Here is a 110,328-nt window from a genome sequence, read left to right as displayed (position 1 = left end):
TTCGTCTGCTGTCGTGAGCTTGCTAATAATAATAATTAAAAAAACACTAACTTGCGGAGTTCGATGGCGCTCCTAGTGAAGCCGTATCCGAAGAATGGGTGTCCGTAGATGATAGAGTGGTCCCAACCAGCTGGCAGAGCGGCGCCGACCTTCCATGGGTCAACGGGCACGGGGCGGGCAGTGATGACTGGCGGCGTCTTAATAATCTTCACGTTGGTAACCGCTGCGAGGAAGGAAGAAGGTGATGCGAGTGCCTTCCCGCCATATGTGGCAACGAAAAACTGCTACCCGTGGAAACCTGCACGATGCCTCGCCTTCCCGAGCCAGCCAGACCCAGGAATGGCTTGCAATATGCTTAATCTCGCCCGTTCCACCTAAATCAAACCAGTATCATCGACACGCCTTTGCTCTAGAACATGCAGTCTTGTTATCTTAACGTTGACACGATCGTTTCCCGTTCATCCATTCTGGTACCTCTCCATCCAACCTGCCCTCTACGCTTTGCGGATTATGTTTATATGCATTTATTCAAGGATGATTTGTATACGGTGCCGCTTATTTCTGTGTTAACTTGCAAATTAAACACGTTGATGTGATTACCAGGAACAACGGGGAGAGTTGGCGCTGCGACGACTGGTGCGGCAGGAGCTACGCGTGCAACGACGGGCGCAGTTGCGATCTTCGACTTGGCCTGTTGGACAACAGCTTTGACTCCGGCTTCGGCCGCGGCCTTGGCAGCAGCCGTGACGAGCTTAGCCTTGGCAGTCATGGCACCCAAGCCGGCGATCTTGAGAGCAGCCGAGTTGATCAGGGCAGCCTTGGGGAAGAAAGAAAAGGACGGACACGAGTTGTATTGACACGTCCAGACTCGTTCGTAACGTAGTAATGCTTACGCGCGAGAGGCCCCATATTCATGAAGTTTCTCTTATACTTAAGAGGATCCCTCGTTCTGATGCCCGTCATCTCTTTTTACCACTACGGTCAGTCTACCTCCCCGGCTACCCGTCCCAAGTCACCTTGATACCGACGTCCCAAACAGAGCGTCGTCTACATATATCTACCTGTCTGCTCGGTCTGTCTGCTTATCAATCGTTATCTGTACCCCCGATTATACCTCATCCCGAGTCCCTCTTATCCATCCCTGCACCTACTCATCCGTCCTGTTCATCTATCCGTATCCGTTGGGATAGCTCGCCTCACCTTGAGACCAAGGGCTCCGAGTCCGGCAAGGCCGGCACCGGCGGCTCCTCCGGTGGCGAAGCCCACGCCGACAAGCCCGGCGCCCTTGAGACCGACTAAGAGGGGCAGCGCAAACGGCAGGGGCCCCACGAGGGCCAGGGGCAGCGCCAGCGGGAACGGCAGCAGGTTGGCCAGCGACGGCGGGGTGAACAGGTTGGGCAGCCAGCGGAAGAGGGGCGGCGTTCCTTGTGCCGTGTACAGGCACAGTAGCAGCCCGACGAGTACGAACTGCAGCCTCATGATGTCACTGCAGTTGGAGATCTGCAAAAATTTAGTTTTGAAGAAAGACTCAGAAACAAGAATGACAACAACAAAAGAAAAAAAAAGGATGAGTAGCTAAAGCGCACAAACGTCACGTGCCTCAAAGCATGGACTCGGAACGGAGGAAGGGGTCAAGAAAGTTGACATTAATGGAACGGGGTAAGTGATAGTGTAAGGGGACATTGATATTTACGAATACGGCGAGAAACAAATCGGGAGCCGTGCCTTGCCATTTGAGGCACGAGCCGGCTGCCTTAGGACAAAAGCATGCCGGAGGAAATATTCGCCATAGGACGAGACGTGTCTGCAGCAGCAACACTCCGGAAACGACTCGGCACATCGTATAATGAAATACTATGTATTTACAAGATGTATACATTACAAGATAAATGAATACAATATATTTATCCAGCAAGACCCCTATAGGTAACGCTGCTAGGATTCAAAGCAGACGGAAGCATTATTGGACAGCAGTCGAGATAAGCAAGAAGCATGGCTATGGCGTTTGCACTGCTGAGTTCGAAGTTGCGGGACCGATTCCGGCTTGTGTGTATAGGATTAGGCGCATATTAAAGATAAAGCGCTGACTAAAATGAACGATTTATTGAAATTCGCAAGATTTCAAATAAAACCATGAGTGGGATGCTCGTGTAGTGTCCTCGATAAAATCAATTTGAAGTGTAAATCACAATAAAATACTTGCAGCGCATTTACAGCTAGTCAGTCAGAGATAATAGTGCACGTTAGACGGTGCAAAAGATATGCATGTATAGCGCGGTTGTAATACACTTGAACGCGTCCCGATCCTTTACTTCACCAAGGACGAGTTTACAAATTGCACGTTAGTCGGACTGAGAAGCGGAGAGATGCTACTGAACAAGAGTCGACGAAACGGTAGATCGCTAAAGCAAAGCATCATACGTCATCTCACGCGTCATCTGACGTACTACGTCATATCACGCAAATTCCAGCCCATAATTACGTTGGCAGACCAGTGGAAAGTTATTACAACGCGACATGCTATAGCATTAAAGCACCAGCTAGTCGGTAACAGTGGCAAGGATGAATGCTTCATTACCCACAATGGGGGATGGGCCAAGAATTGAGTTGGTTGCACGCAAATGACACACAAACGAACCCGTAAAGGTAAAACTGCGAATACAAGAGTGTTTTATGCGTCTTAAGTGCTGTTCCCGCCTGGAAGGACTCGGGAATTGGGCCCCAGGAGGGCGGAACTCAATGATACACAATGCATATGTCTGAGCCTGGAGCCAACACTTTTAACGACACAACTTGTGCTCTTACTTGTAAGCGGAACGTAAGAACGAGAATGTGTGTGAGGGCAGAGGGAGGGAGGTCGTTCTTGAACGATTTGCGAGCTAGCCTACGAATCCTTGAGTGGAAAGTGGGAACAAGCGAGTTCTCAAATAGGGGCTAACGGATTGCATTACACTCAACTCTACGCTTGCGTAAACTTTTTCCAGAGTAGTACCGAACTAAACAATCCCGTATAATAGCTGATCAAGTGTACAATTACGAATGTATGTTCCGAGTTTGGTGCAGCACAGTAATTTACATTAAGAAAAGCGAAACGAAAACAGCGCACGTTTAATGAAACGCCTAAGGAAAAGATCGATGCACTTTACAACAAAATGAAAAAAAAAAAAAACATTGCAACTGGTGGAGTAAGAAATGAAACACTCGCTTGCTTTGTCAAAGAGGCTAGCTAATAAGACAACTTACCAAGTGGTTGTGAAGAGTAGTCGCTAGGTTATCCCCTATAGCGTGGATGCCATCGCCGGCTCTCTTTTATAAGGTAACGTGTCCAGTTCCCAGCCTGCTTTGAGTCGCGATGCTCCGCCCCTCGGGATGTAAGGGAGAGAGGGCAGGTCCCTCTAACAAGCCAGCCCAGCCACCGGCGGGTTAGCGGGGCATCTCCCCAGGGCTGTCTTCAGAACAAAAGGAATTTCCGAGTCTACCAGAGGCGAATTCTCTGGAAGGATGGGGTGGATGGCACAGAGAGGGGGACGCGGCGGAGGCAAAGTAAGACTGTAAGAATCTGAAAAGAGGGCAAGCACCTCCGGCCCCCTCCCACACAGTCCCGCATGTCAGGGGAGGCGAAGCGAGTCAACCAGCCGAGTCAAGCCAGCCAGAGAAGAGACGAACAAGTCACCTTGCGGCGTGTCTTTGTAGTCGAGGTGTTTGGCTGCTAATCCACTGGGCTCTGCTCGCGTGGGTTCGAATCCCATCCTCGTCAAAAAGTTCTTGCTGTATCTTTCTTTCTTTTTTTTTTGGGGGGGGGGGGCACTAAGCCATGATAGCTCAAGGGCTCCAGAAGACAGCGCACACCTTTCCTTTCTCACAACGAACCACTACTCTCTTCAGGCGCAAGCAGTAGCAAAGTCCTTTAATCCTTTTGAAGGGCCCTGGCAGTAGCACGGAGAGTCCTAAGAAAAGGAAGGAGTTGTGCGGTGAAAGGGAAATGGGGAGAGGTGCCGTCACCTTGACTGACGAGCTTTCTTTTTTTATTTTGCCTTTTCTGCCACTATCTCCTTCTCGTGTAGCTTCAGGGGAAGCGTGCCAAACAAAAAAATACCGCGGTTTAACGAAGCTGTACAGAAGCACCTTGCGAAGTGGAAGCTTCAAATAAACAAAAAAGACGGTGTTTTTCTGCGTTTGTGCATGTGGATGCGCACCTTCTTATAATAGCACTCGAAGTAAACGGTTTCCCAAGCGCAGTAAATATGGCCACAAGAATTTAAACAAGCCTTTACGATTCAGCCCTTCTCTCAGGTAATAAGTGACATTTTTATCATAAACCTTCACGATTCAGCTCTTCCGTCAGGTAATAAGTGACATTCTTACCACATACCTTCACGATTCAGCTCTCCTGTCAGGTAATAAGTAACATTCTTATCACAAACCTTCACGATTCAAGCCTTCTGTCAGATGTAATAAGTGCAGGTGTCAGAGATCACCTGCCCATGTTAGCTGTGCATAATACGTGCACAGCTAGAAATACAAACATTACTATTACAGCCGTAAGGGATATTAATGACTCTATCTAGCCTTCATGCCTCCCGCCGGGATTTATCAGCAGTTGATTGGTTCAATGTTTATTGCATGAGAGATCCTGAATTAGCCTCTGATTTTTTATATGCTGAAATCTGTCTATGACAAATGGTTTTCATGCATAACTCCAAAACATTACCGCTATAGCAAGATAAAATGGAAGTCAAAGAACTGCATGAAATAAATGCGCCAGAAAAATAAATTATACAATCTTTCAATAAATACAAAGAGTGATAAAACTACCAAGAGTGATAAAACCTTCAAAAGTTTTGAGATTCAGAGAAATAGCGTCAACAGCCTATTACGGAGTGAAAAAGAATATTTAAGCAATGTAACGTACAATCTCGTTAAACGGAATCTCAAGGGACCGGAAAGATGTGTTCCGATAAACAGGAGTTACAGTTACTGAGAAAGATGTGCACAATGCGCTACATGTCATACACCCTTTTAATATTGTTGTTAGAAATGTTGAGTATTGAGAAGTGAACGTAGCAGCTAGTAAAAAAAAATAAGTAGAAAAATCGGTGATCGGTGATGCCCCGATTTCTTGATCGTTCATCGATGATCTATCGATCTGTGATCCGCCGATATGATCGGTGATCCACGACAATGTGCTTATAGCGTTTAAAACTTTGTTATAGAACCAGTACAGTCACCGAAAAATAATTCGGACTCAGCAGGAACCGCCTCAAGTACAAATAAACTGAAGTCAAAAATAACGCATTCCACATAAATTAAATGACGTAATTATTCTTCAAGCAGCAATAAACAGAACAGAAGAACAAAACGTTGCAAACGCCTTGTTACTCGCACATGCTTGCGTGCGACCCGCAGTCTGGACTTGGACCATTGTCGTGCTGTCATTAGAGATAAAAGAAACTACGATTAATGCATGCTTCAAATCTGCATCACCTGTCAACTTGCGAACTTGTCAACTGTCAACAACTTGCCGCAGGTGGGGAACGATCCCTAACGATTTCTTTATTTCATTTATTAAGCACAAGTAATTTCCCCTATGTTGTCCTCGGTGTCAGTGTTTGTTGGCTTCTTATGATATGACTAACAAAAATCGGGTCCCTCGGTTAACCCCCTTTCTTCTCGTTTATTACATAACGAGGGTCTCGAATCCGGCAACATTGGTGCCTTCAGGTAGCATGTGTAGGTTTATTGACCGGTTGCCTTCACCCAAAAAGATCACGTTCTTGTGACGCCTGCGGCAGAAAGGATGTTCCACGTCCGCCGCCAAGGTCTGTGAGCAGTGGCGCTGGCTAACACTCCCAGGGTTCCACTATGAAACTAAATACCCAATAAAGTGGATTAGGAAACGGCGCCGCTGTAGCTCAATGGGTAGAGCATCGCAGGCGAAATGCGAAGGTTGTGGGATTGTTCTCCACCTGCGGTAAGTTCTTTCATCCACTTTCATTTCCATTACTTTATGGTTTATTTATTTCATTTATTAAGTGCAGGTAATCTCCCCTATGTTGGCCTCGGTTTCAGTGTTTGTTGGCTTCTTATGATAGAATTTGAAAAGCCATTTGATTCAGTAAGGACACCAGCAGTCACAGAGCTATTACGTAATCAAGGAGTACAGGAGGCATGCGTCACTACCTCGCAAAATATCTACAAAGATTCCACAGCTACCTTGGTCCGCCACAAGAAAAGTAGAAAGTTACCTATCAAGAAAGGGGTTAGGCAAGGAGACACAATCTTTGCACTGCATGCTTGGAAGAAGTATTCAAGCTATTAAACCGGGAAGGCTTAGGAGTGAGGATCAACGGCGAATATCTCAGCAATCTTCGGTTTGCAGATGATATTGTCCTGTTCAGCAACACTGGGGACGAATTACAACAAATGATTGACTTTAACAGAGAAATTCCAAGAGCGGGGTTGAAGAGTAATATGCAAAAGACAAAGATAATGTTCAATCGCACTGCAAGGGAGCAACAGTTCAGGATTGCCAGTCAGCCTCTAGAGTCTGCAAAGGAGTACACTTATCTAGGGTCAATTAAACACAGGGGACCCTGATCATGAGAAGCAAGTTTACAGAAGAATAAAAATGATTAGGAGTGCATACGGCAGGCATTGCCAGATCCTGACTGGGAGCTTACCACTATCATTGAAAAGAAAGGTGTACAATCGCTGCACTCTACCTTTACTAACATGGGGGCAGAAACTTGGAGGTTGACAAAGAAGCTCGACAACAAGTCGAGGACCGCGCAAAGAGCGATGGAACGAAGAATGTTAGGCGTAACGTTAAGAGATAAGAAGACAGCAGTGTGAATCAGCGAGAAAATTGGAATAGCCGATATTCTTAGCGACATTAAGAGAAAAAAATATGGAGCTGGACAGGCTATGTTATGCGTACGATAGATAACCAGTGGAACATTAGAGCTACAGAATGGGTGCCAAGAGAAGGGAAGCGCAGTCGAGGACGGCAGAAAACTAGGTGAGGTGATGAAACGAGGAAATTAGAAGGCACAAGTTGGAATCAGTTGGCGAAGGACAGGGGTAATTGGAGATCGCAGGGAGAGGCCTTCGTCCTGCAATGGACATAAAGATAGGCTGATAATGAGATGTCTATCTGTCTCAAACTGTGGTTTTCTCCCGTTGAGCATTTATAATGTATATATGGCGCTGTCTCCTGAACTTAGTTGCCTATCTACAATACGCAGAAATCAACGTAGCACGTGTATTCTATAAATGCTACGTGTTCTTTTTTTTTTTTTTCTGCGTCAATGACTGAGCTTTCGCATTCATCTTGTGTAACTGATCGCGCTGCCGTAGATTTTTCTTCCTGCCTCTCCTCTTACTTTTGTGCATTTAAACTACATGTGAGTTTCAGTGCTTTTGTCGAGCTTCCAGAGTAGCTACTATCTCCGAAAGCCTTCCAGGGCTTCTGCCGAAAAAAAAAACTTAAAAAAAAAAAACTCGGGCAGTACCCATCTTTAATGTCTGTCCCTGTAACGTAAACTCTCTTAGTTATAGCTGCAAAAAGAATTGCATTAAACACACACAAATGGTTTGTACAATGTGAGATCTCTATACCTCCATCCAACCTCGACGTGGGTATACACTAGAATCGTCGCTGCGAAGGACGTCTTTCACAAGTACAGGGAGGCGCGCGTTCTTCGGTTTCGACTTGTCGATATGGAAATACCGGGCTATTATCACTGGCACGTCATTTTCAGCGGCGTTGTACAGGTATACGGTTTCGTCGCACGCATCTGTACAATGCGTCGATTTTTCGCCGGTCCCTGAAAGGCAGCATAACAATGACGAGCTGCTTCGGCGCGGGGTCTTTGCCTTCTTCCGCCCGCTTCATGGCCAATCCACCGTAATGGATTGAGTCACACCATCACAGGCACCAAACCAAAGTGAATCAAATTGTGGACTTCTGCGGTAGCCAACCCACTTCCGACTATTCGTACACGCTGTTTCTGATTCGTGTGTGATAAAGAGACATAGAAACTCTTTTTAGTGATAATGCAGTGTCCATAAGGCGTATATTCGCTTAAGCATTACCCTGCCGAGAAAAGCACAAAGAAAAGGAAGTTCCCTGGAAGATGACGGACAGAACATTGTTCAGAAATAACGGGGGCCTCCTATTCAACACAAACAGGAGGCTCGGCGTCAGGGTTTTTCTTTTTTACGTTCGCCACTGTGAGCCCGACGACGTCCAAAGCGAGAATGCGGGAGCAACGACCAGTCGTTCCGAGGAAACGGCCCCTCCTTCTGCCCCCAACTCTCTCCTCAGCCCAGCGTCTCCGGCGGCCACGCATACACCTTTATTTTTTTGTGCAGGCGAAGCTTGCCATCCAACTGACCGAAAAAAAAATGGTCAGAGGTAGAATAGACGACAGAACAATGCTAAGGATTTTTCTGCTGGAATCGCCTGCCGTCCCGTTGAGTAAAACTTGTTGAAATGTTTACTAAATGGTATCCCGCAGTGCCAGATGAGCGGCTCGGCTGCTCCTCGCTTTCCCTCTCCTGTCTGGCGTACATATTTGTTACGGGGAGATGTGAAAAAGGGTTTCTCTGCAATATTTACACAGTGGCAGCGAGTGGAACCCCAACAAAAAAGATGGCGGGCCGGAGCATAGCTCGTCCTCTTTCTCGTCCGCTATGCAACGTCTTAATTAGCGGACGCGTGCGCCAGCGTTTGTAAACGAAACGAAACGTCTTCTTCGTTTGCAGGACAAGCGGCGCAGGATAAGCGAAAATTTTCAAAACATATAATAATGACAATGGCTGTGTGGCTATGGCGTCCCTCTGCTCAGCACGAGGTGGGGGGTCCGACTCCCGGTCGCATTTCGACGAGGGCGAAACGCGATAACGGTCGGGAACTTAGACAAATAAGATAATATATATATATATATATATATATATATATATATATATATATATATATATATATATATATATATATATATATATATATATATATATATATATATATATATATATATATATATATATATATATATATATATATATATATATATATATATATATATATATATAATGTGCCCGTTATGAAGGAGCCCCAGATTATCAAAATTTAGCTGGAGCCGTCTACCAAGGCGTTGCTCATAGCCAAAGCGTTCCTTTGGGAGGTTGTCATGAAACACCATGAATCAGTCACAAAATTATAAGAATCTTCCATCGGAAGATCAGTTTACCTACTTTTGCAACAGCGCAGCCCCACAAAGCCCGACTGATCACAGTGTGCCGTTAAATATTATGCGATAAGCTTAATAATATCTGCAACCCCCCAAAAATAAAGTGGGATTTCTTAACCTCTTACGTTTTGAGGCTCCGAAACAGGAGTCAAGAACGACGCCCTTAATAAATGCCGCTTTTTTTTTATGTGAGGCGCCGTTTACTTTATAAGTTGTCTAACCGAACAGTCGATTCGGTCAAAATTGTCTAGCTACTCGTTTTGCCTGTTATGCTCTTTTTTTTTTATTTTCGCGATAACCCGCTGTTCCTAACCGAGCCTCCCTCGAGTTCAACCAAGCTGGACTCCAGGAATAGTACCGCAAACAGCGCGACGGATTATGATGGGATGATAAGCTTCGGGTGCCACTCCATTTAATTGATGGGCTCTGGACCTCCTTCTAATGTGACACGCGAGAGAGAGAGGGAAAGACACAGAAAAATTTGCATTCTTTCTCTTTCTTTATTTGGCTTTCAAAATAATACCCACGTAGTAGAAAAAACATTTGGACCCGTCGCGAGAAGCTCTGAGTGGATCCAATTAGTATTTATTAGTCAGATGCAGGTCGACTCATTGGGAATATAAGTCAACATGGATATATACTAAGACATAAACATTAGAACCAATCTCTTACAATTAATATACCATTCCGAAAATAAACGTTATTACAATAATCAAATGCAGCAGAGAATGGGTGTTCTAAGCTGCAGTGGCACGCAACCAATGAAAATATTTCCTTCCATTGTTTAATGTATTTAGATGCGATCAAATTCCAGTTTGTATTATCTTTTCCGCTGCTGTATCGCTGTATGTCAAATCTGATGATCAGCGGAAGATTTAAAGCTAATTTTCGAGGCTTTGTGCCCACTGCCCACAAGGTCTTCGCGATGCTGAAAATAAATTTTAATTGACCCATGGGCCTCGGCCATTACAGGGGGTGGGGAGAACAGGAGAAAGTAGTGAAATAAATAATAGAAAGGAGGAGAGAGGTAAAGAGGTGGTATTCTCAATATTTACAAAAGTTTCCCGCGGCACTCACGGCGTTTTCAGAGCTGCGTTTCCTTTGCGTACAAAAGAGAACAGGATATAACAAACAAAAGAAAAAAATGGGAGAAACTAAATTCGGGAAAAGATTAAGCCCGGTTCGGCCATGCGCAAGCCCGAAGTCGTGACTGGCAACCGGTTCCAACGCTCAAATTAGCAAACGCGTACAACGTATCTTCTCTGTCTCTTGCGGCACCAAATCGCATCGAGAAGCCCGTAAACGCAGCAACTTGCAAGTAAACCTGATGAAAAAAAAAAATCAACTTGCAGGGATTGCATACGTCTTGCGCGTACGTCGTGTGACGTTTTCTTGCATCCCTTTCTCGCGACAGCTAGTGCGTTGAGAAGTTGTGTTAAGCTGCACGGCCTTCGAGATCGGCCCACAATTTTCTTCAAACGGATACCTACAAAGTGTGTGCAGTCTGCCTACGATATTATCGTATTAAAAAAATCAGGCGCGAGATCCGCGCGTCATCTCACGAAAGTTGAAAAGTTCCATGTAAACGCTGGCGCGTCGCATTATGATGCGCGAGGAAATGCGATGCGATAGCGTCACATTCACTTAAACGCGGCTATGGGCCCAGTGTTGGTCTGGCACATTCAACTCCGCCAGTCAGTCACGTGCTCAGAACAAAGAACCTAACTTTGTGGCGTGATAGCTAGATAGGACAAGTCAACTTTTTATTGTACTAGGGTTACACTATGAAAGCGAGACGAGCGCTGCTTGTCGTCGATTGCAATCAACGTTAAGTTGCAGCCCGTTGACGAAAGGGTAACTTTGAGTCTGTCCCTTCGGAAACCAGTTCATTTGACCGCCTTCCGAGCGAAACCACGTTGGCACATCTCACGATTCCCCATCGGAGAGACAATTGTAGTAGTAGTAGTAGTAATAGTAGTAGTACAGCCACACCTTGTTATAACGAAGCGGAATATAATGAAGCAATGGATATAACGAAGTAAGTTCCCCTCGTTATTCCTATAAATATTTACTCTGCAGAACGTGCGACTGTGGATATAACGAAATAATGTATATAACAAATTTTGTCTTCGTTTACAACTTCGTTATAACGGGGTTTTCATCATCATCATCATTGTCACCTTATTTTATGCCCACTGCAGGACGAAGGCCTCTCCCTGCGATCTCCAAATACCCTGTCCTGCGCCTAGATTCCAACTTGCGCCTACGAATTTCCTAATTTCACCAACCCCCTTCGACTGCACTTCCCTTCTCTTGGCACCCATTCTGTAATTCTAATGGTCAACTGGTTATCTATCCCACGCGACATGGCCTGCCAAGCTCTTTTTTTTTTTTTTTTTTAGTGTCAATTAGAATATCGGCTATTCCCGTTTGCCCTCTGATCCACACCGCTCGATCTCTTCCTGTCTCTTAACATTACTCCTAAAATTCTTCGTTCCATCGCTCTTTGCGTGGTCTTTAACTTGTTCCCGAGCTTCTTTGTCAACCTCCAAGTTCTTGCCCCATATGTTAGCACGGGAAGAATGCACTGATTGTACCCCTTTCTTTTCAATGACAGTGGTAAGCTTCCAGTCAGGATCTGGCGATGTCTGCCGTATGCACACCGCCCCATTTTTATTCTTCTGTAAATTTTCTTCTCATGATCAGAGTCCCCTGTGAGTAATTGAACTAAGTAAACTTACACCTTCACTGACTGTAAAGCCTGACTGGCGATCCTGCACTCTTGTTCCCTTGCAAGGCTATTGATCATTGTCTTTGTCTTCTGCCATATTAATGCTTCACAAAAACGGCTTCACAAAAACTGTATCCACTGAACAGTATTAATAAAGAAAGAATCTTCAACCCCGCTCTTACACTTTCTCTGTTAACGTACTCAAGCATTCGCTGTAATTAGTCCTCAGTGTTGCTGAACAGGACTCTTTGTGAACCTCCAAGTTCCTGCCTATATTTTAGCACATGTAGGATGCAGAGATTGTACGCCATTCTTTTCAATTATAGTTGAAAGCTCCCAGTCAGGATCTGGCAATGCTTGTCGTATGCACTCCAACCCATTTTTATTTTTCTGTAAATTTGCTTCTCGTTATCAGGGTCCCCTGTGAGTAATTGACCCAGAGGCAGACTGGCGATCCTGAACTCTTGTTCCTTTGGAATGCTATTCAACACAATCTTTATTTTCTGCCTATAAATCTTCAACCTGGCTCTTACACTTTCTCTTATAAGGCCCTCTATCATTTGTTGTAATTCGTCCCCAGTATTGCTGAACAGGAAAATGTCATCTGTAAACCGAAGGTTGCTGATATATTCGCCGTTGATTTTTACTCCTAAGCCTTCCCAGTTTAATAGTTTGAATATTTCTTCCAAGCATGCAGTGCAGAGATTGTGTTTCCTTGCCTGACCCCTTTCTTGATAGTTAACTTTCTACTTTCCTTGTGGACTAAAGTAGCTGTGGAATCTTTGTAGATATTTTCCAAAATATTTGCGTAAGCCTCCTCTACTAATTGATTAATGTAGTGCCTCTATGACTGCTGGTATCTCTAACTGAATCAAATCCGTTTTCGTGATCTATGAAAGGTTGATTGTACTCTGCAGATTTATCGATTACCTGATTGATTACATGGATGATATCCATTCTACAGTATCCCTTCCTGAAGCCAGCCTGTTTCCTTGGTTCACTGAAGTCATGCGTAGCCCTTATTTTATTGGAAATTTTATTGGAAATTATCTTCGTGAATATTTTATACAATAGTGAAAGTAAGCTAATGGGACTATAATTTTTCAATTATTTAACGTCTCCCCTTTTGTAGATTAGTATAATGTTGGCATTGTTCCAGTTCTTTGGAACTCTTGAAGTCGTAAGACATTTCGTATGAAGGGCCGCAAGCTATTCGAGCATAATATCACTTCCATTCTTGATTAAATCGACTGTTGTTTCATCTTCTCCTGTCGATTTTCCATGGTTCATGTCTTGCAAGGCCCTTCTAATTTCATCGTTAGTTATCGAAGGGACCTCTGTATCCTGTTTATTACTACTTCGAAGGGAGGTAGCGTGGCTGCTCTGGGTACTGTACAAGTCAGTATAGCCTTATTATATCATCGAAATGGCTGATGATATTATCGTGCTTATCTTTCAATGCATACATCTTGGCTTGTCCTAAGGCAAATTTACTTTTCAATGTTCTCATATTGCGTCCATTTTTTACTGATTCCTCCGTCTTTCTCATGTCATAATTTCGAATGTCCTTGTTGATCAGTTTTCAGTTTCGCGAATTCTACCTGATCTCATGAGTTGGACACTTCTATTCTTTGTCGTTTCTTTATGAGGTCCTTCGTTAATTGGGGGAGCTTACCTACTGGTTGCTTTGGTGCCTTACCTGCTACTTCAATTGCTGCTTCTGAAGCCAGTCTAGTTACGGTTTCGTTCATTACCTCTATGTCATCTTCATCCGTCTCTTCTAAGGCTGAATATTTGTTTGCAAGCGCAAACCTGAATTGGTCTTATTTTACCCTTGCTGCGTCTAGGTTGGCCTGCTTCTTCTTGATATACTTTACTCTTTATCTCTTCATATTGAGGTAAATCCTAGACCTCACTAACCTATGATCACCGAACTTTATCCTACCAAATGCTTCTACATCCTGCACTATGCTGAGATGGACAGAAAGTATGAAATCTATTTCATTTCTTGTTTCTCCATTAGTACTTTTCCAGGTCCACTTTCTGTTGCTACGCTTCCCTAAGAAGGTGTTCATTATTAGCAGCTTATTCATTTCCGCGCATTCTATACCAGCATCTCTCCTCTATTGTTCCTAGAATCAACGCTGTAGTTGCGAATTTCTTGTTTACCAGTCGGCTTTTTCCCCACTTTTGCATCGAAGTCGCCCATGATAACGTTATACTGAGTTTGCACTTTTCTCATGGCTAATTCAACATCTTCATAAAACTGATCTGTTTCATCATCATCGTGAGTGGAGGTTGGAGCGTAGGCTTGTACTGCCTTTATTCTACACCTCCTATTTAGTTTTATTACGACTACTGCTGCCCTCTCATCAATGCTGTATAATTCGAAATGGTTACCCACTATGTCCTTATGGATTAGGAATCCTACCCTATATTGCTTCGCATCTGGGAGTCTTCTGTAGCAGAGGATGTGTAAGCCTGTGTCAGCACTGTGTAAGCCTGACCAGTTCTTCTAACCTCACTAAGGCCAATAATACCCCCACATAATGCCTGATAGCTCCTCAAAGAGTCCTGCTAAGCTAGCTTCGTTCGAGAGAATTCGTTTGTTGAATGTTGCCGGGTTCATTTTCCAGTGGTGGCCTGTCCGATGTAGTTTTTAAGAGGAAGTTGTGTTACCCCAGTAGCTCCCAAATGCATGGGAACGGAGAAATCTTTTTCATCGGCACTAACTGCACCAAATTCGATTAGGTTTGTTGTATTCAAATGAAAAGTTAAAGCTTATAGATTTAGGTCATATGTTTTTTAGATGTGTTGAAAATTGCAGTATGCTCATGTATTAAGTTAACAACCTTGTTATTCCAGAAGAAATTATGTCACAATTCTGTAGAGTGTCCACCCATTATGAAAGTGCACATCGCTCATAAATATACCACCAATTTGTGAGTAGAGCTTCTGCGGAACTTATGTACACACTAATAATTATTTCCCGCAAGTTATGAACTCATATATCAGGCTGTACGCTTTTGATGCTCTGGGAGATGCTGTTTGCAGTAGTGCGTTATCTGTTTGTGGTACAGAGTTACGGATTTGTCAATTTTCGGTTTCCATATTTTTTTAAGGCATACCTATTTTCCGTAATGCTTTTTTTTTTGTAGATACAGTGACCCCATAAATTAAAATTCTGCTTAATAGAGTCGATGGATGGATAGTTGCAAAACTCTAATGAAAGTCCTGAGGTACGGGACTCAGCGCGCTGCGGGCTGCTCCCACGTTGGGACAGTCAGACCATGCCCGACCGCCGCATCGTGGGCCCTCTGGACATCCCATAGTTGCGCCCCGGCATAGAATCTTTTTTTTTTCTTTTCTTCCAATGTAACAGAGCTGATCAAAATCGACTAAGCCGTTTTAACGAAAGCAATTCTGCCGTACTTGAATACTGAAATCTGAGTCAACACCGAGGTTAAACTTCACTTATATAACCCTTATCATTCCCCGAAACAATAATCATTGTCGCTTGCGTGCTTTCCTTTACAAATGGCATGCGCGCTACCAGCGTGACAACATTCTTGACAGGAAAGTAGCAAGCGCAGAGTTTTCAAGAAAAAGGAGGAGAAAGAAACGCAAGCACAACTGACGAAAGACCGTTGTTCGGGGGTCAAGATACGCCCACAACGGGTGCAAACCTTTAATGCGATTGGCAGTGTTCCGGAGCTTTACGCACTTTTGGGTGTCGAGTCTCCTTTGCCCCTTCGTCGTTTTGGGGCCGGGAGCAGACACGTCGGGAACGGCCATTTGCCTTGTGTCGTTGTGGTGCTTCGGGCATGGCTTCGAAAGAGTGGGGAGGTGTGAAGGACGCCGCCACACGTGTTCCTTCTTTCGCGGCAGCATTGTCGCGCGACCGCTCGAATGGCTGCGAGGACCGATTTCTCTCCCGGCTTCGGCGACACCGTCTTCCGGGAAGCGCTTAGGTTAAGCCGCGGCCAGTGACATCGCGCCGGCGCCGCGTCCGCTCCTGCGTAGGCCCCAGTCGACAAAGGAGAGCACGGCTTTCGCTGTCTTCTCTCGAACACGTCGAAAGAGAGGATGGCGCCTCGCCCGCAGCCAAAAAACCCCAGCTTCCCCTCCTCTTGCTCGGCGCAGCAGCAGGGCAAAACGGCTGGTTTCGAACTGCGGGTTCCTCAGCACAGCCCGATGTTCTACCCAATCAACCAGGGAAGCATCTTTTTCTGTTTTTTCTTTTTTTATCAAAACCATGGATGCACTCCTGGAAAGCCTTACCAGCTTCAATTGTGCAAGCGAGCGCTTTGATACGCTTAACTGTCACGTGAGTCGCGTCGCGTGGCAACTATTTACTGATAGAAGTGAGAACGCAGCCCCTTCTGGCTGACAAATAAAGTTTACGAAAGAACCATATCCAACCGCGCCGCAGTTCATTCAAAGTCAAATATGCTGAATATGCTTTTGCCCTGCCGGCTGGATAAGAGTGGCTGCGAATGGGAAGCCGCATTTAGTGCAGCTTTCTTTGTGGCGTCATAACGTGCGCAAAGTCATCAAATAAAAGATGCGACAGCTGCAACTAGCCTTCGCTGTGACGTCAGTCACGACTATATATACAACCGGTTAAACAGCCTGCCTTGCAGTTGGGACATACAACATAAAATGGCCTTATCAGCCGCCGAGCTGAAAGAATGGAACGTTCTCCTACGTACAATTCGTAACGAAACCGAAGAAATGTAAATCTCAGAATGACCACTACACTTTGTAGATGAAGGTGTATTCAGCAATGGGAAACCAGCGCTGTCCAGGAGAGGCTGCGGCAGTTTGAGTGGGCAGCTGAAATACGCTGACACCGTCCGACAGGGAGGCCACGAAAGGGGTACATTTTGGATCATAACAGACGTGCAGCTCTGTCGACAATTGCTTCAGCTCCATGCGTCCAGCCAAGCTCTGGCCATACCCATGCCCGTTGGAGAAACGCATGCGCTGATGCGTTCTAGCACGCCGGTTTCCAGTCAGAATCTGGACACATGTACACCTCAAGATGAGCGGTGAAAATGATGACGCAAAATTGCAGCATTGTGCTACTGAAAACTGTTACCGCCGCTCGCTAGGCTGTATGATACGGCACTGCGGATCGCACTTGAACTTTCAGCACTGGTTACCCATACGGTATGTCGCTACATTGCTTGAATGATAATCGCATTGGCGTCGACGGTTATCAAGAGATGGGTACAACTTTCTTTTTCTGAGTGTTCATTTTAATAAAAAGATAAAGTATTATGGCAACCGGCGATCTGTCATACATACATACATACATACATACATACATACATACATACATACATACATACATACATACATACATACATACATACATACATACATACATACATACATACATACATACATACATACATACATACAGGAAACCGGTTGAAATTCGAATTACTTTCAAAAATATAATTGATTACAGTGACCAATTAGTGGCACAAATGCTTTAGGTTACTTTTCTCCCAACTATTATAAACATTGTACCAATACAGTGAATAGAACCAGTATGCTCGGCGCCTTCAGTGCGTCCTCCGCAACCCGTCACACGGTGTCTTTCTTTAGTAAGCTGGTTTCCCAATTCTCGTCAGTCATCCTCGCTCGTTTTCTTGTAACATCAGAAGGCGACGCTGGAAACTTGCCCGATGTGCGCACTGGAGGGAAGAGCGGTGCTGTAGCAGATGAACACCTTCCGGTCTATATCGTGGTTACTCAATGCCGCGATGCCAGCGTCTGGCAGGTTCCTCCATGGAGCACAGTGTTTCATTATTGCTGGAGCTCCGAGAAGCTGCTCCCGGTATAGGGCTGATGAAAAAAAACTGAAAAAAAAATTGTTCGTAGGGGATTTCATGCATCAAGGCCTGAGGTAGCCGTCTCTATTCGCAAGTTTTTCAGCCTGTAGGTGGCGCGGCTGTACATCCAACATGGCGGTCGTTGAGATGATCGGGACGTTGCCAGAATTCATGGAGGAAGGAAAACGTTAGGAGGGAGCATCGCAAACGAGATCGAACAAGCGACAACACCTGCTGTCCGACATTTCGATAATCTCGAGCCGTACAGCAGCGCCGGCTAGATTTGTCAGCCAGCATGCGATATATATATATATATATATATATATATGCATACACAAACAAGGACATCAAGGATTAATAAAATCAATTAATAAACATCGGGCCCCTCGGTTAACCCCCTTTCTTCTCGTTCGTTACATAAGGGTCTTGAACCCGGCAATATTGACGCCTTCAGGTAGCACGTGTGGGTTTACTGACCAGTTGTCTTCAGCCAAACAGATCACGTAATCGCGACGCCTGCGGCAGCAAGGATGTTCCACATGCGCCGCCAGGGTTTGTGAGTAATGGCGCTGGCTAACACGTTAGTATTAGTAGTAACACATAAATACCCCAGAAAGTGTATGGGAAGACACAGTGAAGTCATATCAACACATGCATGCAGAATAACATGTGTTTGAAGAAGCGGTAAAGAATGGAGGCAGCTTGAAATTAGAAGAAAACTTTGCAAGGGTGTAAAAAACGCTGTACATTTTGGTTTTTAATGTGGGCTTTGCCGCAGCACAAAAATGTTATGCGGTAAAGCATATAAACTGCATTGCGGTGAAGCATGTCAAGAGCATGTCGAGCGTGCGGTGTCCTGTCGCAGCAGAACCGAGACGCATAGTAAGTGTGCTGGCAGGCCTTCAGAGCTATTTCGGACTAAGGTGTGGCTATATTAGTCGGTCGTATGTCGATCTTGAGCGCCCCGTATGAGATCGTAACGCGGCCTAGTACCATTTCGCGAAATAAGAAGCAGCCAGTAAAAGGAAAAGAAAGGCAGCGGTTTGGATAGTCATTGTACATGACTTTATGCCCCAAACGAGGTGTGTTGAACTGCCTAATTAACCATGAGATAATGCTCCTCTTGAGAAGCTGCTTTGTATATCAAAGGCATATATCAAAGGCATATCTGCGATCGGATCCAACAAGGAAAACGTTCGCTAACTCGTTTGTTCGGGCTATTCGCTTACACTGACAATCATCATCGATAGTATCTGCACAATATTTTTTTAGCTCGTAATGCATTGCGATGTGGCTCTTTTCCACTTTTATTATGCTTCACCACAATACATTGCATACGCTTCACCGCATATTACTTCTGTAATACGAGAGATGACTTTAGGGAACTCAATTATGCAACGCATCTCAAACCTCTGACAGGAAAGTCTGCATTGGATGGATGCGTGCAGTATAATATAAGCTGGGCAATGCCATCAAGAATTTTTATTATAAAGTAAAGGTGGCAGAGTTGTTCTGTATTGAGCATTACTGAACTGTACAGCACCTATGCAGCGCCCACTCGGAAGCGCTTTTTCTTCACTGGCAATGTCACTTCGCAACACGACAGATTCTCCGGTAGTTGCGGGAACATTCCGAACGAACTGCCAACCGAGGTTAAGGTCGTCCTCAGATGGGTCAAGCATAGTCCCATCCGGACGAACTACTCGCAGTTCGGAGGGAATCCCTCTCTGCATGGCATTTGTGACACGAATACACACGACTCGCAGCCAATGCTCGTCGGCCGATCAGCCGGATGAAACCTATAACAAACGACGTAACTCACGGGCTATGTATACTTATGCGCTCAGGCAGGTCGCAGAACTTGACTGACAAGAACAATGAAACAGATTTCAACAATTACCGCGCGGGGCGCAGGCCTGCGCGGTAATTCAGCTTTTGGCAAGCTCACTGGCGGTCCCGACGTATGCAATGCCCATCACGTTCTTTTTAGTATGTTTTCGATTACATTGGAACATCTGAACTTATTTATACACGAACAAAACGCGTTTTTTTTTCTCTTTTTTTAGTGCCTTGAATTTTTGTTACCGTGATCGGAACTTCCACTGTTGGGCTTTTCCAGAGACGGAACGACGCGTCGGGCTGTGCTTTGTGCTTTTTTTTCTCTGGGAGAGATGGCTGTCACACCAGTCGATTGACATGTGTTTCAGACTGTACGCGTCTCTACTAGAAGTACGCAGAGCGGGCGCCGGCCAGTCTGCGGCATGTCACCTCTTGTCGAATCTCGTCAAGGTGCAGAAAAGCCGCGCGGAGCCGCGCGAAACCTAGACACAGAGGGAGAGAGAGAGGGAGAGTAAAAAGTTCATTGTGTGCCCGGGATGGGGTCAATGGAAGGGGAAAAGGCGGGAGATCCTCTTATGCCTCTTCCCCCTTTAGGCGGCAGCCAGGAGTGCAGGGACCCCGGCGGCGTAAACCTAGACAGAAAAGTCGCCGTTGAAGCGTCTTGCAGACGACGTCCTCTGTGGACGCTGACGGAACGAACGAGCGGAACCAATTGGCAATGTAACTCGCCCGCACGATGTGAAAAAAAAAAAAACAAGAGGAAGAGGGTGGAATGACACACTAGGGCTATTCTCGAAGCTAGCAGGTCATTGCTCTTGCACAGGCACCCATCGCCGCATTCCCCGTCTTCTCTGCAACGTGCAGTGTGTATGTTTCTATGCACCGGGCCAGGCAGGTACTGTCTGGCTCAGCGTACAAGTGCAGTGATGTTTGGGGACAACGAAAATCGAAAGAAAATATCTTTCAAATGGCGTTTAACACGCTAGTTAGGTCAATTTAAGAAGAAAGCGAACTACAACGCGAACGAAAGACGTATAAGAACGCAAGACGACGGCACGATTACCGGTGATTTCGGCAGCTAAAATTACGATTTTTTCAACAGAACAAAGGAGATAGGAGGGAGAAAGGTTAAGGTGTCGCCATGGCAGCGGCAGAGCAAAACGGCAGGAAGGGCATAGTGGGTCCGCCTGGAGGGGTGGTCTGGTGACAGGCCATTGGGGGTGCAATACTAACATGCAATTCGTTTTGTCTCAAGCAGAAAGATGCAGAGGGCTTCACAAACGTTCCTGTGGCTGTAACCCAGTACGGTAGCCCCAAAGGAAAAATTTACAGGAAGAGTCAAATTCAAGCCAAGCTTTTGGAAGGGTTCTTCCAAAAATCTTTTCCGTTGAATAAGAAAACTGCGGCATGTCAGAAAGAAGTGTTCCAGAGATTCACTGTCACTGCATAAAGGACACAAGGGCGATATAGCCAGACCAGACCTGTGGAGGTAAAAGTCCAGTAGGGGGACTCGGCACCGTAATCTTGTAATGGGTACTTCAATTTTTCTAAAGGAGCACCATTTGTTGTTCTAAGGAAAACTGATATGCGGGGAAACAGATGTTTCCAATGATAATTTGTAATAGTATATTTTCTGAATCGCGCCGCAGTGATAAAAGCTGAAAAAGGTAAAATGCGGATTGCAATACCATCATGGGATGCTACTGCGAGAGTATCTGCATATTCGTTTAAGGCTAGACCTTTGTGACCTGGCACCCACACCAAACGAACGAGACGTAAGTGTCTTGGGAGAAAAGAATAATAAGAATCTCACAATTTGGGTGTGGCTAGTGAAGAACAGACTGTTAAAATCATGGCTGATTGCAAAGATGGTGGTAATCTGCGTAAAGCTAAGAGAATTGCGAATAATTCCGCTTGAAAGATTGGCGTGAAGTCAGGTAGCCGAATCGTAGCGTACGAGCGTCGTCTTCTTCTTCTTCCTTTCCTTTATTTCTTTTTTCTTGAGAAAGTGGCGTGGGGGTGGAGGCTTAAAGAAAATGTCAATGTTTAGCGAAGTGGCAAGAAGAGTAGTAAAGACACGCGAAGTACCCCTTTTTTGAAAACGGAAAGCACTATGCACAGGACGAAAAGAAGTAGAACCAGACGGAACTGTTTAAAGGGACAGTAAAGACAAATATCAAGTCCCTTATGTGATAGATTAGTGCTGGAGAACGTCTAAGGTGACAAAATTATCGCAAACAGAACTTTAGTAATTGAGGAATTGACGTAAATGCAGGACCCGATTAGGGACTCCTCCGTGACATTATAAAGTACTAGCCCGACGACGAAGGCACTCCCTATTATAAATCTGTCAATAGTGCTCAACCACTCGTAATAAGAAGATCGTTGTATTGCATTACAAGACGAAAGAAAATGCTATTTGTACAGTGCTGCTTGGTTTTTCGAAACAAAAAAAAGAACTCAATGATACCCTTGACAACGACGCGGGTTGTCGAAAGCTTTCGTTTTCTCCACTCTGGGGCCACCTGCGCTCTCGCGTTTCACTATAGTTTCGTTATCGCGTACTGTGGCGCTGGTTTTGCTGACTCGCGAAACTCGCACCAGCTGCAAGTAGCAGAGAATGCCACGTCCTTGCTGTGTCGCGGGATTCCCGAACGGTCCACGTCACTTGACCAAGAGCAGCTGCAGCGGCGAATCCAATGCTCTGTCCTGGCTCGGTTCCTCCACGGCCGCGCGTTTGCGCAGGAAACTGTGGCGCCGTCTGTCGGTCGCCGTTTTATTCACCGATGGAAGTAAAGGCCGGTGATGGCGTATGCAACTTTACCACTTCCCCGAGCAGGGGCGGGCGACTTGAATGGCGCTACAGGTACGCGACCCTTCAGACGCAATTTTCTCGTAAAATAGGTAACTTGGGCTGTTGTATTCCATGATCCGGCCAATAACAACCAAGACAAGAGGCATGAGGGAGGCGGACACGCTTCGGCTTGTCCAAGCCTTTGTCATGTCTAGAATAACTTACGCTTTCCATACGCACTACTCAACGCGACGGAACTCAAGAAAATCAACAGAATGATCAGAAAGGCATATAAGCAGGCGATGGGCCTGCCAATCAGTACGTCCACAGAACGGCTACTACGACTAGGCGTGCACAACACGGCCGAAGAGCTGATCGAGGCACATTTATCCAGTCAGCGAACAAGGCTGGCGGTTACGGAAGCAGGGAGGTCCATTCTCTTACGCCTGGGGCTCTCTGCCCCTCTGAGCTATCCGCCGCCTCAGACTGTGAGCTTACCCCATGCCATCCGGAGCAGCATCACCATACGTCCTCTACCTCGCAATATGCACCCAGTGCACCACGCAGATGGAAGGGAGGCCCGCGCCCTGGCCATACACAAGCGATACGGGACTTTACCCTCTACAGCCTACACGGACGCGGCTTCTTACACCAGACGCGCAGCCACAACAGTCACCGTAGTCGTGAACAAAGAACATCGGAGCAGCATTTCGCTCTCACGAAACAATCCCCTCCAAGCCGAGGAAGTGGCCATAGCACTCGCGCTCTCCCAAACAGAGGTTGAAGTCATGGTGACCGACTCCCAACAGGCGTGCCGCAACTTTGCTAGCGGCAGAATTCATACCACTACGCTCCGGATCATCAATCAAAAGCCGCCAACGAGATCAGTCATGATCATCTGGGCGCCAGCTCATCAAGGCATTCCTGGCAACGAGGTCGCTAACCACGTGGCTCGAGATCTGACTCACCGAGCCGACGCCGAGGGATCTGAACCCGAGCGCATGCACCCTCTAGTCTCGTACCAAGACATCACACAACACTACAAGCTAACCCGCAGAACATATGCACCCCCACACAAGTCACTACCTAGAGAGCAGGAGCGATTCCTCCGAGCTCTACAGGTTAATACATTCCCCCACCCAACCACAAATCACCTTATAGCCCCTACACAATTCTCTCCGCAATGCCGCTTCTGCGCAGAGCCCGGGTCCCTCAGGCACATAGTAGGGGGTTGCAGAGCGGCATCATTAAATCCTCCGAACCCTTACCCCCCCTAACGAGCTTTGGAAGATAGCCTTGGCCAGCTCCGACCTCGAGGATCAGCAACGGCTGATTGCGAGGACCCAGGACGCGGCCCGAGCTCAAGGCATTCTGGAATGAGGACGCCTCTCCAAAGCTGCATTCACGCAATAAAAATGTTTATTCTCTCTCTCTCTCTCGTAAAATAGGCCGTTTCTTTGCATGAAACAAGAGATGCGAAGATTCTGGAATGGTTATTTTTACAGTCCAGATCGACTTAGCATTTGCCTTTAGTGTCATTCTAAGTTTACAGCGCTACAGCGCTGCCCGTTTTATTACATCCTTGACTAACTGTCACAATGAACCTCGGTGAGGTACGCACTTTTCTACTATTGTTTCTTCAGTTCTACTAGTGTGTGTGTGTGTGTGTGTGTGTGTGTGTGTGTGTGTGTGTGTGTGTGTGTGTGTGTGTGTGTGTGTGTGTGTGTGTGTGTGTGTGTGTGTGTGTGTGTGTGTGTGTGTGTGTGTGTGTGTGTGTGTGTGTGTGTGTGTGTGTGTGTGTGTGTGTGTGTGTGTGTGTGTGTGTGTGTGTGTGTTGTGTGTGTGTGTGTGTGTGTGTGTGTGTGTGTGTGAGAGAGAGAGAGAGAGAGAGAGAGATCCCATCCCTGCCAAGGCTGCCAGATGGCAGCTGGTAGCACTGTGTAAACAAAATAAATTACTCTGTTGACTCCCATTCACACATACACACACAATAAAAAAGTTCTTATGGTTGTGCTGTTCGTAAGAGCAAACGCCTGCGAATCGCGTTTTTGGGTATATTTTCAGTGGCGAACACTACTTCCCTTCCCCAATGCTGAAGAGCAGACCAGAACTTCGATTCAGGCCGACCTCTCAGCTTTTCTATCATGGTAATCATCTATCTCTCTCACTCTCTCTCTCCCACTTACGAATAAAAAGCTCTGTGAATTCAACTCCTGGTCTGATGATTCCTCTTTGTGCTCGATTTGCAATTCACCCGAAACAGTTTGTCTGTATTATTATTATTATTATTATTATTATTATTATTATTATTATTATTATTATTATTATTATTATTATTATTATTATTATTATTATTATTTCCCCAAATATCACTTTGTGTTATGTTCGGTTCCGTATTTGGACAGCTCCTAGTGAATAAATAAGTGATTGATTGATTAATTAATTAATTAATTAATTAATTGATTGATTGATTGATTGATTGATTGATTGATTGATTGATTGATTGATTGATTGATTGATTGATTGATTGATTGATTGATTGATTGATTGATTGATTGATTGATTGATTGATTGATTGATTGAGGTGGTCCATGTCATTATACATTGTCCAAAGCTTCTTGATCATATGCAATTATGCGTGCCGTAAAGGTACACCAGGCAACAATCAGTATTTTCTGCCCAACCTTGTTGCATTCAAGACTTTCCTATGGCTCAACTCAAAAAAGCATGTAATAAGTATTCTACCTGTATTGACATATTTCAGAGTTCATTTCGTGTGTTCTGAATAAATGTAGTTATATGGCTCGACTCAAAAGAACATGTAATAAGTGGATTCTGCCTGTATTGACATGTTTCAGAGTTCATTTCCTGTGTTTTGAATAAATGTAGATAATCATGTTGTATGATTACCTTCTTTTACGCCCACCTTCTTGTTTTCCCTTTCCCTATTTGTCTCTACATCTCGCATCGTTTTGCCTACACGTATGTTTTCTTAGTAAATTTCGTCTCGCGTAGTTTTAAGAGCACCAGAGTAGTAGTAGTAGTAGTAATAGTAGTAATAGTAGTAATAGTAGTAGTAGTAGTAGTAGTAGTAGTAGTAGTAGTAGTAGTAGTAGTAGAACATTGACATCTATATTTAATAACTCTTTGAAGGCTTGCACTTTCCCTCACATGTGGAAAACAGTGTTTTTCCTGTATTTAAGTCTGGCTGCAAAACCGATGTCTCCAATCACCGCCCGATTCCTCTTCTCTGTGCTACGTCTAAGATTTTTGAGTTTCCTCTTCGCAAAATATTGCCTTTTACGACGAAGAACGCATTGATTCCGAATCAGCGTGGATTTCTCACCGGCCGCTCCACTATCACAAATATCGCGTTTCATGACACAGATTTCCGGGCCGGAACTTCCGAGGGGGCCAGTTGACGTTAATTACCGTGACCTCAGCAAAGCTATCGATGTAGTCAGCCACTTACTGCTTCTGATCAAGCTCATACGCACTTTACTATTAAGTAATCAATTGTAAATCTCTGGCGCAGTAATTTTCTTGATAGATCATGTTATGTTAACGTCAATGGCCAAACGTCTTTTTATATGGCAGCTACAGCGTCCCTCAAGTATCAATATTAGGACCACTACTTTTCTTGTTAATGATGTTCTTTCCGCTGTTATAGGAATTGTTAATTCCTTCTGTATGCTGATGACATCAAGATTTTTAAGGAAATTCATGCTGATGATGTCTGTCGCATCATGCAGTCTGACCTACTTTCTTTTTCAAAATAGTGCAAAGATAAGAACCTCATCTTGAATTTTGCTAAAACCAAAGTCATGACTTTCAAACGTAAAACAGCAACCCTTTCTGTTTCTCATTCTGTAGATTCTGTACCATTGTATAAGGTCTGTGAGATCAATGATCTTGGCGTACTTTTTGATGCAACCGTACACTTTTCTGCTCACACTGAACGCATTGCAACGCGGGGTTTGCGCTCTCTTGGCTCGGTTTGCAGACCGTCGAGAGAATTCGATTCTCCTACACCGTTTCGCAAGTTGTACACAACAACCTGTCTTCCCCAACTCAAATACGCGTCGGTCGTCTAGAATGGCATTTCTAGATTCTACAGTGACATTATAGATCTGGTGCAGAAAAGGTTTTTAAGCATATATCATCACCGCTTTGCTAACACGTACGGACACTGGACCTTGTTCTAGCACTGTTGGATTATTGTCATTGCCTTTACTTCGCTGCCGACGTAATCGCGCTGACCTGTTTCTTTTCAAACTCCTTTATGGCACTCTCACCTGCCCCGAACTTCTCTGTTATGTCATGCTTCATATTTCACGCAAGATCACCAGAGAACATAGACCTTTCCATGTTCCTGCCTGTCATAGCCATCACTCAACTGTCCAGGGAATACAGTCTTTATAACGCTTGTTTTCATAATCTTGATCATTTTTTGATAACGCGTAGTCATTGTTCTTTCCCAAGCTTTGAGTTGTTGTGCCATACTTGTTCTTGTTCTTGTTCCCTAGTGAAATGGAGCAACCCACTCTGTGGGATCGGCCATGAATCGGGCGGTGAAGGAACTGTTAGCATTTTTTTAAATAAATTAGGGTGAAATGAAATATGTGTCTTGCAGTTGGGATTTAAAGTGTCTACTGTTACAGGTATGAATAATCAATTATCTAGATATGTTAGTGAATTTTGTAAACATTATAAGAATTTTGAAGAATTCTAACATGCAATTCGTTTTGTCTCACGCAGAAAGATGCAGAGGGCTTCACAAGCGTTCCTGTGGCTGTAACCCAGTACGGTATCCCCAAAGGAAAGAGTAATATGAAGAGTCAAATTCAAGCCACGCTTTTGGAAGGGTTCTTCTAAAAATATTTTCCGTTGAATAATGAAACGGCGGCATATCAAAAAGAAGTGTTCCAGAGATTCACTCTCATTACATAAAGGGCACAAGGGCGATAAAGCCAGACCAGACCTGCGGAGGTAAAACTTCAGTGGGGGAGTCGGCACCGTAGTCTTCTAATCGTTACTGCAATTTTTCTAGAGTAGGAGCATTTGTTGTTCCAAAGAAAACTGAGATGCGGGAGATCAGATGTTGCATATTAGATGTTGCAATCACATATTGTTTACCTGCCCTTCCTCTCCTTTTCTTCATTTGCATTCGCCTTACGCCTTGATTTATGTGCACTCGCCTTTTCAAGATTATTCTTTTTATTCGTTGTTTTTGTTTTATTTATATTTCCTGCCGTATTGTTTTAATCTAAGCGTGCGTCAGCACTTAGACCGCATGGTTGCTCCTGTGCACGGTAAATAAGTGATTGATTCAATAAATAAATGAGTGATTTTTTTATTCTGCCAATTTTCTGGCCGATCCCCCACGATTGCTATGTTAAAATCGTTCCCGAGACCGCCATCTCCATCATCATCCTGGTCGATACCCCGTAGTGGGTGGGTGCTATTTCTCGACCAACAAGAACAAGAACACGTAGTCAGCAATGGCGCCGATGAAAGCGCAGCCTCCGACGGGGAACCGCGACGTCCTCTCTGAAGACGAGCGCAGGGAACGCGTCGTATCACGTGAGCTCAACTTTCCCCCTTATAGGATATATTTGAACAGTTTTGGAACCTGCTGAGATGAGTCAGGCCAACAAGGCTTCCAAGTGAGCTATATAGATCTGGCGAATATCTATCATCCTCGCGCTGGCGGTGAAACAGACGGTAGGTGACACGAAAACTTAGAAAGTGGACTAAATACTAAAGCTGTCGGCGCGCGGCGACCGGACGCGAATCGAGCCGGCCGGGGTATAGGCCTACAATGCAAAATAATTTACATCCTTAAAAGTGAAAAAGGGTGTAAATGTGTCAATAACTGATATCCCTAGGGTATGATTTATATACCGCTGGCACCCTAATGGTGTGAGTTATAGACACATTTACACCCTTTCACTTTTAAGGGTGTAAATTATTTTGCAGCGTAAGCGGCCGGACGCCGGCGTGACGGGGAGGAGGAGTCGTCGGGCGGAAAAGAACAACGGGGCATTTATTGCTGTCGTTATTGCAGTATTACGCTTCTTACTTATTTTGTATCTGCTGTAATGCTATGCAATTAAGAATCCGCAATTATGAATTTTTTTGTGTGCAATGAATGTTGTATAAACTTGCCTAGTGAAATTATTAGGTGATATCGTTGCCTCCGGACGGATGAAGGCTCGTGTCTATGATCACCGAATGAGTGATATTTACTCTATAAATAATTTCTACTAATGTGCTGCTGGCACTTGTATGCAAAAGCAGCACCCGCATCTGCTGCGATGCCAGGGGACGCTCACGGCAAGGAACAACGAAGGAAATAAAGAAGGTAGTGGGGTGTAGGCTAGAGTATGAGCTCTACAGCTTAGATGCCGGTCGTTCTTTTGTTTCTTTCGTGCTCTACCGTGGTGACCCGTACCACTAATATAGGCTCTTTCACTTAACTTGAGCCATACTTCAAAAATACGCAGGTGCCGTGTAGATGGACGGAACCAACGTAACGTTGTTTTGCCGTCGCTTGGAGATACTCAGATTATTTGTTGCATTCCGCCTAATTACATAATCAGTCTTAATTAATTAACCAGCTTCTCAAATATTATAATCAGATAAAAAGTGTCAATCAAAAAATTGTAGAGCAGCATGAAAGAAAAATTCAGATGCAGCTTTCTGTAGGTCAATACCTGCTACATAAAAGTGTTTGTCCAAGCATGAAAGAAGCCGCGGATACACGAAAAATTGCCGCGCGACTGGCCGTTCCAGGCACTATGCGAGTGTTCGCCGGTTTCTCTATTTTCCCTAATACTAACGCAATGAAACATTATTTTATACAATATCTTGTGTGTAGACTGCAGTTGGTTTTGGGGCACGGTGATGGACGTATTTTAGCGCTATATAAAGGACGGATGTATTCGACAAGAAGGCAACACGTAAAGCGGGCGCTGACGTTCACCTCGACTTTTATGTCGGTTCCCCCGTTCAACTTTCTCACATAAACATGCGCAGTGACTGTGGGGATCAATGCGGCCTTGACTGATATGCAGCTGTGACTGACGGCTTCGCTCGTGTTCAGGTGGCGCTAGCTGTCTGCGCCGCGTAGCGCAGTGCTGTGATGCCGGGCGTTCATAAGCCGTATAGAGAAACACCGGAAGAACGTCAAAGCAGAGGGCTTTGACGTTCTTCCGGTTTAGCACCCCTCATCGTGAACTGTACGTGTCATTCCGTGTCCTTGTCTCCATGTCGGTGACTGAATAGAGCTTGAGCGTTGTATGTAGCTGATATCGTTTGGAGTGGCGCCTCGGCGCTCTTTGGAAATCCCTGGCCATTGCGCCTAAAAAAAAAAAAACTACATCATCATCATTGAAGCAGCGGGAAGATGGACGTACAGTTTTAACCCCACCCCCCCCTCCCGCCCCTCCGTCAGGAACCTCAGAAACCTAATCCATTCAGAAAAGGCGATATATTTTACTTTATTTTTTAGGTAAAGAAAGAAACGCACAGTCGAAAGCGTTCCCTTCTGCACGCACATTTCAATGCTGCATGAGTGTTCTTTTACTTTCAGGCCTTTTAGGTGGGTTGCCCCTATTCACAACCGAAACAGGTGAGCAGCATGTACCTATAACGCCACCAACAACATCGGAAGTAAATCTTAACCAAAGTACTAGCTGTTCCGTACATGACTGTGCTGTTTATTTAACGATCTGCCTCAAGCTATCTGCATCTAAAGCTCAGTTTACCATTTTTCATAGCCATCGATTGTTCCTTATACTTACGCTTCGAACAGGCCGATCAGCACTGATAGCACGAAGGATGCGCGAGGGAGAGAAGTCGCACGTACGTGCGTTTTTATTTTAGTTTGCCCTGGGCGCACATACACACACCTTTTGTGGGACACATATACGTTTTAATAACAATTTGTACCTTCAGACGCGTCAGACTAGAAGAAACAAACTCGGAACAGTGGAGACTCAAAAGAAACGCACGTATTGTCGGTCCACGTTCATTTCCAGGCGCTTTGCTACATTGCCGACTTCGCGTGCTTAAGAAGCTTGTCTGAATAAGCTTGCTTGAAGCAAGTACGTAGCAAGTGCGTACAGTAGTTTTTGCGAGATAACAACGCCTCCCATCAATATGGCAACTTCAAAACCCTTTTTTCGCAAAACGCAACGTTCGAAAAATTGTAGAACGAGCCCAAATTCGCAATCTTCTCGACAATTTCGGGTGGGTTGGCAAGAATGCTATAAATGGTCCAACCCCCCCCCCCCTTTTCTTTTTCGAAATACGTTGACTGATTTGTTGACCAATCATCCATATCCGTAAACACTGCTACTTCATTCCTCGTTCGCTTTCTACAACAGTTATTCTTTGTACACAATGTGCTTTATTTATCTAATATCGGTTATTTACGTAATAACTTTTTTTTCTAATAAGTTCTGCCGTAACATTCTGCTGTGCAATATTTTATATGCAGTGCGTATTAGTGATTTGTTTGTTAACCTTATTTTTCTCGCTTGCCTGGTCAGTGACGAAGTTTGCAACCGCATCTTGATATTTTTTTTTTTCTTGCCGCTAGCCAGCGGGCAACCATGTGCTATCGATAACACTGCTATCGTGACATAAATTATAACAACAATGTTCCGTCAACCGCTCCCCTCCTCCCCAATTTACTGCATAACGGGCCTTTAGGATAGTCAAAATACTAAAACAATAAAGAGATAACAAATAAAAATGAATACATAGTTAATAAAGGGAAAGTTTTCGCTTTATTGATTACCTCTCTCCACTTTGCGGGTTTACGCAGAACTATTACGTGATAAATACATAGTATAAATTCTAAACGTACTCAACTAGCGTCGCAATGCCAGCTTGCTGGTATGCGTTCTTAAAATGCTTGTAACAAAAACAAGACGAGGACACGTGAACAGCATACGAACACACATATTCCCTAATATAGCTCCGTGTCATTGTCTTCTCGTGCTCTTCTCGCATGCTCGTCTCGTTTGTGCTACACATAGCATTCAAAGAGTTGAACCTATTTGAACGTCTAATGATAGCAATTAACGCTCCATTCACTATTTTGATCTCTTCTCTATCACCAGGCGTAGTGCTCGACGTTATCGCACTTATTATGGCGCGTGAACGGCGGTCTACCTTCTTTGATTGTCTCTATTAACGAGCATTGCACGTGCAAATGTGATCGATGCGATTGTATATGCACACGTGGTTCATTAGGAGAGATGCAACCGGTTACACGGCGAAAGCGACAAATAAAAAAAAATTGCAGAAACCATCGACCGTGGTTGTCAAAGTAAGCGAATAGCCAAAAATGAACGAGCAGCCCCTCTCCCGTTCCACCACTTCTCCTCCTTTCCGCCCCTCCCCGCAACTAGGTTGCGCGACAGCACATGCCTTTTCCCTCAGTGCCTCTGTTTTTATTATTATTATTATTATTATTATTGAAAGTCCGACCACCGACTATAAACCGCCGCCGCCAACCAAATTGGCGAAAGAGGCAAATAAAGCTATTCGCTTTAAAAAAAATCTATCAGTTCTCTACACTAATCCTCATCAATGCGTTGACGTCTCTTTCATAACTCAAACAATTTGCCAAACGACACACGCATCTACTTAAGCTTGCCGATCGACTTTTCTCCTGGAACGTACCAGAAGTAGCAGTGCGCCACGTGCTTGTGCACGCGCGAACGGCAAACTCTCGCTGATTCTCTGTCCAAAATCGGCAGCTAACCGTTTGCTGAAGACGCATACTACTGGGTTCTCGGCCTGACTGTAAATCCAGTTGTAGAGCAGTTCGTGCATTTATCGCGCTACTGCTCATCGCGGGGCTTGACTCGTGTCTTTGAAAGCCTGCTCCTCCCTCCCCCACCATCCGACAGACTATTTAAATACTCATGACCTCAGTCCACACCGTCAACACTCGATCATAACCCTCTTTCTCTAACAAAAGGTTGCGCGTACGCTAGTTCATGATCACGGCTGCAAAGTTACACTGCACGTATGTAGTTCCAGCAATATTAAGCGAACAATGAAACAAGAGAAAGCATAAGAGAAATTTTGCAGCTTGCTATGATGACCGCGGTGACAAATTGTTTCTTTACTTTCCTTACAGATGACACAACCGTGGAAATAACCGGTAAGCGTGCAATTAGTATGTTCACCAGGGGTATTGTATTGGAGAAATTTCCGGCTCGAATCAAGTATGAGCATTCGAAAAATACGGGTTTTAAATGTTGCGTTGATTACAGAATATTGGTCATGGAGTAAGGCGGGACATTATGCAAATTTAGCCAGTTGATGGTACTACATCGCGAAGGGCGCCGCTTGTGGAACTGAGGGACGCAAGCACACGCAACAACACTATATATAGTAATTTTGACCGCGCTATTTACCCGTTTTAGCACATGCACGATAACACAGTAATCATCGGAATATGTGGCAACCGCTCCGTTTTACCAAATGATAAGATTTATCGTGCACTCGGCGCAGGAGTTCATGGACTGCGTGATTACATCAAACCTAGTTTTAACGGACAGCAGGCTTGTCAAATGCGGATGTGTTACCTTCAATGGAGAAAATGAAGCCAGGAAGAAGCCCACCTTTTGAAACAAAACTTTGCTTATTAGAAGATGCAGTGAATCCTCGTTGTAACGAAGCCATTGGAACAGGAAATTGACTTCGTTACGATCAGTATTTCGTTAAAGATCGAAAAAGCTATAGGAAAATTTTAATTGGTAACGTGGGAGCACGAAAAAATGCGAATAATGAGATATTTCGAATAAAGCGAGATCGCTAAAACTAGGGCTACCTTTATTACCTTCTTTTGTGCCTCGGCATCACTAAGAATGGCGCTCTCAATGCATGAAATTGTGTAAACCTGCACCAGTCCCCTTCACTGAGTAATGTCCGTACAGTTACCTGCGCAGCATGTCCATCGCAGACGTGAATCCCGAGGCTTTCGGTGATGCGCCCCGAGTTCGATGTATATCCAATGCGCAGTTCGTTACGAGGGAATTGTTTTACACGAGTATCGGTCAGCAAGTTTCGCGAGTCCTATGTATAGAATAATTACCGTTAACTGGGTTCGCTATATTCGGCTCCGACTCTAGTGAAAACGCTTAATATTTCTGCAGCCTCGGCACGCACCCTGATATATGCATTGAACTATTGATGAAGTCTGTAGGATGAGTGTTGTAAGAATGTATTTTTTTTTTTACAACTTCTTTTGTCTACGTAGTTCTGTACTCATGTTGTTGTTGTTGTTGTTGTGGCATAGCCATATTTTTTTAGCGTTTGCGTTTGCTGTATGCCATGTACAAGGTGGGCTCAGGTTTCCTTCAAGCGAGGTTTCCTTCCCTTTTTGCCTGGGCCATCCCGCATCTTCCTGATGCAAACAAATAGCTAAATAAATAAATAAATAAATAAATAAATAAATAAATAAATAAATAAATAAATATTCACATATCTTCCTTGCACTACAGTACATACGAACAACGTATACTATTTCACGGTTTTGCTGGACTACATCATGGTCACAAACTGTTCTCGGATTTGTTATTTGTTATATCCCTCCTTTCCGTAATGCCCTCGGGCCTTGTAAGTATGCTAAATAAATAAATAAGTAAATAAATAAATAAATAAATTTTGCGGTCGGTAAACTTTTGGTACCCACTGTACGGTCAGGCGCTTGTTCGTTCCAGACATCAGACCGCTAGTTCATTTCTGCCAGAGTTGTTTCTTGGAGGCTATTTAGCTAATGCTCAGCGTTGACAATGTGGGATTGCAAATTCTAAACCATGCTCATGCAAGAATATATTAGCACGCAGTAGTAGTTTACTGTAAATCCGCAATCATATCTTCTTTATTTTTAGGTTCAAACACGCCGTCTGTCCACCAACGCATTATACGTAAGCGAAGTATTCGTTATAAATGTTTGTCTTATCAGGAGTAGTACGCTCAGTGAGAGCGCGTTTGACAAAAGCGGGAATTCGATCGAACCGGAATCTTCAGCAGAGAGAGGTAGACAGCTTGGCTAGATTTATTGTCCCTTTTCTCTATATTTTGTTATTTATGTTATGTTATTATTTATGTATTGATGTTGTCATGTCAATACTACTGACATAAATTCGTGCTACTGATATTCGTACTTCCGAAGCGCAGGCGAAGACAGACGTAGACCGAGAGCGCTTGGCCTGTGTCTGTCTCTGTCCGTCTTCAATTGCGCTCCGACACCACGAATGTCGATAACACGGGCACATCATAAGAAGCCAACAAACACTGACACCAAGGACAACATAGGGGAAATTACTTGTGCTTAATAAAATGAAATGAAGAAACGATAAATTAATGGAAATGAAAGTGGATGAAAAAACAACTTGCCGCAGGTGGGGAACGATCCCACAACCTTCGCATTTCGTGTGCGATGCCATACCAATTGAGCTACCGCGGCGCCGCTTCCCCATCCACTTCCGCGGGTGGGGAAAGGCTTCTTAATTTGATTTTATTAAGCACGAGTAATTTCCCCTATGTTATCCTTGGTGTCAGTGTTTGTTGGCTTCTTATGATATGACTAATAAAAAATCGGGCCCCTTGGTTAACCCCCTTTCTTCTCGTTTATAACACGTGCAATAACTCGTCAGAAGTAACGTTGAGAATTAAGACGCAGTTATTGTGCGCTAGGTACTAGGCCTTGAACGATGATCGAGGATAGGTGAACCAGAACGTCGACGTGGGCTACAGCCACCGGAGTAGAATACAGCGCGAAAGCACTGGACAAAGAAGAACACAAACGGCAGAGCGCTGAGCCTTGGGCGTCCCGTTTTGTTCAGATCGGTGGCCAACTCATGGTGGCGGCAGCCAAGCATAATGAATATTCCATCGGGTCAAGCATCGCGTCAGTGTTTGCAGTGAGTTATTTATCAACGCGCCTCGGCAGGTAGTTGGCCACCAATCTCAACGACGTAGGAGGAAGAACGCTCAGCACTTAGTCGTTTGTATTTCTTGTTTGTCCAGTCATTTCGTGCTATTATTCGACTGCGAAAGGAAAATAATATGGGCATTGGAAAAGAGGAAGAGACGGCTGGAGCATTGATGGCGCATAGGCACCAGCCACCGCCAAGTTTCAAAGGGTACGATTTTCTAAAGTCCATCCGGTAACCTGGAGTGCTATTTTACCATGGAGGAAAAAGTACGTACCAGGAGGGACCATGAGGCAGCTATCCTGCAGAGGCAGCTATCCTCAGCAAGCCAACTTCATCTGACGCAAGACGTCGTTACTTGTGCTTCTTCTCTACTTTTACTCAAATATTCGCTTTCTCCGCACTGCTCAAACTTCAACTAGCCGACTTTAGCCATTGTTTAAAAGTATGCCAAAGCACTGAAAGTGGGCGCTACCCAATGCATGTTGTTGTTTAGTCTTGGAGCTAGCCACAATTTTTTATGTATTCTGCTTAGCTGCCTAATTAGACAATATTATTTAACCAAATTCGCAAGCATTAATACCTTTATGGCAAAATTTAAAATCACGAGAGTTGTAGTGCGCTCTATAAAAAAGACTAAATTAAATTCTTAGGTTTTACGTGCTGAAACCACAATATGATTATGAGTGGGGCACTCCGAATTCATTTAGACCACCTGGGGCTCTTTAACGTGCATCTAATGCACGCTACAAGAACGTTTCTGTGATTTCGCTCCCATCAAAATGCGGCCGCCCTGACTGTTATTTGATCCCGCGACCTCGGCCTTAGCATCGCGACACCAAAGCCACTACGCACCATAGGAAAATTAAGGACGCAGAAAAAAATACTAAGTAACAAGCATAGGAAGTTAGAATATGTTAAATTAAAGATGTTTCCTAGAACGCGCTAATAGATTTCTCAATGGGAAATTTGCCGTCACGTTAATACTTGCTACATTAGTTGATTAATTTTAACTAATTACGAAACGTGACTTGCTTTCTAGAATAGCCAACAACATACCATAGCAACAAGATGCAGCAACCTAGAGTGCGTCGTCATATATTGAAACCTTGGGTGAGGTTAGCAGGGAGCGTATGTGTACATTCTGGTATAGCTGTTCGTCTGTAAACCCCAGTCACAGCGAATTTAATGCTGTCTTTTTGAAGTCTCTGTAAGTAACTTGCAACCTAGGTCTACCATGCAGAACCCAGCGTTCTTTCTTCACTTTAGCATCGCAATGATACTGTAGCGTCCAGCAATGAACCCGCGCGCTCGTGCTCAGTAGGCAAACAGGTGATGTTCAACACCTCCCCCCTCCCCCCTCGAGCAACGGCCCCATCTGGGTAACAAATACAAATCTCGAAGGCAATGCTCTTACTGAATGCATGAAGGGGAAGCTATCTCGGGAGCCGGAAACATGTCACATAAAGTTTTGGGCACCACCTATACGCCGCACTGAGCGTTCAAGCCAGCGCGCGGAGGGTTACGTTCACACTCGCGAGCACTTTCCAGAGGTCACCCTGACGTTCGTATAAACGAAACAAGTGACACTAACGGAAAGAAAAAAAGAATAAGTTCGGCTATATAAGTAAATCGACGCGGTCCAAATCCACGCCCCTGCGACGGCGCCATCGTAGTAAGGAAATCTCGGAACCCATGTTTTTCCCTATACTTCAGGCGCCGGAAGCAATTACGAGAGTCGCAAACGCGTCATGGCCGGCATTTACTCTACGCTATTTGTTCTTTTTCTACAATACAAAAAATCCTCACCGTGAGTTACCGTGAGAGGAGGCTTGGTAAGCGATAAAAAAACGCCAAAAACGAAAGGTGGGTGGCGACGCCGCAGTTAAGCTTTCGCACCAACCCGCCTTAACGTCTTGAATTTTCATAGTGTCTGCTCTGGCCTATACTCGGGTACAACTTTAGAAGGCAGAATGAAAGTTTGGCTTTCAATCTTTTATTACTAATAATCAATCTATTTCCGCAAAATTTACGATGATGGAGCTTTTGGCAGAATACTTTATCAGTCTAAACGCATTTAATGTTTCTTTTAGAGCGCAGCTCCTATAGGCGCCTGTTCCTGCGGCGAGCGTCTGCATAACCGAGTGAACGTGCACAGCGAAGGATGAAAAGAGCGAACGCGGAGCGCAGCGGGAGATGAAATACGCGAGGAGGAAAGCGGAGGAGGAGGGCATGGCGAAAGCGTGAGAAGAAAAGGGCGTAGATTGGGGGGGCGGGGACGTGGCATTGTAGGGTAGGGAGGGGGCTGTGGGATGGAGGGCATGGCGAAAGCGTGAGAAGAAAAGCGTAGTGCGACGACGATGACTACGAGGTGGCGCCAGAGTAGCGCGCATCGTCTGGGAGTTCTGTCCGCGGCGACTACTGTGAATCACGCCCACGCGCGTCACCCACGCGCTGCCTCTTGCGGTCTCCCGATTAGCGAGGCAGTCGCGCCACACTTCGCTCCGTTTGCAACGCGCCGCGCGAGACAGATTCCCAGCGCCAACCAATATATCGCGAAATGAAAACACGTATAGAGGTGAGCTCCAATTTCGCATTAGGGAGTATCGTAATCGTCGGTGTACCTTTCGCGGGATCGAATCCCGGCCACGGCGGCCGCATTTCGATGGGGGCGAGATGCGAAAACACCCGTGTACTTAGATTTAGGTGCACGTTAAAGAACCCCAGGGGGTCGAAATTTCCGGAGCCCTCCAGTACGGCGTGCCTCATAATCAGAAAGTGGTTTTGGCACGTAAAACCCCAATAATTTTTTTTCGGTGTACCTTTAAGTTATTAGGTGAACTTTGGCTGCATACACTTTAGCAACGACCATCGCATGTAGTATCTCAATGGTTATGGCGTTGCGCTGCTGAGCGTGAGGCTGTGAGTTCGATCCAGGCCGCGATGGCCGCATTTCCATCAGGGTGAAGTAAAAAAAAAACGCTAGTGCACTTAGCTTTAGGTACAGTTCTTTCTTTTAAAAAACTACCTCACTACGGCGTGCCTCATAATAAAACCGTGATATTACCACGTAACGCCTCACGGGTTATTTAATTCTAATCAAACACTTAAGCCACATGGTTACTGTAGATTATGTACCTGCATTGTGGAGACGATAATTTTCCTGTGTTCCCCTGTCTCTAAATTTTCCGAAAATCAGTACCTGGCTCGCGTAAGTACATGCCAACAAGTTACGCTTACGTATGAGTACATCCAGTTCAAGTGGCCCATGGCTGCGATTTCATCTCGACGAGCTTGAATAAAAGCGGCCGCACATTGATTTTTATTTCCTCTCTCTCTCTCACACAGGAACACCTAGCAGTGTTACAGGTAAGAGTGTTCTTTGTCACTTTGTATCTATTTCGTCTGCCTAGAAGTACCTTAATTCTTTGTATCGCAGAGCACGACAGACACGGACGCTAAAATACTCCACACACTACCCAACCAACTAGCCCAACTGAAAACGGCCACTCTGAAGATTTCGTTAAAGGCGAAATATGTCATCGACACCAGTGCAGCACGAAGATAAAATTCTCAGCGAATAGATCTTTATCCAAATTAGCAAGTTCGCTTTTCTAAACTGCGCGTTTCCCGGCGAATTGCGGCGCCGGTCATCGTTCAAATGGATACACAGTGCTACCTTTAGAATAAAAACAGGAACAGCGCAACACAGGACGAGCGAGTAAACAGGACAGAGCGCTCGTCCGCTCGTCCTGTGTTGCGCTGTTCCCGTTTTTGTTCTAAAGATAACCAACCAGCCCCATTGAACACAGTGCTACCTGCACATGCTGGGGCTTGCGCCTGGTTTCATCACGAGAGCCACGTGTATACATTTTATTGCGACAGCAATTATATCGCGATTCGCCGTCGCCGTGATGTTCCGTGTATATTTATGTATGTGCATGCTATAGGTTTATCCATGCCATATAGGCAAGGTGGGTTCTATATAATTAAACTGCAAAAGTTTCTCAAGCCAGATCTAATATTCTTTGAGTGATTTATTCCTCAGATGCTTTTTTTTTTGGAATTGCAGCGCGTACGCGAAGCTCCTCATTAAGTAGCATATGAGGGTTTATTAGCTAGGTGCCTGCTCTCCTAATTTCACGTATCACGCGACACCATTGGACAAAAGACAGGGGGTGTTCCACATTCGCCCGCCATGGCTCTGAGGGGCGCTGGCTACCAATCCCAGGGCTAGATCTAGTACACATAAGATACCCAAGTTAATGGACTTATTGATGGCCGCCACTGTAGCACAGTTGTTAGTGCAGCGCATGCGTAATGCGAAGGTTGTGGGTTTGGTGACAAGTTAGCTTTTCCTCCACTTTCATTTCTCTTTTCTTCATTATTTTCTACATTTCAATTTCTACCACAGATAATTACCCCGTGCTTTTCTTGGCTTTATAAAGTAGTGATTAACAAAATTCGAGCCTCACTGTTTCCCTTCTTCGCGTTCACACACACACACACATACACACACACACACACACACACACACACACACACACACACACACACACACACACACACACACACACACACACACACACACACACACACAAACACACACACACACACACACACACACACACACACACACACACACACACACACACACACACACACACACACACACACACACACGCGCGCGCGCGCGCACACGCACACGCACACGCACACGCACACACACACACGTATATATATGCCACTAATCAGTGACCAGGACTTCTTCAACAGTCTCGTAAACATCGCAACAATTCCACATAAACATTGGACACCATTAGGTCCTTGAACATATGCACTTTACAGAACACTTATATCTCTTCTTGATGCAGAGTTACAGGTTTGAACATTTTGTTCATCAACGTTTTCAAACGACGATCTTGGGCAATTTGAAAAACAACTCTGATGCCTTAAATCAAAATATAGCTTCAACAGTCCACATGATTAGGCTTTCTCTATTAAATGCCCAAAATTTCAATCGAATCTATTCAGCGATTGCCTAATGACAGTATTTCTACATCTCACATGTGTTAGAATAGGAAAACCTGAGTTGACGACGAGCTGAAGTCTTCTCTTAACTAGATCAGCTATTTAAAACGTTCAATGGACTTGCACACCAACTTATGTTGTGCCTAATGCTTCCCTCTTCTTTATATTTTTATTTTCTGATGATGTTGAAGGATTAAGGTAAGCTGGTTACAGGTGACTACTGTTTCTGTCAACTGTTTTATCCATTGCCGTGAACGCGACTTGAACCCCCGCTGTAACGTTGAAGAAATTCGTCCAAAAGTTTATTGCTACATGTGATATCCTATTATCGCTTGGCTGCATGCAGACCCTTTGTTGTTGTTTACTTTAGTTTGTTCGTATTCTAAATGTAGTTTTTATGAGAACGTGTTAAGCACTGATTTTAGGTATTAAGACGCATGGAGCGAAACAACAGTGTAGCTGATTGCCGCATCTTATGACGCTTCGCACGATACAAGTTCTTTTTTTTTGCAATTTGAAACTAACGGCATTTCACCTGCTTCAGTATATATATATATCGGCTGGCATCAAGCTGTTGGTGGCGAGATAATCTACTGGAACGTATTTTTTAGTTTCTTTCCACGGTTTCTTTTTATTGTGTTTTGAAAGAGTTCCTGTGACACAGTAAACAGTTGTTTTACGATATAACAATACCCTCGTTAAAATGAGCTATACTTCGCGGCCCTCCCTCAATCATATAACCGCCAAAAAATGCTGCATGGTGTTCAGTACAAGTGCACTTGTTAGCTACTTGTGCAGGAAGAAGAGGACAATCACTTTTGCAAAATAATAAAAAATACAGAAATAAGGAAAGTACTAGGAAAGAAGAAAAGAAAGAAAGGGCTTACCAAATGTCAACGCTAAAGAAGACAAGGTCGACGTACATCGTGGTTCAAATGAGTCTATGAATTAATGTTAATTATATCTCCCTACTTCGTCTCTGGCTGTCTTTCTTCATGATAATTATTCACTCATTTGCTATTTCACGCGCAATTACATCCAACCTTGTCTTCTTCAGCGTCGAAACTTCGTTGGAGCTTTTCTGGAGCTTTTCTTTCTTTCTTCCTTTCTTTCTTTCTTTCTTTCTTTCTTTCTTTCTTTCTTTCTTATTCTTTTCTTTTTCTTATTCTTATTCATTCTGTTTTTTTACCTGGAGGCCAGCTGAGACGATTCCGGTGAAGTCTATTGTGAAATGCAGCTTATTTTCCGTCATATTGGCGATAATTACGACAATACCATTATTTCTACCTACTTTGCGACTAATTCTGGCTTCTTGTAGGTACCGGTGAAGCCGCCTTCCAGATACAATCGCCTCGCGCGAAACCTGCTTAGTCCAAGTGAACTCGCTCCATTTCTCAAAAGTGTGCCGTACGGTGGCTTTGTCTCATCATGTCTACATATGCGGCGGTGCACCCTTTACAGGAGTACATTAATTTTCTACTGAATGCCGGGTGTTTTAACGTTAAACAAATTTTTTTAAAATCGCCTCTGGCATTTAACACAAATCTGCTTAGCGAGCTGGAACACTCGAAGAGGTATATATTACATGCACTAGAAATTAGTACGCACAATTGAAAAATTAGAAAAAAACACTAATTAAATCTTCAACTAATTACTTTAGCGCAGACATTGCGATACGTGAATTGAGGCCAGTGATTTCATATCGCTCATCCGCTTGGAACTAATTTTGAAACTATCACCAGTTTTGAGATAGGCGCGGTCAAACTTGCTGTAAAAATGCACTGTTCCCCTTACTTTAACAAAATGCCTTTTTATGCATTGAAGCTGAAAAGTTAAGAGATGCACATATTTACATCGCCGAACATACACTTACACATACGCTCTAGTCACCTTCCAGCCTCACTGGTGGGGTGTTTACTAGGGCGACCCGTACTGCTTACTATCCCCCTTTTACTATATGCTTAGGCATTTCTCGCCTAGGTTTAACTACCTTTTTCTACGAATGGCGCATGGAGAACGGCGAAAGCGGACGGGCTCGTAGAATGTTTTGCACCGGCGCTCCTGTTGTGACCGCGGGCAATGGGTCTTGCCCTCCTTCATCCTTTTCTCCCCACACCCCTTTCCCCGTGCAGTGCCGTTGAGGTGTCCTCCTGTAAGAGACAGTTATGGCGCTGCACTTATCTCTTCCATCTCCCTTCAAAAAAAAAAAACTTCACACCGGGCAATGGGTAGTTTCTCGCTGTATTCCGGATGGCAGCTATTAAGCGCGCACACAATGGGCCTAAACTGCGCATTCTCGCCCTGTAATGTGAATGGGGTTTTCTGGCTTCGCATGAAATTTTTCGACCAACCCCGCCATGTAATGCTACGCATTAAAATTTTGACTGGATTGTGTGACACGTTTATATACTGCGACGATTTGGACAGCTTCGTATATTGTCGTTTCTCGTTACAGCGTTTCCAGCTACATTCCGACGCTAGGCAACCTGGTGTTCGTCTGCTTGGTTCCTTTCCTCATACTGAGCGCCGCTGCAGCGCTGAATTTTTATATGAAAGGTACACAGGCTTATGACATACGGCCACGTGCTCAAGTATGCACGCACCCGTCAATTGGTCTACCTAGCCATCTATCCATACACCAAGGCACCCATCCATCTATCCATTCATTCATCCATTCTATGTATGTATGTATGTATGTATGTATGTATGTATGTATGTATGTATGTATGTATGTATGTATGTATGTATGTATGTATGTATGTATGTATGTATGTATGTATGTATGTATGTATGTATGTATGTATGTATGTATGTATGTATGTATGTATGTGTGTGTGTGTATGTATGTATGTATGTATGTATGTATGTATGTATGTATGTATGTATGTATGTATGTATGTATGTATGTATGTATGTATGTATGTATGTAACTTGCGAAGTTATTCTAACAGAAAAAGGAACTATACTAAAGAAAGAAGAATCTCGTTCTAACGTTTCGCTGTTACTCGTGTTTTGACCAGTTTCAAACCTGTTCTCAACTCCTCTTTCCTTTTTCTTTCTATCTCTCATTTACCTCGGATGTACGTCTCAACGCAGCTAAACCTCAAGCGGGAAAGCAAGGTGAGATGCATATTTACACGAATTACGCGCGACGAGTCAGCTACTCTAGCTTCAATGTACTGACAGAAAATCTAGTTTCTAAACGTGTTCCAAATTGCACGTAGCGCACAAAAGAAACGCAGCCGACATTAGACTTTATAAAGTGGATCGTTCATGTACCGCTATGTTTATACCAAAGCTCTTGACTCGGGCGTTTAGGACAAGACACACCAGGGCACGCGTTATCGAGTCTATCTCTGCGAAAAACAAGCGCATCAAAATGACGTTTTCTTTTAAACTTTTTTCTTCCCTTATACTACATATATATATATATATATATATAAAACGCGGAGACGTGGGTTCGTATCCCACCTGCAGTCAATTTATTTTGTGCACTTTCATTGCTATTAATTTATCATTTCTTTAATTCAGTTAGTAAGCACAAGTAATTTCCCCTATGTTGTCCTTGGTGTTTTTGTTGGTTTGGTGTTCTTGTTGTTGACATGTTGCGCAGCAAGCGCACACCACCAACTAAAGGTGGAGCAAGGCGTCTAAATTACATTTGATATCTAAAATAAAGTGCAAGACCAATCGCATATACATCCGTAATAAGCTAAATTGGACTGATAGCAACGGGCGGAAAACTGCTCCTCCATGTTTTGTTTTTTTCTACGCACAACAAAAATTCCTACGCAAGCCAGTTTTGTTGTTCTCCGCGAACGATGCGCAAAATCGTGCAAAACTTTTTTTTTCTTTTTTTCATTTATAACCGCCTTGCGCAGTTGCTGACATGGTCTCCGAAGTTCCCGCGGAAGGTGAGATGATTTCATTGCGAGTGATAGCAAATATATGGACACTCGAGGTGCCTTCCCGCCGTCGGCGCCGCCGCGTGCGCCGCCGTCGTGCTGTCACAGTGTCGACGGTGCATGCGCGGCTCGCGCGTGGAGCCTTGGAAGGTCTCCATAGGCGTTTAGCTGCAAAATCGACAAAGCCAAGCGGGCGCAAGTTCAACGCTCTATAGCGCTCGATAGGCGAACCCCCCCCGCCCCGCTGCCTCTGTTGGCACGAGCGCTGTGCGTGCGCACACGTTTGAGAAGTTGGTTAAACAATTAAGACCATTTATCAAATTAGGCGGAATGAAAAAAATAATTTGAGTATCTGCAAGCAACGGCAAACGACATTACCTCGGTTCTGTCCTGCTACGTGGCATTCACATATTTTTTTTTTTTTAACTCTGGCTAAAGTTAGCTGGGACACCCTGTATATGGCTACCTGGGATAGTTGGCGGAACATTATTTCATGAAGTCGTATATATCGCGCAACCCACAAGGAACGAAAGAAGGCTTCTATCCTTCCTTTTGATTTGTACAGATAATAAGGCTTTCTTGGAAACTGCGCGAAAAGGATGAAACAAGGCCCGATAAACGTGAGCTAAGTGTTTGTACGTGTCTAGTCTTGTCCTGTTTCTTTTTCGCACAGTTTCAAAAAAGTCAAGGGAGTGTGTACCAACAAGCTCTGTTTAAAACCCTTCTGAAAATAACGCTTGTCCTTCGTGAAAAAGTGCCAGATCTGGCTGTGTAATATACCTGTGTATATATGTACCTGCGCACTGGCGTTATAATAGCTGCTTATAATCATTTAGAGGTTAACAGGGAGGATAACGTGTCACAAATCTGAACACAAGATTTCGTTCCATGATCTTCTAAAGCTCCCTACACTAACTAAACAGCTAGATTTCACAACGGAACTATAGGGCAACAGCTTCTCAGCTTCTCTTCGTTTGTGCATGTATGTGTGACGGGACAGGGCGTCGTATGCAATAACCACGCGTTTTGGTTGCCGTTCGTGCAGGAACCATTCTACTTCCTCAGCCAAAACGTAAGCACAGCTTTGCCCTTGCCAACTGGTCCCTGTTGTGCAGGAAAAAGATCATTTGTCACATATAGCCAGCGCTGTAAGTATCAACCCTGTAATGCCCAAGCACAGTTCCACATCATGGAGAATTATGATAACCTGTTCATGTTCACCTATATTAATCAAATAATTATGAATTGCTTTACTGAACTATACACAACTGGAAAACTTGCTCCAGTGGATCAAAAACACTTTACTACAGGCTATGCGACGAGTTTCCTGCGCTTAAATCAGAAATTTGAGGCATCGAACGCAAAAAAGAAGCGTGCCAGTTTTATCAACTGGCATTTTCTTTCTTTCTTTCTTTCTTGCTTTCTTTCTTTTTTATTTCCTTCATTTATGATTGAGAGTGTCGGCCCGGCATTGCCGCTGATGGCGGTCAAATTACGGCGCGCCATTCGTTCAGAAGGGAGTCTTAGATTTTGCGCAATCAATGCTCACACTCTCTCTCTTTACCTCTTTCTATTCTCTTTTCCCCCACCCTCAGTGTAGGGTAGAAAACCGGATGCTCTTTTGGTTGACCTCCCTACCTTTCCTGTCCTTTCTCTCTGTCTCTCTCTCTCTCTCTTGCATTTTGCATATACACCAACGGGAGTTTGGGTGCCCGAAAGGACCTTAGCATACGCAAAACCCCACGACCGGCTTGCGTTCACTTGTAGTTCTCTTTGTAAGCCGTGCCGCTTGCGTCCCCTATAGAACTTGGCGTATACGCACAATCTAATGCTCGCCATACTCACGCCGGCCAATTTGCAGAGTACGCTTCCGTGCCGGGCCGCGCGGTGTGGTGCGTGTACGAGCTTGGAGCGGTGGCCGAGCGAGACTACAGCCCCGCCGACATGCCGCGCCACCTGTGCAGCGTCTTCGTGTGCGCCTACGCGACGCTCGTGCGACGGGGTCGGCTGGCGCCCAGGGACAGCTACCAGGGTATGCGGCTCGGCGTAATGGCCGACAATGTGTGGTTCTCGGTAGTTCTAATGCGACGCAACTTCTTTGCCTGCTTTAGGCACTTTGCATCTGTTATCTATCAATCGCTGGGTGGGTGGGCGGGTGGGCTTGTCCCGTTTATCCGTCCGTCCCTCCGTCCGTCAGTCCATCCGTCCATCCATCCATGCATTCACCTATGCATCTATGCATCCATCCATCCATCCATCCATCCATCCATCCATCCATCCATCCATCCATCCAACCATCCATCCATCCATCCATCCATCCATCCATCCATCCATCCATCCATCCATCCATCCATCCATCCATCCATCCATCCATCCATCCCTGCATCCATCCATCCATCCATCCATCCATCCATCCATCCATCCATCCATCCATCCATCCATCCATCCATCCATCCATCCATCCATCCCTGCATCCATCCATCCATCCATCCATTCGTCCATCCATCCATCCATCGTCTTGTCGTGATGTCGTCGTGGTCGCTTCTTTAACTGAATCAACTTAACTGGTCTTAATGAGGACATGCATGACGTTTATGGCATGATCGAATGTCATAATCTGGTCCCTTACGCCGGCGGGATGGGTTCGAGGTCGTTTCTTTAACTGGATGTATATCAGAATATGATGACATGCATTTCGTGAGACGTAATCATGTCATGACATTAATGGCATGAATGACGTGGCATGCCATCGCGGTCATTCTTTTTAAACTGGACTTGGGGATCGTATGAGGGAAAATGTGGCTATGTCTAGTGTTTTTTGCGCCTTGAAGAGCCTAGCTGTCCAGGTAAAACAAAGCGAAACCTTTCTTGCTATGCTCAAACACGATCACAATATGTATTAAATGTTGAAGTGAAATTAGGACACAAGGTATCTCCTGCCTATACATGAATGAAAAAGAAATCTTATATTGCTTCTTTGTCCGTATGTACGCCTTTTATTGTAGTTTATGCATGAATCCGTTCTATAGCATGATTCTAAGAATTCAGATGCTCCTCGCGTATTTTCTTTTCTTTTTGTATTTGCCACACATCGGCTAGAGTGAGTGAGTAAAGACTTTATTTGAAAACAAGGTATTGACAGATGGCCTTGTTGTTAGGCAGCCACGAGCCACTGGACCCGGGCGGCTTCTTCAGCTCTGTTGATGACCTTGAACTGCAGGTCAGGGTCGGAGCTGAGCAACACGGCCTCCCACTGCTCAGTATTACTTATTTCGTGATTTTTGTGATTTTCTGCTGGCCACGACCACATAATATGGAACAGATCCGCTTTTTTCTTACAATGGTTACATGTATTAGGGTATTGGTGCGGGTAGTAGTGGTGATAGGCTACGGGGTTGGGGGGTATAAGTGTTTGTCTGAAGTCGTCACCAAGCTACTTCTTGTCGCTTGTTAAGCGATTTGTGTGCTGACGGGTACACAGCCCTGGCTAGCCTGTGCTAATAAGATTCTTAATTAATCATTCGTTTTTTCGCCCGTTCACAGCATTGAAATTTTTCTCGTTTTGCGCACCGCGGCTTAGCAACTTTTTTTCCGTATAAGCGTACGGTCGGGTGTCTCGAACAAAGTAAAAAAAATTCGGTAAAGAATACTCGAACACAACTACCATCTTGTCCCGTGCGAATAGAACATATACACAGTTCTACGCTCTGGGCTGCAGACGCGGTCAAGAATTTGCAGTCGGTGGCGCGGGACCCTCGCCGCGACGTCTACCTGGCCCTGGCAGGGCCCGGCACACCGCACGGCGTCGCCTCGGAGACCGCGTCGTCGACCCGCTACCGGACGCAGCTGTGTGAGCACCTCGAGGACGTCTTGGAGGACTTAGACCTCCAGGGGGCGCTGTTCCACTGGCCGTCGCCCTACCGCGACACACTATGGGACGCCGTTGTCGCACGGCAGTTTGTCGGTGTAAGTGCACGTCTATACGCGCGGATTGATTGATTGATTGATTGATTGATTGATTGATTGATTGATTGATTGATTGATTGATTGATTGATTGATTGATTGATTGATTGATTGATTGATTTTAATATGAATAACATTCTTCGTATTGGCAGTCCAGTTTTTTTTTTTTTCGGCTATCTAGCTGTCCCACGAAAACTGTGGGTCCATCTCGAAGGTAGCGCAGTCTCAGATGTGTGAGCCCGGTGGTAATGCGGGCCGATCCCGAAAGTAGTTCAGTCTAAAATGTGGGACATTCACGTGGGTCATTCACGTGAGCATGTGCTACCGGGTATGTACAAATAGTTGAATTGTATTCTATGCTTGTGTCTTCGGCAAGAAGGACAGATTAGTGTTGCAGAAAGGAATGGTTACTTCATTTCTGTATTCATTACGAGGTGCAAAGTAACAAGGTCGCGAGATTAAACTCTTGACGAATTGTTTCATTATGAAAGTACTTATTCTAAGTGAGAGACGGGGAAATGTTTTCTGTTATTACCATGTCTAGGAGGCCAAGAGTCGTCTTAATCAATGTGACGCTAGCAGTGCGAACATATAGATTATTTTCACCGGCTAGTTCACTCACTATACACAGATGGCGCTTGCTCCGCGCCTGGCCATATGTCGCCTCAAAACCCACTGCGTCGCCTCCACGCCGGCGGTTTCATTTGCGGTCGTGGCTGGCGCGTTATGATAGGGATGGAACGCAAGAACACTCGTGTACTTAGTTATTTTAGTGATAGTTAGTGTATTTTAACGCGCGCACGTTAAAATACACTAAATAGACAAAATGAATACGGGGTCCCAGCGTTAATGTGTCCCTCATAACCCACTGTGCAGTTTAAGGACGCTGAGCCCCACATCTTTTGCTTTTTTAGTACCTGCTGAATATTCTGTTGAAAACTGTGGCGTTCTCACATGGACATTTGTACTAAAACTTATCAGACCACATCCTTTCGCGTTCTCAATGAATCAGCATCGTAAAAAAGGTGCGCTATTGATTAATGGCATTCTGCTAATTCTGGTTCACTGCCACGTAGTTGCTGTCCTCCAAAGTTTTCTTCGTCCTTGTTTCTTTGCACCATAACCACGGAATAAAATATCGAACCATAATATTTAACTCAAACCAAGGCTTTGCTGTAGAGGAACAATTTCACAAGTAGATTTCTTATCAAGTGCGAAGTTTCCCCAAGAATATGATGTCAGACACCACTCTCTATTTAATAGACACTCGCTCGCGCTTGTAAATATTATTTTTTCTAGTTTCCACTCACGCTCAGCTCCTTTCACTGAAACTCACAGTGCACTCAATTTAGAGAGTATTTCGATCAATGAGTGGTTTGCGTGTGTTACGTATAAGAATGCTCGAAGCTGAACATTCCCAAGCTGTCCCAAGCCACAACGTAAACGAGCGACGAACGATATTTCGTATTTTCTCAGCGCCGCTACAAAACTTAAAGACATGGATGTTTTAAGCTCGGAGCGGGGTATAAATAAATAAATTTGCGCAGTCACGAGTAAATACGTAGAAAATAAATTTTAAAAGTAAGGCATCACACAAAAGAAAGAACGTTTCAGAACCTATGACATAGACAACCTATGGCTTACAAGCTGTTAGCCATAAACAAATAAAGAAAGATGAGCGAATGACAGTAATCCTGATTTAATACAGCCGTTGAAAGTATGTACCACTGTGCTTTTAGAAAACGATTTCTAACCCTGCCGTCTAGTACGTACACCGTATGGCTGTGCTTGTAGCATTTGCACAAGGTGCATGCAATGAGCTCGGAAGGACGGATAAACGCCATTTACATGTATTCTGAAGCTTGGGCCTAAGTTTCGTGCCATTCACGCAGTCATTGTCGGCGACAAACGCCGAAAGAGCGGCTTGTTGAACCGCACCGCCGTCATGCGCTGCCATTGTAAACAGATGCAGCGGAGGCCGGCTGAGGCAAGCTATGGAAGCTTCACCACGTGATCAAACATGGCGGCCCGCACGGGAGCGCGGTGAAAAGCCTCGATACGTGTCGGGGATAAAGGGAACTGGTCTGTTTTTTAATTAACGAATAATTGATTGATTGAATCACTGACTGACCGCCACGTCTCCTTGCGTTTACATATTCATTTACACATCTGTCGCTAGCACGTCTATACGCCATGCCAAATTTTTCTATTTAATAGGAAGTTTCTGCCTGACCATATTATCATTTACGGATTACCACTGTATGTAGGGAGTTTTTGCCTGACCGTATTGTCGTTTACAGAATACAGCTAGACGTAGGGAGCTTTTTGTCCGAACGTATTACCCTTTACGGAATACTGCGTGGACGTAGGGAGCCTTCATCTTACCGTATTATCATTTACGGAATACCGCGTATACATAGGTAGTTTTTTGCCTTACCGTATATTGCCACTCACGGAATACCGCTAGACGTGATGAGTTTTTGTCCGAACGTATTACCCTTTACGGAATACTGCGTGGACGTAGGGAGACTTCATCTTACCGTATTACCTTTACGGAATACCGCGTATACATAGGTAGTTTTCGCCTTACCGTATATTGCCACTCACAGAATACCGCTAGACGTAAGGAGTTTTTGTTCTAACGTATTACCCTTCAGGGAATACTGCGTGGACGTAGGGAGCCTTCATCTTACCGTATTACCATTTACGGAATACCGCGTATACATAGGTAGTTTTTGCCTGACCGTATATTGCCACTCACGGAATACCGGTAGACGTGATGACTTTTTGTCCGAACGTATTACCCTTTACGGAATACTGCGTGGACGTAGGGAGACTTCATCTTACCGTATTACCTTTACGGAATACCGCGTATACATAGGTAGTTTTCGCCTTACCGTATATTGCCACTCACGGAATACCGCTAGACGTAAGGAGTTTTTGTTCTAACGTATTACCCTTCACGGAATACAGCGTAGATGCAGGGAGTCTTCGCCTTACCGTATTGCCATTTACGGAATACCGCGTATACATAGGGAGTTTTTGCCTGACCGTATTGCCACTCACGAAATATCGCGTAGACCTGATGAGCCGCTTTGGTAGCGCGATCGTGTGGTGCAGAATTTAAGCAGAGCAGTATACTGCTGTGATCAACGATATATTATTTAGCTGCTGGTACAAAGAATCAGGAGCGATGCAGATTTTTTTCTTCCGAAAAATAATTCTTGCAGCGCACATTCACGCGTTTTCAAATAAATGTTTTGTCCTCCTCCTCCGTTAGGGTTGGACAAAGCATCACCCCAGCATTCCGCAAAGTGTAACATCGTGACACAGACAATTCAAAACCCACCACAACAAGTGCTTACCGGCCAATCGAGGAAGGCCAAGATGTAAGAGAGCCTGCTCATAATGTATTTCTTGCTGAGCTGGTTGGTGACGCTACACGGAACACAGCTAACGCGAACAGAGCACACGTAACGAGATAAAGAGAGGGACCACGTGGTGCTCTTCTCGCCGTTCGCAAATCCTCTCGTTATGCGAGTCTCTGTATGAGCCTGGCTTCCGCGCGCTGTCCCCGCAGGCGATGGAGACCTGTCTCGGTGCCTTTTCGAAGAAGATGGCGCTGGTTGTCCCCGAAAACGAACTGGAAAGGAAGCACTTCTTTCCGTTTATTGATGGTACAAGGTGAGCGCAATGACGACATATACATGTATAGACACTGGAACATTGCGTGAATTCGCTTGTGCATCCAGACACATCGAAATGTGTCTTCATGGGCAAGCGAATTCACGCTACGTAGATGTTGACTGTTTTCTTACATTCCACATTTTAGACAAACGATATTTTACACAAGCTCAGTCTTACTGCACACTCAATCAGCGCCGAGGTTTCGGCACGTCTAAGAGTGGTTGGCGCGGTGGATGGTTGTAGACATCACCACACTGGATCCGCCAATGCGCAGGTTAGGTTGGGAGGATGCGTGCTTGATTCCGAAGCACACGCGCTTCGTTGCGGTATACGCTAACCAGCGGAGCAGGAAGCCGGCACCGATTCGAGCATTTCTGTGCCCAAAATCTCGGCACCACCTTGCTTTCGTGTAGCAACTCCGAAGTGGGCTCCAAATACGGGATCCAGAGATGGCGATCGAGAGATGGGGTACTGCATGTCGTCCCAATGACAGATGGTAGCTTGAATCTGCTATGTGCCGCATCGTTTCCTGGAATATCATGTCCAGGTATACACCGTGCATACCAGGGTCGGTTAGGAACTTCCGGAATACTTTTTTAATTCGCTGCGTCATACATGGAATGTCGCTTCTAAATTTAGTCGATCGCAGCACTCGCACCACCTATCGGCTGTCCGTGTAAAAAAAAAATATGCAGTGTAGAAGTCGGAGGCGGGTTCTTATTTTTGGCCGCGCGGACTCGCCGAGGTAAAATAGGCTGGCGATGATGGCGCTGGCGGCAATACATTCAATGCGTTGGCCTTCGTAGAGCGTAACGAAAAGTATCGATCGACGAGCTCGGATTGCACCTTAAAGTATTACGCAAAGGCTCAACCTGGCATTATTAAAGAACATTCCGTACACGTAAACGACCGAAGTGTAGCAAAACTGTTATCAAGACATTGCTGCCGTACGTAGCTCGGGCAGATAATATTTTGAAGCTGTAGCATATCAACATAAAGTGATTTATCGTGCATGTTCAAAGCGCCCATTTCAAGCGTTTTGTGTTTTTTCCTACGACTTCCTACGCCAGTCACGGGTCGTCCAGCTGTTTACTTCAGTCGAATACGATCGAGGGAATAACGGGAAAAAAGAAAACAGCGGGCGGGGTGTGGGGCGTCTAAACGAACACGAATGACAAAGTTCATAACCTTGATATTTTTATTTATCTTTCTTTCATCGCGTCGCAACGTTTCGTACAGGCTGTCCTACAACGTAGTGTTCTGGACGCACGAACTGCACAAGAAGCCGGGCTCCGACACAATGGCTCACTGCGCTGTCAACCTGCCACAAATTGTAAGCCACAAACATTGTTTCCGAATTTCGCAATCTATACAGGTGCACTGCTTCATGTAGATTCATTTCAAAAGATTTCGATTCTCACTCAGACTCAAGAACAAGGTTAAACGGGTCTGAGTCTGAGGTGGAGCGAGTCTTCCACTGAACCGTAACCTGAGTTAGGCTTGAATGCCGTGACGTCACAAGAGGGGTGCGGGGGAGCGGACCGCCTCAGGTGCAGGGGAGGGGTGCAGCTGGACAATAAAAAAGAAAGAAAAAATGGGGGGGGGGGTGAAATGGCAAAGAATTATTCGTCAAAGAAGCGAAAAGACGCCAGGCGCCTTTCGCTGAGCGGAATTAACAGTGGCACTATGCGCGGACGACACAAAACAAAAAAAAATGAAAATTTCTAGGAGAATGCGTGCCCTTAGCAAAGTTTAATGACTTGTAGAGTGCTTTATGACGTGGAGTTCAAATGAAATATAGATTAGAGACTTCGTCCCAGAGAGGTACACAAAATGTTTCGCCCGCGTAGCGTTCGTCGCAACTGATGTAGAAATGCTCCCCCATCGCGGGGCCGACTGCGCTAGCGGATAGTGCGACATTAGCATAAATTTGTCAGTCAATTTTCTTGCGAAAGCTCTTTTAAAATAACACATGTTCTGGCGAGGCTGCGCTCTTTTTCCACTAGTGGCCCTACTATTTCTTGCTCATCTTCATTTTCCTCTCCGTTGACGCTCCTTCCGAGGAGCGTCAATGTATTCTTGTATGTATACCTACGCGGCTGCGTATACAATGTGCACCGCACGTGGCTGTGCATACACTGTGCATACGCATGCTTAAGCATATCGATACAGGTCTCTCTACAGGCTCAAATTTTGCATTTCTTGTGTGTTAGGTGCACGTTTATATATATATATATATATATATATATATATATATATATATATATATATATATATATATATATATATATATATATATGTAATGTTGGTCTGGACATTCATCTCATGAAAACTTTTTTTGCCCTGCTTATTTATCTGTTCATTTCTAAAATAAAAATGTCGCACTCACGTTTTTGTGCCTGTTAATACAAAATAAGCCCGTAGATATGTGCTTTCGGTGTGATGTCGTGCTGAATTGGGAGTTGTGGTGTACCCGTTACATTAGACAGTTCAAATGGAGATAAAAGAATTACTTGTTAGCTACAAAACCAACCCCACGCTCAAACAAGCTATGAGGATTGCTTGAAACGGGAAGGCCGGGGGGCCACTGCCACACAGTGACGATACTGCTTGGTTGAAGGCTATTCCAATATTATTCTCGAGTCTGCAAGACTTCGTGCGATTTACCGAGTCTGTGCGATCCCTACTGAATGCGAGTCCCATTTGAACCTATAAAATACTAAGTTCCGACATGCCAGCAGTGGCGTAGCAACAGGGGAGGCCGGGGGGCCGTGGGCCCCGGGTGCAAGGGGCCAGTGGGGGGGGTGTCATATACGTCTGAAGACACCCCTCTCTCCGCCGGCTACACCCGGGGTGGGGGGGGGGGGGGGTGACAGAAGACCTAAGGGCCCCGGGTGTCAGACGACCTAGCTACGCCACTGCATGCCAGTAAAGAATGTTTCTGCCGATTAAATCAAATTATTACCGATGCAAGCTGCCCGGTAGTACAGTAAATTGTGCAGGCATACTTTTGTGAAATGCGCATCTGATACGCACTGACGCCGGAATTATACAAATTAGCGTGAGCGGTATAAGTGATAAATTTAGTGGTAAAGCGCTGGTGGCGCCATTGTGTGACACTGGCGTCAACTATATAAAACCACGGCCCACATATCTCCTTATGCAAAAGTGTTGGCAGCAACAGCAGCCTAAAGAGACCCTGAACCACATATTATCGAAGTGGAGAAAGGCATTTGAAGTGAAAATACTCTATTTCGGAAACACTTTGACGCAAAGAGTATACTTCATTGCGGAGTTGTCGGCAATCAAATACGGCGTCCACTGTGTTGCTGTTCCTTCTTCGATGCCTTGCACTGCGAAGGGTACGGCGGAGTGGGGCGTGCCCGCAACGCTCCGCCTCCTAAATGTCACTGTGACGCGCCACGACTTGCGATTTTGGTGCCGACGACGCGCTAAACGTTAACCAAACATTGTTATCCTCTGCGAGCCGCGGTGCGCTCGGCCAGTGGACTCGTGGCGGCACCCCGCGGCGGCGGCGGTATCTACGCTGCGCAGCCGACATAGCTACCAATAGCAGCCGCGTATGGGAATCCGCTTTATTACGAAGTGAAGCGTCCAGAATAGAGTGAGGAGCAGGCTTCTGTTTGAAAAGAGAGTGTTTGAGAGAAAGTAACATCGCGTTCCGCTTGCGAGCTCCACGCACCGCGCACGACAACACAATTTGGCTGGAATGTTCACGGCAGCGTACGCTATACACGCGCACTATAGTATTTTACCAAGCCCGAGGGGTGGTTCAGGGTGCCCTTAATGCATTTCTTACTCGTTCCTCTTCCGCGAGAAAAATGACGCAATGCAAAAACATGAGGTGCAATGCAAGAACGCAGTAGCACTACCACTGCTGCCGCATATGTATCCGCTTTTCGGTATATTCTGTAAACAAACGCGGTTTTGGGCACGTGTTCAACAGCGGCGGGTGTACTGGACTGGCTGTACTTGCCCGTTGCACGTCACTGGGACGGGCTGCACAGTTCAGTCAAGGAGGCGTCACTATAATCTCAACTGTCCTGTCCGTACAGGTGAACCTGCAGGCGGACTTAAAGAAGACTGCGCCGGCGCTGCATAATCAAGCCGTCGTGACGGCATCGCTGCGAGCGCTTCAGTTTCACCTGCTCGTCACGGAGGGTCCTAACAAGCTCAGCCGCGTCGAGCCTACCAAGACGCGAACGCTCCCTTACACCGCCGTCAGTACTATATCGTTACGGCATATTACTCTCGAGGCGCATGCAAAATTTCACGAGTGCGCTTCACTGCACATCTCGGTGAGCCAACACAAGATGGCGGACGTTGCGTTAGATGAGTAAACAAATCAGCAGCGTATATTCTGGTTCGATGCCACCGGTTCTTTGACTCGAGCGAGATCTCGTTAATCGAACACTGCTGATCACTTCAAATTTGTGTCTTCCTGTGAACCTCTGCCTTTGTCCGATTACGTGCTGAAATCAGCACGAGGTCGGCCATCTTGTGTTGGGCAAGTGGGTAAGACTGCTAACGGAAGACCAAGATCGCATATCTCCCTCGATTGCGATAGTATATGTTTTTTTTTGTCTTCATTTATTTAAAGAGACCCTAAACCACTCTAAGCTAGAAAATGTGTTATGTCGTGGGTCCCAGCTAGCTAAGCTCTTCAACGAAAAACAAGATTGGAAAAACACGGTGGAAGACACGTATTTAAGACCTATGGTGTTCGATCTTCAGAGGTCTGACGGCCTAACACTGTAGGTCTTATAATTTCACCTTTACCAGTTTTCTTTTTGAACAATTTGGCGAAGGTTAGCTGGGACACCCTGCATAGTGGCAGCTCTATACCAGCCTACAATGCAGAGACAGCCGCAGGAATTTTAAAGCGTCTAGCTTTCTTAGGGAACTAACCGCGATTTTTCATGTCTAACCATTTTGATGGGTCGATCCCGGAGATAGCACAGTATGACACAGCGGTAAAAACCACGCGGTGGTACCACATACTGGTACCTATATGCCGTGCGTATTGGTGGTACAACATCCGCGCTCGTTCACACCTGCAACTTGAGGAGGTCGCGCGACCGATTGCGAGTGGCAACAAAAAAAAAAAAAAAAAGGAAATTGTCAGTGGCTTAGCTCAGCTATGCCAGGATATACGTAGCGTAAAGGTACGGTTATGTTTGGTTAATTTTCCACTCTTTTGCGCCGACTGACAGCGGCTCGACTCTCCTTGACCTCCATGTCGAGCGCGCTGCATCAACCGTCTCTATCGCGCATTTATACGCACAGTGCGCCACGCAACACGCCTGCAGAAAAGTTCCTCCGTTGTGCCCTAATCGCCCTCCGCGAGACAGAATGGAAGCTCCATAAAAGTATACATAATGAACTAGAATAATCGGAAAGAAGGTTCGGTGCCACACAGTGGGCGAGCCCCGCTCCATTATCGGAACACACAGCCGGCTGTCGTCACTTTGGCGCCATCGTCCCCGGAAGCGGCTGACTAATCGACAGCTTTTACCATGGTGACGTCGCGCGCAGTACTTCGCTTGCGTCACGACGTGTAAAGGAGAGACCGAAAAAGCCCGTTGCTGAGCATGTAATTGTTTTTAATGCAATTAGCATTCGTATGATATTTAACGCTATTTCCAGTATCTATCTGCCTGCCTGTCTTAGTCTAATCATTTTCCCACCAACTTGGGTCACTGACAGCCTGAAAGTTGCAAACATGTGCCCAGGTAATGTATAGCGTAGACGAAAGGAGACAGACAAATAAACGGAGCGTAACTGAGTAGTCTATGGTAGTCCATGCACTGGGCTGCTGTGGTGACAGGAGTGGGTTCGAACCCAACCGTTAGACTAAGTTGGGTCACTGTGTATGTGACACTCTGTATGTTTTGTTGTTGCTTCGTACCGCTCTTCAACCTCTTTCACGCTAGCTTGAGTTACTGGGTACGTACCAGTCTTTGAACAGCCCCTTGTTGCCAACCTCCGTCACAGGGCATGTGTCGCAAGTGAATTTTCCGTAGGAAACAATATATATTTTTGATCCCTACTGCATATAAAAAAAAAGAATGTGCGTGGTGATTCAGGAGGCCTTTAATACTTGTAGCTAGTTAGTTAGTTTGGGTTTAATGGCACAAAGGCAACTAAGGCCATGCTGTACTTGTAATACTTGTAATATGTTTGCTTGTTACAGTTGTAATTACCTACAGCAAACATGCTTTCACCTGACAAGTTCCAGTGCTCACGCGGTGTATCCAACGTTCCTGTCCAACACCAGGTCTGCCGAGAGACTGTCCCAAACCAGAGTCAGTGGCACTGGTCCATGAGCAAAGAGGATGGTTGCGTCCATGGCACATACCAAAACCAGTGGATGGCTTCGATTCACGATGCAAGCGATATTTACTTCGTAAGCCATGTATCTATTCTCTCAAAACAACAGAAATCGCGTGAAATTTACCCTTCATGGCTAGATTACCAAAGGACTAAGACAACTGAAGAGCACAGAACAAGCAATTTCCTCAGTTATCCAGTCATCTTTGCCCTTTCCTGTAGTCGTGTCAACCCCAACTGACCGATCAAGTTCATTTAAATGTATTACGCTAGGGTGGCTTTCCCGCACAGCTCTCGAGCGCAAGGATGAGCCTGCTTCACAAACAGGTGTTTCTCTTGAAAGCAAGCTCGGCTAATGCACTTCAAATATATCCAGTGCTACTTTCAAAACCCAGGATTCAGTCAGTTATAAGGAAAACGTCTGCACAAGCTGCTTCTGTAAGCTGGCAGCGTGCGATTACCCTATGCTCACCTGCCCACAACATCAAGGCCGTCTGAATCACAATCGTTCGATCAGGATGTCTGTTTATTTCTTTGCCTGTTTATGCGTATATTAATCCTCATAACCTAGTACTAGCGGCATAGGTGAACGAAGTATGTCTGGCGGTATACGTTATCTGTATGATCCGTCTGTGTTATTCAGGGTGCTTTTGGAAGGTAAACAATATACATGATGAGGAAAAGTTTCGATGATACAGCATAAAGTGCAGACTTATCTCAGAACGAATTGTGGTTGTCTCATTCGGAACGGTGCTGTTCTCCAATTCACATCTTTTTGTCCCACGGTTTTCGCCTGTAGCCACCACTCTATTAAGCGTTGCGGTAAAGATCGATTCTCGATGACAAAGAGGTGCAGGATATGCTGCACTGTAGCCCATCCAGACAAGCTTTCCACACAATGTAACAGTACAGTGCACGGAATAGAAGCAGATAACACACAGTGCTGACTTCATTACATAATCTGTTGACATAGGAAAGCGGAAAGAGATGCCTATCTGACAGGGAAAAATAAAACAAAGAAAGTGACACATTGTCACGGTGGATAATGACAGTGAAGAAATAAAACACTGCGAAAAGTGTGTTGAGATTGAGCATCGAACTCTTATCTGCACCGAATTTGTGGCCAAAAAGAGGAGCAACATTAAAGTTGTGCTGAAAGCAACGAGTGCATGCGTCGAACCTAATCTCACGGGTCCAAATTACTTTCCTCTTTGAAGTAGTAAAGGCAAGGCGCAGAAGACCAGGACTCAGGAAGAAGAACACAAACGACAGGACCAGTGCCTTTGTTGAAAGAAAGGGCCCAATGTAGAAGAAATATGCTTCAGTAAAACTCTTGCTTGGGCTAGTTGGTTCATGCTTGAAATAGTAAAGGCAAGGCGCAGAAGACCAGGACTCGGGAAGAAGATCACAAATGACAGGACCGGCGCCGGTCATGTCGTTTGTGTTGTTCTTCCTGAGTCCTGGTCTTCTGCGCCTTGCCATTACTACTTCAAGCATGAACCAACTAGCCCAAGCAAGAGTTTTACTTGAGCATATTCCTTTCGTGTTGTGTCTCACCATACAACGGCAAAAACTAAAACAATGCATGACATGATCAATAGCGGTGGCTGAGCAAAAAAGAAAAAGAAAGAGCAAACAAACCCACTGCGACAGACGCAATCACACATCGGAGGAACAGGCAACTTCAAACGGCACGTCAAGCGACACCAAGATGACGCAGCTAAGGGACACACCTCCGCCAACGCGCTAGCTGAACATCACCTTAACACGGGTCAAAACATTGATTGCAATTCTGCGACTGTCATCGATACGGAAAAATCACTCTCATCTCGCCTTCTTTTGGAATCATTATTAATCCAGTTGACGCCTTTTACACTTAATCAGACAAGTGGAAATCTACCACACACATACACCAGATATTTGCGCCATCTACTACGAATCTAAGGTACGGCCCAACTTGTCTCGCTTTTATGTGAACAAGAGGGAACTCGTAACGTCAGAAAGACTGTTTTTGTTCAAACTTTGGCGAGTGTTTGCTGTCAAGAAGAAAACGGCAGCTCTCTTGCGTGCAGGTTTGCTCGCCAGTAGTTCAAATTAAATTATGGGGTTCCATGTGGCAAAACCACTATCTGATTACGAGGCACGCCGTCATGGAGGACTTCGGAGATTTGGACTACCTGGGGTTCTTTAGCGTGCACCTAAATTAAGTACATGGGTGTTTTCGCATTTCGCCCCCATCGAAATGCAGGCGCCGTGGCGATCGCTGGTAGTTCATTGTTACAGTCTAGTGCCGTTAATTCGACCCTTGTGGGACCACGGAGGGCAATTTAATTCACTGCAGCAAAATGAACCAACTCCAATCTTCCTTTTTTTTTTTTACTTTAAGTAGTTTATCGTCACCAGAGTCAACTTCAATACACTATTACAACAATATACATGTCACCATCAGTCAGTGGCCCACAGAGCTCAACATCTGTTGTCAGCGCTGACAAATACTCAAAAAGACATAGCTCAAGGCACCAGTACAGGGCGTCATCATCACTGCAGGGCAGGTTACTGCCATCATGGACGTCGAGAAGGGAGCCAGTAGCGCTATCTGCTGAAATTTCTTGTTTTCAAGCTTTTAATTACCGCCACGTGCATGATGGGACACACGGTGGGGGTCGGATTAACCGAAACGACATGCTTTTGCATTCGGAATTAAATAGTAAGATTTCCTTCCATTGCCATGTATGGTTTCTCGCGGAGTGATTCCAGTGTGTTCGAATCAGACTATAAGTTTAATTATCAAGATCGACTCAACGGGAGTTGATCCAATGACACGCTTGTATTTTTTACTGGTGAACTGAATGACTCGTACTCCATAAGCTCCTTGCTTTCAAATGTTTTCACTTTTTTTTTTCCAGAATTCCGTACAGTGTTATGGTAAAACTAGGTGTTGCACCTGTCTCGTTCGATGCACGAGTTTCTTTCAATGCACGCAACTAGTTGCAACAGTACGTGCAGGTAAAGGTGGAGAAAAACGAGTAGCAAGGTTTATGCACTGTGCTTATATATTTTATTTATTTACAATACCTACAGTGCCCATGTGGGGCATTAGTGTAGGGGGGAAATATTAACGTCAAGGTACATGAAATATAAATACATAAAGCACAGATTAATACCATAATTTGAAATTGTGTACAGAACAACTCTGAAATGCATTCTTCCTTTAAAGCAACAAAGGCAACAAAGGGTCAAACAGAGCCAAGCATAAATCAGTAGGAAGAAGAAAGCATAAATAATAACTTTCAATTGTGCCCAGGCAGACTTGAAATAAAGCTTTAAAGCACAAGTGGCAATGTAGAACGGGAAGAGGAAACAATTTCTCGAGGGAGCAAACTTGCACACTTTTAATGTGTGATCAGTATGGGCAGATACATATATGTAGGCTCCAGCATGTAGTTTTCTTTTTGAATGCCCGTTAAACAATCAAATATTTTGTAAATCAAAGACAAACATTAGCACTTGTCTTCAAGAAGAGGCCATTCTAAAGTATTTCCGATTTCAAATGACCTTTTAGAATAGTCATAATCACCCGTGATGAAACGGACCGCTCGCAACTCCATGTGCCCAAGAGCATTGATGTTAACTTTAGTTAAAGGGTCATTAGTGCTACACGAGTCTTCTAAAAGTGCTTGTATATCTGACGTATACAGGGTTTCCATTAGACAAGCCGGTGCTTATTTCAAGTTGCATCTCAAGAAGTTTAATGTGTCGCTAGCCTTCGATACACTGTAATCTTTGCGCGCATGTTTAATTGCTAGAAAAAACTCTTAGGTACTTATATTCCTTCACAAGGGACAACTCCGTTGCGTTCGTAACATAGCTCGCCACCAGGGGCTGTGTTTTGTTTGCGAATCTTAACAGATTGCATTAGGACAGGTTGGGGGTTATGTTCCAAGTGAAACACCAAGACATAATAACATTGGTCAGATCCCTTTGTAGCTGTTCACTGTTGAAATTGCACAGTAAATACAATCATCTGCATATAACTTGGCGAGACAAATTTTCACTTAGATCATTAATACATATAGGCAAAAGCAAGGCCCCAAAATGAACAACTGTGGCACACCTGATAATACAGAAACGTCGGATGAGCAGACACCACCAAGAATCACACATTGGTTTCTTTTGAGAAGATAAGCTTCAAGCCATTTTAGGAGGGAATTTGGTACGTTAAGATAAGACAGCCTTTACAGTAACAGGGTATGAGATGCTCTATCGAATGCTTTTCAAAAGTCTAAAAATATACAGTCCACCTGCATACACCATATCTGTTTGGCGGCTGCATAACCAATTTGGACGAGGTTTGCCGAATCTTTAAGAAAGCTGGAGTGACTGGAGGAGGAGATATTCAAGTTAGGCCATTAACTTATTTTACATACACCTAGCCAGAAATCTCCAAGCTGAACAAAAAATGTGAAGTACCAAACTTACAAATGTGCATATCGAGATTTTAAGTCTATTAGAACACCAAACTACGTCTGCTGCTACATCTACAATAGACGAAATCGATATACAGTATTCTACAACTTAATCTGCGAGAACTTCTGCTCAACAGCCGTACAAGCACTTGGCGACAACTTCAAGCAACTTACAAAATTATGCATCATATATGCTTATTTTAGCTGACGTAGAAGATAACAATTCTTGTATTCTCTTAAAGTCTCCTTGGCTGCTGAACACATACTCGTAGCATTTAGCCTCTGGCTATTGATCAAACACTCGTGTGCAAAATGTCTGCAGCCATAAAAAAGGCCTAGCTGCAGGACAGCAGCACATGGAAAAAACAGCCATTAAACCACGAAAAGACAGCACCACGCTTATGCCTATTTTTGTGCTCTTGCACATGCATTTTCTTATACACAGCAGCTCCAATAAAAAAGTAACTAGCCCATCCACTTGTGACTGAATTGAGTAATGCTAGCTAGTGTTAAATCTAAATTTTTCTTTTTTTCTTGTTTGTATTGTCAACACCCCCCCCCCTTCAAGTTACATTATTGCCGATACAGTGCGTCAATTTCTAAATCTTCCCTCATCACAAGCACAAGTATTGAACAAACAGAGCACACTTCTACAGGACATAAAGCGGACAACACACACACAAGCGCTGCATAGCAACTGTAATGGTTGCAAGTGAAATTCCAACATAGACTCGACTCCAGAGCTTTCCGTCTCGATTGCTCAAACAAAAGTTGGCAAACGATTCACAGATATTTTTGTTTGTACTTGGCAGAGCATGCACATTTATATTTCATTACAAATAATTATTATGGCTGCTAACCAGCTTGAGCGTGCTGTCTGCCCTCTCTTTATGAAAGGCTAAATTTTATTAACTAGGTGTGCACCACTGTTTCGATTTGACACCACCGGCACAGGTCAATCAGGCAAAACTTTTCGTAGAAGTGTTTTCCTACAACTACCAGCGTGCAAATCCTTTCCATTGCAGCCTCTATGACCAAGCAAAAAGCGCGTTCCAAAAAAAAAAAAAAAAAAAAACCTATGCCACAAAAATTGTCCTCAGGCTTCATTAAACAACGAAGTCCGAGGAGAATTTTTGTGGCACAAGTTTTTTTTTTTTTGTGTGTGCGCAAATGCAATGCTGCAAAGGAAGTGAATCCTACAATACAAACAGTCACACTTGGCCCGTTTTTCTTATTTAGTGAAAGTAAATATTAACAGCCACCATATGGTGGCGATGGCTACTTTTTTTTCAAGGTAATAGTAAAATCTTTTAAGAACAAACAAATATCACTCTTTGCAATGGCGCTGTCCTCGTTATTGCAACATCAAAAGTGCACATAGCTATTATAAACAACCTTTGTGCAACAAACTTGTGCATCTAATAACACTGAAAAAAAAAACTGCACTTCACTTTTATTTTTCAGGCAAACTTCACAACAGGCGTCGCTATCTTTGACATGGCTTACGACGACTTTCAGGGCGTTTGCGGTCAAAAGCACCCCCTGACAACCATGATAGTTCGGGGCCTGAACATTTCGCATATTATACACTAAGGACTTGCGAGCGCTTTATTATTTCATCAAGTGTAATAAAAGATGTATGTTCAAGAATAAAATGAACATGAAATGTCATGCATAAAACATTCATTGCCACACAATTTTTTTTGTAAAAATATAAAATAAAATACGAGTATTCTGTAAAAACGCAGAGAAGAGCTCCTGGCTCCTTTTCCAGGTACACTTCTGCAGAAGAACCTGGAATGGAAAATAAAAGTTGCTACTAGAGTCCTAGCCAACAAAATTGTCAAAAAATTTAGGCCGTTGCCACGATTTGTGGGAATCAATGTTACACAAAGCATTTTCAAGGTAGCCAGCTTGGGGTGCCTCAAGACGCTACGAGATGGTGCAACATGTCTAAGGCGAGTGATTACATGTGCAATGCGAATGTGTGCGATGACAACAGCAAGGCAATGGCATGAAAATGGTGGCAATGATGATGCCATGATGGCTGTGGCATAATGATTGATTCATTCTAGTACTCCAATGATTAAAATTTAGAAGCATAGAGTTTCTTAGAAAAATTAGCAGAGGGAACTTGTGTCTACAGAAACTGCAAGCAAGACCTTTGTTGGGTAGAACAAAATAAATGAAAAGAATGACTGTTCAGCCAGGATTGGGAATGATAGTAAGTACATGTATTTGCCTAAAATTTGTAGTACTTGGGGCTTCAAATGGCTTCCCAACTGAGAAATTTTACAATGTTCAACAAAATATTGTGTTATGGATACAACTCACAATGATTATGCACATGTGGAGTCTTCCTGCTTTTTGCGTTTAGAACGATACGATTGGTTCAATATTTAGGCCAGTAAAGGCAGATAAACCACAGTAAATAAAATCACATGCATGAAGATCCCACACATTCGTGCATATTAACCATCATTCCCATTGAACTACCACAGGAGCAGAATTACCTCTAGTAGTTTTAGTAGGAGGCTATGGTTACAACCTTTCCCATTTCGAACTCAGTGTGCAAAGTGGAAACAGAAGTTTCAACGAGACAACACTGAATGGATGAGGCAACCAAGTTTCTGCCTGCAGCACCAGCACCAGCGCCAATTGCGCCCCCCCCCCCCCCCCCAACAGGCAGATTTGAATGTCGCTGGTCACCTTCGTTCCAGTCTGAGCAACTTGGCAAGCTTGGTAGACAGTCTCTTCTTGTTGTTCAGTGCCACAACAGCATCGAAAACATGAAAGACCGAGACCAGCCTGAGAAACTGCTTATTTCAGAGAAATTCACAAATGAGACAAGCACTGTGGTGTACACAGCTGAATTGCACATTTTTCTGCACACAGGCCTTTCTTTTTTGCACGTGTCACGTGATAAATCGAGTGGCCCTTACACAAGCACGCACACAGTGATGAGGTTTAGTAAGCTTCACGCATACAAGTGCATTCATTCAATGCGGGTCACTTGAGAATAAGCGCAGTGTAGGAGCAGCTAATGAGAAATATTGTTGTGGTTGAATGCACAATGCGGTAATGCAGTAATGCATATAGCATGTTTTGACAGCAACGAGAAGGTAAAATCCTATAGGCTAGGACGTTTTCCAGAAATTCCATTTGCGGTCTGCAAGCCTGAGAGGCAGCCACGTGACTGAACGACAGCAATAGTAGTTAAACATCATGCAATTGCCAATGGTGTATTTTATAAAGCACTTAGTTTGAGACATATTTGCAAGTCATTGCAAGTCTTCGCGCTAATAATTGTTCATACCTGCTGCCTACTAAGTGATGCTAATCCTTCATGATCTGTGCAAGTTTGGGAGTACGAGCTGCTTTACATTTTTAAAATATTTTTTAACGTTCAACTGCATCAAAAAAAATTTCTGTTGTGCAATTATAATAGCAGTCACTGATGTCACTGGGCCCGGTGAGAAGTGTGAATGCTTCATATAAAGCTATTGAAATCAGTTGCACAAAAGACAGCACCCATGTTTCAGAGATATTTTTTGCATACAACTGCGCCTGCCAAAAACATCTGAGGACACCTAAGCGCTTATCAGTTTTGAATGCGGAAGTATTAATGTCCAACTGAACACCACCGAGTGGTCCCTCGAGTTTTGTGCTGCGAGTAATGTTTGCACGAATGCTCATTTTGCCCACCGTGTATTGGGAGAGTCGTCGATAATGGTGAATTTCACTCGCTCTTTGCTAATTTTGCTGCATTCTTCTGCTCCCTTACTTCGTCTGCTTTGTATTGGCGTGGTCAGTCACGTTTCGCTACTGCCGAGGTTGCGGCCGCGGCTGATGCGGATGCTTGACTCCATAGTGGTACGTGCTGCCCAAGCCAGCGTCACGATGCACGCTTGTGACGTGGCATCGCAGCCAATGGGGAGTTAGCTGCCGCTTTTTGCTGCTAGAGCTGCCACCAGGGGTGGTATTTTGCAGGAGTCCACCTATGTTCATTTCAGCCGCTGCTGATTGGCTGCGGCCACTCATCTCCTCCTCGCTCTTACAGCTGCATCCAATCAGCAGCGGCCGAAATGGACAGTCCACTAGGTCGACTCTTACGGAATATACCTCGCGGTACACATTATCAGAAACATCGAGACTTGCTCATGTATGCGAAATTACACAAGAGAATAAAGTATAGTAGATGACTTAAAACATGCCACGGTTCTAAAGAAATGTTGAGAGACTGAAGTGCAACACAAGTGGCCAATAATAGTTGTAATAATTATGGGGTTTTATGTGCCAAAACCACTTTTTGATTACGAGGCAGGCCGTAGTGGGGGACTCCGGAAATTTCGACCAGCTGGGGTTCTTTAACATGCACCTAAATCTAAGTACACAGGCGATTTCGCATTTCGCCCCCATCAAAATGCGGCCACCGTGGCCGGGATTCGATCCCGCAACCTCGTGCTCAGCAGCCTAACGCCATAGCCACTGAGCAACCACGGCGGGTGATAATAGTTGTAGATTTTGTATTCTCGCCGAAAGCATCGACTGACACTCTTGTTTGTTGCACAGCACTTCTGGTTCACCTCTCGAGATGACCGGGGAGGAAATTCAATATAAATCAGAAAAGGATAGAAAAAAATAGTACAGTACAAAATTCAGTGGATTCATTATGGATATGATCTCCTTGCATAAGTTGAGTTGTTTACAAGTTGAGTTATTGAAGTGTCTGAAATAATTAGAATTAATCAGAAATCACTGAGACAAACTAGGGACAAAATTAAAGGTAAATCAGAAAAGATAGTACCGTAGTACAAAATTCATGGGTTTCATTATAGATATATCAGAGCATAAGTTTAGTTACAAGTTGAGTTACTGAAGTGACGAATAATTAGAAGCCACTGATTACCACACACCAAAGCACATAATCGCAGACTTTAGAGACCCACCACATGAACACAACAACTCTGGCTAAATCCCTGGAAACCCGGAAGTAGAAAGCAGAAGCAATGAAGTCACTAATGATGTCACACACAAGAAGGTGGCATGATATTTAACTGGCTAATTAAAGAAAAACAGTGCCTCTTAATTCACTTTGTGCGTAGCATTTGCCTAAAGTTAACCTAAAGAACACATATGCCGAGGTGCGAGTGCCACTAAGAGACACCTAAGTCAAAGATTAGGGTCGCCTACAATTTTTTTTCCAATGTCAGTTCAACTCCCCTCTACAGCACGAGAATTCCGTCTAGTAAATTTAGGAATCTCTGGCAAGCTAGAGACAGACCTCTGGCCAACATCTAGAGCACTTGTCTCATTGAAATGTTTCTCTCATTACCTTTGGAAAAGTACACAATTATTTTATCATTCATTTTAGTTGTCTTCAGAGTACGAGATTGGGCTAGCTGGTTTGTGAATACGATAACACGCCTTCCTTTTCTTTTTTTTTGCGGGCCAGTGATGCAGCCGCAGTAGTGGTAAAACCAGTCACAAACAGTGTCACCCCTTGTCACCATCATCCTCGAAATATTTTTTTATGCAGTCTTCTTTCCTGATAACTGCATATGCCACGCCATTTTGAATAAAAGCTTCAGGTGATATCACATATGTTCACACTTCCTTATTCTGTCATCCGCGGTGTTTGCAATGCTATTGGAAAACTGCAGTCCATAGGTACCGCACTAGGTTAAATATAAAGATTTGGACTGCTGCTTACCAATATATAAAAAAAATTAAGTAAGGCAGGCGCAGTGCTGTGTCAAGTGCCCCTTAGTCCCTGACAGAGGCTGTGCTCTTGCTCCTCCTACGCTTGCTCTGGCGGGTGCCCGATTTCCGGCTGGTGCTGGCCTTTCCTGGGGAGCCGGAGCATCGTCCCGTTGTCCGCCTCGAGAGGCCACGACAAGACCTGCAAGCGGGGCTGCCATGAGTATGCGTGCACACTCCCGAGTTATTTTTTATACTGGAGTTTTACGTGCCAAAAGCATGATTTGATTATGAGGCACGCCGTAGTGGGGGAACTCTGGGTGAATGTTGACCACCAAGGGATCTTTAACATGCCCCCAATGCGCAGGCATTTTTGCATTTTGCCCCCGTCGAAATTTGGCCACTGTGGCCGGGATTTGATCCCGCGACCTCATGCTCAGCAGCACAACACCATAGCCGCTAAGCCACCACAGCGGTTGCGTAGATGCTCCGGTCTGGCCGTACAACAGACATAGGTCGCATTATTGCCACACATACAGTCGAACGCAGATATAATAAGCCCAAACAAAGCCACTTATTCGCTTCACTGATCACATGAAACTTGCTGACGAACACTCATGTAAAATTGGACCTACTTGGGTTACTGGGTACGTAACACTGGGTATGTGTGCTGCTCTTCAATAAACCTTTGTGATGCCGACACTGAGTATACGTAATTGGGTATGCGCCACTGTTCATAACAATTATGATATAAAATGTATCAACAACTATGCATCAATCATATGACCAATCGCTAATCGCATTAAAGTTGCCAATCATCTCTAAGCACAGCCAATTTTTTTTCTCACAGCTGGAACGATGTCTTTGAAAACCACTGTATTGCAGTGCTGAAACTGCCTGCAAAGATCAGTGAAAGGTGCCACAAGCAGAAATGCAAACTCGGTGTTCACAAAAGAATGCAGAAAACTTAAGGGGATGCTCAGACAGCTTGAACAGCACAAACTGACGAGAATTTACCACACAATGGTCTCAGTGGAGAGCTGCACTTACGGGATTGTTGCAATTCTACAGAGTCTGTTCCCAGGTTCCTAGCTGACACTGAAAATAGGCTGGGGTGTAGACTGTGCCTTCACTGGAAAGCTTTCACAAAATTTTTGTACCATTTCCTGCCCATCCAACTGTGCAAGGCATTAACAAAACACGTAGGCGAATCCAACGTGAGGTAGCGTTTATCCTAGGGCGCAACGCAACTTCGCGACTGTGCTTATTGCGGGCTTCAGACACCAAAGCAGCACATCACCTACAATTTGCCCGCTAAAGGCTAAACGGCCGCGGGGCATGTCAGCGGCTAGCAGAAAGCATGGGAAGGAGCGCTGAAGCGAGCGTAAAGATCAACAACAGAAGAAAACAATACCAAAGTTCGGGTTACGTGCGCCTCTCGCGGTTCATTGATTATGGCAACATATCGAAGAAGCGCGAAGGCAGGCTGACTCGAAACAGACGCATTCGCATGGCGCACGCCAAACAATGCGATTTCCTCACAGACTGCAGCGGAAAGCTTCCCCGGCGGAATACGACGCCTCAGTTCGCTTTTGTAGTGAAACTCAACGTACTTTTCGTGCTCCTTGGCCTCCCAAGTCCACATTTCTTCTCCGCACCGTTTCCGAGAGCACTTGACAACGCCGGCTATGTTCAGGAGCTTTTTATTGGCGTCCGGAATGTCAGGGCTGCAAGAAAAAGATATCAGCAACGCGTACGTGCGTACATACGGGCCAATCGCACAAGATACGGGCCAATCGCACAAGCGAAGAGTCATAGCGATTACCGGTACTCCGGAAAGACGTTCTTGGCTTTGCAGATGGGACAACAGCGAAGCGCAGGATTCAAGTCATGCTCAACGCGGTCGTACAGGCACGACGAACACACGAAGTGCTGGCACAGGCCGAACACCATGCTCTGACTAGGGCCCAGGCAGACCGGGCAGCTGAACCTGAAAGCAAACAGTCAGGCATAGCGTGCGAAACCAAACGACGCCTGCAACGAAGAATAATGCGAAGAACTCACGCTGTATCGTAGTCAGTGCGGTCCATGGCAGGAAACGTGACGGTTAGTTGAATGGAGCGTATATGCCCGAGGGTCGGGGGTCACGCTACGCCTAAGTCAACCGCCAACAACGAACAGCGTCCGAACGATTAATTGCCCCCTACAATACGCATCAAACGCGCGACGCCGGAACACACGAGCGACGCGTCGCTGGATGACCGGTGAACAATCAACGGTACCGCGAAGGCGTCTCATTGGCCAAAATATTGTCAGGTGCCCGAAACTGCGCTTTTCATTGGTGGGTAGGATTTCGCACAAAGGTCAAGCCAAGCCAGCGAGAGAGACAAGCGAAGTCACTGCCTGGTTGAGCTCGCGCGCTTAAATTGCGTATTCTGTGGCTCGTATTTGAGCATGTGTCTGGTGGTGCTTAGCGCTTGATCTTGGGTTTTGAAAGTTTGAGCTGCTTGTGCTAGCGTGTGCTTGAACGCCTTGAGTGAACAGCAACGGTCGCTTACGGCATCTACAATGTTCCCGTCATCATGCAGCGCACGTCCACGCTAGAAAACAGAATCTGTGAAGAACTTCTCGGACTGTCTATGCCCTTGATCGTGTGTATTTAGTTGACTGAAAGTAGTGACGCTATGGAACGTGAGGCCAAAGTTGGTTCGGAACAAACGCGGGACACTTTGCCCAGTGATGATCCTTTGTTGCTTCTATCATATGTACACAAGCTCGTTCGTGTTGAAACTACGGATGGCAATGTTCTGGCAGGTTACGTCAAGACAGTCGACCCCATCTCGGAAAGGTAGGCATGAGGTTGACAATTATAGCGAAGTTATGATAGCTATCAGGAAGTGCCTTCGCCTATCGCGAGTAGCCTAGCTCTTTTTGCGGTGATCTTTCTGAAATAGCACTGAAACGCAAGCCGTCTTGTTTTTCATCCTTGTTCAGCAGGTTCATGCAACGCGGAAACGGAAATGTACGCGCACACGTCAGTGCTTGTTTTAGCACCTTTGTTACGTATATTTCGTGTTCTGAGCTTTTACATTTCGCCGCTGAATGGCAAAAGCAGACGGTGTTAGGCAGTTTCATGGTAAAGTCGTTTAGCCCTAGTAGCTTTTCAGACTTGAGGCAGTTGTGATAGCAACATGAGTGGTCAGGTTTCGGGGCCTAAAGCGAAATACGAAGAATGTAACGGATATGGGAATGTTATTTGTAATATACTTGGTTTGCCCGACCTGTACCCATCCTTGTCCTCTGCTACCGTGTTAATGCTTGGATTGGTTCAGTCTTAGAGACGGCCCCCGACCCTCTTTTTTTTTTTTTTTTTTCTTCCTACGCAGTATTGTCATGGTCCTGTTTGAGGATGAAAAACCAAAGGTGCTTCACGTCGTCATGGGACACGCTGTCAAGTCGGTTACTATTGTCACAAATGCAAGTCCTGCCGAGAAGGAGCAGCTCGAGAATCTCTTCATGCCGGCAAGGCAAGCGCTCAGCGCCGAACAGTTGCGAGAGAGGAAAGAAAAGGTTCGGTCGTGGATGTGCGTCAACCGCATTCCAGTGGCCGAGTCTGCCCAGGAGCCTGGTACTCTCATAATTGCGGACTCGGTCCGGCTGTTACCTCCATACGGACCGGAGGACTTCCAGTGCACGAATTCTCTAGTGCTTGGCAAGATTCGAGGAATGGTGTCGCTGATGCCCGCAGACATTGAGTCCTGGACAAGCCCTTACGAACCAATGAAATAGTGGAGAATTCCGCAGTGATGATGATGCGACTGGCTAGGTAAATTCTCACGTACTCTCTGGTCGATTTGTGTAATGCTGGATCACAGACAAAGCAGCCGTGAACTCCACAACCTTGCATGCTGAATGGCATCAAAAGAGTGCGACAGATCTGTCTAGGGTGACTTGGCTTTCTGTGAGTGCGTTGTTACGAGTGCTCGAGTTGAAACTGTTAACAATCGAAACTGTTACAATTTTCCAAAGGTCCGATCATTAAAAATGAATGTGAAGTGCCTGAATGAAACTGCAAGTTTCATTTTGGCAGTTCGGTACATTTGTGCTTTAAGGATCACTTCGCAATGACTTTGCTTTAAATAATCGAATGTAAATAAAAAAAGACCGTACAAAAAAGAAGTGTTCTTGTCAAAGCAGCAGCTTGTGATTGTAGCGCAAACTTACTTCTTTTTAAATGCACTTGCAGAAGCTTCAGATATTGAAGGGAAAAAATACAAGTTTTACGCAAGTACAAAGCTTGCTTTTGATAATATGCTTGACAGTAGCACAAGATTCCTCTGTATCGACCTCCATTAAAACATAGGACATCACACTGTCTACATTCACCTCACCAACATCCTTGCTTTTGTTGTCATCATTCCCTTGGCACCAGAGATGTGTATAGTTCAGATAAAGAGTTAGTGGGATGATTCCTTGTGTAACAGTCCCAAATGCCCATTCTGGACGATTGGCCATGAATGGGGTAGCTCAAGTATAGAAAATATAAGGAAATCATAGAAGCTGTTAAATCTCAGATGCTATTTCATTACAAGGGCTGTGTGCTTTAGAGATACCTGCAAACCAACATTACATGTACAGGTTTTATTTGTGATTTGTTGTCTTATTGCTCAGGACCGAGTTGCATGCGCTAGCGTTACTTTGGCAGCATTACATACAAATTGGCCTGACATATAAGAAACGTTAGGCAGTGTTGTGTGCACTGCCTTGCATATGGTATGGGATGGAGTAAACAGTCTTAGATATGCATCTCCTTGCAAGAACAAGAAAACTTTATTTAGCGACGACTCTCGTTGCCTTTGTGTTTGTGGGGGTGGTGCACCATGGTGGTCAACTGGAAAGACATGGCTTCCTCCTCCATTCTCCTATCTGGCCTTTCACTTTTTACTGCTGGCTTCGTTTGAATTGTCACATTAATGGTGTTCTACATTATAAGCTGTAGAGCGTGGGGTCAGTAAATCATAGTGTGTCCGCAGAAGTATTCAGAGAGTATAATGAAAAGGGAATGAAGGAAAATTAGATGAGGACAAAATAGGCTTATTTTAGCAGAAATAAGAAGGCAGTGTCAACTTGCGTGGAATCAAAAATGCAGTGCTGCATGGAATCCAAAAGAATGTCCTGAATGACAGAGCAAACATTGTTAACACTGCATCCAGGGATAACAGAACAAGAATAGTTAAAATCAACTTCAAAAGATGACAGAGCAGCATTTCAGAGGTTCTTCAACCTTTGAAGGTCAGGGGACATGAAATTCAACCAAATCCAGTTAGCTCACAGATCTTTTCTAGCACCACCAACATTTGCACGGTGCTGGAGACTCGCGCTCTTATGGGCTTGTGGTGGTTGCGTATACTTCCGATAACCCATGTGCGCTATGGTGTACATTGCCTTCAGTCGTCTTCAACATTAACATCAAAGTGACTACGTAAAGTATTCATTTTCGAAGTGACTACGTAAAATATTAATTTGGACATGAAGTCAGGAGCACTCAGGGACTGTGCAAAAGCGTCAGCTTTCAAGAAAATTGACAATAAATGACATACTCTAAATTGAAACGTACTAAATATAATAATAATAATAAGGGAAGCAAATTTAACTGGGCAATCACTTGGAATCACTAAAAAATTTGTGACTAGCAACGTTTCAGTGCACTTCTAACATTGCCACGTTATCTAAACCTCTCTTTCCCTTCTTCTGCACATGGTTGATTGATTCCACCGTGGGCCAGAATCGAATATGCAACATTGACATTGTGCTTCGTGGGGCTTAAAGGCCAACTGAAACACATTTCACTTTGGCTAAATTGGTCATAAATGAGTACTGTGTTCTTGGATTCTTTTTCTGTTATCCCTGAAATCAAAGAAATGGCAAAGCTGCAGTATATGCAATATGCAACATTGACATCGTGCTTCGTGGGGCTTAAAGGCCAACTGAAACACATTTCACTTTGGCTAAATTGGTCATAAATGAGTACTGTGTTCTTGGATTCTTTTTCTGTTATCCCTGAAATCAAAGAAATGGCAAAGCTGCAGTGCTGGTAACAGTCTCATTTTCTCATTAGCAGCCTTTAAATAGCACCTGAGCAGGCAACCCATGCAAGTAATGGTCAGCGTCATATCTGCTGACCACTGTGTTGACCACACTGCATGTTGATGATGATGAAAATCTTTATTGCTATCTTATTGCAAAAAGAGAGTTGATGTGGTTGGTACCCCTAGTCCGGGACTCCATTTTCAAAGGCTGCTGCCCATGCTTTCAATGACCTCTTGTTGACTCTCGAGGTCAGAGCTGCCGCGCACCTCTCGGTTATTGGCTGATTTGTGGTATCTAGCGTCTGATTATTTTGGCAGGCCCATACCATGTGGTAAAGGTATGCCTTCTCCCCACAATACCTACATTCCTTGTTGAAAGATCCTGGATCTACCGCATGTAATTTGCACGGGTTGTTATAAGACAATGTCTGTCATTTCCAAGTTGTATTTCTTGCGGCTTGTTCAGACACTTTGCTGGGGGTGGGGTGATACACTTGTTGCTCCAGTCTGTGATGCTGAAGGAGTGAGTGAGTGAGTAAAAACATTATTGAATATAAATAAAATAAGGCACGATGGTTGGGGCCCCTATTCCAGGGCCCCACTGGCACAAGCGGCTCGCTGGGCTTGGTCCAGAAGTGCCAACTGGCTCTCCTGACCCTCGTCCACAAGCCATGCCTCCCACTGCCTATTCCTCATTAGTGGATTTTGGTGTAATATGGGGCTGTCTATGTGCGGAGCCCTCTTGGGGCACTCCCACGTGATGTGTTTTAGTGTGGGTGTGTCTGTGCACCATGGGCACTCGTCGGTGAACCTCGTGGGTGTATTCTGTGTAGGTGGTGCAGGCTGGGGTATGTATTCGTCTGAATACGACGCCAGTCCCTCTCCTGTTGGCTATTTAAATCGGACTGAGGATGTCCGAAACGCCTCCGCTCCTGCCTTTGCTGTAGGAGGATGTCACGAGAATTCGGTGGAAGGTCATCGCTAGGCCATGCTATTGCTTGGATGTTTAATCCTCAAGCAATACGGTCTGCCCTGCGTTTCCTGCCAGTCCCTTGTATGCTGGACACCACAGGATAGTGTGGTGCCCTTCTAGTTGATCGCCTAAAATTTTGAGTATTGATTGGGGTGCCATTCCATTTAGATGCTGAAGGAGGCCCTCGTATGTTATTAGCAGGTTCGTGTATACAGGGTTGCCGGAGAGGTAATGGAAATCCGAGGGGACAAAAGCTCAGGCAGCAGTGTGTGCACACTCATTCCCCGCTATACACTAATGCACTGGTACCCAGACCAGATGCTTGATGTCGACTTGTGCCTTCGAGGTTTCGAGAATCTTAACCGCTAATGGCGTGATTCTACCCTTAATGTAATCCCTGAACGCGGTTTGGGAGTCCATTAGGATGAATTGTGAGGCGCGATGGGCCACCGCTAGTACAATAGCTACCTCCTCTGCTATTGTCGGGTTATTGCTTTTGATGGTAGCCTCATGCATTAACATTATATTCTCATCTGCGACTGCCACTATGGCAATACCATCGTTAACACCCGCAGCATCTACATAGAGTGTGCCCTCTCGATTGAAGAGGTCTCTCTGGATTGCTTTTTCTCTAGCTTTTCTTCTTTCCTCGTGGTAGCATGGGTGCATGTTTTTGAGCAGGGGGGTTGCTTTGAACTGCCCCCACCAGGCTTTTGGGATGTCGACGTGTTGCATGTTACCTCCAAGATTTTTCAGAATGCAGCGGGCGGCACCGAATCTTAAAGATCATGTGTGACTACCATCAAGCAGTGGTGGGACTTTTTTTTTCTTACAGTTATTGGATAAGAGACATCTACTTTTGAGTTTTTCGTGACGCACCCACACATAATATAAGCATAAAATTTTACAAGGAGGCTTCGTGTGCGGGCCTAGATTTTGCTGCAGTTGGCCTTCAATATCCAAATGCAACATTAAGGCTAAGAGGGACACCGTAGTGAAGGGCTGCTAGTTAACATTGACCACCTGTCAATGTTAACCCACCTTACACCGAAGTTAACTAACCAGCTAATTAACCTAAGTTAACCAAATTAAACCTAAATACAGAAGCGTTTTCTTTTGTCTTTCATTTCACCTCTATCAAAATGCGGCCCGCATGCCCAGAAATCAATCCGGCAACCTTGCGCTCAGCAGAACACCTTAGATATTGAGTCGCTGTGGCATGTTTTCACCGGACGATGTCCCAGCGAAGAGGGTGCACCTGCTGGAGGAAAGTTTAGCGCCGGGGCCAACTCTGACGCCTCTCTGTTCAAACATGCAGAAATACAAGATTTTTCTGGCTAATTAAGCAACCGCTGAGAATAGTCGTAGAAGAATCTACAGAGCTTCTAAGGGCACTGCTGCTACAGACATTTGGGCTAGTCGTTGCATGGTAGTACACTGGCAGCCGCTGTGAACAGCTATAAGGATTTGAAACCACTCTAAAGGTAACCATGCTATGGACATTTTGGATAGTCAGTGTACAGTAATGGCAACCACTGAGAACAGTGATAATCTAAAACACCACTAAGTGGGGCACTAATGCTACAGACATTTGGGCTAGCTAGTTATACCATAGTACTGTTACTGGAAAGAGACAAAACAAGGAAAGAACAAAGTTGCAAATGTCCTTCCTTTTTTTGTTCCTTTCCTAGCGCTGCACCACCTTTCAGTAATTCTACTGTCCCACTCGGAAAGCACATGCTCTACCACTTGTGGGATACCTATACCATATATTAAAACAGACAGTCTTGGGCACACGCAGTAAAATAAATGTTTATTATAAAATCACAAAATAATGTGTAACCAAACATAACATTTGCAGCAACCAGGCAGTGCGGAAATAAAGGATACCTACAACAAGTGTTTTGTGAGCAGTTACGCAAGAGAGGCAGATGGGACCCTGTAACTACGCCCGTTCCGGACTAGAGTATCGTGCCAGAAACATACTTTTTTTTTTTTTTCTAACTGGAATGGGCAATAGAAACAATACTGGTGGAACAACACAGAGTGTGTGTGTTTGTGTTTGTGTGCGCGCCACATTAATCGTTTGCAATGTGGTTGTGTACAGATCAAGTAAGCACTATCTCCTTGATGGGCTGGTTGGTTTGTATTCACAGAAAAGTATTAACGAGCATGAAATGAAGACGATGAGAAGGTTAGAAATTCTCTCTCTCTCAATCACAGTTGGCTCTTTCACACAGCCTGCGCAAAGGTGCCCATTGATTCAGAAATTCTATGACGATCACGTTCAGTGGCTATCAAATGTGCCCATGTGACAACAGTATTAAAAACAGGTAAAACAAAAACAACCACATAGTTTTGCACTTTCAGAAAGGCGCAATTGCATCTATTCTCAGCGCATTTCCATTTTGTCAAAAGCGCAAACACGTGAGAGTTACGCCGCCTTTGCCTTACACTTGTGCACATGTATGAGTTGTGAGAGAGAAATCTGGGGACTGCGCCTAGGAGGATGTGCTTTGCTACATCCTTGCCTAGCTGATGGCAATGCACGCTACGCCAGAACTGGCACTTGCGTCCAGGTGGGATCACAGCGGCCAACATAGATTCTGCAATGGCGAAGCATACAACACACCCATACTAACAATGTGCCATTATTCATTGGTCTGCGGTCACTAAAGGTGCTCTGAAACACACACGTCACGCCGGGTCATTTCACTCCCTTTAGCAGGAACCCTCAGTTTCAGGCGTGGTGGTGAAGCATAGGTCACAGACACCTACTACAGAAGTCAAAGGGGGAAATGATATAATAATACGTAAAAAATAAAGACAAAGAATCAAAAACATCGAGTATGCAATTCGAATGTCAGACCTCCCAATCGTGAGTGCAGTGCTGTGACTACTAGGCCACGAAACCACGAGTGGAGCGTATTCTAGAGTATTTATCTGTGGTCGCATAGTGCAGTTCCGCCAGGGATAAACCGGGCAAAGTGCATGCTCCTCTGCGGTATCTAGGCGCAGTCCCCAGGTGTTTCTGGTAACTCACACATGCGCACGAGGGTCAGGAAAGCATGGCCCATCTCTCGCATGTTTGGGCCCTTGACAACACGGAAATACACCTATTCTTTATCACGTAATGCTTAAACTGTCTTGCACTCTGTGTGGTTTGCACTTTTAAGTTATAAATAGATGAAACAAGATACAGCCCTGAATACAGCTTATGTATTGCGTGGTATGAAACAGGCATGCTAACTCTACGCTGAAAATATGTTGGAAATACATTCCATGCTATTGCGGCTTAAAACCACATGGTGGTTACCTTTGCAAATAACACTGTCGCATACAGCTGCAACACCCTCTGCAGCTGTCACTTTGTGTTCAGCTTGAGAGGCATGGATATCATGGAGAGCCTCACAGGATTGATACAATATTGTTTAGTAAGAGAGATTCCTATGCTCAAATACCTTGGCGCAGCAATATTCTGGAAAGCCACAAATCAAAACGTGTTTTGATAGCTATCAAGGATGTTGCTGGGATGTTCCCCACATCAGCAACTTTATGTTAACGCAGAGTATGACTGTGCTACATTTCATGTATGTGGTGTCTCTTTGACACCATTCAGATACCACAAAAACAGGTATAACAACAACCAAAAAGCGCTAACAACAAAGCTTCATTTTCAACAATTACCAATACCAGAAACAAGATACGAGGATAAGATTTGCACCTCAAAAAAAGTGCACTTGCTCCATGTAAATTTCCCAGCACTTTTTGCCACCATAGCTGCCAGTCGTCCAGGGACAGTGGTAGAAAGTGCTTCAAAGCTCTTGCGTCAGTGCATACAGTCATACCGACAGTCATACAGACATGAGAGCAGTCATAAAATTTTAAAAATCTGTCCCCCTCCTTTGGGGCACTGATGTCACCCACATGCTTGGAGTCTACACTACACGAATTTGTACAGGTCACCTACGCGTTGCCGTGAGCTCGGCTCATAAGGAAGCTGTGAGCGTGAAGTTCTCTTGGCAGGAGCAGAATGGATAGCTGCAGCACGGCTGCAACCATGGACGCCAGACTGAGTTGAGAAAGTCGAACTGCAGCGGTACACCCTGCATTGATGCCTTGTGCTTCGCCACTGCTGCCCTGGCAGCCTCCACCACCCGTGGAACGCGTGGATCGTCGCGTTCGCCAAGCGACCGTGACTCGGACGGGTCGGAGTTCAGGTGATAGACAAGCGGTGGGTCATGCCGCAGCACATAATGTCCATAGCAGTGGCAGACGTACGTGCAGAGGGTGGGGTCAGGGCTCATGAAGTGCACCTTCCACACTCCAGAACCTGCATCAGTCAGTAATGTGAAGTGGTAAAGATGGTCATTTTACTTGCAAACAGGGTGCTTCAAAGCTCTCGCGTCGGTGCATAAATGCAGGTCGAAACGGCAAGTTGAGCCAATTGGTTAGGATTCATTGTAAGGTTAGTTACAGCGCAACACAAGACACGGACAAAAGGAAGGAATAAAACGACACGGCGCTGACTCTCAACTTCTTTTTCTTTTTCAGTTGAGAGTCAAATATCATTTGAGAGTCGGTGCCGTGTCGTCGTTTTATTCCTTCCTGTTGCTGTCCATGTCTTGTGTTGTGCTGAAACAAACCTTACAATGAAATATAAATGCAGACATGAGAGCAGTCATACATTTTTTTTTTAATTAAATCTGTCCCCCTTCCTTTGGGGCACTGATGTCAGCCGTGCACTTGGAGTCTACACTACATAAATTTGCACAGGTCACCTACGTGTTGTTGTGAGCTCGGCTCATAAGGAAGCTGTGAGTGTGAAGTTCTCTCGGCAGGAGCAGAATGGAAAGCTGCAGCATGGCTGCAACCATGGAGAAAGTCAAACTGCTGCGATACACCCTGCATTGACGCCTTGTGCTTTGCTAACACTGCCTTGGCAGCCTCTACCAACCGTGGAATGCGAGGATCATCACGTTCGCCAAGCAACCGTGACTCGGATGAGTTTGCTCTGGTTTGTGTCATGTGTGTAATTGCGCAAATAAATGCAGAAAAACACAAAAAGGCATCAAACAAAATTGCGGAGGCAACAGTCATCCTATGTGAAGTGCCTGCTAGATGGCACCCCAATATCGCACTCCAGCAAGCACAGGGCCTTCACCAAGGGTTGTTGTATCTACGCCTTGCCAGCGCAAGTTCGTCAATGCCAGCAATTGATGAGCAGCACCATGTTGCAAGAGAAACCTGAACTTGATATTGCGAGTCCTTTCTCTCAGTTCTATGTGGACAGCCTTTAGTTTTTTTGCTTGAGAAACATTTGTTCCAGCGAGTGTATGTCCCACAGCAATCTGCTATGCACATTGTTTCTGCCTCTGTCATACTTTGCCCTGGTTCAATGCTTCAAGTGTGGTAACTTTGCGCTTTTTTGTACTTTGTAATGCTGTATTCGTCAAATGGTCCCTGGACCTTGTTGGACATACTTGTTTGCCTTCAGCCCTATGGTTCCTGGACATTTCAGTGCCCAAATGAAATCCAAAGTGAGAAGAGGGCCTTTAAAAAGAACCACATTCACAAACAACCCAGTGTAAAAAAAGAAAATTATAAGGAGCCACTCAGGCAGGAAACATCGATGCCACCATTATCAAGTGGCACTTATCAGAGCCATAGAAAATGGGATGCTAATAAGTGTTAACTGGAACATTAATGCCTTTTCGCCATTTTGAGGACGTATTTCTCAAGACTGGCACTAAGCACAGGATTCCAGTTAAATTTATTATTACTGCATTGCTGTTTGCATCAAATCTGTAATAGGCATGTACTCTGAAGTTATTTATTACAAATTTAGTAATAAGTGAACCATTGTTATTTGGCTAAAGTCACCCAGCAATTTTTCTCGCAAGTAGCGTCTGCCTCTTCCGAATAATCCAGGTGGTGTGACATAATTGCGATATTTACAAGGGAAGCTCTTTAGTAAGTCTGTTTCCATTGAAAGCGGTAACCTGGTATGCTTTTCCTTTTGACCATATCGGTGAGCTGCTGTTCGCGACTTGAAAGCTTCTGCCATGCGAGCTCCCTATGGTTAACTGCCAGAAACCACATGCACTCACCATCCCGAGGCATGTAGCGGACGGCATGGATATGAATGCCGCAGTAGTGGAAAAGGAACTCGTGCGAGTGAGCTGCGGACTGATTGCGGAGCAGCGGGAGTATGTTGCTGCCATCTATAATGCGATCCCGAGGAGGCTCTGCCCCAGCCAGTGCCAGCAGCGTGGGCAGCACGTCGAGCTGGCTTGTTGACACCTCAATCTTGTGGCCACGGGGAATGCGCTCCGGCCAGGAAACCACTGTGGGCACGCGAATGCCCCCTTCCCACCCTCCCATGGTCTTCCCGCCTGCATTGCAAAGAAGGAAACGTGTTTGAAAGAAAAAGTTGCTAGTCACCTGGGCACATCTTCACATGACTTCGCTTACATAAGTGTCACCTACAATAGGCATTCGCTATGGGAATAGTCTCATCAGCAAGCCAACAGCAGATGCTCAAATGCCACCCAATGATCAAAAGTTCTCTTGTGTAAAAATGAAGAAACACTCTTTTGTAAGAGAAGTTTCGTGAATACAGACCTTGATTGTGAAATGGGAACTCTGCTCTACTCAGTAGCCAGAATTGAACTTTCTCTCTGCAAGTTACACTTGTGACACCTCTTGCCTAAGCCTCTTGTGCATCATATGTGCCTCCGAGATGCCTAGTCATGCAAAATTTCATTTTCATTAGCAAGTTACACTGTTTAGTGAAGTCTACTGTGGGTCATGTATGCCTGCAAAAATTTTACTTGTGCCTTAGGGTTTCTGCTACTTTATGAAGCCTTTTGTCTGAAGCCTATTGTGTGTCCTCCAAGAGTGTAACCCCGATAAGTTTTATCTGCAATAGCAATTTATACTTAACATTTGCACTGATTTGTGAGCTGAAAAAAAAAACTAAAGCTGAGTGCGAGCTCAAACTTACTCTTAACAGGCCGTGAATGCAGGTACATAGAGGAAATGGCAACAGTACCCTAGTTTCCTGCTTGTAACTTGAATGTATAACACAGAAAAATATGGCAAATTCTCCCAGCTTTTACAAAAGACAAGATGATAACAGAGCTCCCGAATTTGTCATCACGGCTTTTATTGCTGCTCTGTCAAAGCACTGTGTGGCTTCAGGGCAATGCATTGCACATTTCCCTGAAGCTGCACCCGAGGGCAAAACTCGAGTCTGAACTGCACGTACACTTTGCACATATTTCTTGAATTTTTGGTAAGCTTTGTGGATGTGAACATGAGGTATGATTTCAATGGTGGAATGATACCTCTGAAGATGCCATTGTGGCCACCTTCCCTCTCGCCATTTATTCCAACCTCTTGGATGTGGCCGCCATTGTCAGAAGTGAAGTAGACAAAAGTGTTGTTTGCCTGGCCCGTCTCCTGCAACAGTTCCGTAACCTGTGCGAAACAGGGCAGTGGATACCATTTCAGAATGACACTAGCAACATTTCAAATGTTTTTCTAGCAACAGACAAGAGTTGGAACTCAGTGGGGTTCCAACACCTCCCTTTTGCCCCTCTGATACACAAGTCGGCTGCACCAATGTCGGAGGGGTGTAAGAGAGAAGGGTGCGGGAGGCCCGCGATGTGTAGGGCAATGAGACGAAGGCATGCCATGTCGTGTGCATGGAATAAAGGTGGGTGTGGGGCATGCGGGTGAATGCAGCAGCTCACATTTTTTTTTTTAAGGATTTTGCATTCTTCTCCTTTTCAGCGCACACACCCAGTAGCCAGGTTTAATTGCTATAACCAATAACGCGGCATGGGAGCATTGTAGTAATTGGTTCACCTCACCATAGAACACATGCAAAAGTCGAAGGTGCATCGGCTGCTCATTGTTATAATCTAATGTATTGTTAAAACTGGTTAAATCATTTTCGTGCTGGCTGAACTGCCATGCTGGCAGTTCCCATAGACACTAGCACCATATGTTAAAGCAAAGCTTTCTTTGTCTCTTGCCTAGGGCTTGGCCTACCTCGTGCTTTTCTTGCCAGGTATATGCTGGGTATGTTCTGCCTGCTGTCTTGCCTAGTAGGCAACTTGGTACACTGGATATGTGCCCGAACAGGCAACTTCGGCACTGGGTTTGTGCCACTAAATATGTGCCCATATTTGGCCGATCCTTCAGAAGGGATGCGCCACTGTGACAGAAGGGGTGTGAAACCTTAAATGTCTTAACTGTCGTTTTTCTCTGTGCATACAGCTGTCATCAATATTCTCTCTTGGCAAGCATCAAGCGTCGCCTCTGTCCTCGTGACGCAGACAGCTAACAGCTACAGGCGACAATGCTATGCTCGTGTCATCCGTTAGTGCTGCTACACCTCGCTAACTCAAACAAGCTTTGCGTCATTTAGTTTCCGACATTGCCTTGAATCTGCATTGTTTTCTTTCTTTCCGTCCTCTTTTTTTTTTTTTGTAGCTAACTCTATTGTGAAAGGGAGAGAAACTGCCCCATACAGTTACACAGCTTACTATAAAGACATCTCTGCCTTTTCACATATGATAAGTAGGTTTTACCCTTTTTTATTAAAAAAAATTAAATTATGGGGCTTTATGTGCCAAAACCACGATCTGATTATGTGGCACACTGTAGTGGGAGACTCCGGAAATTTGGGCCACTTGGGGCTCTTTAAAGTGCACCTAAATCTGAGTACACGGGTGTCTTCGCATTTCGCGCCCATCAAACCTTTATTGTGTCCATAAACAGTCATGCCAAAACAATGGTACCCACTTCAATACAGGGTTACTATTCTTTCAATGATAATTTATTGTAGGCGATCGTCACCTATGACAGCAAGAGGTGGCCTCACCTTGCCAATGGCCCAGTCCAGCTCTTCAACGTTGTCACCGTAGCGGCCGTGCGCGCTCTTGCCGGCAAAGAATGGGTGCGAGAACAGTGCCGTGTGCACGTGGATGAAGGAGAGGAAGAGTAGGAAGGGCTTCCCTTCTGCGACTGCGGAGCGCACGAACTGCTGGGACTCGGCGACAAGTCTCTGTGTCATGCCCGGCAGCCGAATGGGCTGCTCAACTATGTCGAAATTGCGCATAACCACGCCGTTGAGTGTTCGGATGTTCTTGATAAAGAAAACGAGTGCGGCAGGGTCGAGGAAGAAGAGGGCAAACACAAACGATGCAAGGACTGGTCTTCCGCTGCGGAGGAGCAAGTAGGAGAAAGCGGCGCTGAGCGCCATCGCGGTGTAGCAGAAGCGGAAGAGGTTGGGAACATATGTAGTGACCACGCTGCCGCTGTTGGTGCCCAAGTCCTTGAGGTTCGTCAGGGGTAGTCCGTAGAAGTAGTCGAAACCGTGACGCAGCGGGTGGTGGCAGGGGTCCTTCTTGGACGTGCAGTACAAGCCCAGGTGCCACTTGCCTGCGGCATTATTTACCAGCATTAGGTATAAAATCAAAATGAAATTATGGAATTTAATGTATTTAGAGATGCTGTAGTGGAAAGTTGTGGATTCATTCTGACCATCTGGGGTTTCTCAGTATGCACCTAAATCTAAATACACAAGCATTCTTGTATTCCTTCCCACTGGAATGTGGCTTTGGCAGCCAGGACTCAAACCAATGACCTCTTGTTCAGCAGCAGAACACCGTAGCCACTGAGCCAACATAGCAGGTAACACCACTAAAAATCATCTAAGAAACTTACGGTTATGAGGAAACTTCAGCTCAGGAGCTTTTGTGTCAACACATAAAAACAAGCCAATTGCTTTTGAAGCTTTCTTAGGCTCCATTCCCCCCCACTTTGCTGTTAGTATGTTTCTGGCTGTTTATGGGAGGAGAGTTGCAACTTGTTGCAATTATAATGTAATACTTGTTGAATGTGATCAATTTCCATATCACCAAGGTGTTTGAAGCCAGCTTGACAAAGCCTATGCAAATTCACATCATCATTATCATCATCATCAAAAACATAATCGGCCTATTTACATTCACTTCATGACGTAGGCATCTCCCAGTGATCTGCAATTACCCCCGTCTTGCTAAATACACAAGTTGTGCCAGCAAATTTCCTAGCTTCATCACACCACCTAATTCTCTGCCTTCTTCGACTGTGCTTCCCTACCATTGGTACCCATTCTGTAACTGTAATAGACCACTGTGCACCTTCAACGTGCCTAGCACTGATTCATTTGCCACTCAGAAGTAAGCCACTTGTAGAAAGAAGGTTCTCACCTATGTATCCTGTGGAGTAACCTTGCTGTTGAAGAACCTTGGCAAACGTCGTCTCATTTGCAGGTAGCCCACCACTTGCTGCAACTATTATAAACACCTTGTTCTTAAAGTAGCTTTCCATGCCTGGAACCCAAAGGTAATAAATTCAGAGACCTACACTGCAGGTGGAACCAGTGGCCATAGGAGTAGGAAATAGAGGGAAATGTGAAGTGATCCTCAATGCACATGATTTAACACAATGGGTGATTGTGTGCCTCCCATATGTAGTGCCTTATAATGCATATGGTCATGCAAGCGCTGCTGAACACTGGGCATCTTTGAACAGCAAGACAACCTTGCATAGAGCCATTATAAGTTTCAACTGTCCTTAGGCCACGGAGTAAGACATATAGGAGGTGAAACTCCCGTCAGCGCGAGCGAGCGCGGGCGATCAGATAAAGTCACAATTTTTGCATGCGCCGACGCTACCCTATGCAGTGGCGGCACCATGCGGCGCGTCGTAGAAGCCACAGCGGAAAAAAAAAAAAAACAGCAGCGCCCGGCAGGCGGCTCGGCGGCTCCGGCAGCTGCGGCGCTCACTCCGGCGGCGCCCGCTCAAAGCAGACGACAAGCAGACGACACGGGTGTTTGCTTCAGCGGGCACGCCGTAATCGAACTGCGTAGGTGCGCGCACTCAAGAAAACTGTTTTATTGTGTGCCCATCAAAAAAAGCAACACGTGTGGCAAACTTCTGCTAATCTTCCTCTTATCGCCAAGTAGCCAGGGCAACTAGTTTTCGCGAGTCTTACAAAAAAGAAAAGGAACGGAAACACATGCACGGCGGCATCCTTCCTACGCGCACCCCTGTGAGCACTAGAGCGAGAAACAAGCGGTCGCCCTTTGAGCGATTAGGAACGAGATAGCCATCAGTTTCGCAAGCGCAAAAAGCCGAAAACCGCCCGCCACGGAGCAAGATAGCCCTGGCTACAACCAGAAGCTATGTATCATCTTATAGCTGTCATGGAAAACGCGTTTTATTTTTTACTGTGCTCAAATGGCTGAAGCGTAGCAGCAGTTGCTCTTCGGGCTACAAGCGGTAAAGAAGCGCGCGAGAGTGCCCTAGAAGTCAGGCGCGCGCGGCCGAACGGGAGCAACACGCTCGACCGGTTGCCCTGGCAACCGAAACGGCGGTAATTTCTTCCCATGCCGCCAGGTGCCGCCAGCATGAAAATATATCCGCGGGCTTGTGACCTTTTCTGGTCGCCGCAAACAGCGGAGTTTCCACTCCTAAATATTTCTTGCTCCGTGCCTTAGGCCATTCAGGGAACCACAACCATCTTTGACCACTCAGTAACTGTAGCTACTATCGTGGGCAACTTAGGCACAAACGGCAAGGTACAAGATAGAATGTTTCCTGTTGTAGAACCACTACATGCTGCATTGCCAACAACTGTGTAAGGCCTAAACTATGTTTATGTGTCAAAGTTGTGCTGACGTCATGAAAAAGTGGTGAAACCAGAAACAAAACAAATCACTATAGTTAACCGTACCTTCTTAGTTCAGACAAATGTCAGAAGGTAACAGTACAGAGCAGGCGATCGTTTGAACCACGTCTGTGTCGCTTTTTAACAGTTTGAGCTTCCCACCTGTGTCATATTTCAACTGGTTCCTTCCCTAGCGTAAGCGTCACAAAACAAGCTATGTGTAAGTGCACTTTGCACCTGGGGATAGACGCTGATTGAACTGCCAAACGACCCTTCTGAAACAGGCACTTGCCTGAGCGCACAGGGTACCTGCCCGTGAGCAGGGCTGCTCTGCTTGGAGTACAAACGGCTGCGGCTGCCGTGTGCTGAGTCAGCACGGCTCCATTTTGCGCCAGCCTGCAGCAAACGAAGACAAGGCAGAAAGTATGAACTTGCTAGAGTGCGGATGTTTTACGTCACAATAACGCCTACGAATTCGAACATTTGTAAGATCAAATGGACACCATACAGAGGAGAAGGGGAAATGGCACATACGGGATTTTTTTTTTACCTTGCCCCGGTCACAGGCCTGTTGAGGAATACATACAAACTTTTTTAACAATTATTCACCTTTAGACACGGCACACAAGAAGATGCATATTGCTGACTGACTTTTTTGTGGTACTCCTGTGCCGTGCTCTCTCACAAATTTTGTGACAATATTTTTGTTCGCCAAGTGACAAGGTGTAGCCAGTGCCACCTAAAGGCGTCAACTTCTATTACATAATGTCAATAAAACATTAAAAAACATGACACAGCAGAGATCAACAACCAACACATTGTTTTCCGATCACAGGGGCCTTTTCAATGACTTTGCCACTGCCAGTCTTGCAAGAGGGTGTTGGTACGGACTAGTTGGTATGGAATCTTGTAGTGGAAAAGAGTGCAAGAAACAAGGACTGGAAAAAAAATTTAATTCTGGGATCTTGCAAGCCAAAACCACGATATGATTATGAAGCACGCCGCCAGTGGGGGACTCCGGAATAATTTCAAACATCTGGGGTCCTTAAATGTGTACCCAGTGCACGGTACATGGGCATTCTTGCGTTTCACTCCCATTGAAATGCTGCCACCATGGCCAGGAATTGATAAAAAGCAAGGACTGAGATACAGACAATACAAGGTCTGCATGTTGTGTGTTTCTCGTGCTGTTTCCCACAACAAAATGCAGATTTTGTCTGCTACAAGAAACTTGTCTAAATAAACTTGCTCGAAAAGTACTCCTGCTGCATCCATTCACCATCAGAAGTTATCTAATGGAAAGTTCGGAGACTTACAAGCGGAACTTTCTTGCAAACAAATTTATTTTTCACAAATGGTGAGGCAACATTCATAAAATGAGCCGAAATTCGTAAGCCTTACTAAAAATTTGGGAAAGTTGGTAGGTATGTAATAACACCTGCCATACGAGTGAGTAATGATTATTCAAGTATATGCTGCTTCCGCTGACTTAATCAAAATTTATCGCTTCTTAATACTTTTGCTATTAGTTCTTTGGAATCCCGTAAGGTAGAGAAAGGTTCATGAACGGGAAAATTGTCATCCACCCAAATGTAGCATGAAGCTACAAAAGAAACTCGTGTGGTTTTCTCAGAAATAAAGTTTCGCAATAAAATTCGTTCTGATTTGGAATTCGAACCCAGGACCAACGCCTTTCCGGGGCGGTGGCTCTACCATCTGAGCCAACCAGAAGGCTAGCACACTGCAGCGTGGGAGTGAATTAATCGACAAATCGAAGCACAGGGACACCAAATTAATTCTGTAGAATCAGGCAAGCTGGAAATGGTTCATGAAAGGGAAAATTGTCATCCACTCAAATGCAGCATGAAGATACAAAGGACTTTACACTATTAACACTATACGTGATATCTTTTTAACAGTATATATACACAAGATCCTCAAAGGGCCAAAATCAAAATGGTGTGAAATTGTGCTTGCACGTCTGATTGGTTGACCTCACCAGTCCATCTGCTGTGCAAGCAAAATGGAGAAGAGATTGTGGGTCTGTAAGCAATGAAAAAGGCAAGATGAAGAATTGCTGTAAAACAAAGTGCAGGGCATGTCCCAAAGCTGCATGTAGTGAGTTGTGACGAATGCACAAACACTTGTAAGCCACCTGTTATCTAATACCTAGCCACATTAGTATCAAGAACGTTGTATGCAAAATGGTTCCATCAGATTCTGCAAGATGCATGATGACCGCGGCTGACTTTGAAGATGGCTTTATCGGTGTTTAACTACCTTTAATATTTCAAAAATGCTGCATACCACAGGTGACTGACTTTTTTTCTTTGCATTTTTTGTAAAGTATCATTACTGCAGGCATTGAAACAGTCTTGATATATAAGTGACACTAGCCCTTCGCAGTCATAGATACCTGTCTATGTTCGGCGTGGATATAGTGTTGTTGCCGAAGCAGCCCACGTCACCGTAACCGAGGTCGTCGGCGAGAAGCACTACGATGTTCGGACGCCGGGACGTCGCGCACACGTTGACCACGAGTAACAGCAGCAGCAGCAGGGTAGCAGGAGATCGCCGCTGAAACGGCCCCATGGCTCAGGTCTACGAATAACCAAACGTCAGATGAAAGTTATGTGAAATACACGCGCACAGATCTCGAACACTTGTGTCCTGTCAATGCGCGCGACACCGGCTGATCTCGCGCGAGCATGGCATATCTATTTAAGGCGCATGCAGTATCCACTAAAATCGCTTTTAAAAAATCGGAGCAAGAAAAAACAAGCAATTGAGAACACGCGCTCCGTTTAGGCCAGTAAGACAATCGTATAGCATAAGTATCCACTGCACACATCTGTTGGTTTCGCATATGACAGCTGTTTGTGCATGGGCGCGCGAGCACAGCAACAGGTGCACGCACTGCACCACCATTTGAGCCGAGTTTGCAAATGATAAGCTAATATGCCGTTGGCCTGAAGCAATGAAACGGTGAAATGCAGGTGTTGCTCATCAAGGACGGGCACATTCGCGAGCTATTGAAGTGCGCGCATACAGATATACGAGAAAAATACACGCGTCGTGACATATGAATTCCCACCTTGGTACACTCCGCCGCCTCAAAAGCCAACCATGTCACATTGCACCTGATAATCGCGGGACCATCAAGTTTTTTAATAGACTCTCTGAAACCTATGCGCCTATACTTCGTGTTATCTCCGCATCCTTCCATAGCGAAGGCATTTGTTGACACAGCGGTGCTGGGCAGCCCTTGGAGAGCTTGCCACTCCCACCAAGTGCAGACAACTATTCTCACTGTGCTGATTGTACTGATGTACTCTGATCGCTCATGACAACAGTATCGCGAGAGCCAACGAGTGACCAATCACACTGCTATACTTTTACGCACCCGATAACAACCAGCGCTAGCGCATGCTAGCGCTTTTCGATTTTTAGTTGCTTTTAGCGCCATGGATTGACCGGTGGCTTGATCAAATCGCACTTCAGAGTATCAGCGGCCACATAATCAGCAGAATGAAGCTTTTCTTAATATAATCATTAGCTATACAGTATACATTATTTTATAGCGCAGCTATGCATGTTTCTATTCAGCTTTTCTAACAGTGAAAGCCATATCTGTATTTCGCATGGTTTCGAATACCCACCCGTCAGAATAGCACAATTCAATCCTTCATTTGTTTTCACGTCGCCTGACGTCGCCACCACCGCTTTGACAACACAGCCGTGTTGTGCGGTTGTTCACGCGTAGTTTAACATTTGTAGGACATAATTTCCCATTAAATTGAATTATGACAGGAGAAGGTAGGACTCATGACAAGGGTCATTACAATAGAGGCAAGTGCACCGGCTGCTTGTTCTCGCGAACGGTGTCTGAAAAAAAAGAAAGAAAATGTTGATGCGTCCGTCTTTGCCGTTTCATTCGGGGTTCACGACTCGCGCGTTCACTCGATACGTTGAACTACTGTTCGCAAAAGTTCACATATTTGCCGAGGAGAAACAGGCATCGGATACCTCAGTTAGCTGTCCGAACTTATCTTGTCGCTAGGCGACATGCGTCCTGTTATTTTCGGCTGACTGCAGAATATGTCGACTTATGTCATAGTGTTGAAGCGTTCAACCGCTGGCATGAGGCACGAAGAACGCGCTCTAAGCTTGTATTCGCTTCCGGACTTGCAGTCAAGAACAACTCATTTCGCTTTCAACTCACCGTTATTTGTGGTATCGATTTAGAATGTTATCTACAGAATTAATCTTGCTATCGATAGGCAAAGTCCAAAGAAATCGCCGAGGAAAAGACTCGGTTGTGGCTTTGAAATAGCAGTCAGTGCTTCCCGGCGAGGAAAAGAATGTGCTAGTTTGAGCCCAACTTGTGGTTCCTATAGATATGCGAAGAAACCCTGAGTGCCGCCCGTCTTTTTGCAGGACATGACAGAGGCCATGACAGGGGAGGTCATTGGTCCTCGCGTAACAAGCAGCGAAAGCCTGAGGATAAACGTCAGTCTGACGTGGACGAGTCCCTGCCAGTTGTCAAGATGTTCAGGGCTTTTCAAGTGGAGCTGGACGATCGCTACGACCGTTACGAGCGGCTCGTGAAACTGGGCCGCGATGTGACCATCGAGAGCAAGCGCATCATCTTCCTTCTTCATCGCATAATGAAGTTAGTATTGCCACTATGAAGCCCACGTGTTGTATCATCAAACACTTTCTGCAGAGTTTGTGTCCTGTCTAAAGCCCCTTGATCAAAGCTGGTGCTTCAGTAGTTTGCCTCCAAAAGTTTGCTCTCACGGATCAGATATTTTGAGGAATGAGAGAGACGAACCTGTTGCCCCGCGATGGTTCATAACCAGGCGGACTCGTCTTTAAGCGCGCTTCAGAGTGTATGTGATGTACGGCTCTCCCAAGTATTTGGAGAGTGTCACATAATATCACAAGAGCTTCTAATACTTGTGTCACACGACCACATTCGATCGCGATTGGCTCCTTCACGCACTTTAAACAAAGGAACCGATCGCGATCAAAAGTGTGCCGTGTGGTACCCATATAACATAACACCACCATGACAGCACCTATGAAACTAGGAAGGGTAGGCTTTTGCTTACGGAGTGTTCTCCTTTTCAGACTTAGTCTGCTAAGCTGTTCAGCCTAACATAGCCCTTGCTGCTTATCAGCTTGTCTATCACTAGAACCGCTTACTGTAATCAGATTACGCACACCATATCCACAGGAGACAACAGTCAAATGCAGCAGATGAAAGTTACATGGCACTTGCTCAAAAGCATGCTTGTACATTTCTGTTTGTGTTGGGAGCAGATACGTAGCAAGGGCTACGTCAAGCTGTATGGGATGTCCTAGTGCAGGACGCTCAGCAAGCATGCACCTATCCTTGATACTTTTGCAGGTGCACTCCGTGGCAGAATGCTTGCCATTGCATCTGTCATCGCTCTCATAAGATTATTAAGAACTTGTTGACGGGTATGCTGCCATGTATTTTTGTTCCTGAAATGCAGTTGCCGCAGTCAGTTAGGTGGAGCACATCTTTATTGTTCAACAGCCTCTTGACTGGTTTGCTCTTTGCGACAGTGAAATTCTGGCACAATATAGCTACTGTGAAAAAGTCGAGCAAACTCACCAGATATTGTAGAGTTTCTTACTGTAGTTTAAAAAGAAATGTGGCACTGTCCTCTGTGCAAGCAGACTGTAACATCACGAAAATGCCAGGATACAGAAGCATACCTGCCAACTTGCTAAAAATTTCCATAAAGTTTATGAATGCAAGATTTTATGAATGTTTAATAAAGAAAGTTACTAAACATTGCAAAAAAAAGTTATGGAATTTTCTATGAGAAATAAACTGTGAACTCTTACTTGTCAGTGTCGGCCGTATGCTTGGAAGTCTACTGATTGTAAGAGGACACTAGAGGGATACCCGTTTAGAGCAAGTTTATTTATATGAGTTTTTGAAGCAGGCAAAACTTGCAACTCCAGAGTCATAAAAATGTCACTGTGATCCGTGAACAGTTTGCTGCTTCTCAGTTCTTAGATGGTGAGTTGGGGCTGTTATTAATCTTTTGTACATGTTATTTTGGTGAGGTGCAGGCATTTGGAAGGTTTGCTCCTGACCCACGCATCTGAGGCACCAGATAACTCCAAATTTCACCATGTCACCAAAGACCCAAGCTGTGTATTGGTGGATGAACTTACCCCCTTTGCTGAAACACAGTCATACCAGTTTTTGGTGTCAAAGAAGTGGTGTGCACTTTGGTTGAAAATGGTTAGAAAATGTACGTGGAGCAGCAGTGCATTTTTGCTGCAACTTTGACAGAATGTCTTGAAACCAGTAGGATTCTCAGAATTCAATCCAAGTGGATATGCTATGAAAACTTGCTCAGTCAATCATAATATGTGCTGTAAAGTAATCAGTTAAAACTAATTAGTTAAATAGTTAATTATGTATTTTGATTTATTGCACAAGTAATGTCTGCTTCGTTGAGCAATCCAGTTCAGGGATTCTATACAGAATTGAAAAAAATTCGTGATGCTATAAAAAGATAAACCACCTGGTATGTGTGAGAGAGCATGTTTCTATACATCTGGCCCAAAAAGATTGTTTTTCCTCATTTTTCTTTTACAGAGATGATCAAAAGGACAAGGTACTCGCTGAAGCTGACCAGAAGCTCTGCGAGCTCAGCATGTTTACACTGAGAGAGATTGCAATGGAGCTGAGAGGACAGAGCTACTACTTGTACCTGAGGGCATTTTCCCCAGGTATATGCGCCATACATGCTCAATTTGCCCGCACTATTTTTGCCCTTGCTGTATCATGTGAGGTGAACAACAGTCCTTCCCACGATTTATGCACGAGCAGTTTACCTTGGAGGTGCACCATTGCGGTTCCGTCTGTTGCTATAGTGTTCTGGGGGCCAGGCACAAGGTCGTGGGTTTGAATCCCGGCCCATAGTGACTGCAATCTGATGGGCGTACAGTAGTTGCTCGTGTGCGTGAATTTACGCCGGCCTGTTCCCACTCAGATACATACAGAAGTAGCATACCACAGCGTGTTTTGTTCGATAACATTTAGATAGCTGCAGTGCTTGCCTGCCTCACCTGAAGTAAATCGGAAGTGCTCTGCTTCCTACATGGAAGTGCCACACATTAAATGCAAGTTTTCTCAGAGGAATGAAAGGTGCTGCCATCTGTCTGGTGATGGTTCAACTGCAGTGCACTCTGTTGTTTCCACATTGGACATTTTGCCTTCCTGAGAAAAATTGAAAGTGCCGTACCTCCCGCCAAGAAAATCCTCATTTCTTGCCCATCTGTAGGAGTTAAGCTCTGAATGTGCACTTCCTCACACACCTAGTTTGACCCACACAACATGGCAGACATGACCCTAAAAGTGGGAACAGTGAAAGCAGGAGGGCCCGAGGTGGTGAAGCTGTTCTTGCCATAATCTCTTCCTTGCTATGTCCTCGCTGTTTGCAAGCCTACTCTCAGCCCAATTACGCTGTGAGTGGAAAGTCAGCCATTTTGTGTGTGGCGACCAAATGGTATGCAAAAGCTTACTTCCAGTATTTTGCATATTTCCTATTGCCCCAGGCGACACATGCTTTTGATTCGTGCTAGAGGAAGAGGGCAAATACTGTGTCCAGAAGTGGCACTGAACAATGTCGGTATTTGAAAAATATCCTCTTCCTTTATCAATCAGTCACAAACTTTATCTTCCAAAACAAAGTACATGGCGTCAGAACACGACATTCCATGGCATTTGAATACAAGTCACCGAAAACGGTTACTTGATTAGTCCGAATGGCCAAGACCTGTCAAAATGGCTGCATGCAGTACAAAGCGAAAGATGGCGGAAACTGACACATCTGCAGCAGCAGCAGCAAACAGAAAAGGATTGAGATAGCTATATCTGAAGGCGATTATATGAAAACAAAACAAACATGAATATTGTCATGGCATTGTCAGTTGAACTAATGAACAGATTATAGTTCTAACACAATAAAGAAAGTTGACTTAAATTGAGTCCACGTGGTCAAGGAGAAGGTAACATAGGAAGGCTGTATGATGAATCACTCCAGCATGTAAATGTTATACAGAGCAGGAGGAGTGCTTTCATTAACAATTTAGATTTTATGCACATTCAGCGAGCTAGGGAATATGTGACATATCATTTGCTGTCTACAATTTATACGGGTATGGAGCACATGCCATTGCTTCAGGTGATGGGTGTTGTATTTCTCAAAATTTGCAGGAGCAGATAGAAACATTGTTTCGGTTTAATTCCTTCATATTGGCGAGAGCTAACCAATAATTAAAAATATCTGTGAATTTCAGAGTGAGAGAAAGAGGCAAAGAAAGAGAGAAAGAATGCAACGAAATTCGGAGTGTCAAGTTTTTTAAGGTGTGGTTTTGGTGGGCAATGAAAGCTCACGCCACAAATAAAATGGGCGTATTTTTTCTGTAAATCAAACAGAGGGTTAGTATTTGTGGCAGAAGTAGTGACCTAACAAGGAAGTAGTAAATGAGGTGAGTCACACACAGGCTGTTATAGATGAAAATCTTGGTGCCAAGCAAAAGTTATGGGAATGTACACGTGACCAGTAACCTGTGACAGCTAGCCGCAATGAAGTTGGTGTGTTGCAAGACATGTCATGATTAAAACATGCCTGTTTTAGCAGAGATGGCAAGTTGAGTAGCAGAAGAACCTAGCACAATGTCACTTTTTTGCCACGAAACAGCAGTGTTTTGGTCTTTTTTGGTATTGATTCTTAAGAGGAAGCTGTAGCTCAGGAGCTCCTATCTAAATGCATGGGAACGGAGAATTTTTTTTCTTGGCAAGCACTGCACCAAATTTGATGAGGTTTGTTGCATTAAAAAAAATGTTAAAATCTTGTGACTGTAGGAAGGTAATTTTTTATTTATGCCATCAATTCTTAATTAAAAATTGTTGAAAATCTCTAACTTTCGAAGAACAAGATTGTCACGTTTATAAATCTGTATTTAAGCAATGCAAAATGTTATCACATCACAATTCTGTTATCTACACCTAATAAATCTAGATCAAAACCAGATAAAATTGCTGTAATATACATTACTCTAAAATATACCATTACTATCTGAGCAGTGCTTCTCCAAAGCCATTGTAAATATTGTAATAAATCCACTTAAGCTGTAAGTTAATACATCCCTTTAAGGCACTGTGTACGGCAAGGTTGTGCATCAACAGCAAAAGCATTAATGAAAGTAATGATATTTAAAATGTGTTGCATACATCTCAAACTCTTCTGATTGGAATTGTGCTGCAAGCATGAATGAAATGTGCCAAATGTTTTAGTAGAACAAGTGGGAAAGTGCACCAGATGGTGGGGTATGTTTGCATTCTGTGAGTATGTCATTGTATGCAGCGGGTTCACTTCTTTAGTTTTTTTACACAATGGGTTGCACCAGAGATCATTTTCACTCGGCTGGACAGTTGCTTTTCAAGCCTTCTAGATATAAAATAGTTGATGTTCTCATATCTGATGTTTTTGCTGTGAGTTTTCATATGTAGTCTACATTCTGTAAACTTGACAAAACTCATTAGAGAATTAAATATTGTTATTCTATTCTGCAGCTGTATGCTTTCTATATAATTCTGAAAATGTAAGGAATGCGGTGAAATTAAGTTTTAGATCAACGAAAATAATTGCCGCCTGAAGGGAACATAAAGTTTGTCCACTTTAGATACCATAACTGATGCAGTCTACAGAACTATGGTATCTGTTCTTGGTGCATAGTTGCAGATATGTAAATTTCATGCATCACCTTATTTTTGTGTTACCAATTTTCATCAATTTTTATAAAAGAATCCAACCCGTAAATGAAAATTCTGCTTCCTGCAGTCGCTAGAATTTAGCTTTCTCTCACAAATGCAACAAATTTCATTCAAGTTGGTCCAAGGGGTGTCTCCTAAAAGCGTTTAGGCATTTTACATGTATTCGAATGGGCGGCATCGGTATTCACCCTGAGCTATAACTTCCTCCTATTATGCCACTTTCCAAAGACCATATATGTATTTCCTTGAGTAATAGATTTGTGGCATCTGGCAGGCACAAATTCCAGTTGCCACCAGCCGCCAATTCTTGGTTAATCCTTCCTTCAAGCGGGCATACCATGCTAAGTCGATTGACACTGGATATTGAACAAGCCCTTCTTCGGGCACTCTTTTCTGGCTGACTGACTTGACCCCATAGGTTTTGGAGTGCTGCTGAGTCTTGGTGAAGCGAAGCATGGAGACTAGCTTTAGTTTACAAAGCCTCTAAATATCCTATTTCACAGAATGCATCAATGAAAGAGGAACAGGATTGCTTAGATGTCGTGCATGTAATGGGTGCTGTGACTGTTCATTACCTGCATGCAGGTATTCAAGAGTACGTCGAAGCAGTGACCTACTTTCACTACATCAAAGATGGCCACCTGGTCAACTTGGATGAGATTCACAAGGCCCTGGTGTATGTTGAACAGGCAGAGGTAGGTACTTGTATGCATAGCTATACACTCCTCCTAATTCTTTGCGGGTCAATTTAATAATGAAAATGAAGTACCTTTCTTTGGGAGCAGGAAGCGCTTGTCCATACTGGCCTAATGTGCATGCGCTCTGGGATTCCAGTTTGTGTGTCAGGCTGGCTCCGAAGCTTCACGACGGTACGATAATGAGAGGCTGCAAGAAGGTGTCGTTCCTCTGTGGGGGCCTCCCCAATTAGTGTGCACACTTCAGATGGTTTGGCACTGGGTGACACTGACGATAGTGTTCCTTCTAGCATCCAGTCTGCAATGTTGTCACTGTTTGCCTCACATCATGTGTCGAGAGAGGCGTGTGGTTTCTGCAGTAGTAAAAAAGTTATTGTGACGTTTCACTTTGTGAGCACGGGTGACGCGCAAGTATATAGGTGCTATAGCACACACACAGCTTTCGGCCCTCGGTGCACCTAGACTGTCCGCATTGCAGATTGCTTTCAACATAGGGCTCTCATGGCCCCGCCATACACAGCAGCCCTGGAGTAGACCCCCCCCCCCCCCCCCCCTTCCCACCGCTTTTAGCGAGTTTTGTAGTAGGCAACATACTTGTGACATCTCCAGCAGTATTTAGCTGCAACCATGCATGGGAGAAAAGCCACATTGAACCTCTGTTAATTTGCTTAGAGGCCTTCAAGCCTGCGAACCCTTGAAGGGTTCGCAGACTGAGTCGAACAAAAATGAGTCGTTCGCTCAAAGTTCAGAACAAATATTTTCATTCACGCAGGCAGCCGAGAGCGAGATGGCCGATGAGCCCGTGTCAGAGACGCCACCCGGCAAGTTTTCTCTGGAAATCACACCACTGGACTACATGCTTGGCGTTGCTGATCTGACGGGCGAACTGATGCGCAAGTGCATCAACGCGGTCGGCCAGGGTAACCTGGAGGAACCGTTCGTGCTGTGCCGTTTCCTGCGTGACGTGTACACGGGTTTCCTCGGCTTCGGGAACACCGCTGGTCGAGAGATGAACCGCAAGGTGTGGACGCTCTTCCAGAGCGTTCGCAAAGTCGAGAACGCCTGCTACACCATCAAGGTCCGCGGCTCAGAGATGCCCAGTCACATGCTTGCGGACATGTTCAGTGCTCCATTACCCGAGAAAGAATCTCCAGACTGTGGTTGATCCAAAAAATCCACGCATGTTGTGGAGCAACACTTCGTACTTTTTTTTTTTCTTTGTTGTTTGTGCGAGACACTGCCATTCGAATGTTGGACGGTAATAAAGGGTATTGCTCTGCGTGTTTATTGCGGCTTATTCACGTTGTGGCGCGCTGCTGTTGCGCTATCGACAGTATATGCATGTAGTGGTCTCCCGAGAATGGACGGTGTGCTTGACTGCAAAAATGACAGAAGTTCATTGTGCGCACCGTCACGTGCATAGTCTGGTTTGAGAGGAAGGGACAAAACGTCAAACTATCAAGTACTTTCAATGGTCGCTAATCAACCATGCACCGTCCAAGTGCGATGTTGCTGTAGCGCTCCTCATCGACGCCTGGTATATCGGTCAAGGTGCGGTATATGGTGCACAGCAGCAGTTGCCTGGCATGGTGTGTTGCACCAACCTGTCGGCCCCGCCTGTGGTTAGAACACCATCCGAGGAGCTGGAGCACAACTCTAAACTTGTTATTGCTGTCGTTGTTTCGCCCTGCAGGCAAAACTGCCACTCTTGCGCTGCATATGTTTGTTAATGAACGACTATGTTGACACGTTGCTGTTCGCCACTTCAAAAAAACAAAACAATCTGAAACGTGCCGTTTAGAGACTTGGTCACTTGCATTGAACTTGCCTTCCAACTGAACACACAGTGAAGGGAAGTCTTTCTTCTTCTTCTTTTTTTTTTTGTCTGCACGGAATACGTAATAGTGCCGCCACATGTACGGGACATCACTCGATCAAGTCCGGCCCATGTGGTGACACTGTGCTACTTGCTAAAGGTGATTAAAAAAAACTGTTAAGCCTAACAGTATACTAACTTAAGCATTTGATATACCCCGGCACATGTCGTGCTTCGAGTGCGGATAAATGGTGAATTGAGCGCACAGTGGTTTCAGTGAGCATGAAAACTTCACATGTGGCAGTCGAGTGCAGCAGTGACTGTGGTACATGCTTAAAAGAATACGAATATATGACACCTTCGATTCAATATGCTTGCATTAAAAGAATGTACTAGACCTCTAAACCCTATAAAGTATACTAGCAATTATCAGCGTGCACTAAACATTTCATTATAATACCTTTTCTGCGGGCAGTTTGGGTCTTGTTTCTCACAAGGTCACTGTGTTGTGACGTTTTGACGCAGAAATTTTTTATGTGTGAGCAGGGCATTTCGAGGTATTGACACGCTGCAGGTCGCTCGGTCGCCTGCTTTGCTGCTACATCCTTGTAAGAGCCGATGTAGCAGCATAGCAGACGAGCGAGTGAGCCAGAGCGAGTGTCGATATGTCACTACCACTACTGCTCCATCACGTCGCAACATTGTAGATATGAAACCGAATATATGGCGCTCAGAGGCTTGCAAATATATTTGTAGGGTTTAAAAGTCCTGCACTTTCATTTAATGCTGTAAATGAAGAGCCGAAATTATCAGGTCGGACAGTGACTGGAAAAGTTCTAGGGCTTCCTGAAGGCTCCACTGAGAGAAGTATGTTCCGCTAAGCTGGCTGTATACACGAGTCTTGCCATTAGCGGAGTTTTTTTTTTTCTTTCCTTTTTTTTTTCTTTAAAGCGGTGCTGTTAGAAGCCCGCTGGGTTTCTCTTGACGTTCGCTGCTAGCTGGAGGAGGGAGAGCTGAGAGAGAGAGTGAAAACAGAGTACTGTATAAAAATAACATCGCACAGCATAGCGACGCGGCGAGGGTTGGTGGAGCCTAGCGGGGGAGAAGGAGAGGTGCGCATGCGAGCGAGGAACGTAGCCGGATCAAGCCAGGATGCGTGCCCTCTCCTGTGGCGCGCGAGGTGTGTGGTGAGGCGAAGGAGGAGGGGCGTGCGAATCGCGGACGCCGTAGTAGACGCCTTTTGGCGGACGCCGTAGGGACGCGTCGCCGGCGCTCGTGTGTGTTGTGTGCGGTTTGGCACTACATCGCTGGCCTTCCCCCAGCTCCACTGGTCTCTCGTGTTTGCTATAGCAGAGCCACGTATATATTTTTATGCTTTATCTTAGCTGCGACATATTTCGCTTTTGTCTGCTGTGTTCATATGTAAACTTCTGCTTTTTCTTTATTCTATTTATTTAACCAGACTGTGGTTGGAAGGCGAAGTACACGCGTAACGCCCGTTCCCCGCTTGATTATATATACTCCAAGTTCTCTACCACAGCGGTTCGTGATCTAAATGTTTAATGTCACTTTATTGTTATTGCTTCCCAGTTGTTCTTGTTCAGTTGGCACATTTTTATGTTCGCACATTTCCTCGAAGCACTCGTTAGTTTCATTGGCTGCCCGGTGGCACTGTTTCTTTGTGCTACCCCGTAGTGGGTGCGTGTGATAGCTGATGATGATCATCATCATCTCACCAAAGCCCCGCCTACTCCTTAGTGCCATTTCCTGGTAGAACCCTCGGCAACGCGTTCGCCTTTGTTCCTTGCCACGCGCACGTCTTTGTCAACTCGGTGACACATGAGTGGACAGAGCAAACCAGCTTACAAGGGCCGCAAAAATGGAGGCAAGTGGTTGACGCTCGTGCGTTAAAATTTTCTTCGGTATGCGTATACATGATAGTATTATTCAATTGATGGCCACCAACATAGTACCACTTGTTTGGTCAAATCGCGGAGCCCAGGATGTTTACAGGGGTAGTGTAGGGGCCTTTCTTGAAGTCAATTCTTGGTGCCACGTATAGGGAAACGAGGTTTTGCTGCACCTTAATTATTTGGTTAACGAAACTACGCCTAAAACATTCGTTATTTAACTTTGAGTAAGTTTCGGATGTATGCGGCAAACTCTCACAATGTCTTTAAGTGAAAAAGATAGGCCACAACTGCACAATTTAGTGTTATTTGAAACAGTGTATATATCTCGTAAACGTAGCTCACGTGTTCCGCTTAACACACCCCTAGACTGCGCTCTGTACTACAACCGCGCGTTCGCCTCAATTAGAACAGCCGACAAGGACTAAAGACTGTTTTTTTTTTTTTTTTTTTTTTTTTTTAAGGGATGGTTGGTCTCTCTTTCAGAAAAATTGGTCATAACACGGAAGCGAAACGTGTATTCTAAGAAGCAGTGGCAGCTTTGTTGAACATTCACAATTAGAAGCACACAAATGTGAACAGTCTTTTAATTAACTACAGTTTCGCTCGAAGGACGAAGCAATAACGGTGATAGCAAGTTTCACACAACCGCTATCAAAATTCTATCAAACGCAGGCCACCCAGGTATAACGAAGCCGCCATGACACCGCTCGAGCACACGTCAACCGAGCAGGGCAGGTAGCCGAGCCAGGAAGCGCCCGCGATAGAGTGGTTACGTACCATGAAATCTCACTCCATTTCAGGGAGCAAAGACTTCGTTATCCACCACCTCATGGATCTTTAACTATAAATTGGAGCAAGTGACGTGGCGCCAGCTACAATCCCGCACCTTTCTCTCCCCTGCCCACCTAGCACTTATATACACCTGGGGCTGTTCTCGCCAGAGTGTGCTCTGTGCGGAACCCCAAGGGCAGATTTCGACCACATCCTTTACAAGTGCTCTGCTCGAGCCACCTTCTGATTGGCTGGCGCTCTTTGGCCACAACTGGCCCTTGCGCCATTAAAAACCACATATCATCATCATCTGACTGGCTACTCACCGATCTAGAGCGATGAGAGGGCGCAGTGACCAGCTCCGACCCAGTTGTCCAGAAACAACTGGACAACTGGGTTGGAGCTGTCCAGAAACAACTGGTGTACGTGCTGGGCTTTGGAAGTCGCCGAGCGCCACCGATTGCCGGCCACTTCATGCGACCAAGAGCCGGCCCAGTACTAGCACGTAAACATACGGCTCCAAGTATTTATTGAAGTTTTCACCGCCGCCGTTGACGCGAAGCTCCGGCGGCATCGCGCGCCCGAGTACACGATACAGAGGTGAATAGATTCGCGTTCGGCGAGCGCGCTTATCGAGCGGCATCTTTGAGCATAAGGTGAAAAGCGAGCGAGCTTGACGGGACGGGCGAGCCGTTTCCCTCCTCCGTCCCTTTTCACCGTTCCTCCCGACTCTCCACCTTTCCGCGGTTGACGCCTCCATTCCCCCTTCCGTGTGTTCATACCCTTCTCCGACCGTCCGCCTTTCAGTTCCCACCGCCTCACAAAACTAAGAGCTGATTACTGCATATGCAAGGAAAGTAACTCTGCACGAAACGGTAATGTAGCGCCATCTAGCGGTAATTACAGAGAATTGGCGTGATGATTGCTTGAAGTGTACATGGGACAGATTTTCGCTGAAGCCTTTTATGGAAATTTTACCTCCTTCGGCGACATAATGATGAAGTTATTGCGGAGTACCTTAAGCTTCAAGATCGGGTGGTGTGCGGTGCCTTAATTCTGAGTGACGCTGGCCATCTTTGCTAGATTTGGTACACATGCGCGAATACACAAGAAAGTTACTATGGTTGGGTAGACAGCTACTGTCGTAGCTCAGATTGGTCAAGACGGTACAATCTAATAATGTTATCGCATACTTAGAAAGTCAGCGGGGCTAATAGTTCTGGCCTAGTCTTTTTCACCTACTTTCATTTCCAATTTACTTATTAATTCTACATTCCAGTTCAAGAAAACACCATTTTCGTTAAGGTTTTCTTAACTGACGTGTTTCATGCCTACTTCTCGTCCTCGTGTTGTTGTCTTGTCTTGTTGCGCTAAAAGCTTCAGTGATGTCATAGCAGCATGCCCAAACAGCCACGCTGGGACTTCATTAATTGCCTTCTGCTAATTCTCGATTTCCATCATTCTTCTGGCACATTCACAGCCTTTTGTGATGTGTTGAAGCGGCTTACATTGGATCACCTCTCGTCTGCTCGACGCGTGTATATAAGTATAGGCTTGTATACGAAACTTGCATGTGTTGTCATCATACAGCCAGCGAGAGAACAAACATTCGGTTCAATTTCCGAGCCCTTACACGTGATATCTGCACGGTTGCAGGCCGCGACAGGGGCAGACGGTTTTCGCGGAACACTCCGCGAGAACCGCCCGAGGGGAGACGTCATTCCGGCTCCAACGAGTCTCTGGCGTTCGTCAAGATGTTCCGGACTTTTCAGGCTGAGCTGGACGACCGCTACGATCGCTCAGAGCGCCTGGCGAGACTGGGACGTGACGTCACCACCGAAAGCAGACGCATCGTTACTTTGCTGAATCGCGCGGCGAGGTCGGTATAGACTCACGTAGTTTGACGGAACGTACGCCGCGTCGAACTGGTGTATGACGTCGGAATTCGGACGAAAAGAACGTCTTCTCAGCGGCTATATCTGAAATTCGCAATTATTCAGTCTACTATACCAATGCTCTTAACATAACACAAATTTCCATGCGCTCTATGCCAAATCACCTTGACCAGCTGAACCTAAGCTGTTTCTTTTTCCTACCAATGCTCAGTGTGAAAGAGGTGCCCGTATGTATCCTCCTAAGATGCCTTTACAACATATTGTACATTGCCTACATTTTTTTCCAGTGTTTACTCGGAAGCGATTATTCAAAATATTAAGTCTCAAAATTGGAAGTCCAGTGCATGTACAACTGCAAAGAAGTTGTTTACTGCTTTCGATAAATTTGACATTGAATCGATGTAGGCTTTTGTGAATTGTCACAGACATCGGAAATCAACCTTGAAGTGTGTTTCGAACTCATTGAGATTGCATGAAAATCCAGGATGTAGCCAGCAACATGGCAATACGTACTACACAGTTCCATCTTCATGTATACGTTTAGGCAATCTGAAACAGTCACTTCCTCCACGTACATGGAGCTGCAGCTTTTGGCATCCAACCGGAGTATTTAAATTTTAAGAAATGTCTTTCACGTTCAGAATGCATGCCAGTAGAAAACAAAAAAACCAGCTTGGAAATATGTCCTATAGCTGCATCCGTGTCTTGGATGGGTATAGACACCGAAATGTCTTTTGCTTTTCTTTTTCGGTCAGTGAGAAATAACTTTACGCCAGAGGCTGGTAGACTGACGAAGGCACGCTTTCAAAGGTCTGTTTGCATCTCTTGACAAAAAAGAAAGAAATGAGAGAGGACGTCGATTATTAGCGGAGAAAACGAATGGTGAACTTTGCTGTGCGGCATTGGTGACGTCACTGTGAAGTCACAGGCCTGTGTTCCACTGATATCTGTGTAATTTACTGTTTTAAAGAATACCCACACATCTACAACAAGATTATACACTCGAATTTTCAAAATAAAAAAGGAATCATCCTCTAGTCGTGTCGTGAGAAGAACTGCGCGCTGTGACTGTTGCAGAGTGCTATACGGGGGGGGGGGGGGGGGGGGGAGGTCATTCTTAAGTTTTGCGGAATTTTAAAAATCGCATTTTGCAGATAGCATAATTCTAGTCATTGAGCTGAATTATTCAGAAAGGCGGACATTACTTGCACGAGAAAACGAGAAACATAATCAAATAATTAATAAGTTTCACTAATTAACTTCTTAATTGCTTCACAGCACATATTGCAATTAAATAATTGTAGTAATTATTATAGCAAAGCACATCCAATTATAATGAATTTCCAGAATTACGTCAGTTCGGAGATATGAGCCATATAACACTCGCCGTAAAACTGCACTATTGTTCCACTTACTTTTTAACAAAACGCTCTTTTATCCATTGGAGGACAAAAGTAAGTGGAACGCCCCTGTATTTCGCCCCACACTTTGGGAAATAATATGTAGAAATTCATTTCAAGTGGATATACGTCTTGCAAGCTCGCCGGCTACAATTACTAAACTACAACATGTTTCGTAATAATCCAGCTCAAGAAGAAGGCGGAGAAGGCTACAGGCGATTTAAAAAAAATAAAATTCCTTAAAGCATAAAAGCGATCACCCCGTATGTGATCAGGTACGCACTTATACTCATCACCGCTTCCTAACATGGGGGAAGGAAATAATAGGAGGGAGCATACCGCAACGCGATTGAAGCCAAACCTGTCGGCCCAACACGTTATCGCACGTTAAATAGGGCGGTTGGTTTTAATGTTCCCGCTCTGCAGGCAGAGCCACGGCAGGGCAGCTAAACAAGCGCGCACCAAATAAGAACTACTGGTATAGCTATTGGGAACCAAACATCTCAGCAAATATAGATTCTTGCTCCGTGATCTCGACGCAATAGGTCACGTGTTGGGCCACCACTGTGCAAGTGTGTGGGCTTCACGGAGCGTTCGCTTGCCAAGGCTCGCTGCATTACGTAATGCTCCCTTCTATCGTTTTCCTTCCTCCATGCTTCTTAATGAAACAGGTTTGTTATTCTGAATGTTCAAATTCCGCCATATTTTTTGAATTCCTCATCTTGTCAGCTCTGATTGGCCCGCTGGGCTGCCACGGCCTCTGTGATTGACTAAGAACGCCAACATCGCGTGATTCGGCGTGATTGGCTCGCATTTTCCATCTCCTTCACCTTTTATTTATAGCAATGACAAACGGGACGAGGTTCTAGTGGAGGCCCACCGCAGGCTGTGCGAGTTGAACGATTCGGCACTCCGCGACATGGGTGCCGACTTGAAGGGGCAGGACTACTACATGTACTTGCGCTCCATCACAGTGGGTAAGTGCGCGTGACCGGCCCTATATAGTCGGTGAAAACATAAGCATTTGTATAGCGACAATTAAATGCACCACTGTGCAATTTCAAAAAAGAAATTTATACACATATGCCGGCCAATTACGCTCGCTCGTTTTCATGACGTCACGGTTCTAGGCCACCGCCTTTCGACATCGGCGTCATTAAGTTTCCTATACAAATTACAAGAGGGAATTCTGGCGCTTCAGGAATGCAGCTGTGCCATGGGAATGATGACTATAGTTGAAAATAATACTGAACAGCGTAGCATTAATAACGGAACAGCGTAGCGCACGTCGCTTCCTCTAGCCCGGCCGTGGTTGCGCGTATACAGCCCCGTGCGCCCTATCTTGAAGGTAATATGCGGCCGGTGCAAAAGTTGAACCGAGCCGAGATGGCTGGTACCTTCTTGTGCGCTGTGTTTACGAGTGCTTAGTTTAGGAGGTCGCGTAATCTCAGGCTTTGGAGACGCGTTGAGCGATAGGCAACGCGAAACGCTCTCTCCCGCCGCTGCTGCCGCTTTTCATCACACCGGCGTTGTGACAGCGAGTGTCCACGACCATCGAGTGACGTCTGTTCGTGTGTTCTGCGCCCGCATGACATCATGCTTGATAATTTGATTAGTAGGCAAATGTTTACAGTAGTTTAGCCTGCGGACAAAATGCAAAGCTCGCTTCACACGGTTGTCTAATACTTTGCTATCGCTGCTACAACTTCGCCTTTCGGACGAAAGTGTGGCCTTTACCTGTTGGCGATTCAGTTTTTGCTGATGGTACATACATATGTGTACAACAGCAACAACAACTATAATAATAATAATAATAATAATAATAATAATAATAATAATAATAATAATAATAATAATAATAATAATAATCGGCCAGCTCTCGTCTGGCCGTGCAAGTCGTTGTATATTATGAAGCGGTCACAAACTCGAAGCGGGCTTCACCGCACAAAGACACGTATTGCTAAAAAGGCAGCATTTCCGTACAGCCTAATTTGGAACTCAGATACAAGCATGCGTTTATGCAGGATGCAGAATTCTAATGTTAGGGTGGTGCTACCAAAACGTGAATATATATATATATATATATATATATATATATATATATATATATATATATATATATATATATATATATATATATATATATATATATATATATGTGTGTGTGTGTGTGTGTGTGTGTGTGTGTGTGTGTGTGTGTGTGTGTGTGTGTGTGTGTGTGTGTGTGTGTGTGTGTGTGTGTGTGTGTGTGTGTGTGTGTTTTTCTTGCTCTATTGTGTACTATTTCTTGCTCAACCTTGAAACTTTGAATAAGGGACTTTATTCCGAAGCGGCAGTAACTTCTGGTATGTTTTTGGGTGGAATTTCATTGCGAGTTTCTCTTTTTGAAGGTTCCTTGCTCCTGAGTGAGTCGTGACCTTACTTTTCAAACACGCAGGCCTTCAAGAGTACGTGAGAGCGGTGTCATTCTTTCACTACCTGAAAGATGGTCGCTTGGTAACCTTGGATGAGATCAACAAGGCTCTGGTCTTTGAGATGCAAGCTGAGGTAATCTCTTTTCCTTCTATCTCTAGTATGGCGCTCTACGGTGGGCGCCATAATTTCACAACATTTTCTGGCAGTTCTTGCTTGTCCATGAACGTATTACAACGTAATGATCTTGCGTTACGTCATTGTCATTGATGAACGTGAAATAAATAAATAAATAAATAAATAAATAAATAAATAAATAAATAAATAAATCCACTATGGCATAAATGATTGCTGCTGCCAACACATTCGCACCATGAGATAGCTAGAACGCGTTCGTTGCAATGTAGACAGACCCTGTGTTTCGGTATTAACTTTTGTGCGTTTACACAGGCTAAATCAAAGGACGCCGTACGTAGCGGTGGGCTCCGCGTTATTACTGATCACGTTGAGTCCTTTAAAGGAGTATTTCTATTTGCAACTTTCTTTTTTTCTTTTTGGCTTAAACTGTATATTCGAGACCTCGAAGCCCTTTAGAGAGCACACAGGCAACCCTCGGAGCGAACTATAATAGCGTTTCTACTACCAGTGTCGGTTTTGTTTCTGAAGAGGTGTGGTGTTGCCATCATATCACGATGCAGCCGTTTCGCTCGCGATCGTCTGCTGTGCTATATACTGCTCGTTATGCAGCCCGACGTAGTCGCATAGCAGACGACCGAACGCCTCGTGAACCCGGCGTAAGCCCCCTAACCTCCCTCCCACTTCCTCCCCCCTCCCTGCGGCTACCCCTACTTGTGTAATCACCTCCCTTTCGTCCGAAACAGGAACCGGAGAGCGACATGGCCGCCCGCAGTGAACCTACAGCGTCGCCCGATGGGTCTCCCGAAGGCAACACACACTTTTCGCTGGAGATCGCGCCCATGGAGTACCTGTACGGCGTCGCCGACATGGCGGGGGAACTGAGACGCATCTCCGTCGGCGCGCTCGGACGAGGAGACCTGGAGGAAGCGGGCGCGATATGCCGCTTTCTGCGGGACCTGTACACCGCGTTCGTTTCTTGCGGCTTCGTGGCCGTCCAGGGCACGTGGCGAAGTCGCGACTCGGGCCACAGGACGTGGGCGCTGCTCCAGAGCGTGCTCGAAGTCGAGAAGACCTGCTACGCCGTCAAGCTCCACGGCTCGGAGGCTCCAAGCACCGCTGTCGCTGCTCCTCCCATTGACGGAGGAGGTGGTTGAATGACGCGACACGTATACATACCTAAACTTGCCACCTGTGGTGAGCGGCATTTGGCTTGCTCCGATTGTCTCTCTTTTTTTTTCTTCACCTGTTTAACGGTTGCTTGTTTTGGGTGCACAAAAATACAGTTCTTTCTCAGCTGAGAAGGTGGCAATAAAGAGTTCCGTGGCCGTGTCTTCGTAATTATTGTTGTAATTTTATCTTTCGCTGAAGGCTGGCCGTTTGGCACAATATGCGTTTATAATGATTTATTAGTTACTTTCATTAAAACCGATGACATTGCGGAAGGGGGTAGGGGTGTAGTACAGGTGAGGAGTATCGCAACAAGAGAAGAGGAAATTGTGTTATACAATATTTGTTAGCAATACACTCTAAGGTGAAATTGGGTACAGGTGGACTATAATAGAGCGCCAAATACACCGGATAAATGGTTCGTCCACCTTGGATTAACTGAACGAGTCGTGTGCCAACGCCTGCTTTGTAAGGGACCAAAAACGGGAGAGAAGTAACAGCTAGCGCCCCTCTTGGATCACCTGCTGTCGCAGCATGACAGAAATAGAGGCTTAAGAGGTAGCTTGAGCTTGGAGGCTGCTATCTAAATATTCGTACATGTTGTTGCCTCAAAACATACTCGTACATGGTGCCCCTGGTGCCACGAAACACCCACGCTGTATCACATAACGTGGGCATGCCAGAAGATAGACGTGGTACCCGTTATACCAAACCCGAGTGCGGAGCAATGGGAGGGAGTGCTCTCCAGCGATCGCCAGGTCGACCAAGAAGGTCTGATTCTGTCGCTCCCACGTCGGGACCGACAGGCCTAGCCTGCCAGCCGCATCGTGGGCCTGCTGGACAGCCCAACGTTGCTCAGCCAGGAGTGGGTTGCGGAGGGCCGCCTCCCACCTAGCTGAGCTGAGGTCAGGGCTTGCTATAGAGATACATCCCCAGAGCATGTGCGAAAGTGTTGATCTATCCCCGCAAGCA

The 110,328-nt window shown here is 45.1% G+C and overlaps 7 protein-coding genes across 11 annotated transcripts in view; 4 read left to right on the top strand and 3 right to left on the bottom strand.

The window, feature by feature from the left end:
- The window catches only part of LOC126533321 (uncharacterized), a 5,339-nt gene extending 1,552 nt beyond the window's left edge, over nucleotides 1-3,787 (bottom strand). The window contains exons 1-4 of one of the 2 annotated variants that reach the window (XM_055071595.2): nucleotides 3,244-3,787; nucleotides 1,201-1,500; nucleotides 601-817; nucleotides 52-223 (exon numbers count right to left, since the gene is read on the bottom strand). In XM_055071595.2, coding sequence (XP_054927570.1) covers nucleotides 52-223; nucleotides 601-817; nucleotides 1,201-1,479 — 668 coding nt within the window. In that variant the 5' untranslated portion in view covers nucleotides 1,480-1,500; nucleotides 3,244-3,787. The remainder of the gene's footprint in view (nucleotides 1-51; nucleotides 224-600; nucleotides 818-1,200; nucleotides 1,501-3,243) is intronic. The other variant, XM_072289133.1, reaches the window with a different exon arrangement.
- Nucleotides 3,788-44,343: 40,556 nt separating this feature from the next.
- LOC129385255 (uncharacterized) lies at nucleotides 44,344-64,622 on the top strand. The gene is made up of 8 exons (XM_055071623.2): nucleotides 44,344-44,368; nucleotides 46,221-46,391; nucleotides 47,940-48,325; nucleotides 51,904-52,007; nucleotides 53,250-53,343; nucleotides 56,087-56,251; nucleotides 58,309-58,437; nucleotides 64,292-64,622. Exons 1-8 carry the CDS (start codon nucleotides 44,344-44,346, stop codon nucleotides 64,418-64,420), a joined length of 1,203 nt encoding a protein of 400 aa, XP_054927598.1. The 3' UTR covers nucleotides 64,421-64,622.
- LOC126533173 (uncharacterized) lies at nucleotides 64,494-70,788 on the bottom strand. 2 transcript variants are annotated; one of them, XM_050180439.3, is made up of 5 exons: nucleotides 70,592-70,787; nucleotides 70,353-70,517; nucleotides 70,141-70,254; nucleotides 68,541-68,729; nucleotides 64,494-64,621 (listed from the first exon to the last, which is right to left on the bottom strand). In XM_050180439.3, exons 1-4 carry the CDS (start codon nucleotides 70,615-70,617, stop codon nucleotides 68,594-68,596), a joined length of 441 nt encoding a protein of 146 aa, XP_050036396.1. In that variant the 5' UTR covers nucleotides 70,618-70,787; the 3' UTR covers nucleotides 64,494-64,621; nucleotides 68,541-68,593. The 2 variants fall into 2 exon arrangements, with proteins under 2 accessions (XP_050036396.1, XP_054927856.1); XM_055071881.2 differs by lacking the exon at nucleotides 64,494-64,621 and adding an exon at nucleotides 65,548-65,643 and having other exon boundaries at nucleotides 70,592-70,788.
- A 119-nt stretch (nucleotides 70,789-70,907) lies between these two features.
- Nucleotides 70,908-73,171, top strand: LOC126533172 (gem-associated protein 6-like). The gene is made up of 2 exons (XM_050180438.3): nucleotides 70,908-71,375; nucleotides 71,914-73,171. Exons 1-2 carry the CDS (start codon nucleotides 71,212-71,214, stop codon nucleotides 72,314-72,316), a joined length of 567 nt encoding a protein of 188 aa, XP_050036395.1. The 5' UTR covers nucleotides 70,908-71,211; the 3' UTR covers nucleotides 72,317-73,171.
- Nucleotides 73,172-77,381: 4,210 nt separating this feature from the next.
- LOC126533167 (steryl-sulfatase-like) lies at nucleotides 77,382-90,928 on the bottom strand. 2 transcript variants are annotated; one of them, XM_050180433.3, is made up of 8 exons: nucleotides 90,721-90,928; nucleotides 89,734-89,918; nucleotides 87,610-87,713; nucleotides 85,855-85,977; nucleotides 84,483-85,042; nucleotides 82,939-83,071; nucleotides 81,700-81,984; nucleotides 77,382-79,922 (listed from the first exon to the last, which is right to left on the bottom strand). In XM_050180433.3, exons 2-8 carry the CDS (start codon nucleotides 89,907-89,909, stop codon nucleotides 79,579-79,581), a joined length of 1,725 nt encoding a protein of 574 aa, XP_050036390.1. In that variant the 5' UTR covers nucleotides 89,910-89,918; nucleotides 90,721-90,928; the 3' UTR covers nucleotides 77,382-79,578. The 2 variants fall into 2 exon arrangements, with proteins under 2 accessions (XP_050036390.1, XP_050036391.1); XM_050180434.2 differs by lacking the exon at nucleotides 90,721-90,928 and adding an exon at nucleotides 90,412-90,714.
- Nucleotides 90,929-91,025: 97 nt separating this feature from the next.
- LOC126533177 (translin-associated protein X-like) lies at nucleotides 91,026-99,127 on the top strand. Of its 2 annotated transcripts, none has more exons than XM_055071880.1 (5): nucleotides 91,026-91,133; nucleotides 91,755-91,989; nucleotides 93,964-94,097; nucleotides 97,735-97,844; nucleotides 98,617-99,127. In XM_055071880.1, the coding sequence occupies exons 1-5, from the start codon at nucleotides 91,121-91,123 to the stop codon at nucleotides 99,007-99,009; spliced, it is 885 nt and encodes a 294-aa protein (XP_054927855.1). In that variant the 5' UTR covers nucleotides 91,026-91,120; the 3' UTR covers nucleotides 99,010-99,127. The 2 variants fall into 2 exon arrangements, with proteins under 2 accessions (XP_054927855.1, XP_050036400.1); XM_050180443.3 differs by having other exon boundaries at nucleotides 91,026-91,166.
- A 4,849-nt stretch (nucleotides 99,128-103,976) lies between these two features.
- On the top strand, nucleotides 103,977-109,514 carry LOC126533269 (translin-associated protein X-like). Its single transcript, XM_050180534.2, has 4 exons — nucleotides 103,977-104,223; nucleotides 106,483-106,616; nucleotides 108,077-108,186; nucleotides 108,933-109,514. The coding sequence occupies exons 1-4, from the start codon at nucleotides 104,099-104,101 to the stop codon at nucleotides 109,341-109,343; spliced, it is 780 nt and encodes a 259-aa protein (XP_050036491.1). The 5' UTR covers nucleotides 103,977-104,098; the 3' UTR covers nucleotides 109,344-109,514.
- Nucleotides 109,515-110,328: the final 814 nt, after the last annotated feature.

This window comes from Dermacentor andersoni, chromosome 7 (genome assembly GCF_023375885.2).
Source record: "Dermacentor andersoni chromosome 7, qqDerAnde1_hic_scaffold, whole genome shotgun sequence".
Taxonomy (NCBI): domain Eukaryota; kingdom Metazoa; phylum Arthropoda; class Arachnida; order Ixodida; family Ixodidae; genus Dermacentor; species Dermacentor andersoni.
This window is presented reverse-complemented; position numbering and strand designations above follow the sequence as displayed.

What these genes read in the sequence shown, in the direction of transcription:
- LOC129385255 (XM_055071623.2), top strand. Translation starts at nt 44,344, where the DNA reads ATGGTCTCCGAAGTTCCCGCGGAAG. An exon ending in CTGTCAACCTGCCACAAATT is followed by an intron (nt 53,344 to 56,086) that starts GTAAGCCACAAA and finishes CTGTCCGTACAG; the next exon opens with GTGAACCTGCAGGCGGACTT. An exon ending in GAACGCTCCCTTACACCGCC is followed by an intron (nt 56,252 to 58,308) that starts GTCAGTACTATA and finishes GTCCAACACCAG; the next exon opens with GTCTGCCGAGAGACTGTCCC.
- LOC126533173 (XM_055071881.2), bottom strand. Translation starts at nt 70,617, where the DNA reads ATGGACCGCACTGACTACGATACAGC. An exon ending in CGCACTGACTACGATACAGC is followed by an intron (nt 70,518 to 70,591) that starts GTGAGTTCTTCG and finishes GTTTGCTTTCAG; the next exon opens with GTTCAGCTGCCCGGTCTGCC. An exon ending in GAGGCCAAGGAGCACGAAAA is followed by an intron (nt 68,730 to 70,140) that starts GTACGTTGAGTT and finishes CCCCGCTTGCAG; the next exon opens with GTCTTGTCGTGGCCTCTCGA.
- LOC126533172 (XM_050180438.3), top strand. Translation starts at nt 71,212, where the DNA reads ATGGAACGTGAGGCCAAAGTTGGTTCGGAACAAACGCGGGACACTTTG. An exon ending in GTCGACCCCATCTCGGAAAG is followed by an intron (nt 71,376 to 71,913) that starts GTAGGCATGAGG and finishes CTTCCTACGCAG; the next exon opens with TATTGTCATGGTCCTGTTTG.
- LOC126533167 (XM_050180433.3), bottom strand. Translation starts at nt 89,909, where the DNA reads ATGGGGCCGTTTCAGCGGCGATCTCCTGCTACCCTGCTGCTGCTGCTG. An exon ending in CAGGTACCCTGTGCGCTCAG is followed by an intron (nt 85,978 to 87,609) that starts GCAAGTGCCTGT and finishes TTTGGGTTCCAG; the next exon opens with GCATGGAAAGCTACTTTAAG. An exon ending in TGGACTGGGCCATTGGCAAG is followed by an intron (nt 83,072 to 84,482) that starts GTGAGGCCACCT and finishes TGTTTCGCACAG; the next exon opens with GTTACGGAACTGTTGCAGGA.
- LOC126533177 (XM_050180443.3), top strand. Translation starts at nt 91,121, where the DNA reads ATGACAGGAGAAGGTAGGACTCATGACAAGGGTCATTACAATAGAG. An exon ending in CAAGGGTCATTACAATAGAG is followed by an intron (nt 91,167 to 91,754) that starts GCAAGTGCACCG and finishes GTCTTTTTGCAG; the next exon opens with GACATGACAGAGGCCATGAC. An exon ending in TGTATGTTGAACAGGCAGAG is followed by an intron (nt 97,845 to 98,616) that starts GTAGGTACTTGT and finishes TCATTCACGCAG; the next exon opens with GCAGCCGAGAGCGAGATGGC.
- LOC126533269 (XM_050180534.2), top strand. Translation starts at nt 104,099, where the DNA reads ATGTTCCGGACTTTTCAGGCTGAGCTGGACGACCGCTACGATCGCTCA. An exon ending in TTGCTGAATCGCGCGGCGAG is followed by an intron (nt 104,224 to 106,482) that starts GTCGGTATAGAC and finishes TTTTATTTATAG; the next exon opens with CAATGACAAACGGGACGAGG. An exon ending in TCTTTGAGATGCAAGCTGAG is followed by an intron (nt 108,187 to 108,932) that starts GTAATCTCTTTT and finishes CGTCCGAAACAG; the next exon opens with GAACCGGAGAGCGACATGGC.